The 144,179-nt window shown below is 47.6% G+C and overlaps 4 protein-coding genes across 5 annotated transcripts in view; all 4 read left to right on the forward strand.

The window, feature by feature from the left end:
* LOC119462284 (germ cell nuclear acidic protein) overlaps positions 1-16,274 on the forward strand; it is a 24,366-nt gene extending 8,092 nt beyond the window's left edge. The window contains exons 4-8 of one of the 2 annotated variants that reach the window (XM_049673241.1): positions 5,962-6,384; positions 8,377-8,766; positions 12,268-12,579; positions 15,025-15,230; positions 15,759-16,274. In XM_049673241.1, the coding sequence (XP_049529198.1) occupies positions 5,962-6,384; positions 8,377-8,766; positions 12,268-12,579; positions 15,025-15,230; positions 15,759-15,921 (1,494 nt within the window). In that variant the 3' untranslated portion in view covers positions 15,922-16,274. The remainder of the gene's footprint in view (positions 1-5,961; positions 6,385-8,376; positions 8,767-12,267; positions 12,580-15,024; positions 15,231-15,758) is intronic. The other variant, XM_049673243.1, reaches the window with a different exon arrangement.
* Positions 16,275-36,460: 20,186 nt separating this feature from the next.
* On the forward strand, positions 36,461-55,278 carry LOC119462285 (galactosylgalactosylxylosylprotein 3-beta-glucuronosyltransferase S). Its single transcript, XM_037723628.2, has 5 exons — positions 36,461-36,835; positions 40,458-40,634; positions 43,866-44,069; positions 47,174-47,464; positions 54,970-55,278. The coding sequence occupies exons 1-5, from the start codon at positions 36,596-36,598 to the stop codon at positions 55,276-55,278; spliced, it is 1,221 nt and encodes a 406-aa protein (XP_037579556.2). The 5' UTR covers positions 36,461-36,595.
* Positions 55,279-66,878: 11,600 nt separating this feature from the next.
* LOC119462286 (galactosylgalactosylxylosylprotein 3-beta-glucuronosyltransferase 3) lies at positions 66,879-82,355 on the forward strand. The gene is made up of 4 exons (XM_049672920.1): positions 66,879-67,112; positions 68,091-68,294; positions 80,566-80,865; positions 82,173-82,355. Exons 1-4 carry the CDS (start codon positions 66,879-66,881, stop codon positions 82,353-82,355), a joined length of 921 nt encoding a protein of 306 aa, XP_049528877.1.
* Positions 82,356-127,677: 45,322 nt separating this feature from the next.
* LOC119462287 (uncharacterized) overlaps positions 127,678-144,179 on the forward strand; it is an 18,642-nt gene continuing 2,140 nt past the window's right edge. The window contains exons 1-7 of the mRNA XM_049673244.1: positions 127,678-127,787; positions 129,521-129,667; positions 130,163-130,404; positions 134,084-134,199; positions 136,247-136,376; positions 140,545-140,718; positions 141,662-141,787. Coding sequence (XP_049529201.1) covers positions 127,685-127,787; positions 129,521-129,667; positions 130,163-130,404; positions 134,084-134,199; positions 136,247-136,376; positions 140,545-140,718; positions 141,662-141,787 — 1,038 coding nt within the window. The 5' untranslated portion in view covers positions 127,678-127,684. The remainder of the gene's footprint in view (positions 127,788-129,520; positions 129,668-130,162; positions 130,405-134,083; positions 134,200-136,246; positions 136,377-140,544; positions 140,719-141,661; positions 141,788-144,179) is intronic.

Genomic DNA, 144,179 nt, shown 5'->3' on the forward strand with positions numbered 1-144,179 from the left:
TTCAATCTAGCATGATTGGAGCACAGTGTGTTAGCGAAAACTCAGTTGCATTTCCGACAGCTGATCGCACAGAAGCAAGGTAGAAGCGGTAATGGTTTCGTATTCGTGCGCGGTCGCTGAGGAGACGTATGGCGCGCCGCTGTGAGCGCCATCTCGTTTCTCTAAAACAAACTGCTCCGCGAAAAGGGTCAATATGGCAACGCCTTCTGCTCGTGAGTCCATGTGCTCTTCAGAAACAATTCCAGTATGCCCATCGACATGAAACAATGCACCTTGATTTATTTATTATTATTATTATTATTATTATTATTATTATTATTATTATTATTATTATTATTATTATTATTATTATTATTATTATTGGTGGAGCGATTGAAGGGTGCTTCTCCTCCGCCGAGGGTCAGCCCGATATTGCACTACTTAGGGGATCGGCCCACGCTCCCCTTTTTTATTGTTGACCCACAGACACGAAAATTACACAGAAATTTTTATTTATTTATTTATTACATATTTATATTATTAGGAGTGCTTGAAGCCTGCTCTACATCCGCCGCAGGTCGGCCCGGTGTTGTACTAAGTCCGGGAGGGGTATTGAGGGATGCATTGAAGGGTAGAGCTATACAGCTTTGCTGTAAAACGAGTAATCTATCAGGCTTATAAGAGTATGCGTGTGCCGACCTGGAACGCTGGCAAACAGGGTGCTTGGAAAATACAGGATATTTGCATACCACAACTGTTCATAGAGACGACCGGTGTTGTAAGAAAAAAAAGCCACAGTTTCACCCGAAAGGCGAAGCGTCGATTACGATTGCAAATTAGTAGACAGCTATACGAAGTAAGGTTAGTAGTTCCATCGGGTGTATAAACTTGGAAATGTTTGTTTACTAACGAAATTATTAAGCATCGTGTCAGCGCGCACAGGCAAACATTAACACATCACTCTGGATTACCGCGGACAATGGCTGCCAAAACGCTGGGGTAATGAAACAGGGCGACGACAACACCACACGCACAAAGGTATGAGCCACCTGCAGACGGCTTTCAAGACAAGGCGCGCGCGACCGTGAACGGCCGCGCAAAGTACGCAGTTGGTGTCGGAGTAGAACGCCGCCACCCCCCCCCCCCCCCTCCTTCCCGCGCTGCCCCTCTCCCTGCGCCCGTGAGATTGAGCCGCGATTGGCGGTTCCCCATGCGCGTGGTCGCGAAATGCGCAGTTGCTGTCGGAGAACAACGCCGCCCCCTTCCCTTCCCCCCCCCCCCCCCCGGTCTTTCACAAGTCGGAAGACGACGCATTTCCTGCCAGCTTCGCTCTCTTGCGCGCGCCAGATTGAGCCGCGATCGTCAGCTCCCCTCGCGCGCTTTCACTCGCATGCACATACGACGCGCAGCGACGGTGTTATCGCTCTTGGACTTTATACGGAACATCACGGCGACGCCGACGCCGATGAAAGAAATGCGCCTGGGGGTCCATATAATTTCTATCGCAATATATATATATATATATATATATATATATATATATATATATATATATATATATATATATATATCAATTGGCTTATAATACCTTAAATGGGCGAAACAAAAGGGAACGTTTTATTATCTCATTGTACAGCAAACGTTTGCAAATGGAAAGGAACATTCACACGAGCACGCAGACCAGAAATGATTGCACGTCACTTTATTTTACAGATAATGAAAAACAACAACGAAAGATTACTGGGTTATAGGGAAGTGCACTCGAAGCCATTCACATCGAACGCAGTTACCGTGATGTGTGAACAGCGCGGCGTCGGAGCGGTGGGTTGACTCTGTGCGACGGACTGAGCAAAAATGGCCGAAGTATGTACCATGTAGTTGTTGATAAAAGCCGATAGCTCATGGTACGCATTTACAGCCCGTAATTGCAGCGTATATATAATGTACGCGAGAACCAAGTGGAAAACCCGCCATGGTTGCTCAACGGTTATGGTGTTGGGCTGCTGAGCACGAGGTGCGGGATCGAATCCGGGCCATGGCGGCCGCATTTCAATGGGGGCGAAATGCCGAAAACACCCGTGTACTTAAATTTAGGTGCACGTCAAAGAACCCCAGGTGGTCCAAATTAATCCGGCGTCCCCCACTATGGCGTGTTTCATAATGAGATCGTGGTTTGGGCACGAAAACCACATAATTTTAACCAAGTGGGTTGGAGCACATATGATGCAGCAGTTCCTCCCATGGCTTCATCCTGCATTGGACATATGTTTAACTGATTATGACGAAGACGATAGTGATACCAGCGTAGATATTATGCGCGGCTTGAAACAAGGTAATTGACGCTTCGCTCGAAGGTCAGTAGATGGAGTGTTCCTTGGAAGTTGAATAAGAGCAACAGACAAGATTTGCCTCGAGCGTGGCAGATTAAGATATTATCATCACCATCATCATCAGCCTCTATTTATGTCCACTGCAGGACGAAGGCAGTGACATAAATATCCAATTACCCCTGTTCGGTAATTCAGCGTTCAGCTCTCACGTTTTCCTGAAAGCCAACATCAAATTAACTCGAATTTTTTTTCAGAACGTCCCTAAATTTACAGAACGTTCCTAAAACTCAAATTTGTTCCAAAGTATCCTCAGAGAAATGAATAACAATGAATGCGACTTACCAAACGTGCCTAAGAAATGCACTACTGTCAAACAGAACACGACTTGTCACGAACTTGCGCAGAAGTGTCGCTCATCAACTGGCGCAACTTGCGCGTGACCTTCCAAACTATATGATACGACGCTCGTTAAACGGCGTGTCGCTATCTCGAAACTATATGCCGCACCGTGAGATCACGCCGTTTTTGACGCCCGTATCCGGTTCTAACTCCGCGCCGCTTGGCTGACATATTTTACAGAAAGCATATTCTAACGTGGAAAAGATTGAGGAAGCAGTAAAATATGGACGCAGCATGAAATCAGTGAGAAGAAAACTTGGCATAGGACAAGGCAAGATGTATGCACTGAACGGTAAGCAGGGTAATATCGTCAGAAATTTCGATGACATAGTAAAAGCAGCGGAAGAATTCTATACTGACCTGTAGAGTGCCCAGAGCAGCCATGATACTTTCATTCGAAGTAGTGATGAACAGGATACGGAGGCTCCTTCTATAACTAGCGATGAAGTTAGTAGGACCTTGAAAGACATTACCAGAGGGGAAAAGCTGCCGAAGAAGATGCAATAACAGTCGATTTAATCAAATATGGAGGAGATATCATGCTTGAAAAGCTTGCGGCCCTTTTACGCAATGCCTCACGACTTCAAGTGTACCAGAAAGCTGGAAGAACGTCAACATTATACTCATCCACAAGAAGGGAATCGTTAAACAATTGAAGAATTATAGACCCATTAGCTTGCTCTCAGTATTGTTTAAAATATTCACCAAGGTAATTTCAAATAAAATCAGGGCAACACTTGATTTCAGCCAACCAAGAGAACAAGCTCGCTTCAGGAAGGGATATTCTACGATGGATAATATCCATGTCATCAACCAGGTAATAAAAAATCTGTGGAGTACAGTCAACCTCTCTATATGACTTTCATAGATTAGGAAAAAGAATTTGATTCAGTAGAGATACCAGCAGTCATAGAGGCATAACGTAACCAGGGAGTACAGGACGCATACGCGAATATATTGGTAAACATCTACGTACAAGGATTCCACAGCTACCTTGGTTCTCCACAAGAAAAGTAGAAAGTTACCTATCAAGAAAGGGGTCAGGCAAGGAGACACAATCTCTCCGATGCTATTCACTGCATGCTTAGAAGAAGTATTCAAGCTCTTAGACTGGGGAGGCATAGGAGTGCGAATCAACGGCGAATATCTCAGCAACCTTCGGTTCGCAGATGACATTGCCCTATTCAGCAACAATGGGTACGAATTACAGCAAATGATTGAGGACCTTAACCGAGAAAGTGTAAGAGTGGGGTGTAAGATTAATATGCAGAAGACAAAGATAATGTTCAATAGCCTGGCAAGGGACCAAGAATTCAGGATCGCCAGTCAGCCTCTAGAGTCTCTAAAGGAGTACGTTTATCTAGGTCAATTACAGGGGACCCTGATCATGAGAATGAAATTCATAGAAGAATAGAATTGGGCTGGAGTGGATACGGCAGGCATTACCAAATCCTGACTGGGAGATTACCACTGTCGTTGAAAAGAAAAGTGTACAATCATTGCATTCTACCAGTGCTAACATATGGGGCAGAAACTTGGGTGTTAACAAAGAAGCTCGAGAACAAGTTAAGGACCGCACGAAGAGCGATGGAACGAAAAATTTTAGGTCTAACTTTAAGAGACAGTAAGAGAGCGGTGTGGATCAGAGAAAAAACGGGGATAGGCGATATTATAGTTGACATTAAGCGGAAAAAGTGGAGCTGGGCAGGCCATGTAATGCGTAGGATGGATAACCGGTGGAGCATTAGAGTTACAGAATGGATACCAAGAGAAGGGAAGCGCAGTCGAGGACGGCACCAAACTAGGTGGAGTGATGAAGTTAGGAAATTCGCAGGCTCAAGTTGGAATCAGCTAGTGCAAGACAGGGGTAATTGGAGATCACAGGGAGAGGCCTTCGTACTGCAGTGGACATAAATAAAGGCTGATGATGATGACCCTTTGACGTGCGGCCCAGTGGTGTGCTGCAAAGGATTTAATTTCGCTAACCATTTCTTGTTGCCTTTTTTTGCTCATCGTTTGGCTCATGTCGCCTTGAGCGGCAGAAAACTTAATTCCCTTAACGTCTAAAGCACGCAGTGAAAATTGAAAGTTGCGCTTAGCACTTGTGCGATGACCAGCCGAGACGACTTAGTGCCAATGACATTCCGCGGCTGATAACGAGGTGTGGGTGTTTGACTGCCGGCGCAAATTCTGAAGGAGGAGATGACTTACCGACCTTTTGAATGCACGGTAAATAACTTCAGCTGGTCAAGGCTTATCCCACCGTGGCATCCCTGGCAGCGTTTGTGTAGCTTTAGGAGGGTAAAATCATCGATAATCATCGACATTACTTGTGCTTGGCAAGCGAGCAAAATTGCAATAATCTGTTTCGCGTTCTTAATAGGGAAATTAAGGGAAAGATGGAAAACGCGGTTGTTAATTGAAGCAGCTTGATGGGGCTCTCTCTCTCTCTCCCTGTTACACGAGCATGAAAAGGAAAATCACGTGAACGCTTACAAATCGTTCTGTTCACATGAATATTTGAAACAGTCTTGATATATTATTTGGAAACTCCATAGCAGCTCCTGACGGGTTCGGCCGGATGAATTCGTGGGATCGGCGCATTTGTGACAATTACAGGTCCCGAATGTAGTTTCTACACTATATAGTGTGAGTCTGTGGTCCGAAACCACCTTTATTACAATTTTTTTCAGTGACATCCGAATGTCGAAAAGTTCTAAAAACACTGTGTCACAACAAATTCCGGTAGAAACCATCAGTAATGGTTGTCACAGACAGTGTTAGTTTGCTTGAGATCGGCTATAGGAATACCGTTGAGAGTTTGTGGCATTAAGAGGAAACCAAGGACATTTGCGTGACACATCCGGGAAGAGTGCCGCGCAGTGACTCGATCATGCGCTGACGCAAGGGGAACAGAGCTGGCGCCGCAGATCCCCGTCGAGCATGCGCATCACTGCATTTCTCCACGGGCTCCTGAACAAGTCACTCACATTCCCCCTAACACCCCTTCGCATCCCCCTCACCCCATGCTCCCTTCCCCTCATATTTATAGGATTATTGCAATCGGGAAGCATTAATACAGACTGCACTGCCAGATTTGGACACAAGGTAAGAAAGGGAACATAAAAAAAAAAAACATTGCACAGTATAAAGCTAGAGGGTCACGTCAGCGTGACCACGATAATGCGTTGGCAGATTGAAGGATCGAATCGTCACAAAGATGCGGACGCTCAGAAATGCATTCTTTGCACAGGACAGTTTCGAGTCGGACGACAACCCGTCGGTGAGCGAGGACATCTCCGAGCTGTCGTCGGAAGGCAAGGACGACAACCAGGAGGCGTCCGTGCAGGAAGCGAGCGGCGCGGCGGACGCCGAAGACGACAGGCGCTCGCCAGATGCCGCCAGCACTGTTTCGGCGTCAAGTGATTCTCCGGAGCACCGGCCAGCGCTGAAGCCAGCAAGCTCTTGGGACAGCAGCTTGGAAGAGGCAGCCAGCAGCACTGCGCAGGAAGGACCGGTGAACTTTGACCTCGGCGCAAAGGACGACAACGAATCGGTTGATGAGGAACCCGCGGTCGCGGCTAGCGGCGCTCCGAAGAGCGTCGCAGAGCCGGAGGTGACTTCACAGTCTACGGTGAGAAGCGGTGATGCCTCCAGTACAGTCGGCGACGGAAAGGTGAGCTCGCAATGCTTTTCGACTCGGTAATGGGCAAAAGATAGGACAGAAACCATTGAAACATTGTTGTCAAAGTAAAAAAGAAATTGCTTTTCAGTAGACCTGTTGAGATGTGCTGCTGGAGATCGGACAAGTGCTGTAGTGTGTTATCAGTACATGTCCTGTGTCCTCTTTTCTCGTCGCTGTTGTAAGAGGTGCTATTGCGCTATGGTTGACTCAGTTGGATAATCCTCTTAGGCGTGTGGGTGCATTATACTTCCAGGATTGGCCCGCGTTACAGAAGAGCGAGAGATAACCACATTAAAATCCTTGCGAGGTCAAGAAATCCCTTTGGAAAGGATACTCATTGTGCACTGATAGTTATACCAGGATAGGGCCACTAAGTAACCACGTTAGATTGCACAGTCTCCGGTGTGGGTCCAGTTAACGTGACTAGACAACCGTCCACGCCGTGTTAGGGGGAGGGGGGGGGGAGGAAGAGCAATAGATTCATTCCTAAAAGATTCATTCCTAAAATTACATTCACTCTAAAACTGGAAGGGGAATTATAAGGAGCGCCTTTGTGTCGCACGGTGCATTTTCAGCATTTGCCTGTAATCTCCGAATCCCTTGCTTAGACCGGGCTTTGGCTGTTAATCTATAGGATGTGCGCAACCTTTCAGCGTTGGCCTGTGACCTCAAAGTGTCGTGCTTAGACCGGATATTGGCTGTGCTTTCTAAGAAAAAAGGTCGCGTCAGTTACTAACCAAATGATATAGTATACTGCTTGTCACAAAGTTAACCAAGATTAATGTAAGGACAGATAATAACGGCGACGGTTGTTGCACTGTTGAAGACTCAACCTTCCAGATTCTATTGTCAATGAGAGAAATCCTTCCAAATTCAAAGTTAGTCGCACAGACTTTTTTTTATTATCTAACCTTCTTACTGTGTTTCTTGCCTTTCCCTTAACGATATGTTTTCTGTGTATGGTTCATGAGAAATTATATAGTCTGTTAACTTCGTCTTTTCGGTTCCCCCTTGTCATTTGTGTCATATCACGCACTGCATTTTTTCATGCTGCCCCCCCCCCCCCCCTTTTTTATGTAATGCCCCATCGGGTACTTTAAGGTAAAACAAATGATCAGTATACCCAAATAAATTTACTATGCCCAAAGCCGGTGTGCACACGACTAACACAGGTAGTCAATTTACGAACCATAGCTTGTAATGGCACCGGTATAGGAGCCTTTTTTGTTTACAGGCGGCGCTTCCATTGCCCAGAAATAATCAGGTCTCTTCGCTTCTGCAAGTCTATTATAAACGCGCATGCGAAAAAAAGAACGAAAAATGAAGACCGCATTGCGATATTTATATAACCATCAAATAATGACACGTAAGAGTCATCATAGGAACATTAGGTTGCGTGTAAGAAATTGCACTGTGCAGAAGCGAAGAAATGACATAGTGGACTAACGCATCGCACGATACAAAGCTCGAGATGTTACATGGGACGTATTTGTAAGAACTACCTTATGAGTACATATGTAGTCATAACCCTTAGGAGCACATGCTGTACCAGTGCGCACTCATGTATCTGGATAAATAAAGTTATGAATCTATATTTGTATAACATAGAATCTGCATGTATGTGCGCAACGCAGCACATAAATAATAATTCAGCATGATGATAGAAACTATAGTTTATATAAACATCAAGACCGCCACTTACCAGCCTAATGGACTACAGGTGACGGTGGTGTTACCTGTAAGTAACAGGTCTGTGAAACCGACTGACTGTTTTGTAAAGGCAACACTTAGTATAAGTCTGAATTATCGAAGACAGCAAACAGCTGATATAAAGAGGCAGTAATGGGTGGTCAATTTAGCAACTATATCCGTTACTACGGTTTAATAACCTTTCTTTTCAAGAGTGTAAGGCGCGCAACCTACTCCACCTTTCGCCCTTTTCGACTGACGAGACTGTCCTCTATCTTATACCCGGTCGAACAGCAGGCTGGTGCCGTTGGACCTCTACGGAAGGAGGTGCCTGCCGCGCAACCTAGTGTCGCCGCGGACAGGCCTTCCACCAGCCCAGCCACGCTGACCTCGATCTACGGGGCCTCGCCGCGACCGAGACCGGTGGTGACCACTGGTCGTAACGGCGGAGGAGCCGCTCGCGGTGCTCCGACCACGATCAGTGGGAGTCGTGGCCGCCCGGGCTCTGTTCCGAACGAAGCTGACCAGCGTGCAAGGAGCTCTTGGAACAGGGCCACGCGGCAGACACCGCTGCAGCTTTCAGCACGGAGTGCTCGGAGCGTGCCGTCGGCCTTGCCGATGGCAAAGTCTGCCGAGCACGGGCCGCGTCAGCAACTTTCGACTCGCGGCAGCACCTCGAAGCTGGTAAGTGCTTGCAGGCGGCCACAAAAGTTTAAAAGACGCGAGATTTGCGAAAAATCTGAAATCCCGTGAAGGCTCGCCCGTAACCCGAAATTAAAAAAATATAATAATAATTTGCGGTAGTTCTCGCGAACTGCACGGTGATCTATTACATTGGAAACGCCATGCTTAGCAGAGTATAAACTATTTTTACGTGGCACCCAGGTGCCACAAAAATTTGGGGCATAGTGTACCTAACGGAACGCGCATGCTCAAACACGTAATTATTTGCTGCACGTAAACCCTTGTCAGTTGGTTCTTCCATATGAAAAGAGTGCTTGGGAAAAGCGGAAGACAATTAAAAGGGACAGTCCTCTGTGTTTGCCCGGCGTGTTAAAAAAATCTACTGGTTCGCTCTGTAACTGGAACTTGGCTGCAGGCTCTGAAGCAGGGGTTCCTCATATACCTCTAGCGCGTGAGAGCATTGGTGGATAAGCTCAAGACTTCCCAATTGTCAACCGATTTCAAGAGCTGCCAGCACTTGTTCAATAGTACGTGCACTACTGAGCACCGGCGGTGCCTTGGAAGCTTTCGAAATAGAGCTGCGCCTAATTTAAAAGTTATATCAGGGCAATATTTGCTCTGGTTGGGCGCACAGACTGCACAGAAAATAAACGAAGTACAGTAGAGCAGGGCAATCATTTCAATTGCTCGCAGCCTCTACAGCCGACAATGGGTGTCTGTAGAGGTGAGCTCCTATACCGTTTCACAGGTTTCGTAACATTTGGCGTATAGATGAGTAATGATCCCACTGTAGGCGTAAGCCTGATAGTTGACCCAATGGCTCTTGCAGTCATCCTTAAATGCTGCCAACAGCACAACACTACAGGGCCATCGCATTTTAGAGCGCCGCTCTTAGGCGCCAGTCCTGCGGCGGACTGTCGGCGTCCCTGGGCGTAACCGAGCGAACGAGCACCGCGAAGGATGAAAAAGCGAACGCGGAGCGCAGCAGGGCGATGAAAGACCGCGATAGCGAAGAGAGCTGCCAGGAGGAAAACGGAGGAGGAGGGTATGACGAAAGTGTGAGAAGAAAAGCGTAGTGCTGTGCACTACGTATTTCTTCTCACGCTTTCGATGGCTACGAGGTGGCGCCAGAGTAGCGTGCGTCCTCTGTTAATTCACCGATGACGCGCCAACGATAAGGCATGCGGCGAGCGCTTCCGCTGGTATCATATAAAGCGCTGCATGAGCGGAGGTCTGACTGCGGCGGCTGCTGTGAATTGCGCCCACGCGTTACTCACGCGCTGCCTCTCGCAGCCTCGCTAATCCCGATTAGCTAAAGTCCCTATATAAGAAAAGTACCACCATCCTTTTACAAATGCCGCTTCGCTCTCTCCTGTGTTATCCTGTATCTCCGATTGGACGATGATAGCACGCGCTTTTCACTTCTTTATATTTTCTTTTTTTCCGCCTCAGAGCCATGTTGAAAGTCCTCTGCGCAGCCGCAGTCGCCAGCGGCGGCGACGGCGCGCGCCCGGCCTGAAAGCTTCACTGTGGACTTTCTAGGTGCGCCACCGTCGACTTGGCTTTCGCAAGCAAAAAGTAAAGAAAAAGCAAGCGCTTTAGGAGAGGAGGCGGCGGAGGAAAGAGTAGATGACGGTACTTTTCTTATATAGGGACTTTACGATTAGCGAGGCAGTCGCGCCACACTTCGCTCGTTTGCAACGTGCCGCACGAGACAGAGTGTGCGCGCCAGCCAATATATCGCTAAATGAAAACACGTATAGAGGTGCGCTCAAATTTCGCATTAGCGAATACCGTAATCGTCGGTGATTTTTTTTTGCCACCTGTACAATCAGGACCTAAAATAACGAGCATAATGTGGTATAATTACTTAAACGTCCTGTCATACGTGACTTTGTGGTTCAGTCTTTCTAGGTCTTTCTACGTGCGTGGCACAGGTCATTCTTATGTGACAAAGAACACGTATGCACTATTCATCCGACACTTATTAGCCAACATTATATTTTCGACATCACTTGGGGATGGCGACACCATCGACAAGTAGTACGTTCGCATGGTGGTATGTCACCCTTTAGGAAGCTTGCATAGACGGTCTCGCCAGGTTTCCCTCAAGGAAACATTAATGCAAGAGCATTATACGCACCTTAACTTGTTCTCGAGCTTCTTTGTTAACCTCCAAGTTTCTGCCCCATATATTAGCACCGGTAGGATGCAATGATTGTACACTTTTCTTTTCAACGACAATTGTAAGCTCCCAGTCAGGATTTGGAAATGCCTGCCGTACGAACCCCAACTAAATTTTATTCTTCTGTAAATTTCCTTGTCATGATCAGAATCTCTCGTGAGTAATTGACCTAGATAAACGTAATCCTTTACAGACCCCGTTCCATCGCACAAAGAGCGATGGAACGAAAAATGTTAGGCCTAACTTTAAGAGACAGGAAGAGAGTGGTCTGAATCAGATAGCAAGCGAGGATAGCCGATATTCTAATTCCCATTAAGAGAAAAACATGGGGCTTGGCAGGCCATGTAATGCGTAGGATGGATAAGCGGTGGACCATTAAATCTACAGAATGGATGCCAAGAGAAGGGAAGCACAGTCAAGGGCGGCAGCAAACTATAGGTGTGGTGGTGATGTTAGGAAATTAGCAGACGCAAGTTGGAATCAGCTAGCGCAAGACAGGGGTAATTGGAGATCGCAGGGAGAGGTCTTCGTCCTGCAGTGGACATAAATATAAGCTGATGATGATGATGATTATATGCCCCATGAAGCGGAAAATCCAGCGTAGTTTGTTGTCATCTGATCGTACCAAAACCCACGTGACCAAGTGATGACGTCACGTTCCCGGCGCTGCACCTGCTGTGGCTCGCACGGGGAACAGCCACGGCGTCTGACAGATACCGTGGTCCACACCCAAAACACCGACCTGGCCCACTAGCAAAATTGGATTAAGGTGGATTAAAGTATAATAAGGTTGGTACAAATTAGATTTAATTTAACGTGATAACCTAGACAAGTCGTAATGCTTTCGCATTTAAATCACATAAGGATACGTAAGTGACTGTCAATTTGTGTAGGAAACGCTATGCCTATCTCCTTTCCTATTGCACACTTCCCCAATTATGTTTCGAACCACCATTTAAATAAACTACATCTGGGGTGGTATTTCAGGGTGATCACTTTCGGAGACAGTTCCATTTTGACGAGATTTCGCGATACTCGTCACCGGACGCGTCCGCGAATACGCCCCACAGCGTTTCTTGCGCTGTTCCACGCTATCTTCGCACAATGCCAAGAGCTCTGGCAGCCGTATGCATCCACGCGCCCAGTGCCGAGTCTCGCCAAATCTCACGAAAGTGATCGCCAGAGATTACCGTCATATGCGCGTCCGTGCAGTGGCATAGCCCTTCAGCTCCGGGAGATTGAGCTATGTCCGAAAGCGTGCTTAACGCTTCTCTCAAATTTAAGTTAAAATGCGGTATTTTGCCAATAATGCGCAGGTTCAGCGGCCGCCACTGTTGGCGAGACACGACCGAGTGTTGTCTGCAGACGAGGCGAAGATGGCGAACAACATGGCGTCCACCACCGTCGTGCGCGGCTCGAGATCGACGTACTCACTGCCTCGGGAGCTCAAAGAGGAGCTGATGCGCAAGAAGCGACGCGAGAGAGAGCTGCGACTGCAGCGCCAAGCACGCGAGGAGAGCGAGCGACGGGAGCGCGCCCTGGAGGCGGAGCGGGCTTTTCGGGCATGGCTGACTAAGAAACGTCGAGAGGAAAGCTTGACGCGCCCAGGCAGCTTGGCCAGCAGAGATGTGAGTAGTCTGCAACACGCCACGACAGTTGGCTATTTACTATAATCGCGCAATTGCTTCGAGAGAGAAAGAGCATTGATGCGCTTCTATTTCGGTTTCGGCCATCGTTCATTTCTAATTAACACTGCGGTCGATTTCAGTTTTTTGTCAATTTACTATACGACCGTTTCCCCAGATGGTAGCTCTAGCCGCTGTAACTCCACGGCTCATGCCGCGAAATCACTAACCCCCGTATTCAGAAGAAGAAGAACGTAAACTTTATTATCAAATCGATAAGATTTGAGTCCGGCGTATTTTTAGTGGGTCTGGGCACCCGCCGCGGACGCGGTTCCAAGACCTTGTCTCGAAGCGGCTTCCTCGGCTCGCTGGACGGCCCAGAGTTGTACTGCCAGGTTCGAGCTGAGCTGTGCGGTCTTCCAACCCGAGCGGAGGCTGGCGATGGAAGAGACGGAGGTGTCGGCACTGCCCGAATTGTTTGTTATGTCCTGACATTCCCATAACATGTGATTAAGTGTGGCAACCTCGCCACAGGATGTGCATCTGTTTGTAGGGTACATGTCTGGATACATGGCGTGCATGAGTCTTGGGTTTATGTGAAAATTAGTTTGTAATTTCCTGTAGTGTACTGCTTGCGCCCTGTCTAACCTAGCGTGAGGGAATGGGTATACGCGTCTCTGTAACTGGTAGGGTGTCGTGATGTCGTGAAACCTGGTCAAACGATCCTCCCACGCCCAGACGTTTGCAGTACCCCGCGGGGGCTCCACCTCCGATGATGCTCGGTGAGTGAGGCCTCGAGCAACGCAGTGAGCCGCTTCGTTGGGGGTGCTCAGTCCAGTGTGTGCCGGGATCCATAGCAAGTGCCTTCGGTTATCGACGTCGGCCTCTCCCTGGTGTATGGGATGTCGCTTGAGTGTGTGATACGCCTCTTGCAATATGCGTCCATTTGCAAAATTGCGAATTGCCGTTTGCGAATCGCAGATCACGTATGTAGCCTTGGTTTGTGCGAGGGCCGCTTCCTCTGCCGCTTCGGCATATGCCGTGTTCACGGTGACGCTCGTGAGGTGGTTACCTCGGTGGCTAGTAACAGCCGCCAGGAAACTCTTCCTGTCTCGATAACGGGCTGCGTCGGCGAAGACTGCCTATTCGTATTCAGAAATGCATCTTATTTTGTAGGACATGCTTGACTTTATTTAAAAGACGCCTGATGTAAACGTGCCGAAGGCGCTCATTGCGATTCCGTCGACGCGTTCGACAGGCGTCATTTAGATTGAGTCAATCATACGCTTCAAGTTGATGCATTTATGAATACGGGGTAAGTCATCTGTCAAGAAGCGAGATCCTGTGGGTTTTGTACATGGAGTACCCATGAACGGTGTTTGCTATGGGTCGCTCGTAATGTGCACAAATTTGTTTATTTTGTTATCACGCACTGGCGAATTCATCTATGCAATTAGTGATTATTTATGAATACGGTGCAGCCCTGTACAGTGCCTTGAAGTCGACATTACTTAGGTGCTGCCAGGCGCAATTATTAATAACCAGGTTCCGTGAATAAACTGAATGTCTGTGTGGCTTGGCGGTGGAAGTATAGCTAAGGCGTGCTGCCTATTGAACACCATACCTTCGGCATTCCCAATGTATAAATTTGAATATAACTGCAGTGTAAACCAACAACTTCTCAATACAAATCTGCTTATTTCAATTCGATGTATGTTTAATGCTGTATATCGAGCAACGCCGATAGCAAAGCAATGACTTATCATCTCAACATAGCTCAAATATGTTTAAGTGATACTTATAGCACCAATTTCGATAGTGCCGAATAAAATATCTAATAATGCTTCAAAGGATTATCATCATGACTTCGATTTTCTTCACTGATATTGACCAATGTCACACGAACAATTTATCGAGATTTCTAACATGTGCGGCCATTAATGCATTCATCGCGAGTGCCGGTTCTGAGTCGGACTCAGAACTACCCGGTGGGAATTTATGTATATATAAATGTATGCCAGCAACAGAGATCGTTAACCGGATACACCTGTGTGAACCAGTGACCACAAAGAGCGTCTTCCGTGAGTGTCTTCGACGACTCGGCTCCAAAGATCAGCCCACGCAGTTTGATTGCACCGTTGTTTTCGCCCGAAGTGTCCTACCATGTGCGGCAAGGCTCATGCAAGTACTCACGCCGACCGGCGCATTGTCTGGAACTTGTTCAGGGATTGGTGTCCCCTTGTCTTCTATCCAGTGGCGTAGCCATGGGGTGACGCGTCGGGAACAACGCTCGATATCCCCAAAATTCCTCTGTTCGCATGGGGCCCTGCCCTGCCCAGTCCCCCCCCCCCCCCCCTCCCCCCTTCGCCCTCCCCGGTCAAGTGCGTGCCCCTCTCCCTAAAAAAATATTTCTGGCTACACCACTGCTTCTCTCCCTCCGCACTGCAGGACGATTCGTCGCCGAGCGAATCGTCACGTGTCACGGACGCAGATGGGCGGCGTGCCGCGTCCTCGGGCGCTTTCGAGGCGTGGCTACGGCGCAAGCAGCGGCAGCAGCGCGAGGACGAGCTGCGGCGCACACTACGGGAGCTCGACCTGGCGGCGACGGAGAAACCCCGCCGGTCGCGACACGAGGCGCAGCAGGTGTACCTGGAGTAAGTGACCGGTTCGCTTCCACTGGCATTGAATCGGTTTTAAAGTGGCGGCGTCTATTTTCACGTTCGTCCCCGGTGCCGATCGCCGAATGAGTGCGCCAAGGAGAACGAAGAGCGTAGGGAGAGTTACCGTTTTTACGAGCGTAACATGTGACGCGTTAATGTTTACACTGTGCTGATGTGGTACTGGTTGCATTAGTGACGCACAGGAGCATTGCTTCAACTCGCGTGCATGGGTGTGTGTACGCCTCTGTCTCTCTGTTGCAGTAGTGTGAATGAGTTTTTGTTTCTTCTTGCTTTAGCCAGTAAGTCATTTTGTCAGTCTGTTCACCGATGAGCAATACCAGCGAGTCAGTCGGTCGGTCGGTCAATCAATCTGGTGACCGATGAGTGGTCAGTTACTCATTCAGTCAGTCTGGTGACCGATGACTAAAGTCTGTTTATTTGTTCGTCCGGCCATGGGCTACGTGTTTAATAACAGCGTGAGCGAAATGGCATGACAGAATAAGGTGTGCCTGTTGATTGCAGATGGCTGGAGCGCAAGTACGAAGAAGAGCGCCAGCGCCGCCTAGCGGCTTTGACCGAACGTCGAGGAGGCCGTGAGGCAGCGCTGTCGGCGCGTTCCCTGCGGATCCTCGAGCGCTACCTTCGCAGCGACGAGTTCGCCCGATACCCGGAGCTGGTGGTCTAGAGAGGCTCTATAGTGGTCGACAGCGCTTCACCTGTTCAGCATGGAACCCGAAAAAAGCACCGTGTGAACTTAGTGTGGCTTTGCGATGCTGTGAACCCAACAATTCTAGGAGGCCATGTAGTTTTACATGATGTCACAAAGATATGCATTTTGGATAGTGTGTTTTGAGCACGAGTCTCTGACTGTGTGTGTGTGTGTGTGTGTGTGTGTGTGTGTGTGTATTACTAATGCTACTTTCTGTCGCAGTTTTCGTTCGGCTAACTTATAATAAAAAAATGGTAGTCCACCAAATGGTTAAACAAAGAGTGTTACTTGAATTATACTCAAGGATGTCTCTGGTAATCGATGGGTAATTACAGTGCAATAAACATTGTTTAAACAAAGTTATTACATCTCTTACTTCCGTCATGCAGAAAATGAGACCGCAGCAGGCAGAGTATTTATGGACAAGTGTGAACTTTTTCAGACAAACTAGGCGACGTGCATCTTTTTTTATAGCATTCTGTATTGCGTTACTGGATTGGGCCTAAAGCGAAACAATCAGCGCGACAACAAAGTGTCAAGAAAAGGCAAAAAAAAAAAAATCAGCCGCGACAGTCAGGTGAGTCATTCTGCAGTTGTTTTTAGACCTTGTGACGCAATCGTTCTTGCGATGCGCATGGTGCAATCGCTGCGTGTTTGAGTCTCCAAAATCGAGCTTCGAGCTCTGAAAATATTCAGAGAAATAAAGTGTTTTGTGCTTTTGTCTATGAGCCCCCAAGGTAATTAAAGCTTCAACATATCTAACAAGTGCTGGAGACGTTACGTAACTTTTTAAATTGTAGAATAATGAACTGAAGCGAAAGGCTACGTCAACCATCCACACTATATTTTTCTACGCACACATTTAATCGCGAAATAGCTATAGGGACTGGGAAATATTTGTGTCGAAGTTCAGGTATTGATAGAAAGGCTGTCGTCTGAAGGAAAAAAAGAAGATAGTTAGGCATTTTTGAAGACCCAGAACAATGATAGGGGCTTCGTTTAGTAACCAAATGAACTATGGTGCAGAGTTATTTGTTGGAAACCGGACGCCATGCGGCGTTATCCCTACAATTATAGACTGCTACATATAACTTTGGTCACGCAAAAATTAAAGAAATCCTTAAAGTGCTTCTCTGATTTATGTGCGAGCGAATGTAAAGTGAAAGTATTAGAATGTTTTTTCTATCAGAATTCCAGAATTGGATATTTTGTTGCTTAACGCGGCTCTCACCGCGGTGAATCGATTATGACGCGGTTGTTCCGTTCATGTTCGATTTATTAGCGTTATGCTAGCGGTTAAGTACATCTTATATTCATTAGTATTATAGTTAGTTCCAAAGCTAATCCAGATTGTATTCTCGCCTGGAGACATCTTCTTGCAAAGCACGCGCAATAAACGAAGCTGGTGCATACATTCCCGCGCCGACGTCACGGTTGTTGCGTTGCTCTCAAAACAGAAATTTGGGCGAGTTAGTGAGATTCGCGTTGCTCTCGACAGGACAGGCGAAAACTCGCGAAAATACTGCCGTGCTCTTCAGTAGGTGATTGCACATGTCGGCGCCCTGCAAGCTGCCGCACCGCATGTAACACCACTGTACAAAGAGTCGCTCGTAATCTTCATTTGCAGAGACGTTCCCATTAAGGGCACTAAGGTCTAGTGCACTAGCGAGTACGTCGAGAGTGAATAAATGGTTCGCTGAATTGTAGCGCTGGGTATTCGAGTTCGAGGTCAGCTTGCTGTCTCCATGTGGCATAGAACTGTCCAATTCTCGATGACTGGCATCGAAAGAGACGAGTGCAGAAACCAGTTCGCCGCCAAGGCCACCATACTGTAAACCTGACGGTGAACCTGGCGCGAACACCGGTGGAAGGATGAACCATGGTTGTAAGGACACCGTCTTGCCGTGGAACCTCGAACTTGCTAGGGCTGGCATACTGAAGTTGATTTGAACACTCAGAGTAGTGTCTTCTCTCGTATTGCCCCGTCTAGCTTTGTTGGCAATAATCCAATTAGAAAGGAAAGTTTCCGACAAATCTTGAGCGTTCGCGAGCGCACCGTCTGAGCTATGGAATACGAGAAACCCCGTAGCATTGTCACCAAACAGCTCTTCAGTATGGTTCAAAACAACTGCGACCTCTGCCCCTCGGAACCGCATTGCTCCATTCGTGTTTAAGTGCTCGTCTGTTACCAAGGCCAGAATCTGTGCCATCGACACTATTGTTTGAGCAACGGCTGTAGGAAGGGACTTTCGTAGGTGAGGCATGGCAAACGACACCCCGACTAACTTCTCTGTCAAACGGGCGCAATGAATGGAGTGCCGACGTCTCGCCAGCTCTTCGCTACCGTAGTAATTGATCGCTAGTTCCAGGTTCGCGTACTTGGCGATGTCTTGCACAGCGTACCAACTGACGTAGCGGTGCATCACGCGCTCTCCGAAACTGCGCGTCAGATTCAAGAAGGCGTCGACGAACGATTTTCCGAAAATCCTGACCGTGACGCGCTTGTTACTGCTTGCGTTGGTTAAGTGTCTCTCTAATACAATGCGCCAAGTCCGTGTCGTAATGCCTCTAGTCACGGATTCAAGCTCTTCCAGTGGGACGGACACGGTCTCTGTGTCATTCGAACACCTCCGCAGCGCAGGCGTAATCGTTTTCTCCCAGTGGGCGACATTTTCGACTCTCGCCAGTGACACGTTCTGACTCGCGAAGTCACTGCGAAGTTTCGCGAAATATCTCTCAAACTGGCCGAGCTTCACAAGCTGGGCTTGCTTCTCGGCCAAGGTGTCGAAAGTGTCGGCCCGTTGCAGGTGAAGCCGCGTTTGACCCGCGCCTTCGTCGGCGAGCGCCACGTGCAGGACGGCTGAAAGGAACAATTTGGTGCTCGTGTACAACATGGCTGTCAGCAGGTCTGGGTCGTTGCCGTCCTGGGGCCACGTTATGCCGCCTTTGTTCAAGGCCGCCCTCACTTCACCCAACTGGTCTCGATCCAGAACGTCGTCGCACGACTGGAAGAACTGCGCGGCCTTGTGCGCTGGCGTCTGGCCCACGCGAGGTACCTCCGTGGCGCGCGCGGCTCGAACCACGGAGCGGTAGAAGCGGTCCCGGGCGTAGTCCATGAAGCTTCCCACCCGGTTGGCATCCCAACTGCGAGTCGACAGCAGTAATAAATTTAGCCTCTACGTTAAAAAAACAACAACAACAACAACAACAAAGAAACAAAGAAGCACAGTGCAGAGCAGACAAATTAGGCCTTCTTTTCATCAACGTACTGAGAACACGTTCGTGTTAATTGTCCCTCGCGGTCAGGTTTATGGGCAAGTATGGATGGCTGAATATACATGTACATATGAAAAAGACTTGCGCACTCTCTACCCCTCCTGTGCGATTGATGATTGAACCAGGTACTGGATTATGTTGCCGGTGATAATGCCTGCACTATTTTGGCACTTGCGTCTTGTGTGTCTATAGTGCGCGTTGAGTTTTTCTTCTATGACTTGTTTTCATCCTCATTCTTGCCTAAGTATTTTATTTGGAAATGCGGGATAGAAGACCCTAAAGAGGCATACTTTCCGGTTTTTCCGCATTAAAATATAACCCTGTCAATGGACCATGTTATCATGGTACGGAGGGCAGCGGTTCTGATGCACAAGACCTTAGCTTGTGCATTTGTACTTCAGCGTTTTGACATGGTCATTGATCTGCGTAAGCAATCATGTACGCTTGCGCGCACGCTTATAAGTTGGGTGTTCTCGGCTCATCGTTAAAACACGTCTTGTTTGCACCTATGTGAAAAATGAAACCGTTTTTACTGCACTCTAGACAGCTACCCTTTCATTCAGAGGTTGGGTCTTTACGTAAGTGCACTAATTTACCCGCACCAACTGCTTGATGACTGCTGTGACAGCAGCTGGTGAATGTGGGGGCGTGATTTCCTGGCAACTTTTCGCTTCATATTTAGTACGATTGCAGATCATTACCCTACCCAAGCTATATCTAAGCTTAATTAGGACAACACACCAACGCATCACTCACGCGCATCTCATTGAAGCTATAGCCCTGGCTCCACTAACACTGTAAACCTTGGAAAACTCCTACAAAGAAGCTAAGAGCGGCCACAATTGTCGCTCACATATCAAAACACGTTGAGCACGAAGGGCTACGGCCAATAATTTGACTGTAGACAATACAGTATACCAGCTTTGGGAGGAGTTAAAGCATGCTCGTGGAGAACGCCACTTGGGCGAAATTTTGACTTGGCCAAAAAACGTAGTGACCTGGACGAGGATTCAAAGTTGGTACCTTGAGCTTAGAAACCTGATACCCAGAACACCACGTCACCACTTCGATGCTATTTGTGACGCGTGCTGGCTCCTCAACTTTAGAATGCCGAAAGGTCGTCGAGTGTAAAAAAAATAGTGCTCACTTTCCGCAGACGTGCTTGTAGAAGTCGTCGCACGGGTGGACGTCGTCGCGGACGCCTTCGAGCAGGAAGCGGCCGTATGCGATGCACGAGGCCGACGAGCAGTTGAACGCCTCCGGCGCCCTCGCATCCACGGCCGCTCTGAAGAGCTTGGCTACCACCGCGATTAGGAAGCCGGCCACCGCTATGCCCACGATCAGGAGGAAGACCAGGAACGACACCGGCATGCCCTTCATGCCCGGAAGCTCGACGTCCTCTTCAAGCTCGTGCCGCTTGCCCTTCCTACCTGTAGTTGATTGAAAAAAAAAAGGATAGTGACGCATGCACTGATTACGGCCATTTGCGAAAATTTTGAGCTTCACTCGCACAGAAAAATTGTGACTTTCAAACCAAATTACTAAATTGCTGCCACCTTAAAATTGTGACTCCGCTCTATGAAAACCTTTTAAAGTATTCACTAATATTTACCGTGCACTTCCAAATAAGTTTCTGAAAGTTAGCAGCAGAATAAAAAAAAAAAAGCGTGTGGCATGTAAGACAAACCTGCTCACTGGTCTGGCTTACTCGCAGATGGGGACATTTACTTGAACAAGAAATCCAAACGCGTAATTCACAAGAATAACACAATTTGGCTAATCAACTTCTCAACTAACAACTTTGGGACGCATTAAAATTTACGAAATGAAACTAGTGAGTTCTAGAGGCACATCCATCTAGAGAGAGTGAGAGAGAGAGAGAGAAACGAAGAGGGAAAGGTAGGGAGGTTAGCCAAGAACGTGCCCGGTTGGCTACCTTACACTTGGGGAAGAGCAATGGCGAAGAATAGGTAAGAAGGAAAGAGAAGAAAGATAATAAACAGTCAGTCATTGTGAACACAATCGCAGAGGAACGTTCTCTGTCACAAGCGTTCGTATAGTACAGTCGACTTCAAGAATTGCAGAAGGAATGTTGTGGGTCAGTGTCCGCAAGAATGCACAGGCCATTGGTCAGATGATCTTTTCCTCCGAGAGCGCTTTATTATCCAATCGGCCGAGTCTAGCTTGTAGAACACTTCGTCGAGCGTCGAAGAATGGGCAGTGGCGCAGAAGGTGCTCGATTGTCTACAGTCGCACCCGCACAAATTGCACGCTGCACTGTTCGCAATTCTAGGAATGAATAGGCATTTGTAAATGCGACGTCCAACCACATGCGACGGAATAAAGTTGTTTCGCGACCGGACAGTCCGGGCGGCAGGCGAAGTCGCTAGTCGGGGTCAAGAGAATACAAGCGTCAGTTGGTGAAACCCGGTGAATTCCATCGTAGAAGTGCATTCACTTAGAAAGACTTTGGAAACTAGCACCAGTTTTGAGATAAGCGTCATAAAACTTGGGTAAAGATGCCATTTTGTACCACTATACAGCACACAAATAACTGGAACGCTAATGTAAAACATATCTTAAGACTTGTGAACTTTCTTATACAGCTTCGCTATCCACGTCGTACATTTTGGGAAAGTATATATCGAAACTGGTGTCATCTTGAGAATTTGTTCCAAGTGGGTATGCCTTGCGAGCTCACTGCATAACATTCGTAAATAGCAACATGCGCCGTTAAGCAATCAGTTGAAAGATAATTGGCAAACTTTTGGTCAATAATCAATTTCGCTTTTCGATTTCTTGTGCCAATGATGTTTGCTTCTTAATGTGACCCCACTCGAGCAGTAGAATTCTGCAAAATGCCACAAGTGATTAAAAAAAAAAAACGTCCTGGTAACTCGGAAAGAAAAACAAAAGAGCACACCCGATATATAGCTCGGCTGTCTTCTCTATTACTAGCAACATATCATTGAATCTACGTAGCACCAACAGGTGCGCTTCCGACTTTCGCAAACAATGTTTTTTTTAAAATATTAACCTTAAAAAGCACATCTAATGTCAGAACTACGGGCCTATTTTGCAATTATGAGAATTAAATTAGAATATGCCTGCGTGATCTGGACCGCTCACATTCAATCCAAAGTCTATTGTCTTGAACAAAATCAAGCAAAAGCTATCCGGTTTGTGCACAATAGTTTCTCTGCACTTGAGTCACCATCAGAACTAATGAACTTTAATAACACTTCCTTAATTGAAACGCGGAGAAAGATATTGCACTTTGAATTTCTTCCCAAATATTTAACATAAAAGCTAGCCGTCAACCCTTCACTATACGTAACCTATAACTCCGTAGAGCGGCAAGTTGGGCTATAGTTGGGGAATGTTCAGTCTTGTAAAAGGGGGCAGACTGTGGTACGAACACACGGACAACACAAGAGTAATTGTACAGGACGCATATATACCTGCCTTGTATTCTTTTATTTTACCACTACTAAAGATTGATTGATTGATCATTAATGATTGCGGTTGTCTAGACTGCGCATTACAGCATGTCGCCTTGGTTGTGTTTGTAACGTGGTACTAATTACTTCTTGTTACTGTGTTCTGAGTGGATTAGCTACGCCGCGTGAAGAGCTTTCGCAGTTGAGATTATAGCTACCATGTACAAAACGGCAAACGGCCAGGACGGTGTAGGCAATGCGTGGTAAATGGTATGTTAAAACTCTATACGAAAGGAAAACGAATGTGTGCGTATGCGCGCACGTGTGTATGTATGTATGTATGTATGTATGTATGTATGTATGTATGTATGTATGTATGTATGTATGTATGTATGTATGTATGTATGTATGTATGTATGTATGTATGTATTGATGTATGTATGTATTGTATGTATGTAGTGTGGTGTGTGTGTGTGTGTGTTGTGTGTGTGTGTGTGTGTGTGTGTGTGTGTGTGTGTGTGTTGTGTTGTGTGTATGTATGTAGTTGTATGTATGTATGTATGTATGTATGTATGTATGTATGTATGATGTATGTATGTATGTATGTATGTATGTATGTATGTATGTATGTATGTATGTATGTATTGTATGTATGTATGTATGTATGTATGTATGTATGTATGTATGTATGTATGTATGTATGTATGTATGTATGTATGTATGTATGTATGTATGTATGTATGTATGTATGTATGTATGTATGTATCGATCAGTTTTTTACACTTCATCTCACAAATGCTTGCAGCACTGCCGAAGGTACGAGGTGACCCGTGGCAATATCATTGCGAAGCCGAATACAATTTCAGGAGTAACTGTCTGATTATTGGCGGGATTATAGAGCGTTATCTTCATTTGGTACGTGATACGTTACAGTGATACGTTGCATGTTAGGGCCTTTGCGCATGCACGTCGTATAACGCGGATCACTGTGGCAGGGAGCAGAAGACGCGTCGCGGATGAATACATCTCGAGGAGCATTCGGCCTTCCTATTGCTAATGAGTCTGGCAGCTTCTACAGTGCTGCAAATGACTTATGAGTTGGAGCATAGTGCTACTCAGAATCTACTAAAATGAGCTGACGTGTCCAATTATGAGTAATTATGAGAACATTTTAATTGTTCGTTTTGAGGTAAATGTACTTTTAAACGTTGTAAGACTATATCTAGAAAGAGGTTAACGTTAACCATAAAGCCGACCTGACTGTATGCACTTTACAGAGTTATGATATGCATTTCTTTGGGGATTTATGGAGTTGTAAGACACCTCAATTTTATGAAATTTTATGATTTTGACATTCTCTGCGAAAGTCATGACTGATGATGTCATATCGTGTAACTCTCCTGAAAACTGCGCCTAGAATTGGACTACTTCCAAGTTCAGAAATATTCCTTCAAGTCAGCTCTTTTGTTGATTAAGAAACACACTTGGGCGTTTCACATGTATTTGGAGAAGATCGTGCAATAGGTAAATTAGTCGCGTACGAACGGCCGCTATAAAAGCCTTGGAAACTGCGCTACGCGTCACGCAGAAGTGCAGAGAGGTTCTCATCGATACACCAGATGGCGTCACCCATGGAGCGTAACAACATATTGTCAGAACGCTTCCCCAAGTTTTGCCGCCATCCTCACCTCCTATTCGTCCCAGGCCGACGAATCCCCTTCGTAGGAACGCAGTCGCCTTGCTTTTTGCATTGCCAGCTAGCTTCCCTTTTTTCGCCGACACTGGCGATAGTCGTGCAGGCGCCGCTCCATCGTCGAAATGAGCTCCCAGGTCGTGAGCCGTCTGGAGCAAAAACAGACAATCACATAGATGCTAGAGAAGACTATCGGCGTTACTCCGCGCAACAGCTATACTCGTTTTAGTTGCACTCTGTGTTGGCTGTTTTATAGCGATAGCATTTATATGTACAACCCAGGCTAATTTCTGTCGTCCGCGTAGCCATCGCCGTGATGTACCGTATAAAGTGCGATAAGATCCTACCGCGCCCCGCGCGCCTTATGCTGTGAGTGTGGCGTTTGACGGCGACGTCAACTGCGTACTTTGCACGGCCTCGCGTGGACGCGCGTGCCTTATTTTGAAAGCAGTCTGCAGGCGGCTCATACCTTTGTGCGTGCGACGTTCTCGTCGCTCAGTTTGCTTTGAAGCGATACACAGCACGAATGTCACTCTGCTCGGTGCTGCTGCCGCGCTTCCTGACGCAAGCGTTTCGACAGCGAGTGTCCGCGGTCACCGAGTGTGATGTGCTCAATGTTAGCCTGTGCGCGCTGACACCAAGCTTGTTAATTTAATTAGCAAGCGAATATTTCCAAGTCTAAAACACCGATAAAGCTACTATCCTTAGTTCGTATAGCTGTCTATTAATTTGCTAGCGCAGTCGATCATAAAAGTTGTTCATAGAATTAAACTGCCGGTCGCATGTAGCACAATTCTACTTCTTCAGCTGGAACACTCAAAAGGGAAGGTATTATTTGCAGGAGTAAACAAAATTGCACAATCGACTAATTATCTAGAGTTCGTGAATCACCCCTTAATGTAATTACATTACGGCACGTATTGCGACTTAGTATATGTAGCCAACGAGTTCGCAAGTGATATCGACTACGAAGTATTTCTGAGGATGACAAGTTTCGAGCGACAGAAAATTAAAGTCTACGGTCTGTAGCATGTGCAATTTCCCTTAAGTGATCAAAGTCTTAAAAAAAAAGCAAACGAAAATCGCGAAAAAAGGAAGCACACACAAGTACTACATAGGACTGTAGTTCAACCATAAAAAAATTATATGTGTAAACTGCGCCTGTAAGATACGTGAAGTGGACAAAACTGATGCATCACACACCGCTGTGTAAGTATACCACTGTGTAAGTGTAGCACCGGTTCGTAAGTAGGACCTTTGCGAAACCCTCGCAAACATTGTGAACAGTTTAACGCAGAGTGTAAACTGTTAACACATTTTTAAGCTGGTATCATAATTGTCAGCTTTGGACGTTCTAACAGATGCAATTGACAGAGCTGCGATATCTGTTTTCGGTACGGAGTTATGAATTTGTAAACTTGTTGCTGAGTTTCTCTTAAAGGTTGCCAAATTTCGATAGCTTTTTTATAGAAACCTTGCGGCCCTAAATCAAATTTCCTCTTTCGTGGAACAACAATTTTCTCCTAAAAGCAGGAAACTTCATTCAAGTTAGTTCAGTAGCTGCTTAATGAGAGTATTTATGTGGGTCACGTGTACTTGAATTATGAAATCGGAGCTGACTCCAATCATCCTCTATAATGTAACTCTGGTTTGCACTGCCGTCATCCTAGGCACCATGTTGGAGAACCAGCAAGGCGAGCAGCTGCGTCCGTCGGCGTCTCGCGTGGCCCGAACTCTGCCCAACGCAGCTGCTAGGGAAGGGGCCTCTCCTAAGCTTTACTTCCTTCATGGAAGCAGGCTACCCGCGGCAGCGAATAACCTTCACTGACGTCATCCTAGGCGCGATAGCGGAGAACCATCACGATGAGAAGATGCGTCCGCGACGTGACGTGGAAGCTAGCTATACGTACAGATGACGTTGGAAGAGAATGCCCTGGTACGGTGGTTGTCCTGGTCCGGTAGAGCTTCTTCGCAGTCTGCGCAAGCGGGGGTTCATTTTCTCTGCCAGAATCATTGGAGTCATTGCTGGACTCGTTCGACCTCCGATCGTGCCTTTGGTGCTGCCTGTGACGTGGTGGTCGGGGCGGTGCTCGGGTCGCCTTCGGCAAAGGCATTCTCACTTCTCGTTCCTTCCGATGACGATGATGATTTAGATGATCCTATACAATGGCCCACACCCCAAAACGTTTCCGTTGGTGAAAAGGCGGGAGGTACTACAAAAATTAGGAAAAAGAAAGAAAGAAAGATGATGATGATGATGATGATGATTATAACCTTACATTAGGGCTCATACCCACACTGGAGGATTGGTCAAGAATTGTCTGCTTGAACTTTTACTTAACGTTTTAAAGTTTTACAAATTCGATATAAAAATGGGAAAAAGTAAAAGAAAAGAAAAATCAAGAACTCATTCATTTATTTCATTGTATGAAAGCACAAACGGCATCAAGGACATCTCCATGGAAGGAAGGAGTACTAGTAATGCAATCTTCTATGTCTAGATCGCGTACAGAAAGTAGACGTGTGTTGCTCTAACACCAGTCACGCACCAACAATCGGAGCCCGGAATATAATAGAAAAAAAAGTCAAAAATAAATATTAACAGTGAAAACGATAAACCTCGATTATTGAGAAGAATTAAAATAGACAAATAGAGCCTATAATAATAAATTGAGCATATAATGGCGGCACACAAACAGCACCGCTTGAGACAAAAACACCGAAAAGAAGGACCCAACCCACTGTGCATGTTGTGTGCCTGCGTACAGTGTATGTGTTGGTCATTGAATCCATCACAAGTACAATCAGGAGCAGCATTCTTTGCGCATGGCCAAGCAGACACCTTCAGCATTCATTAAAGAATATTTCTCTCTTTCTCTCTCTTTTAAGGAATGCTGCTAGCAATTGATCATTACCATCTATCCGAATTTGGCATCCTACTAATATGATCGAAGGAAGACACATGCGTGGTTGTAGGCATATATTTAAAGGAAATAGAAAATTTCAGACGATAGGAGTGCGGGAAAGCATTAAGCGCGCATTGTCTGGATTAACAATATTGTGACGACGGATCGCGTTTATTTACAAGATGAAGAATGCAAATGTATCGCTCAGCGAAAACAGTTCATGGCGCCGCACGCGAGCCAGCACAGCTTCGTTCTCCTCTTCAGTCAAACTCCACTTGCACGTTTCAATATAAAAAAAACAGAACAAAATGGACGCTTTAGCGTATCTAACTTGGCACTTCTTTTCCGTTTCGGACAAAGTTATCTATAGCAGTAGTCTGACGCATCCATTGAACGACCGTAAAACAACAACAACAACAACAACAACAACAACAACAACAACAACAACAACAACAACAACAACAACAACAACAACAACAACAACAACAACAACAACAACAACAACAACAACAACAACAACAACAACAACAACAACAACAACAACAACAACAACAACAACAACAACAACAACAACAACAACAACAACAACAACAAGGTCATGTACCGTATGACAATCCAATCATTTCCGTGACTAAAGCCCAACGATTATGATCCAAAGGGAAAGGCTAACCGGACAACATAGTCCAATGATAATCTGTAGTAACCAAACTCCTAATTTTTTTTCTCGCACTGAGCAGCAAAAAAGCGATATGAATAAATGCTGATTGCTCGGCGTTTATTGCAGAAATGGCATAAGGTGGGCAGTTCTAGACAATATCCAGATAAATGTAACTGAACAATGAAACACGACAGTGCAGTTTCGTAACATATCATATTAACTTGATCAAGAGTACTCAAAGAAAGGACGACTCAGGCTGAAGTAATCGTTTCGACATGCAGACTTGTCTTTGTCTTGTCTTCACCCTGACCGAAGACCATATGTTAAGGTATTTGAAACAGTTTAATGATAGTCTCATTGTAACTAATATGCTACAATTACAATCAACTAATAGCTTAATTATGCTCGTCTAATATGCTGTGAAGAATGCGCAACTAAAGTACGGCAAAACATTTTTGAACACACTGGAAGACCACGCCCAGATCTTGATGTCATGCATGAGCTTCATAGGGAAAAGAGGCAGCAATTTCATGATATCATAATAATTCACGAATTGAACATGTGCTGGAAAAGCAACACTAGAAGTTAAGAGGGATTGTAGAGCTATGACTACACATTCCGCACTTCTCAAGAGAAAAAGATCGGAGGACGCATAAGCTTCACCTTTAAGAGTGGAACGCGATAGCGGTTATCGGGCCCCGTTCGGATCGCATTTTTCTTTATGAGTAGGCTTCACTGCAACACAGAACGTATGAAAGCCAGCTTACAACGACCAAGCGTACACCGATCCCCTTAAAGTCGGCTTCACTTTTAAACATAAGTGCATTGCTGGGAGCACGTTTTTGCAGAGGCTATATAAGTCGCCTTATATTAAAATGTGAACGCACTAGTACATTTTTAATTTTATTAATTGTTTGCTATTGCCCCGACGCGCGCGCCTGTCGAAAACGCATTAAGCAGGCGAAGTCCCAATTTAACCTGCTGAGGAGGCGAGCGCCATCTGGATATGATGTTCGCAAGTACCCTACCCGAGCGCGCCGATGTTGGTATGGTAGAAATGCTGGAAAAGGTGTTAGTGTTCGAGTTTCCTCGTAAAAGAATTATGTTTTCTCGTACATTCAAATTACAATCCGACGCTACCATGTCTGTAGGTTGTGGTTAAGTCGTACTTTACCATTTTTCTGACGGATTTCAGCTGTGAGAAATTCAATTTTTGTTCACAACACCTTGCGCCACGTGGAGGGTCTGCGCGGTCGGGGTGGTTGGGGAAGGATTTTCTCCGCCACGGACGCCGACACCTACGCCAACACCGACGCCAAGTTTTCTGCGACACGGGGCCCTTAACGCCTATCGCGTTAAAACCGCGACGTTGTGCTTAACAGGGGCTATCAAGAAGTCCTGACCCCACCACGTTGCAGCCAGTCAACCGCTTCAGCTCCGCATCTTCTCCGAACAATTAATGTCCAGGCACCAGTCGCAAAATAAGTATTTATGACAGTAATTAGGAACAAAATAAGCTACCGCTGTACCGAAAGGAAACAATAGCCTGCGGTCATGTTGTATTTCCATACACCCACACTACTTCTAAGACTGGAGGTGGCATAAGAGCACGACAACTTCGCATGCCTTGTGCTCCCAATATGCTGATGTGTTCGTTGTGAGAAGAACTTTCGTAAGTAGCGTTGCATGTTTTTTTGTCATCAATTATTTTGCATGAGAGAAAATGACCTTGGAAGGACGCATGCGGGCCTTCGCATTGATTAATTCGTTCATTTTCTCTACTCTTTCTGTGCAGGCCAAAACTTTTGGCCATATGGTTAGCTTTTCACACGGCTGCATCGCTCGCTTTAGCGTCCTTGCTCGGCATTTTTTTCTTTGACCCTTTATTTCCGTTATGCCATGTCACCTTATTCATTTTCTTTCAATTTCAAGTACCTTGAGTGTATACGCCCCCATGTCAAAAATAAAATCAATTGCATGTCACCGCCGTGTTCGTCCTTTCTTCGTCTTGTGTTCCGTTAATTTTGCGCTTTTTCCTACTTTCGCACCATGAAAACACTAGCCAGTGGAAGCGCAGTGGCTTTGGCGCTTCACTCCCGAGTACGAGACTGCGGTTTCAACCCCAGCTGCGGAGGTCGCGCTCCGATAGAGTTGGGATTCAAAAACGCTCGTGTACCGTGAATTGGGTGCACCTTAAAGAATACCAGGTGATCAAAATTAATCACAAGTCCCCCCCATCGGCGTGTCTCATACTCAGATCGTGGTTCTGGCTCGCGAAATTTAAATTTCAGCATTCACTCCCCTTCCCCATGATTACATAGTGCGCCGACCAGTATAAACACTTATCAACCCTTATCGGTTGCTATAATGTTACCTGACTAGATCCGACCCCTATCAGCCCTTATCGGGTGTTATCAACCTTATCAGACTCGATCCGACAATTAGCAACCCTTATTCGTCGTTTTCAACCTTACCGCAATCGATTCAATCCCTATCTGTCCTTATCAACCCTATCGGACATGTCCGACCCTTATCAACTATGATCGACCCTTATCAACTTTATCGGACTCGATCCGACCCTTATTAGCCCTTATCGGTCCTTATGAACCTTGTCAGAATTGCTGCGATCATTGCAAGCCCTTATCGTTCTTTAGCACCTCATCCATCCGCGTCGAACCATTATCAACCGTGATGATACCCATATAACTCCTCATCACTACTTATCACCCTTATCGACTCATTGACTGCTTATCTGTCAGTGTTGCGGGACGAGAAGCGCATGAGCCCTAGGAGGTCGGTATCCGTGGTATTTCGGTCGGTGAAGGAAATCGCATCCCACGACCACCGATACGCATCGGGGATGTGGCGTGCAGGAGATTAAATTTTCTCAAAGTCGGAATTTTTCTGATGTCTAAAATGTCCAAGCATATAAAACTTAACACCTATACTGCAGTTGTAAAAGCGCGCCCTAAGAATAATAATATTTTCTTCTGTTCATCACCCTAGTAGCATTCTGTTTATTGACCTTCGTATCCTTTCTTTTACGGCTTTAAGAAATTATAAAATAACTTGTTCAGTTCATAAAATACTAAACACCAAGTTTCCCTTACCCCACACCATATTAAACTTCCCACGTGCAAACACCAGAAAAGCAACTAACTTTAACTTAAACATTCCTCATTGCAGCAATGTCTACGGTGAACGATTATTGGAATTTTTTTGGCGCTATAACGTGGAACACTGTGCCTGTGGAAGCAAAAGTAACCAGCGACTTTCATCTTGCATGTAAACGCTTCTTCTTGTCTAGACAAGCGCAATAACACCTCCTTTACAAATTAATACTTTCTCATGTATGCAATGTTATTATTCACTGAGAAAATATGTACGTGGTTGACCTATATGCCATTTCTGTATTGGACCAGGTACTAACCACATAGGCTATTGGTCCAACTATTTTTGTACACATTCTTTGCACTGTATAAATAAAGCTCATTTTCATTGATTGATTGATTGATTGATTGATTGATATTACACCGGACTAGTACTCAATTTTGGTGAGGTGCTTATGCTTACCACCTTTCTAAAGTGGAGTTGGCTCTTCGACTCAAAGTATGAACAGTGCCTGTTCTGTGTGTGACAGTCAATGTGCCCGCCATTCTATGACTATGCACAATTGGTGAATGTTTTATTTGACTGCATGTTACTGTAGTAAATACCATGAAAAAAGAAGAGTGGTTTCATGGCGCACCGGAAAAGCACCAGTCCGCGAGTTTGCAAAGACTACGGTTAAGTGTATCCTGGCATGAAGAACTCCTGACAGCAGAATAAATGACACAATCATCAGCAAACAATTTCACCTTGACATTAGGATCCACATTTTTAGCAATATCATTTACATAGATAAGAAACAGCAGGGGTCCCAGCACTGACCCCTGTGGTACACCGGATAAGACAGGCAGGCTATTAGATTTCACACCATCAATTTCCACAAACTGAACACTATTTTCTAAGTAAACCTGAATCCAATGAACTATATTTTCTGGTAGTCCAAGTGTTTGAATCAACGCCATCGCCACTGCACTTGTTACTTGGTGTTAAGGTTACGCTGCTGCATTACCCAGCGGCCTTTCGCGCTTGGACTACGTTCATTCGCAACGTCATGGAGATGGAGAGCGTTCGGTATGACGGCCGCTTCGAGAGACGAGTAACACACACACACACACACACACACACACACACACACACACACACACACACACACACACACACACACACACACACACACACACACACACACACACACACACACACACACACACACACACACACACACACACACACACACGCACACGCACGCACGCACGCACGCACGCACGCACGCACGCACACGCACGCACGCACGCACGCACGCACGCACGCAGTGTAGCACGTCCTCAGGATGTACGAAGGTCGTGATGCCGACATCCCAGAGGCAGAGGCTTACTGAGGATGCCTTTGCGTTATCTGGGTAGCCGTAATGCCCAAAGGCCCAGCTGCCTTTAAATTAGGAATTAACAATTTTACTGTTACTCTTCTTCGTTTTGCGCTAACATTTATTCTAGCCTTCCCACATCAATTTTATTAGTCTTAAGAAGTTATTTCCGCTAATGCCTTGCAATAATAAGTTATTCTTGGCCAAACCCCTATAGTGGAAACGAGCCATACATTTATTACGTAAGAAGACGCTGAAGAAGTAGAAGAAGTCATTGAGGAAAAAGAAACCGACCAACAATCATTGTCGTTCCCTGACATTGTCAGTGTTTCTTTATGCGCTAACGGGATTTACTTGAGGATGCGGATGCGTTGCGGTGAGTAAATGTGGCAGCAACTGGCAAATGAGTTGCGTCCACTGCTTTTCTTGTGTTTCCAATGGAAACTGGCGCGCAGCTGCAGCATAGACATGCTAACGGTCACATCTGCATGACATCAGGTTATTACCATAGTCTCGCTTCGACAAACGTAAAACATACGAAGAATATAAAAGTGCAGGTAACGTTTCACGTTCAGCGCACGCAGCTTTCTCGACGTTGTGTTATTCGCTGTCTTAGATGTTCGTGAGACTGCTCTATAGCACCCTAATGAAAACAAACCTATCTCCACCTCGCCAACCTGAACAAACCACTCTGCACTTCGCAGGTCATGTGTGCTTGCGCCTGCAGCGTAGAATATGGCGAAGGCCCACCTTGTGCGCAGCAACTGGCCTCTTGTTGCTACTGCTGCTTTACGGTAAGCAGGGGCGCTATAACGTAAAATGATTCCAATCTGTTTTCATTCCAATATCTGCAATCAGCCTCCACGATTGGTCAAAACGTTTTCGGGCCACTCCCAACTTCGCCTGTCTGTCACGCGACGTCACGAAAACCGCGATAGCTCCCAATCTGATATAACGTGTACACACTAATTATGCATGATTAAAGCGCACAAAAGAAAAATACTTATTCCTGATTCGACGCCTTTTCACCATTGCTATTGCTATTTCACCTCTGCGATTGGTCCAATGTATTCTGGCTACGCCCACTTGCACTGTCTGTCACGCGACCTCACAAAACCGCGAAAACTCACCACGTCAAAGTAACGTGTACGCGAAAAAAAATGCATTCATATGCCGAACAAAAACTTGGAAGACGCTTAAACTTCGCTTTTAAGAGTGGAACGCGATAGCATTCAGAGGTCCCTGACTGCTTCTCACGCTTCCCGACAACTGCAGCTTATGCAACCGTAATGGTTACCGGGAAACGCTGGCGGCGAACGCTGTGCACGAAGGCGAGCTTTCTGGTAGAAACGCGGCCTCTTGTGTGGGCCGATCCCGGACATAGTTATCTTCGTTATCAAAATTCGTTATTCGTTATTCGTTATCAAAATTCCGAAGAATAGCTTTGTCAAGAATGTAAGACAAGGTATGAGCAACATTAGTGATAGAATTGTGTGGCAATATAACCCGCATATGCCGCACGTCATATAGCAAGAAATGGCATATACATATACCTGAATATATGCTGAAGGCCTGCGTGGTTGGGGGTGATTTTCTCGGCTGTGGTCGCTGGCGCCGACGCCGAGACCGACGCCGACGCCAGATTTTCTGCGACACAGGGCCCTTAACGCTATCGCGTTAAAACTGAAAAATTTTTCTGAATAGCCACAGACTGCCCCGTTCCTAAAGGAATAGAAGATGGCTGCCCGCCGATCGTTCAGGCCCTCGCTACTCGCACCTGCGGCTGAGCATGTACTTATTTGCACATGATAAACCTTTTTGCATGGCATTGAAACGTTATCGAGCTCTTTCGGCATGCAGACGACATCGCTCTGCCAACTCTTCCATGCTCAGGATCCGTTTTAGCGGCATTCTTATCCTTCGATTTTCGACCAGCCACCGCAAGCTAAGTAAGGCGAAGCAGACCAATCGGAGAAGCCGGCACCACCCTCTTCATGCGGTTATCTATTTTCACTGTGCTTGCTCGGCCTTATCCAAACCCTCTCCACTATAGCGTGCTTCTCGCCTCTTGTCAGCCAATTAGATAAGAAAAACCGCTGAGTTTAGACAATGTTATTGGTTTTGAAAGCGAACAAGTGGATACCGGGTCAATGAGGAATTTCGGGAAATCACAGTGCGGATGACGCTGCCCGATCGGCCCACGATGGTGCCCCTATTATATCAATACCATGCACTGTCGAGAACAGACGCAGCCACAAAACTTCGTTCCCTCGCACGCGAGCTTACGCAGACTCTGTGGAACATCAGTTATTTCAACAACGCACGCCTCCACAGATTGAATCCACGTCTGCAACTCCGTCTTCCACCAGGGTTACCATCGAGCGGAAGCAACACTTCCTGTGCCACCTGTGGCTCGACGTGGCATTCACGAACGCCAATTCCTTCCGCACTGGAATGGCTGACAGCCCTGCTTGCGACAACTGTGGCTGCGAGGAGACAATCAAGCACCTCCTCCGTGACGGTCCCCGCTACAATGTGGCAAGAAAAACTGCGCTTGAAAACTGGACAATCGCCCTCTCACAGAGGAAAAAGTTTTAGGACACTGGTCTAGACGGGCTTCGGCACTGAAGGCCTTAAGGGCTCTGCTTAAGTTCTTAAGGGCTTGTGATTTGGGCGACCGGCTTTGAACGTTGTAGCGCTTAGGGTCGCGTTATTGCGCGAATTTTCTTACTTCACCTTTTTTTATTCGTTTCTTCTATCACCTTTTATTCCCTTTAATTACCCCGTTCCCCAGTACAGGGTAGCCAGCCGGTATTTACACTGGCTAACCTCCTTGTCTTTCTTTCCATTTCTTTCTCTCTCTCTTGATTGGGTTGTTCAGACAACGCTGCGGGTCACCGCCCGATGCTTGCGTCGGTGGTTACGTAAATTTGACGTCAGGGGTTTGGAATGAAAACAGTTTGGAATCATTTTTCGTTATAGCGCCCCAGAACCCTTTTATTTCGTGTAATTCGGTCTGACAAATGATGCCCATCGCTCTCCCCGCATCATTGACCTTACATTATTTCTTAAAAGACCCTGACAAGGGTAATAAGCTGAAATACACATAGTTGACATAGTACCTAACCTGCGTTCACTGAATAATCGCGTAACAAGATAGAACTTCCTGCCGCACCTCCGGCCATAAAAACGCCTCATAAAAACGTATCCGACCATCTCGTCTATATATGGCGGTTCTAACAACTGAAGTTCATTTCTTCCTTGCAGTTGAATCGGATTGGGGCATAAGGATAGTTGTTTCTCTCGATTTTCGTCATGGGGATGTAATCACCAGTCATCAACAATCAACACCTGCCGCAGAAGGTGGCGATACTACGTGCATGGGTAGAAATTCAAACAAGGCAGCAGTTTTCAGAAAGATGGAGGTTTGAAGCGATTAGGGAATTAGGGACATTAATTTTTTTTAGCCTGACGTACCGATGTCTTCTCCGTGTGTAAACGCTGGCTGCAGCATGCACAATTGTTCGACTGTACCGTTGATTGCTTCAAGCATCCACCTTCACATGAACTTCTGTCTTGCTTGGAATACTACGTGTAGCTATTGTGCTCATAAATTTAAGTGTCCATGGCGCGCCACGCATCGTGAGCGCTCTGTGTAACAGGACATCACGTTGGCCAAGAGCCTGTCTGTTCAAAGAGAAATCGAAGTGCCGGATACTAGCACTATTTGCCAGGCATGCTCGGTTGCACGGCAAATGACCCAACGGAAGTTTACGGTAAGCACCAGGGGCCGTGTTCCCTTAACTTTTCATTCGTAAGTAGTGTCTGCCGCTAGCCTGCCGCTTTCACTAATATCTCCGACGCCATGTTGGCTCGTATTACGAATAGCTCTAGCTGTTATCTGACTTATCTGAAAACGGACACAACTCGCGCGATTGCGTGCGTCTTCTACGTGCGTGAGTGGATTGTAGCAATATTGTTTTTGTTTCTATTATTTTCGTTGAAGCGCATGTCAAAATCATGCGTTTGCATGTCGCTGTGGGCCTTCACTGCTGGCGATGCTTCGCTAATAGCCGGGTCATCAAATCAATGCTCTGTGCTTAAACTGACCACAGAAAACTGATAAAAATAGGTACATATTCAGGCGATAATAAAATCACGCCGAACTGCATTGCATGACGTCTTATTCTTTCCATCGTGACTCCAATGGGACTTTCGTGTGCAGTGCCTTTGGTAGCCTTGCCATCGTCGTCGTCCGAGACGGGAGTCTTCGAAGCCGTCGGCGCGCGCTCCTGCGCCAGGGGTCCCACGGTGTACGTGGTGACACCGACATATCGGCGGGCCACCCAGGCCCCCGACATGGTCAGGCTTTCACAGGCGCTCATGCTGGCAGAGGTTCGCATCTTCTGGGTCGTCGTCGAGGACGCCGAACGGACATCCACGTTGGTGAGCATCCTTTCAAGAGTTGCATTCGGATGCCTCAAAGTTTGCCATGTGCGGTTGTTCCTCTCTCACGTTACTGTAGTAGCAGTCTGTTGGCAAAATGGAAAGGATATATTTGGTAAACGTGATGGAGAGAAAACAAACTATGCAAAGATTCTGTACAGGAAAGAATAACATCATACAATGAATTAATTTAAAGAACCATGCCTTGCAGTGCGAGGCGCAATGTAGGTGTTGGAAAGGCGTAGTTATAGTGAGAAAATTCACTGATGAGGCCAATTCGTGAGTATAGTGCGTGGAAATAGCACAGAGACCTTTGAAGGTAATTTGTAAGCATGTCACGGTATCCGTCTAGAGGTAAACGAAGTCGTAGTTATCCTGTCTGAAATGTTCGGCTTTAATTACATAAGAGGAAGGTGATTGAATCTCGGGGCGACGGAGACTTCAGTGAAATACCATGGCGGACTGATGAAGTGAACGCATAGGGGAGACTGAGAATAAAAATAACAGTGAAAATTTGGGAATGTAAACATTTCTTTTCGACGGTTCATTTGTACGAATTACGCAGCAGAAATGTGAAACGAACGGGTTTTGTGGTATGAGCCACATCTTACAAGTCGATGGTAGAAAATTAAACGATACGTCAATCCATTCGGCCACACCCGGACAACTTTCTGATGCATGTCACACACTGTAGGTTTTGAGAAGGTCTGAGGTAATTATTCATAGTAATATGGAGTTGAATGGGCAGACGATGGCCAATAGCTGAGCTATCATGTGCTTCAAATTCGACTGGTGTTTCTGGATGCCAAAGCCCATACACATGCAAGATGAAAGGCTCCACCAAATAAGGTATAGCGACCTCGTATGTCGAGTCGAATAAAGACGTATTGGCCGATGACAAGTATTTGGCGATTCGGCCTGTTCAGCCAAACGGTCAGGTGGTTTTCATTGCTCTATCCAGACGCAACGATTGTGCCTGCCATTACGGTACGATTTTGTCGTTTTCGGACTGACTTTCGGACTGGGTCGACTATGCGCATCCTGAAACATTCAAGAACCGAGAAGGGTGTGAACGATATAGGGCATTGGCAGGGAAGGGCCAGTGCGGTATGATTTCTAGGCCAATTTTCCAATTACGTCTGCATCGCAGAGAGGAACATCTTGTTAGAACAGCCTCTTGACAACCTCACGGGTGTATTCGTACGTACTAATTTTCTGTCGTAGGGTGACGTTGCCCGCGTTCATTGATGAGAAGGGTCATGCCTGGGCGATGCGGTGAATAAATCAAGTAGAAGCTTGGTTACTGCAAATCCTAATCCGGTGATGAGGCTGCTGGAACAGCCGCACAGGATGAGCGTTGTCGACGGGTTGGCTTTAGCATTCGTACAGAATGAAACGCCCGCATAGCAGCACTGTTGCACATTAGGCTACGCAGTAGTGGTGGTTGTGGGTCTCAAGGGAAGAGATAAATGCACTGTACATGTTTCACAAACTGCGGACGCGTCAACCTCCTCGTTGTGGTGCTGTGGAAGAGGAGAAGCGGCGAAAAGAAGAAATATAGAATGAAAGTTGGTAATGTGCTACGATGCCAGACGCATGGGCCGGCCATGTATGGCACTGAGACTGGACGTGAGAAAAGAGCCCTACGCTTGAGAAAAATTCCAGAAGAGCGCGTAGCCTAAATTTGCGCAGTGCTCGTGGACCGTGCGGGAAAAGAAGGGCTCGCGAAGTGGTGGATGGGAGGCCAAGGCCAAGATAGGCCTCCAGTAGTTTGAGTCCGTCGGTGGTACGTGGATGACATTAGAAAAGGGGCACGGGAGTCTTTTCTTCGTGGCACTCCTGACTGGCTGGGGCAGAAGCGTAGATCGACCCAGGCGGCACTGTCGATTGGCGGTGCCCATAAAGCTGATGCGTGATTTCAACCGGGCAATATATTTCTGTGCTACAGAGTCTCTCGGATGGCAGGGACCTGCTGCGATTATCGGGTCAAAGTGATGGCTTATGATGTGATGACGGGTGATTCATTTCGCTTCGTCGAAAGGTGTGGCTTCTTAGGATGTGAGTGTGGACTTGGGGGCTGTGAGCCTCTTTGGGTAAGGTATCCGCTTTCTTCCTGGTGGAAATATGACGTGACATTGTGTCCACTGGAGGCGGATAGTCCATATTCTGCCCCAAAGAATCTGCAGCTTCACCTTTGCTTCATTAGGGCCTGGATGATGGGTAGCGGGTGATGCTTCAAGCGCTGGGAAGGGCACTCTAGACTTTGAGAGGAAAGCTGCGGAGGGGTTGTAAAAGTTGCCTAGGAGGAAGTCGACTTCTGGATGAATGGAAACCAGCCGTGCCATCGTGGAGGCAGCAACAATTGTTTCACCACGGCAGCCGTGAGGAAATGGTGGAGCCCCCGCTTCCTATGCAGAAAGTACTAGGTTCGAATTCGAGTGCCACCAGAAACCCGCCTGTTTTTTCCTAATGAGTAGATTTGTACCACGACCTAGCGCTCGGTTGTTTATATGGGCTTTCTTCTCGAAAGCAGGCTCTATGGAGATTTGTCAACGTCTATGGGCATGTCTTCTACCACCACAACTTTGGTGAAATAGTCGAGCATCCACCACTGCTGTGGGAGACAGACTAGTGCTGCTGCCGGGTAACTACCTGTAAAATAGCTACAAGCACATTCTCGGCCTTGTACTCGCCACCTACTGGAGTTCTAGATGCTTGGAAGGACACCCCCGTCAGACACTTTTTTTTCGTCTTTCAACGTTTGGCTGGTGCTAATCTTTTCTGTCAGACCTGCCCGTGTGTCCTCCCCTTCATGATCCCGGATCTCCTGTCTGAAATTGTAGGTCTCCGGAAAGCTTAGACCTGTTTTGCTTAGCCATGCTCAGAAATAATACAAGCTGCAGTGCTTTTCCTAAGTCCGCCATTATGGACCCATGTATTTATATGAGAGCCCTGCCAGCCACGTCCTCTTCTAAGTAACAAGGATTCTCCTGCTGCAGAGTGCGGCCTGATGCGTTGCGCATGGTGGCTCACGCGGGAAAAGAAAAATGCATGCTAGGTGGGTTCTTCTTGGAGGCCATAAACAGGTTGAGGAAGAGCACGGTGTACAGGACCTGGGATGAGGTAGTAGCCTTGAGGATACGGAATGCCAAGGAGGGTGTGCAGAGCTGGCCTCGGATCAGTAAGCGGCTGGGGGCTTTGAATATCTTCTGCAAGGTCTGCCTGTCACTTAGAAGTGTTAGTTTCAATGATAGAGTGGAGTGTTTAACTAAACCCAGATATCTCACTTTGCCACGCTCATGGAATCACCGTGCCGCGATGATTAAGAGGACGAAGTCAAGTCTGTGGTGAACAAGGAGCGCCTCCATCTTGGCCGCAGTGACTGCCAGTCTACTCGGCGGGGCCGTTCGGGGCCCACTGAAGCCTGGCAACTGCTTGTATCTACAGATGATAGAGGACGCCCGGCTACAGTGCAACGTCATCTGCACAAACCCTTGCGTAAAGTACTGTGGAAGGCGTCCAGGGACGACGTTGAACAGAAATGAACTCCACACTGAGCCCTGAGGGACGCCCCGGGGACAGGTCGAGTCGAGATTGACGCCCTGTGGACGCTGACGACCAGAGCGCGGTTGACCAGGGAAGTGCGGAAGTAGTGCTGGAGAAAGCTGCTGATGCCCCGGCCGTCGAAGACGGCCTCGACGGTCTCGTATACCCGGCGGCTGAACGCATTGTGCACGTCCACCAGGAGGAGGCGATCTGCATCTCGACCACGAAGACGCTCATCCATGGTGTAGACGACGTGCATGGCTTAAGATTGCTAAAGAACTTGTTGGGCAAGTTGGTGCTGAGATTTCCCAGGTATACTTGACTATAGCGCGAAATATATTTCGTTAAAAGAGGACATAAGAATGGAGACAGTCAAGCTTCAACTGTTGGCGCTTCACTGTCTCGTTTCTTCTTTCTCCTTTTCACGAAATGTATTTCGCGCCACAGTCAAGTATATTTAAGATTCTTGGTCACCCGGTGCCAATCCTGTCGCCGCTTTGGGTATTGTTACAACTCGCCGCCAAGACGACGCACTCGTACATTGAGGAGAGAGACTATTGATAGTATTGCAGCCATCTGTGTTCCCAAACTCAGAACTGTTTGAGTGTGAAAAGTAATACGTTTACCGAAGTGACTGAAGAAGAAGGATTGGTGGTGGCGTTCTGGTCGCTAATAAAGAATCTTTTGATTGTTTTTCTGTTACCAATAATGCGTTGGTGCTGCCTAATAGCTTAAAAATTATACATACTAGGTGTGTGCGAATGATGCCCATTAAGGGACTCATCCTTTTGCGATAACTATAATTATTGTTTAAACCAGATTACCAAGCGTTGCCCAGGTGCTGAAATTATACTGTAAGGCTATTTTAATTTTTAGAACATTGTTTGGTCACATGCGAACCTTTTTTCTAATCAATCGTCGGTCGTGGCCAATCGGTTCATTTTTGTTTGCTCTAACTGCGGCTTATCGTAGATTGTTAGACTTCCAGCATGTTTAGCACCAAGCACATCATCACTCCTGGACCTCATTCTAACGTCATCGGCCGATAACATGTCCGCTGTGACGCACATGCCTGACTGAGCAATCGTGATATCTTGCATTTAACGTTTACAATAAGCGTCAAAGGGACGGTACGTTGGGCATGTTGGTATTCCATACTGAAGACAAGAACTACACAAAAAGGATACACGGACAAACGCTTACTATCAACAGACGTGTGACAAGAACCGAGAAATTGACAATGTGAAGGCACAATTGGCACGAAATGACCCTAACAATCCATCATATCGTATCAACCCCTAAAGAATTTTGGCCAGGTAATCTATCTGCGTCTTGTGGAGCAAAACAGACGGACGCGCAACACACGTGCCGCCCGCCTTACCAATGAAGTAGGCTTCCACTATCTCCCGGACAGATTTCTCCCTATGCGTCACAGTACTTTGGTTTTTGAAACCACTGGAGCGCAGCCGCAATTCTTGCAGTGCAAGGCAAGATTCGAAGACGGATGTCCCCTCAAGGAAGCCTCATGATCCCTAAGGCGCACATTGACGCATCTTTCCGTCTGGTCAACGTACCGCGCTCCCCATGGTAATCTCGTACGCTACCCTTTCTTTGCAGTAGAGCAGGCTTTTCAAGAAGCATAATGCCGCACACGTGTCGTCCCTGATCCGCCTTCTCTGTCCTATTGTGCACGTCAGCACGAATCCTGCCCAACTTACTTTTCTCTAAAAGAACGACATTAATACCGTACCAATGCTCCAATCTTCTTCAAACAGTGCGAAAGGCCATGCATATAAGAAACTCTTGCCACAGGACCATCATCAACACCCCTCGCCAGCGTTCTCCCAATAATTTCGTGCTTCAGTTTCTCCAGAATCCTTTCACTCACAATCCTTTCACGTCAAGAACACGGGCGCTCTTGCAAGTCGACCACATCGAAATGCGGCCGCTGCAGCTGAGATTTGATCCCATGACCTCGTGCTTAGCAGCGCAATACGATAGCTGACAAGCCACCGGGGTGGGAATTCGAACTAAAACGAACAGCATTTATTCACTATAGCATAGCAAAAATTACCCACGACGCAATATATGTGGCCTATCGGATAGGTACCCCCACTGTCGTCCAATGCCCTAACTACGTAGATTGTAACGGGGCGGCTGTAAACTCAGTGCAGCGGCACCGCTACGATCCGTAGCGACGTACCATCTTAAAGCCTTACAATAAATTTTAGTCTAAGCAATGCAGAAAGAAACCTGGTGATCGTTGCATGGAGCGGAAACAAACGCTCCCTGCGCAATAGGCGCGTAAAGAATTTCGCATTTTTGAAGCCATAACTATTCCGCATAGGATGGGCATCACTATGGCTAATAGTAGACACCAAAGCAGCATGAACTTTTCAGGCGTAGTCTGTCTTGGAGCAATTGAATACCTGGAACAAGAAATCGCTTTTGGAAATCTCCTTTTCTTTACTTCCTATGCCTGTAATTGCACACGCCATTTATTTTTGTCAAGATCACTTCTATAGGAGCTCAGAAACCTCACATAAGAATTCTCGAAAAGTTTACGATCAATTTAGGCTGCTATTATTTCATTCAAACAGCCCTAATTAGCTCAGAATTCCGTGTATCACGTTGTACGCTGTGAGTAATACGTTACGAAGTCAAACACGAAGGCAAAAAGCACGATAAAAAATTTGAAGGACGCTTAAGCTTGGCCTTTAGGAGTGGAATGCGATGGCATTCAAAGACCCCTGACATATTAGTCACGCTGCCCGACAACTGCACCTCACGTACCAGCCGCGGTGGCTCAGTGAGCAAAGGCGTTGCGCTGCTGAGCACGAGATCGCGGGATCGAATCCCTGCCGCGGCGGCCGCATTTCGATGGAGGCGAAATGCAAAAACGCCTGTGTGCTTGCGTTGTAGTGCATGGTAAAGAACCCCAGGTGGTCAAAATTGATCCGGAGCCCTCCACTGCAGCGTGCCTCATAATCATAACTGGTTTTGGTATGTAAAACCCCAGAAAGAAGGAGAACTGCACCTTATGCAACCGTATTGTTTACCTGGAAACGCTGGCGGTGAGCGCTGTACACGAAGGGGCGCTTGCTAGTAGAAACGCGGCCTGTTGCGTGACCCGATCTTCTGTTATTGTTTTGCACTTTTAATATTAAAGTCTAAGAAGATTTAGCATAAAGGGCATGCGCTGTTGTTGTTTTGTTTCACGGCATTATTTTGTGGTCTGTGATTATCAAAATTCTGAAGAATAATGTTTTAAAGACTGTAATACAAAGTATGAGCAACTTTAGTGGCGAAAGAAGTATTTATTGTCTACGGAGGGCCTTCGTGGTTGTAGATCGGATCACCGTGGTTCGGTTAGATGTGTCGCCAAACGCCGGTCGGCGCCGACACCGATCAAATGATCCCAATCTTTCGATGCATAAACTGTTAATTAGGATGATGATAATGAATAAATATTTGCGTACTGCAGGTGGAAAATATAATGCGCCGGTCAGGGCTACCAGGCGTTCAGCTGGCCAGTCGGACTCCCGCGGAATTTCGCGAAAGGCGATACGGCAGGGGCGTCGCCCCTCGTTTGAAGGCGATAGCGTGGCTGCGAGCCAACGCCGTATTGCCCTCTGTTTTGTACTTTGCCGACGACGACAACACGTACGACCACCGCCTCTTCACCCAGGTAAAAATGCCGCTCGCTGTGGTGGCGCTTTCGACGCTCTACTGTAGCATGTACTGCTGTTAGTACACTCCACTGTAGACGGTTTCATGCTCGCGATAACAGCATGCGAGCCTGCCGCCCCCAAGAAACTTCCGGTCACGTGCCTTATCAGACTACTATGTCTTAACGCATGGTTGCTTCTTTGCCAGTTACGTTTAGCAGCTACGTCAGTGGGCAAAACCGGAAGCAGTGCAGGGCCTATGTTTGTAATCAGTGGAAAGGTCTATACAGCTAAGCGCAATTGCAGGGGCGCTGCCATTTATCGCGATAGCAACTGCATAGACACTGCATGCAGGATACTTTTTTCCCTCGCCGTGATGTATACAAGTGCGATAAGAATGAACGTTAAGCATCGTGTGCCACGGGTGTGAGGGCAAGCGTGCGTGAGTGAGCCAAGAATGATGGCTGCTTGATGCCCGCAGTCCTTACGCGCACTCAATTTAGTGGTACGTGATCAAGTGCGCTCTAGGTAGAGTGTACTAGAAGAATATTCTAGTACACTCTACTCTAGGGGAGCCATGGCATGGCCGGCCTAGAGTAATGGCTGGCCATTATTTTTCAAAGGTAGCGACAGCTACACGCGCGCCCTCTCGAGGGATCCGAGAAGCATCGCTAGCAGACGATGCGCCGCTCGCTCTCGTGCATTCCGCGGACGCCTGAAACCGCACTCAGTGCGCGCTTGAAGTGGTTATTATTAACATTTGTGGCCTAATCGGCCCAGGAAACTTCAAGTGACAGGGACAATAACTTGAATGAGCCCAGAGCACGTTAAACGTTCAAATACAACGCGTGCGTTTCCGAAGTAGCTGATTCTTCTGAACTGCTTTCCACAGCGGCGGTCATACAGGGCATTTTTATTTCATTCATTGTTTTCAGGTTTTGAAATTCAGTGTAGTTTGAAGTAGAGATTATATTCGGGTTAGCTGATAGTGCTTACTTCCTAGTTCGCAAAAAGAGGCAGGTTGTGAGCTTACTGCAACTTTAAGAAATGTCATTGCGCACCGAGCGCTCTAATAGTGCGCAGTGCATATTATGCGTTATTATCGGTTTTATAGTATTTGTCAGTGTTCGGCAGTATTCACAAGGTTACACGGTCTTTTTCAACGTAAGGTTGTTTTGTGTCTAAAGTGTCTCATAATCAGATCATGGTTTTGGCACGTAAAACCCCATAATTTTCTTGTCTAAAGTACCCTAATAGCTTTACTTAGGAGGAAGTTGCACTGCATCTGTGGATTATCAGCAACCAGATTAACTTATAAAAACTAGGAAATATAGCATGCCTACTAGTGTCTATGAGGCGCCGATAATAATTTCTGTCTGTTATTAATGAAATGCGTTTATTCCAAGCCTTCCCCAATTCCCTACGCCGACCACTTCCATACCCATGTACCTTTTCAAGCCCCGCAGATATAAAGTTATGTTTGCACTGTTAGCCAATGCACTTGCAAATAAATTTGGGGTGTTTCTACACCTATAGGCTCTAAAACCAGTCTATAGCCAGAAAAGCTGAGTTATGTGGTTTTTTGTAGAGATGCATGAGAATGAAGGAACACATATTCAAAAATGGGCTTTTATTGCGCCAATGCAAAACAAAGTTTCTCTTTGAAAGGCAAGCACTGATTTGAAGCATGCCCTATAGTAGGATACAATTAAAGAACAGCAGTTGGCAAATAGCACCATTGTCCACAGCGTCCGGCAGCACTCCACTGACCAACACAAGAATAAAAACAGCTCGTTGATGTTCAACTATATCAAAAAAAGGGCAAGGCATAAAAATTCTTTAGTTTATAATTTCTTATGGCCGCTGGAGCAACGAAGCATGGCGTGGAACTTAAGTGCACGCAAGAGTAAAAACCACCGAAAATTCCTTCTTTCTTCTGCTGATATTAATGTTACCGCGAGGAATGGAAAATAACTTCTTTCCGTCCTCCGCGCGGTTGCGGCAACCGAAGGCACAGCAGCCCGGCATACTAGTACGTCACGCTGCAAACGTTGATTTCAAACACATAATTCCTGCGTCCGCTCAAGTGTCAGGGTACATAGGCACTTCTAGTTTACTACAACAATGCAACAGAGGCGTGTGAAATGCTTTCTGCTTGCCAAAATCATCCAAAATGACGCTCGAAAACAAAGAACACCCGTACATTCCGCCGGCAGAGCGACCACTGCTGGACCCTTTGGGCGGGGCGCGAAGGCGAAAAGGTCACGTGTCGCCAACCGGCCTATCGCAGGGCGCGGCGGCTGGATCAAAACATTTCGCTACCTTTGAAAAATAGATGAGCCTTAGCCTAGAGGGGAGGCACGAGAGCTTCGTTCTCGCGTTTGCCCGATACTTCGCGCATGTGTGAGTTGCGAGAGAAAATGATGGGTTCTATTGTGTGGGACTTTTGGCCTCTCAACTTCTCCCTTTTCCTATATGTGCCAGTGGGTAGGTGTATGCTCTTCAATGAGCCTCTTTCACACTAAATTGGGCAACTGCTGCTTGCCTCCGGGAGCAGCTGTAGCAGCTCAAAGAATGCAATCTTGCTGAACAGGGCTACGTCTAGGTGTGGTGTTCACTTGGCGCTATACCTACAGCCCTTATCGGCGGTGCAGACAGTTTGGACCGCGAGAAGTGCGATGTACCTGAGTGGATAGAACACGCTTTGTGCATGTGCCCGTGATATGCGCGGCAACGACAATAATAGGCAGACTATTTGTCTAAGTTACACTATCAACATTTGTCTGAAAAGACTTCCGTGGAATTTAGACAGCACCCTGGTCGTCGTCGTGATATTCTAAAGGCTCTCGTAAAATTCCTGCAAGAGAGTGGCTTGGATTTGGGACAGTGAAAAGTCTTCGCTGTTAAAAGTTCACTCACCACCGCATTCGTTCCCACCATCGAATTTTTTTGTCTCTCTTTTTTTTAATCCAATTTTCCTTTCCAAAAGCTGAATAGCAGGTGGGAAGTTAGATTATAGTGGACCTGTCAGCTTTTCTACCATCATGAATGCATCTCGGTCTCTCGTAGTGCTTGGCTGTAATGTGGCTTTGTTGATTTTGCCCGAGTCGCTTTTCGTACGCAGATTGCCCAGGTTCAGCGGGTTGGCGTGCTACCTGTGGGACTCGTAGACAATCAAAACTTCAGTTCCCCCGTGGTGTCGCCCGATGGGCGCGTAGTGAGCTTTCACGACCCGTACACGAAAAACCGTACCTTCTCCGTGGACATGGCCGGGTTCGCCGTCAACATGCGGCTCGTTCTGTCCAGCGCTAACCCCAGCATGCCCTACGCTATGGGCCATCTGGAGACTGAGTTCCTTGAGAGCCTTGGCGTCACTATCAACGACATGGAGCCGCTGGCAAGCAACTGCACCGAGGTATTTTAGCTAAACGCGCGCACAATCATCCTAAGAATCAGTTTGTGCTCATGTCAGCACTTTTTCATACATATGGCCGTGCTCAGTGGGGTAGCCATGCATGTTTTTTTTTTTTTTTTGGGGGGGGGGGGGGTGACGAGAAGCGTGGGTGGGGCAGGGGCCCTACTGGTGCACAGAAATTCAGAGGGGTGGGGGAACTGCATGTGACCGGGGTGACTCACCCCTCCTCTCAGGGTGTGTCCATTAATAAAGCGCTTTAAGTAGCCTCTTACATGTCTGCGCACATGGTGTCAGAAGTAAGATCATAGTGACATTGTTAAAATTGTTTTTGGTGTAGTGATTTTTCTCCCCCGTTTTTCACTCTTTGAAAAGAAGGAAGATGTAACCATGCTGCGCACTGTCATGTTAGGAAACCGCTAGTACACGTGCTATCACGTCTGAATATACGCGGCGATGTCCGATGATGAAGGGTTCCTCGTTCCTTGTCACATGTATGTTTACTGCGGATATACGTGAAACTGGGAGTGACTTTCGGCGCCCACATCATCTCGGCAAACACATAATCTACACTAGTTCTGCGGGAAACTGCTTTTGGGCGGAATCATTGTGAGGGATTTTTAGGGCGGAGTAAAGTACTTAAATATTATTCAAATACGCGTAAACCACAGAAACGCCTTTCTGAGGCAACCACTAGGCCGATTCCAACAAGATTAATTGCAACAGAAATATCGAATGTATAGAATGCAGAATTTTAAATTAGCCCGTCAAAGGTCGAAAATCGGTACGTTGAAAAACGAAGAATATCAAGGGGGGGGGGGGGGGGAGGAGGAGGGCTTGAATAGTCCAAATTCCGCACACGCATCGAATACTACTGTTTATACCATTCGTATATTCTATTTTATAATTTACTATTCCAACTTCTTGAATATTGTTTTCCTTTGGTATATAAGGGATGACCACAACATCATAACGGACGCGGCCAGCGCAGGTTCTGTAGGATGTCGAGCTACAGCGGAAAACCTTTGCGGCGCTGCAGTAGAGTTTTTCCAGAGTGAATATTCGAGAAAAGGTATATACAGTCGACGCTCGTTACAAAAGACCGTGACAATCCAGCGGTCCGTTATATCAAACTTCGCAGTAGTCGCACTAGGTTGTGAAATTGTGAAACGTTTCATATACCGCTGTCTAACCTGTAAGCGTTCACAAAAACGACAAGAGCATCGAAGGTTAAATAAATAACTATAAATAAAGGAGTTTAGGCGGTAATTGTGCAAGAGCTTCTTGCCATACATTTTCCGGAGAGGCTGGTTGCTGACAAATGGCAGCTTGCCCCGCGCTATTTATAGACCCACACAACGTCAAGATTATAACAACTGGCAGAACGGCGGGGAGCCGGCTGGCCAGCGCTGCCGTGTGTAGACCACGCGGCCCCGGCACATCGCCGCCGCCCATGACGTAAACATCGGCTGAAGTTCGTTGTTCACCCACTGCAGTGGCCGGTGGTGTAAACCGATGTCTCAATTTTATCTTTCCGACGACCAATGCACAATCTGTAGCACGAATGAGAACCACTGTACGAGGCGAGTTCAACTGAATGCCCGTGGGTGGCCGCCATGCCTATCTTCTTTTTTCGGACGAGTTGATGCGACGAGAAATTGAGCGTTCTCAAAACTGGGCATTTGGTGATCGCTGGCGGTCGTTTTTGAAGTGTCGTACGCTATATGGCTTTGCTTCGACTCTGGTTAGGCCTCGCAGCACCATTTGCTCGGCACTGAGCCGACAGCGGTGGGCGGTGGTGGTGCGCTTGCGTGGCCGACACGAGAACTCTACAAGGGGGGCGTTGCGCGGCATGTTGTTGCACGACCTGAAGCTTGCCGTCAGTGTATTCGTTCTTTCAAAAATCTAATTTCTTTCAAGTTCAGCAATTAAGCGACCGGAAATAGTTGCGTGCAGTGCACTGTCGCACGCACCTATTGCCACAGCAAAGTACCCTTTATTTGCACGATCTAGAGAAATTTTGCCCCTCATTTGTCTGTTGTAGCATATAGTCGCTTATGGCTGGGTCCGTTAAATGAGGAATTGGTTGCATTGACAGTATATATAGGCAGACCAAACTAAGTGAGAACAGTAGTCTGGTATACTACATGAAACAAAATGCCGATCTGTTGTAACGGACGTAGACTGTACGTTCAGCCTACCTTTCAGGTTGCCAGAATTCGGAAGTAATGTCAAAAAGGTTCTCCTTGTATCACTCCTCCACCTGGGTGCCCGGGACGCACCGCCAGAGACGGTCTACGCAAATGAGGAGTACTGCCGCTCCGAAAAGCGGCGACGGGTTCGCTGGATGCTTCCAATGGATTGAATCAGACGCAGATGAAGCTTGAAGACACTTTGTATTTAGAAGAACTATTTACAAGATATATACATAGAAATGCAAGTTGGAGCTGGCACACATAGGGCGGCCCTATATCGGCAGAGCCGATGGTGCATAGCACCTCAAGTTGTGTCCAGAACGGTTGGTACGGGGCGACGGGGCCACGTTTTCTACCCTTAGGTGCCCCGGCTCAAGCATTTACAACCCAATCACCACCGAGTGGCTATGAGAGTGGTCCGCCGGCGCACCAATCATTAATCCTGTACTACGATCGTCGTGTGAGTGGTCCGCCGGCATTTATTTCTATAGCATTGCGATTCGTCCAAGCGCCATCTCCTTTACCACCTTTTACCGTGTTTTTCTCCCTCTCCCTCAAAACAACATACAAAAAATAACGCACAAAGGCGGGAGGGTGACAAATGCATACAAACTGTACTCCCGCGCAAAGCCACAGAGCCCAACACTATGGGCAGAATAAAATGCCTAATAAACAGGCAGCACCTGCAAACCAAAGTGGCAGGGTGATTGACCTATGCGTTGTCATCCCCGTCTCCCGTTTGTAACCGCGTATGCTCTTTGGAAAACCCGAAAGCGCAGTAGCTTAATAATTGCGGGGCATTCATTCAAGAAAAGCTGTCAGTGCGACACTTCATGTCGGCGTACACTTGTCAAGTAAACACTCGTTCTGAAAGGGGTCCCTACAATGGCCAATTGACTGCGGTCTTAGAAACAGTTTCCCAACAACGGTCACAATGGGCAAGGTGCGCGCAGTGCTTGATGACTACGGCGTTTACGCGTTGGGTGCCGTCACCACGATAGTCACCCGCTGCTGACCATCCCATTCTGCTTTGCTCGTCAAGCAAGGGCCATCGGCCACACGCCGCTAGCTGTTTCTTTGCCCCCTCTTTGCAGCCGTTTCGTTCGGCGAGACCCGGATGAAGGAAAACGCCGATATAGGGCCGCGCTATACGAGCCAGTTCCACCTTGCATCTCAATGTGTATTTCCTGTAAATAGTTCTTGTAAATAGAAAGTTTCTTCAAGCTTCATCTGCGTCTTCTTCAAATCCATCGGAAGCCTCCAGCGAAAACCTACCGCCGCTATCCTTGGCGCCAGTACGCCTTCACTTGCGTAGACCGTCTCTGGCGGTGCGCCTCGGACGTCCAAGTGGAGGAGTTATACAAGAAGAACCCTTGAAACATTGCTTCGGGGGTAACCGCCCAGCGACATGCCAATAAAAGCCGGCCACATTGGCCACAACTGATTATTTTGTGTGCTCGATGGCGCCTCCTGAAACCTCCTGTTTTCGGTCCCTTTTATGCAGGTGCTGGCGTGGCACACGAAGATTGGGCAAACAGACTTTCCCTCCGTAGACTTATTTCGTGGCCTCAACATTACGTCACCGAACAATTTGCCGCTACTGTACCAGAACATCTTAGAAGAAGTTTAATATATCCATATTGATATATCTGTATAATTATATGCGGCCTTGTACTTGAGTGTGCCGCTGTGTCACTGACGAAAAGCGTGGGCAAGAAATGTCCACCGATGCTGTCAAGTGCCCATTCGCACCTTACGGTATTTTTATTTCTTGCAGCCTTTGCTGCGCCTGTGTTGTCCAACTCGGTTCCACCACAAGTTCTATAAAATAAATTGCACACACCGCGTCTAGATTCGCGGAGCGCGAAGTTGTATTTCAATATGACGGGGAAAAAGTTGAAAGCACGCATTTCAGCAACTTTGTTTCAATTGTCCGATTTCGGTGAGTAAACGTGTTTGCACAAGATGGCACCTTACTTCAAGTAAAGTGAGCTGTCAATTCACATTGAATAAACATTATTTTCCGAGTGACACTCATTACTGTCTTGTCGTTTCATCGCATCGTTTCACGTCTCTTGCACCGCAGCAAGCATGAACCTGGTAGCCTAGCAACAAGACGTGACGCCATCGAGGCTGCTTAGCAACTCCATCTGGTCAGGAAGCACGAACTGGAATGGCGCTGCCGCTGTCGAAGAAGAACCACATGTGCCCGGCGTAGGGAACTTTCGCGAATTCTACAAAACTGGGGTGCTTGAGATCTCCGTCGAGAAAATGCGTTGCCGCATACCATCCCTGAACTCTTACCAAGACAGGGCACAGCGCTAGAAAACTTGTACACAGAGGTGAAGAAAAGGTAGGCAGAAAACATTTTATTGCTGTTTGCTGCTGCATCATGCAGTTGAGCAAATTCGACAAAGCTGAACCCTGCAGTCTTCTAATCATTTTGATGTGCTTCGCCGGTCGTTTGTAAAGTCCTTTGTAGAGTCATCTGCCAGTCGTTTGTAGCGAAAAAAAAATTTTAAATTCTCAATTCTCCGTAGAGGACTGTATCATTTTTTATTCAGACAATGACAGAAAGACAAAAACAAGTACATTTGTCTTGACTAGGAGGCTGATAAGAAGGCACAAAGGCCTGACAGAGTATATGACCCCTTTATGATGCACACATCATTCAGTCAATAGAGACAGTTTAATGTCTCTATTGTCTCTTAACAAACTGTCTCTTAACAACAACTGTCTCTATTGACTGAATGATGTGTGCATCATAAAGGGGTCATATACTCTGTCAGGCCTTTGTGCCTTCTTATCAGCCTCCTAGTCAAGACAAATGTACTTGTTTTTGTCTTGTAACACGAGCTTGAAACCAGGATTATACCAAACAAACGATAGGTCTGGGCACCCGCCGCGGACGCGGTTCGGAGACCTTGTCTCGAAGCGGCTTCCTCGGCTCGCTGGAAGGCCCAGAGGTGTACTGTCAGGTTCGAGCTGAGCAGTGCTGTCTTCCAACGCGAGCGGAGGCTGGCGGCGGAAGAGACGGAGGTGTCGGCACTGCCCGAATTGTTTGTTATGTCCTGACATTCCCATAACATGTGATTAAGTGTGGCAACCTCGCCACAGGATGTGCATCTGTTTGTAGTGTACATGTCTGGATACATGGCGTGCATGAGTCTTGGGTTTATGTAAGAATCAGTTTGTAATTGCCTGTAGTGTACTGCTTGCGCCCTGTCTAACCTAGCGTGAGGGAATGGATATACGCGTCTCTGTAACTGGTAGTGTGTCGTGATGTCGTGGAACCTGGTCAAACGATCCTCCCACGCCCAGACGTTTGCAGTATCCCGCGGAGGCTCTTCCTCCGATGATGCTCGGTGAGTGAGGCCTCGAGCAACGCGGTGAGCCGCTTCGTTGGGGGTGCTCAGTCCAGTGTGTGCCGGGATCCAAAGCAAGTGCCTTCGGTTATCGACGTCGGCCTCTCCCTGGTGTATGGGATGTCGCTTGAGTATGTGATACGCCGCTGATTCAGCATCAGCAACTTCGCCGACATTTCAGCTAAACATGCGGCCCCATGACTATACTGTGACTTGCTTCTTGCGCGATCGTCACTCTAATTGGCTTACGCCGGGCTCGGCATCTTATCCATTAATCAGCGCCGCAATGTAAGAGAACATAACAGAAATCAGTAGCAAGAAGCGAAAGGCAGGATAGAAACAAGGAGTAAAAAAAAAAAAAAAAACCTAGAATTAAAAATCACATAAAAGTAAAAGGACGCGTCTCTGCTTGATGTTGATGCTGATATGTCCATTCCCTTCGAATCGGGTGGTTACAAAGCCTGTAGCCAAGCGAAGTTAAAACAAGCAATACAGATAATAAGAAAGAAGAGGAACCTAAATAGCTGTAGCGAACGAATGTAAGGGCGCCATCACTCTAGCCATTGCCTTATACTGGCGGTTAAGAGCAGCCGATGCAGAACCTGTGCAATAGGGAACCTTTCCGTCTGGTTTCACGGGGTCTTTAGAGTCCGTTGGATGATATCCCAAAATCAGGTGGCGTCTTTGCATTTAATAAAACAATGTTCACTTGTCTATGGCAGATCACAATGATGAAACTTAACTGAAGACACAAATATACCCTTTTTCTGTAGACATGTTTTTACCGGTAAGGTTTCATTATGAAGTTTACAAAATAATTTTTTTTTGTAGCGAGGGGATATACGAGTATACATTTTATGAACTCGGTTTAGCACACCGGGGCCTGGAGACGGAAATAGCAAGGAAAGTAAATCTTTGTATAACGTTTTATGCGACACGGAATACAAGTATTGAGTGGATAGCCGCACTGTCAGGAAACAAACCACCACGTAAACCTCTGGCATGAACCACCACAAGAATAACGCGAAGAAAAATGCGAAGAAACAACAAAGGCTTTGAAGTCAACGCTCATACAGTGCGATACCTGCTGCTGACTTCTGGTGATAATGTGCCTTGCGACATGTCTTTTCTCGTGGCAAGGCGCAGTTTGTGGACAGCGCGAATGATGGAGCGTAACGCCGAACCAATTGTACCTATACAAGGGTGAATTTCATCCAAATGACTGGGCACCTAAAACATGTTTATGATGGAGTCGATATTCAGCAGGACTGGTATCCCATTTTGATGAGGTGCTTATGCTTACCAGACTTCTAAAGCGGAGTTGGCATTTCGACCGAAAGTTGGAGCATTGCCTGTTCTTTGTGGGACAGCCATTGTGCCCGCCAATCTGTGACTATACACGATTGGTGAATGTTTTATGGGGTTATATATGATTACTGTTATAAATACCTTTCAAAAAATGGAGTGGTTTCATGGCGCCGCGGAAGAGAGTCGGGCTTATGACGGTGGGGCTCTGGGTTCAAGTCACCTTGTAGGAAATTTCTTTTTAGTGTTGCTGCAATATTTTTATTCTTGTTTGACTTTTGGAGCTTTCCTTCCTCAGAATCAGTGTGGACTCGATTCTCCTTTCTTGAGGAGCCTCGGGTCCGCGATTATGCCACAGTGGGTCCACGGGGTGAGGAATAAGCAGTCTGCGTCCTTGTGCAAATTTCTATATTTGTAGACTATAGAGAATTTGTACTCCTCTAGTCATAATGCTCAACGGCTGAGTTGTTTTGAAAGTAGGAAATGCCGATTTTTACTGTTACTCTTTTTCTTCTCGCGCTAACACGTCATCTAGCCTGGCCATATCGTTCTTTATCAGTCCTAAAAAGGTATTTCCGATTATGCCTTGATGGATGGATGTAAAACTTTAATGAAAGTCCTGAGGATTATGCTTAAATCTCAGTCGACGCCCAAGCAACAGCAGCAGGGTGCACCCATAATAGCGGCACCCAAAGATAAGGGGTCCCAGCAAAACCAACCGAAGACCAAGGAAGCCTCACCCAAGAGGACCAACACCAAAGAACAAGAGGTAAGCTGGGCAGCAGCAGCCTCCCCCTCGTACAAAAAACCACAGACGCCACCGCCCACGAAATTTGAACAGGAACTCGCGAGCATGCGCGCACAGATACAAACAGTCACACAAGAAAACAGACAACTCAAACAACAAGTGATACAGCTCACACAACAACCACAAGAGATGGCACCCCACTAGGCCATCATTGACCTACAAACCAATGTCGATGCCATCCAAACCCAGATGCAAGCCTTCATGGATGCTACATCGCGCCCAGTTGGGACAAATAACACAGACTGCCCTACAACGCACAGAGGCAGCAATCAAGCACATGGAAGCTGCTGTAGACTGCAAGCTTAAGGGCCAGCTTCACTCCATAAAACTGCGAAAAACACTACGACAGAACCTCTGCAAAGTCACACCTGCGGCAGGACATAACCGACCACAAAACCCATCACCCTTCATAACATCACTGACCACAACACCGTACAATGCCTAGACCACACACGCACATCAAAGAAAACTTAGAAATTTGGCAATGGAACTGCCGTGGGTACCGAAGGAAAAAAGGGCTACTGACACAATTGATCGCTCCATCCTCAAAGCCGCCAGGGGTCATAGCCCTACAAGAGCCCGGTACCCGACCAACACTACATGGCTACGAGGAATACCACACAAGTCAAGACGACAAATGGAAGGTAGCCACACTCGTAGACAAAAACATAACTACTATACAACACAAATCCATACACGACGTAGACGTACAACATGTACTCCTAGAATTCGTCTACAAAGGCTATCAGAGAAAGAGTGCCTTCGTTCGAAACGTCTACTGCCCCCCCCCCCCCCCCCCTCCGTAGCCAAAGGCGGGCAAACATTGGCAAACTCTTCAGGGACACTCTCCGCCTCGCCAAAGACCGCCCTCTGGTAATCATGGGCGATTTCAACGCTCATAACATGCTATGGGGGTATCAGAGGCAGGACTGGAAGGGTCTCCAGCTAGAAACACTAATGAAACAGAGTCACCTCACACTGATCACAGACCCGAACACTCCGATGAGGGAAGGGAACAGCGTAACACGCGACACCACTCCCGACCTCACCTTCATCACACAAACCATGCGAGCCGAATGGCTCAACACATTCGAAAAATTAGGCAGCGATCACTACATACTGAACATAACGCTACAAACCGGACGCCTACGCAGGCAGATCGGCACAGCCAAAATCACTGACTGGCGAAAAATCAGGGAAGCCCAAGAACAGGACACAGACACAATCACGAACCTGGAAGACTGGTGCGATAACCTCTGTCGACAGAAACAACACCACACAAAGGAAATTGCCAGAACGGAGGAGACCTTCAGAGGTGGATTCCCCACCTACTACACCTGTTGGACGCCAAACGAGGCCTCACAAGCCGTTGGAAAACACCGAAGTACAACAGGAAACTGAAGACACGCATAGCACAAATAACGGCGGAAGCAGAAGAATATGCCATGCAACTCGCCTCGGCGAACTGGTATAGATTCTGCGACTCCTTCGGTGGCACCCTGGGTACCGCCAAGACGTGGCAGATACTCGGAGCCATCCTGGACCCCACCAAAACCAAAGGAGAGGGGCACAAAGCCTTGGAGTGGTTACTACACACCTACCCAGGCAGTCAACAAGACCTCATCGACGCCATCAAGAACAAGTGCTATGGAGATTCAGCTCCCACGCAACCATGTACAACACCATACATGGGACAACCCAACCCACCTATCACAGAAAACGAGGTGAGAGCGGCCATCGCAGACACCACCCGTAACTACAGCGGCGGGCATGGACCGCATCACGAACACCATGATCAGAAACCTTAGCGACAAGGCCATCTCCGCGCTCACGGCCTTTCTCAACCAACACTGGGAACAAGGTACGGTGCCGGCGATGTGGAAACACGCACGCATAATCATGATCCCCAAACCGGGGAAGAAATTGGCAATTGAAAATCTCAGACCCATCTCGCTCACATCCTGCCTCGGCAAGGTGTACGAGAAAATCATACACAATAGACTACACAGACCCTTAGAAGACAACAAGCACCTGCCAGACACCATGTTTGGTTTCCGCGCAGGCTTGTCCACACAAGACGTTTTACTCCAAATCAAGGAAGAAGTCCTCAGCAACGTTCCCCGCAGCGGCGAACATGCCCTCCTAGCAATCGACATCAAAGGAGCTTTCGACAACGTCAGCCACCAAGGAATTCTAGAAGGGCTCGCAAACACCTACTGCGGTGAGCGAACGTACAAGTACGTTCAGAGCTTCCTAAGCCACCGCACGGCAGAGCTGTAGATTGGGGAGATCCAGACTGCAGTATACCACCCTCCCAACAAGGGCACACCACAAGGAGCAGTCATCTCACCCACGCCCTTCAATGTCGCCATGATCGGCCTTGCAAGAAAACTGCAGGACGTAGACGGCCTCCGCCACGCCTTCTACGCAGACGACATAACACTCTGGACCACAACAGGGTGCCTTATTGAAAAAGAAGAACGGCTGCAAACTGCAGCTGACCTCATCCAAGAATACGGCAGCCAACGGGGACTACAATGCTCGCCCGAGAAATCTGAACTCATACGAGTCTGGCGAGGCCGGGGTAACCACACAGTCCCCACAGACCCAACACGAAAACTCGAGGTACACCTGAACGGGAGCCTCATACCAGAAACGTCATTGCTCAGGGTGCTGGGCATGTGGCTGCAGTATAACCAGCGTGCTACACACACCCTTACGCTCCTCAAAACCAGTGTCAAGGCGATATCACGCATTATATCTCGTGTAGCACCCAAGAATAGAGGCATGAAGGAAGGGGACACCCTCCGACTGGTCAAAAGCCTGGTGGTGAGCAGAATCACATACAGCCTGTCCTGCTACCATCTCACACAATCCGAGACAAAACAGGCCGACACGCTCTTGAGGATGGCTTTCAAGACCGCTCTCCGTCTGCCGATGAGTACATCGACTGAGAAATTATTGGCGCTGGGGTTACACAACACCCTCAGCGAACTCACAGAAGCCCTTCACGTCTCACAACAACAGAGACTTGCGAGGACTCACACGGGCCGGCAGGTCCTACAAACCTTGGGCTTCAAAGCCACAACAATACGAACCCAAGCAACCTGCACGCGACCTCGTCACGTCCAGGGCAGGTATCACATTGCTCCAATACCACGCAACATGGAACCTAACCTACACTCCGGAAGGTGGAAATCGAGGGCCCAGTACATAGAGAAAACATTCAGGTTCCACACCACGGCCCGTTTTACGGACGCCGCTATGCACGGAACGAAGAAAAAGGGCGCAGTGGCAGTGGTCTGCGACCACCGAGGCCACGTCACCTCCAGTGCATCGACCCGCCCCTGCACGATCACAGAAGCCGAAGAGCTGGCCATCAGCGTTAGCCGTCCGCGAACTGCCAACACGCAAGCAAACCACTGACGATCCTCACGGACTCCCAGCAGGCCTGCCGCAACTTCCTACAGGGAAGAATCGCAAGACCTGCGGCACAAGTCCTAGCCCAAATACCCAAGGGCTGACGACAACACCATCCAAACCATCATTTGGATACCGGGTCACGCTGCCATCACGGGTAACCTGTGTGCCGACAGAGCAGCTCGAGAATTTGCACATAACCGAGCACTCATCACGCCGACTGCAGATGACCCTGACCCAGTTGACCCCGAGTATTCAGCAATCCTGAACTACTACCGAGGGAGTCGCTTGCGATATCCCCCACGCCATCGAATACTAAAGACGGAGGATGCCGCTGCCTGGCGTAGGCTCCAGACAGGCACTTACATGAACCTACGCATATTACATCGCATGCACCTCACAGCCTACAGGGATGAATGCCCGTGGTGTGGGGCCACACCAACCCTGTACCACATTACGTGGGAGTGCACGCTACACAAGATAGAACACCATGACGCGAACACCACGAGGGAGCAATGGGAGGCACTGCTGTCCAGCTCGGCCCTCGACGACCAGCTCAAGCTGATACAGAGAGCAGAGAAGATGACAAGAGCCAGCGGAGCCCTGGACTAGGGGCCCCGACCATTAGCGATGCCCCATTGGGGTAAGACAAAACTATCTTTGCATTAAAATTTATCTATATATACCGTAATATAATGCGTTATCTTTTGCAAAACACGTATAGTGGGAATGACCTATACATATATTGGGTTAGAAGAAGCTGAAGAAGAAGTACAAGAATTCGTGGAGGAAAACCACCCAACCGACAGTAATTCTGGTTCGCTGGCATTGTCAGTGTTTCTTTATACGCTAACGCAGTTTAATTGACGATGCGGATGCATTGCGGTGAGTAAAAGCGGCAACAACTGGCATTGAGTGGCGTCCAATGCTTTTCTTGGGTTTCCAATGAACATTGGCGAATGAAAGCGCAGCTGCAACGTAGGTACGGTAACAGGTCACATCAGCATGACATCAGGTTAATGCCATAAAGAGAAAAAGTACGCAAAAATAATGTTTTGAAAATGGTTCGCGGTCCACCGCTCTCTCGAGGCCTGTGAAAAGTCTGTAGTGCGCTCATGGCAAACTAAACCTCTCTCCACGTCACCACTCCGCTCAACCCACTCTAAACTTTGCAGGTCACGTGTGCTCTCGCCTGTGGCATAGAACATCGTGCAAGGCCGGCGTGGGCACAGCAACTGGCCTTTTGCTACTGCTGTTCTACGGTGAGCAGACCCATTTTCTTCCATGTAATTTTGTCTGAAAAATGCCATTCATATAAGTGGTCGAGAATGTTAGGCAGACAGGTCACTGAATCGATATTCGTTTAATAGAAAAAGTCGCAGTTGTGCCAGAAAGGCGAAGAATTCAGAGCGATAGCAAATTATTAGGAAAATACAGGAAGCAATGTTCGTAGTACTATCGGCTGTATATATTGCAGTAAACATTAGCTTGATAATTCAGTTGGCAAGCATGGTGTCACGTCCCCACAAGCAAGCATGGTTAGATCTCATTCGAGGACCACGGCTGCTCATTGTCACAACGCTGGCGAGATGAAGAGAGGCAGCAGCGTCGAGCGAATTCCCAATCACACTGCCTCTCGTTTAACGTGAACAAGGCTCGCGAAAGCAGAGCGCACGCGAATCCTTCAGCCATCACAGCTATCCATACTTTGTACCCACCGCACATTGCCTCCAAGATAGCGCGCGGGCGGCCGCTTTCAATCACGCAATGCGCAGCCGCGGCCGGATTTGAAGAAGAGACGTGCGCTAACCTTTCCTCACCCACATCTCTCCCCCCCAACCTTCGCGAGCGCGACACGACGCCGCGCATCAAGCCACCATCCTACTCAGTTCATCATCGCACGCTTTCTCTCGCACCTATAGGATACGGCGTGCGGCCACGATTTCCCCGCACTTGGACATTTTACGGAACCCCACGGCGACGCCGACGCCGATGGTGGAATTTCGCCTGAAGTGTCCATGTAACTTCTATCGCAATAAAATGCTAATTCTCCATAAAATATACCCAATTCTTACTTTGTAAGCTATTGTCGCCAATGTGGTTGCGCGGTGTCCCTTCACAACACGTCCGTAATCGTGAGTCATCGCCACCAGTGCATGTGTAAAATAGTTGACGCTTTTGACACCATCAAAGACCGGAATATGGACATCGGCCATGCGTTGATATTGCTAAAGGTTACTGAATGAATGAATGAATAAACTTTTATTTCCCTTTTTAAGAAAGGGGAGCTGCCGGGGGGAGAGTGAGGGAGATCTATGTGCTTCAGTCCCACCACCTTATGTGGCCGTACGTCCGCCTACCAGTCGTGGTAGGCCTCCGCTACCTCCTCAACCCACCTAAGGACTCGGTCCTGTAGGGTGGGATCGGAGCTGCGCAGGGCAGTCCCCCACAGCTCCTCGCTACTAATTGATGGCTTGAGGGTGCGGGGGGGGGGGGGATTTGGTCGGACATTGCCAGATGATATGGGAGCGATCTGCTGTCTGGACAGAGCAGAAGCGCAACTTGGGTGTCGGGTATGTGACGGGAAAGACCAAGCGCAAAGTGCGTGGGGTAAGAAAAGTGCAAGTTTGTAGTTGGTGCCACAATATTTCTCTCTAGCGCGTGCTAGGCACAGAGAGAAGTGCATACGTTAGGCGTTGGTGTTTGTAATGCGTGCAAATTTAATGGAATGTGATGAGTGTGTCTTTATTGTGTGTCGTTGGGAGTCATTGGGATCTAGAGTAAGGCTCACATTTGCGGCCACTCGGTCCGTGAATCCTCGAGCAGCGGCATGAGCCATTTCGTTGCCTAGTAATCGTTGATGTGCTGGAGTCGAGTTGATAGCGGTGTAGCTTTCTGGCGGGTGAGCGAGAAGTTGAGAGGGTGCGAGGTTGGTAATGTAGTCGCTACTGAAGTTCCGGATAGCAGTCTTCGAGTCACTGATGATGACATCGCAATCAGGTAGCCCCGATGCGAGTGCAATGGCGGCCTCTTCTGCGTCGCCCGCTGAGGTGGTCTTGATTAATGCTGAACGAACAGTGCTGCCCTGATTGTCTACGAGCGCTGGAGCATAACGATGTTTAGTGGTGCCGGCTGCGGCGTCCACATAGTAGACTCCTTCTGCCTGTCCATAGCTGCGTTGTAGCGCCTCGGCTCGAAGTTTCCGGCGTTTGACGTGAAATTCGGGGTGCATGTTTCTGGGTAGGGGTTGGATGTGGTATTGGCCGTGTATATTCCGAAGAAGTTGCATGTCGCTTGTTCTCGTTGAATGGTGGAGCGTAGTTAACTTGTCTCAGTATCTCACGCTTAGCTTCAGTGGTGGTGAGTCGGTGGTATTGCGATGATAGATGTGCTTTAATTATTGAAGGGTATTAATTGTGGCTATAGCCATCGTCCTTTGTGTGGATGCTCTAATCGGAACACCAAGAGCGGCTTTCTGTATCTTTCGGATCAACCAATTTACAGTAACCGCTTCCTTCCTAGAGAGATATATAAATATATGTATGGTAGTGCGAAGGCGATTTTACTTAGGACAAAAGCCTGCATGAGCTGCATTACCTCCTTCTCCCGAAGGCCTCCGTGTTTACTTGAGATCCTTCCTATGAGGCGTAGCGTATTATCTACTGCTGTTTGTAGTGCTTGTAAGCTACGCTGATTTGCTCGGCTGCGTTGAAGGTGTAGTCCTAGCACCCTTATCCTATCTACCTGGGGTATATAGAGTTCCCGTTCAACCGCAAGTTGGATATTCGGGGGCGATGTCCTGAAGCGTCTCGTGGCGGGAAGAAGGAGAAGCTCCGATTTGCCGGGGAGCACCTAAGATTCAAGGCGTGGCCTACTTGTGCGATCTGGTCAATGGCTGCTTAGAGGGTGTCTTGGATGTGCCCGTCGGAACCTCCGGTCATCTACAGCGTAATGTCGTCCACGTACAGTGTGAATCGGAGGTCAGGAATCTTCTTGAGAGTGAAAGCTAAAGTTCACATAGCCAAATTGAAGAGGAGGGGGGAGAGTACTGCCCCTTGGGGCGTGCCAGTGCTTCCTAAAGTTATTTCTCCAGATCGTTCGCTGCCTAATTGGAACGTTGCAGCGTGCTTCGTGAGGAAGCTACATATATGTATAGCGGCAGATTCGCTCTCCGCAGCTTATACTGCTAAGTTCGCGGAGAATGGCCAAGTGGGACACATTATTGAAGGCTCCCTTGAGGTCAAGGACGAGCAACGCTTTCGTGTCCCGTGCGTCGCTCGGTTCGATAATTTCTTGTCTGAGCCTTAACATGGCTTTGGTGTTGGGCTGCTAAGCACGAGGTCGCGGGATCGAATCCCGGCCACGGCGGCCGCAGTTCGATGGGGGCAAAATGCAGAAAACATCCGTGTACTTAATTTAGGTGCACGTTAAAGAACACCAGGTGGTCCAAATTATTCCGGAGTCCTCCGCTGCGGCATGCCTCATAATCAGATCGTGGTTCTGGCACGTAAAATCCCATAATTTAATTAATCTGAGCGTTAACATGACATGCTGATAAAAAAGAAACTTGCGAAAGCCAGTAATTTCCGTGGGGAACAAGGGGTTATGTTCGATGTATTTGGAGAGGCGCAGGTGGATTACGTGCTTTAAGATTTTCCCTATGCATGAGGTGAGAGAGATGGGACCGAAGTTATCAATGTGAATTGGCTTATTCGGCTTGGGACTAAAGATCACCTTGGCTGCTTTCCGTTGTTGGGGTGTCTCGCCCTCTTCGAGACAGTGGTTGTAATACTCGGCAAGTTTGCTTATGAATTGTTCATCGAGGTTGCGAAGCATCCTATTGGTCACAGAATCTGGACCTGGTGCCGTGGTGGTTCGCACTTGGTTGAAGGCATGCCGAACCTCCGCTTCTGTGATGGAGCTGCAAAGTTCCTCATTGCGTTCACCAGTATAGCCGGGCATGGGGATTTGCGTAGGAGGGCGAATATGTTTGGAAGCCAGGTTACTGAAGATTGTCGGCAGGTCCGCTGCATGTTCATGTTCCGATTCATGTTTATTGATCTGGTAGTTATTATGCGTCCTAGACGTGGTGGGGTTGAGCAGGTGGCGGAACAATTGCCAGGTCTTTTTAGTGCTAAGATCACCATGCGCTCCTTCGCAAGCCTGAGTCCATTGCTGTGCTGCCAATTTGATAGCGTATTGTCCAATCTGAGAGTCCAATTTGGCGATTCTGATTTGGGCTTTGTGATTGTAATGGGCTGTTAGCCATTTCCTGAGTAAGGCTTGCTTCGCTTCCCACATCTGTAGGATCTTCGAATCAATTGTTGCCAAGGGTGTATTGAATGGGATAGTGGTGGTATCGGCATCTACGTCTGCTTGTAAGGCGTTCGCCCATTGCTCTATGTCGGTAGTGTCTTCTTCGTTGGTATTGGAGCGATATTTTTGAATTCCGTCGAATTGGCCAGCCTTAGTGGTTTCGTTGAGAGTGGTCTGTGCTTGAAATCTGCGCAGAGTTCGAGGATGTAATGGTCGCTTCCTAAGTTGTTTTAGAGGTTTCGCCACGTCGCCCGAGGGATGCAGTGAGTTAGGGTGAGGTCGGGGGGTGTATCCCTAGTGACGCTATTTCCTACCCGGGTAGAAAGAGAAAAGTCATTGTGGATAGTGAAACCTTGATTCTGTATGGGCTGCCACAGAGTTCTTCCCTTAGGGGTATAGATGCAGAGTGGCCCCACATTTGAAGGGGGGCATTGAAGTCGCCCATTACGACTAGCGGCTGTTTATTGGCTTTAGCTGTGGCTTGAGCAAGCACGTGCTCAAAGCGGCTTTATCGAGTATTGGGAGGGCTGTAAACATTCAACACGTATAGGGTTGGTTGTTTGAGGCTTTGATGTAGAATTTTGAAGAAATAGTGGGGGGTGTCAGTACTGCTGAATGTGTCCCATTTAACAGAAAGGTGTCGTCGTACAAGTATGGCAGCGTTGGGCTTGACTATGTGAGGGTCTTGAAACGTGCTGTATCCAGGTAGAGTGAGTTTCCCGTGTGTTTCCTGCAAGGTTATGATGTCATGGAGCTCATTAAGATTCTGCAGAAATAGTGTTAGACTGGCATGCTTGTTGCGGAACCTCCTGCACTTGCACTGCCAGATGAACAGACTACACTCTGGCTTTATTATTATTGTCGCTGTTGTGAAGGATAGGAGCTTGTGACGTCGCGGAGCGTCTTCCCCAGCTGTCGATTAGCTCTTGGAGTCTGCAGAACTGCGCAGATGCCTCTAAAATGAAGGCATCAAGCTTGCTTTGTAGCCGATTTGAAGGGCGACAAGTTTGTTTTCCAGGGTGGTCATGTGGTCACTGAGGACAAATATGGAGTTTTCAACGGTGTTGTCAGTGTCTGTTATTTCCGCATTTTTCCTATTTGCCGGTGGTGGCTGCATGTGTGGTGAGGGTGGCCTTGGGGCCGCTGCTTCAGTCGTAGTAGTGGGTACAACAGTGTCCGTTTGTTCCGTCGGAGGGCGTGTCTGTGTGGGTGCAACAATGTCCATTTGTTCTGTCGGGCGGTCTGCGGGTGTGGGCGCAAGCTTTTGTGACAGTGGGTTGGAAGTGGCGGCAGGAATTTGATTGATATAGATTGGGGTTGAAGGGGGGGGGGTGGAGCATTGCCTTGAGCGGTTTGATTTCGGTTTTGCGCATTTAGTATTGATTAAGCAAGTAATTGATGAGAGAGCTATCAGCATCTTTGAGGAGTTGCTATTGTGGGGGACTATCTCTGCCCAGCTCACCTTCGTATGGCTGATGGGTGGTCTCTCCTCGCTGTATGGAGTCAGCGGAGGCCAAGCTTGCTTCGATGATGGGAGCTGGGCCGCTGTTGCAGAGTTCTTTCGGCCAGAGCTGCTCTGCAGCTTCTCTTGTCCTGGAGATTCGCTGGATATGCCTGTATATTGTTCCTGGCCGTAAGTATCAATTTAGTTTCTGGTGGAGCCGGGGGTGGTGTCCGTGGTTTATAACGAAGTATGCACTCTGGGAAACTAGTCTCATGTGCTCCGTTGCAGATGATGCAAGTGGGGGTGCAGCTGTGGCCCTCAGGGGTATCTGGCGTGCCGCATTTTGGGCAGAGACATATGGCTACGTTAGGACAGACGTCTTGGCGATGGCCAAGCTGCCGGCATTTAGTACAGGCCTTCACTTTTTGCCTATATGATCGGCAGTGGAGGTCTGTGCGAAGGTAATCAATGTAGAAGGGGATCTTTGAACCTTCGAAAGTGACCAGGATAGAGTCTGTGGAGCCCATTCTTTGAGCAGCTAGCAGGTTGATTGTTAGATTGGAGTCGCAAAGGATAGCCAACACGTTCCCTTCTACCAGGGAGACCGGCAGCTTGATGATGCCCCTACAGGAATTTTCGGGGTCTGCCACGTGCATGGAGACCACCTAGCTCTTGCCCATGATGGTGATGGTGTCGATCTTCAAGTATAGATCAGCCCTGTTCATGCAGGGTGTGCTTATCATGATTGTGTTGTTAATCTAGTTGGCCCGGAGTCGATTTAGTGATGTTGCAGCCGCGGAGAGGCCTGTGGACTTCATTATGATTTCGCGAAGAGAGACTGGGTGTATGTTAGCGCATTTGATGACACCATGTACACGAAAAATGATTTTGTATTTAGCGGCAGGGAGTGGAGGAGGACGAGGCAGAATGTGGCTTACTTGCGATCGAGTTTTCAGGGTGCTTGGCGAGGTGGGCGAAGGCCTCTTGGTGTCGGAGGAAACAAATTTCTCACGCCAATCGAGGATCTCTTCCGCAGTCATGTCGACAGCGTCGACGTCGTCGTCTTGGCTCATGTCAGCAGCAGCTGCTACCACCGACGCGCACTGCCGGCGTAGCACGGCAGGCTCGCGGGGGTGCGGATGCTGCGAAGAATCGGCGAAACACTTAAGACGGCAGGCCCGATTTCGGCTGAAGAGGTTTCGTTAGGCAGCGGGTCAATTATAGCACCAGAGGTCCAAAAATTACAAGAGTCGACGCAAAAATTTGGACACAACACACGAAAAAAGACGGAGCCCATGCATCACCAGGAGCCAAAGGAAGCTTCGTCGTTGTCGTCCTCCGCTGTAAAGATGAGAAATCTTTCTATGACGGCTAATGATTTTGTTCAAGTGACCATTAGGAATTTTCTTGATTTGCATCACGGCTCTCGTATCGTACCCTGATTTTCGTATCTTACCACAACAGAGCGTTCCTACCGCGTTCTTTCCGTAGTCATCCTATGTGTGCGCACTGGTCACTATGCGGCAGTGTATTACTTTCCTTTTTCCGTCACCCCAACGGTATAATGTCGCGTGCAGTGCCTTCGGTACCCTTGCCATGGTTGGGGTGCGAGACGGGAGCCCTGGAAGCCATCGGTGCGCGCTTTTTCGCCACAGGACCGACGGTGTACGTGGTGACACCGACGTACCGGCGCGCCAACCAGGCCCCCGTGTTGGTACGGCTGTCACAGACGCTCATGCTGGCAGAGGCTCGCATCTTCTGGCTCATCGTCGAGGACGCCAAACGGCCATCCGCGTTGGTGAGCATCCTTGCTGGAGTTGCAGCCAGATGAGCGAAAGTTTGCCACGTGCTGTTGGTTCCTCTCCGCCGCGTTTGCGAAATGCTGAAGCAGCTGAAGCTGCTTTTGCAAAACCGCGTTAGTAAAAGCAGCTGAAACAGCGACAGGTTGACATTACACAGAGTAAACTGTAAATCTTAGGGCGATATCCTTGTAATGAAGTGGGCTTAAAACCTTCCTTGTGGAAACGAAGCTTCCCATCGGGTTGTTAAACATTGCATTCGCAACTCTTCCTCCAGTAACATTGTGCAGCGTATAAACCGAAGCCTGCCCTTTTACTTTTGGTCAAATTTGGCAATATTGGGCACATTGGCGAGTCTCGAAAAAACAATTTAACAGGAAGTGGCGTTGATGGTGGCCGCCAGGGCTTTAGGTACTTGCTGGACAGAACAAAGCAAACTTTGCGCGATATGTGATTGGCTGCACAGTTAACATTTTGCATGCTTAAATGTATCGACTTGTCGCGTTGCTAACATCCTGGCCAAAAATGGGCATGACCGAATCGTTGATGGGGACAAATGAATGTTTCTTTTTTTGTGTGTGACTCTTCGTGGGAAGTAAACATGACACCGAATCAGACGACACGAGAACATCACGACACAGTAAACCGACTACACCTACACGAAACAAACTATAATACCATTTGATGCAAAACTCTGATGTCAGATATTTCGGTGCCCACCAGGGTGTCCGAATTAGTACACAATTTTCATCTCTGGTTTCTCTCATCGCACTTGAGAAGTTAAGGCCTTCCCGCATAGAAACAAGGCTTACATACGTGTATTTGCCACATTTTGTTTGCTGCCCGTACGTTCAGTAAAAGCGCAAATTCATACAACTCGAACCTAAACGATAAAGCAAGATGGCACGCAAAAAATTTCCGGCAGTAAATAAAGCCTAATGGGCTGATGATTATGATTAAACATTTGCGAACTGCAGGTGGAAAAAATATTGCGCCGGACGGGGCTGGCCGGCGTTCACCTGGCCAGTCGGACTCCCTCGAAATTGCGGCAAATCAAGCGTGGCAAGTTCGTCGCCCGCCACATGAAGGCGATAGCGTGGCTGCGAAAGAACGCCGTGCTGCCCTCTGTGCTGTACTTCACCAAAGAGGACAATTCCTACGACCACCGCTTGTTCGCTCAGGTATACAGACGGCACTCCTTGTGGTGCGTGGTTTGATGGGGCTATATATGCAGGGGTAGTAACTGGCTTCCTCGTCCACCATTTTATTTATCGCTACTCGTTTCAAAATGTTCTTAGCAAGCACGCAAACAAGCACGCAAGAACGGACGAGCATGTTCGTGTGCGTGCTCACTGTTGTCTTTAAATGACAACGCTTTGTATCGCTCTGGTTTTCCAAGACAATGGGAAAACTTGCAACGCAGTTAGTAATCTGCGCTTCGGGCACTCTGGAATACTTTTGCAATTAATTTCGTACAAAGGCCGTAGTTAACCTATGCTAGAAGTTTGATCGTGCAGCACCCACATGATACTTCTCATTTTATTGAAATATAAACAAGGTAGTACCGTGGTTGCATCTCCAAGAAGATGAGGTGAACACACTCTGCGCCTGCTATAACGCTTAAAAATCGGAAAAAATAAGCCTCTGACAATTACTTCAAAACTTTCACACTTCACGCATTACACCAACCTCATCGCTTCTAAGTGTAAAATTGCTGTCACTATTGGTTTTAGGCAGCGGGAAAACGTGAAACGTTGTAAGCGTTTGGTGTTACGCCTCTAAACAGGCAGCTAACGAGCGGTTAGAAATTTTCACTTAGTCTCTATCAAACCCCCACGCACGAGCCCTATAACGTGCTCTCAGTTTCTTCCAAATGTAAATTCGGTGAATGGTGCCGTTCTCCCAGAACATTGTGAAAAGTCGCGCATACGCAGTATTTCAAGTGCGATCTATTCACTGTAAAAATACCTCCTCAGAGAAGGAATCGACTAATAAGCGCGTCCGGATCAAATCAATTTTACCAGCACATACTGCATACTCTGCAGAATTTCGAATTAGGCATTTCTTTCACATGCGCCACATCCACGGCTGATTAAACAACAAATTTAAAATAACCACATGTGAAATACTAGTTTACTACAGTTCAATTAGATTTCTTTGCTTTCAACGTTTGTATTTTTTTTCTGGAAGGGTGGCTCGTAACACGGGACCCCTTAAAAGCGTCGTTTAACCTGGCGATCCCATTTACATGTTTAGTGCCGCGAGCAGAGCGGAGCGAATTCCTTCATATTTCGTTTTCCTGCCTCACTGTTAAAGCACGGGTGTGCTCCTCACTTTGTCCGCACCTTGTAAAAGGTACAATATTAGACACCCTCAGCGCATAATATTCCCTGCACCCATCCTCACCCTCAGTTATCAATAACGTGTTGTCGGCCCTCACGCTCAATTTCCTGGGTTTAAATGATCATTTTAATACACCCACGAGTGAATACTCGCCACATACATTGACCACATCTTAGTCCGGGCTGCTGAAGAGGAAAGACAGCCAATTCGTAGCTTGACCATGTTGTTTTGTTTAAACGAGTTGCTTATTTTTGCACATTTGCCACAAAGCTCTGTTGCGTTTTGCCGGTATCTGCATGAACGGGGCAAGGAAACGTCAAACATCTAACAATCAGAGGGTTCATACTATACATGTATAGCCAGATATTTTACGTTTTGTGCGCATCAAAACTAGTGAAAATGTGCATCTGTGTACGGCTTGACAACCGCAATAAGGGTGGCCCCCATAGGTAGAGAAGCTAGCCGTCAGTTTGACGCTGAACGAACGTCTACAATGTTGAAGGAACAGAGATAAATCTACTGTTTCCCATACAGTTTGAGACGTCATGTCGCTTCGAAAAATTCTCTCTTGGCCTCGTAATCGCGAGCACGAAGTGCGGATATTTCTCGACGTCAGATTTTAATGTGATGTAGATGCATCGAAGATAACAAGCACGGATTATCACGTTTCATTCACGTCGCATTGCACGCTGGTATTGTTTATTTACGTTGTAACAGTACATCACTCTCGTTTCATTATCGCTTCGTGGTACACCCGAAAACAAACTATCCTACGCATACAGTGCGCACATTTGCCTTGTTGGGCATGCGTGCACTCGTGAGAAGACGTAGAAGACTTCGTAATAAGTTGTCCTCGGTACCAGTCACGTAGACGTGTTTAGAGAACATCGCTGCACCGATTTAATGAGTCCCCCCCCCCCCCCCCTTTCCTTCTCTTCTTTTAAGATACAAAATCTTGGGAAATGAAGTAGCCTATAACGCATCGGAGCAACGAACTGCTCTGAAGGCTTTAGTAGTGACACTGTCGAATTATTAAGGCGAAAGCATTATGGTATCATTTCGAGGTGACCTTGAAAACGTGGAGCCGCAAATCGGACAAAAAATTTCTAAAAATATGTACGAAAAATCGATAACTGAATAAGTTCATTACATACCCCATAACATTATATATCAATTGATAGGTAATTAAATCAAGAATATAAATATTGATAAATCGTCATCATAATCATCATTAGCCTATATTTATGTCCACTGCAGGACGGAGGCCTTTCCCTGTGATCTCCAATTACCCCTGTCTTTCGCTAGCTGATTCCAACTTGCGCCTGCAAATTTCCTAATTTCATCGCTCCACCTAGTTTTCTGCCGTCCTCGACTGCGTTTCCCTTCTATTGGTATCCATTCTGTATCTCTAATGGTCCACCGGTTATCCATCCTATGCATGACATGGCCTGCCCAGCTCTATTTTTCCAGCTTAATGGCAACTAGAATATCGGCTATCCCCGTTTGCTCTCTGATCGACATCGCTCTCTTCCTGTTCCTTAACGTTAGGCCTAGCATTTTTCGTTCTATCGCTCTTTGTGTGGTCCTGAACTTGTTCCCGGGCTTCTTTGTTAGCGTCCAAGTTCCTGCCCCATATGTTAGCACCGGTAATATGCAATGATTGTACACTTTTCTGTTCAACGACAGTGGTAAGCTCCCAGTCAGGATTTGGTAATGCCTGCCATATGTACCATACCGTCATCATATTATCAATATATCATTTTTACATATATTATCATAAATCATCATAATAGTCATTTAATTATTTATGATAATCAGCATGACAGAGTGGTAGAATGGGTCGAAAAAACCCGAAAAGTGGCCAAGAACCGAGAAAATTATTATAGGAACGGGTGTAAGTATGGTTATGATGGTAATGATAATGATAAAAAATGGGTATACAGAGAGGTGAATTAGGTCAATTAAGTGTAAATTCATGGTGAATTAAAGGGGTTTAGTTGGGTGATAGGAGTCAAACGAAAGGTAAGGATGATATAGAGTGATCTAAGATAATGAAGAGTAAATGAGAGTGAATTAAGAGTGAATGAAGGTGAATCAAGTGGTGATAGAGTGAATTAAGAGTGAATCAACTGTGAATTACGAGTGAAACGAAATTAGGCGTGGCTATGCTACCGAAAACACCAGAGACCACCGGAGCTGGGGAAAGCCTACTAAAGTAGTGGCAAACAACACACTTAGTTTGCTGGCGCTCAGGATTTCTTCACGATGTTCTGCGTAGTATCGCGATGAATTCAACCGGACACGTTCACAAGCCTCCAGATCTTCATTTCTTCACCTACGCGAACTCTAGGCTTCCCTAAATCTAAACTCGGAATGCTCTCTGCTGCGACACTTGATTTCAGCTTCCCTAGCTCTCGCTTCAGTCTTTCGGAAGCAACTAGTGTCCAGTTGTCTGGTCTAAACCGGCCGAGCCGCCGCCAGAGGCATCGGCTGCAGTCACGGACACCAGGCGCGTTCGGCGCGAACGCGGCGAAACGAGATCGGCGTCGGCAGCAGCTCTGCGCTTCCCACTAAGGGCCCTATTCACACTTGCGACTAGGCGAGGTCGCGCGACCAAGTAGGTCGCAAAGCGACCAGTCGCAAGTAGTCGCAAATGGTCGCTTTTCTCGAAATGCGACCGTTTCGGGCCAGTCGCACACTGCTCGATTTTTCAGTCGCGCGACCGCAGTCGCAGAACAGCTTAACCAATCAGATGCGAAGTAACAGGACGTCCGTATACGCTGACGCATATTTTACGCGGCGATGACATTTCAAGCAGAGGTGAACAGCATATCGTGATACATTTCGGTTTAGCGACTCGTCGGTCGCATTTGTAAGTGTGAACATCGTTCGTCTTGAGTAGTTTTCTGGTCGCCACTCGCAATTGGTCGCGCGACCTCGCCTAGTCGCAAGTGTGAATGGGCCCTAAGTCCACATGCCTTCACTCCTCCTCTCTACCTCGCATCCGCTATGCTGCGCGATGCTATTTTATGCTCTGCTTTCACTCTCTCTCACCTCTCTCTCTCTCTCCCCCAGCTCGGCGAAGCTATCCAACACCACCTAGGTGATGTTGGGATAGCGCGCGAAGCCAACACCCCCTAGACTGGCGACGCGCGCACTCTCTCTCGCTCTCATTTTCTCTTTCTCTCTCCCGAGCATATCGCGCGATGCTCCGCGAGGTGGTTGCTAGGCAACGCAGGGGCAGGCGGCACACATTACGGCCGGCTTAAACAGCTCCGATGTTAAAATTGTGGGGTTTTACGTGCCAAAACAGGCAGGCCGTAGTGGGGGACTCCGGAATGATTTGGACCCCTTGGGGTTTTTTAACGTGCACCTAAGTCTAAGTACACGGATGTTTTCGCATTTCGACGCCACGGAAATGCGGCCGCCGAGGCCGGGATTCGATCCCGTGACCTCGTGCGTAGCAGCCCAACACCATAGCCACTAAGGGACCACGGCAGGTTTACAAGTGAATCAAAAGGTTGTGGAGTGGGGGAGTGACTTGCAAAAAATATATGTGAGATTTGAGGGTCCAAGTGAGAGTGACTCGGCAAATAAATGTGCTGAGTCATGGTGCGAGTTTCGTGAATCATAAGAAGGGTGACTGGCAAAAAAAAAACTTTATGACTTGCAAAAATGACGAAATTGTGGTTTCAGAGAGATGATGCCTCCCTCAGCAAAAAGGTGCTGTGTCATGGTCTGAGTTTAGTAAATAAAGGATGACTTGCAAAAATCACTGTATAATAAGGCTGTAGTTTGATGATGAATCAGCAAAATTAAGTATTGAGGTATGGTTAGAGCTTGGTGAAATAAGGATGACTTGCAGTATTGACTGCAAAATATCAGTTCGGAGTGAAGATGCACGGCCGCTGGATAAAAAAAAATGTCCTTTTTTTATCCAGCGGCCGTGGAAGATGACTCAGCAAAAAAGTGGCTCCGTGCAATGGCGTAGCCAGAAATTTATTTCGGAGGAGGATTCTACGCCGACAACTACCGCTCGGCCTCCTCCTTCACCTCTCTCTCCCTCTCTCTCGCTACATATATAAATATACAGGGTGTTTCAGCGAACACTTTCAAATTTATTTAAGGTTGCCTGTGGCAGATAGCCCAATTCTAGTTAATGGTCTGGTCTACTTGAAGAGGCGGACATTACATGCGCAAGAAATTGAAATGCATAATTGAATTAACAAAAGTTTACTAATTAAGTTTTTAACTATTTACTTGATGGCCCATATCGCAATATACAAATTGTAGCCATGGAGTTCGCAAGACGGATCCACTTAGAATTAATTCTCAGGATGACACCAGTTTCGAGATATTAATTCCCGAACTTTGCGGAGAAATGCATTGGCATTCCAGTTAATTTTGTGCTTCAATGCAAAAAGCGACGTTTTTTTAAGAACCTAACTGGAACGCCAATGCATTTCTCCGCAAAATTCGGGAATTAATATCTCGGATCAGGTGTCATCCCGAGAATTCGTTCCAAGTGGATCCGCCTTACGAACTCCACGGCTACAATTCTTAAATTGCAATATGGCCATCAGTTAATTAGTAAAAAACTTAATTAGTCAATTTTTGTTAATTCAATTATGCATTTCAATTTCTTGCGCATGTAATGTCCGCCTCTTCAAGTAGACCAGCTCATGAACTAGAATTGTGCTATTTGCCACAGGCAGCCTTTAAGAATTTTTGAAAGTGTTCGCTGAAACACCCTGTATATATACACATTGTTACACGCGTGTTGTATTTGATTGTTTGAACGAGGCGCGCGGGCGCCATCACTCCAGAAAAGAAGAGAATGAACGGACTGCGCTCACGCTGTGAATCCAACCGGTCAGCGCTGCAACCGCTTTGTAACTATAATCTGTAAATAGTTGCTCGTCTAATTTACTCGTCCTTAGTCGTCCTTAGTTGTCCTTAGTCGACCTTAGTGGCCTTATTCGTAGCATAAGGGACCCCTTTTAATTTTTTGTGTATATATGTCGGGAACCGAGGGGTCGCAGCGGAGCGCCAAAACAAGAGGACCAGCTTTCTCGTCAGTTGCAGCCGCGGCCCTGAGGCGCCGCCCGAGAGCGCCCACCTTAGCGTCCCCGCTAAGGGGACGCTAAGGGCCCACCGCCTAGATGGAACTAGGCCCACCGCCCAGACGGAACGGCGAAATGTACTCGTCGACGAGGCAGAGATGAGGCTGTCTTAGTGTAAAGCAGATCGACGGGTGCGCCGGCGACATCCGCGGGGAGCTCCTTAATCGGGAGGCGTCTCGACGTATATAGGCTGGTTTGAGGCGGTCCAGCGAAACGACTTCTTCGCGACCATTCAATAGGATGGTGGCGGACTTCTGCGTCTTGTGGAGGACACGGTACGGTCCATCGTAGGATGGTGTTAGAAGCGCCTTTATAGCGCCTCGTCTGAGGAACACGTGGGACGAAGACACAATGTCCGGGTGCACAAAGATGCTGTGGTCCGATGATCGAGGTGGTACGGGGCGCAGTTGCTGAATGCACTCCTGTAGACATTGGAGGTACTGTAGCGGCTGGGGCGAGGGGGGCGAAGGAACGAACAAGTCTTAAGGAAGCCGCAGGGGTGCGCCGTAGACGAGTTCGGCCACTGAACAGCAAAGGTCGCGACGAAGGACGGCACGTAGGCCGAGAAACACCATAGGAAGGTGGTCGACCCAGTGCTCTCGATCCAGGCGCGCAGTGATCGAGGGCAGCTATGAGTTGGTGATGGAGCCGCTCAACCATGCCGTTGGCACAGGGATGATATGCAGCGGTACGGCAGTGTTTAGTGCCAAGCAGACGGTTGAGCGAAGTGAAAAGTGTACAGTCAAATTGCCGGCCGCGATCCGTTGTCACAATGCTCGGGCAGCCGAAGCGGGAAACACATGCTGAAACGAAGGGTTTGGCGACCGTTTCCGCAGTGATGTCCGGAATGGTCACGGCTTCGGGCCAACGGGTGAAGCGATCGATCTTTGTGAGAATGTAGCGACAGTCGTGAGAGTGAGGAAGTGGTCCAACCAAATCAAGATGGACGTGGTCAAAACGACAGCCAGGTGGCAAGAACGACTGCGTGGGAGTCTTCGTGTGGCGGGTCACTTTGGCGGTCTGGCATGCGAGGCACGAGCTGGCCCATTGGCGAACATCGGTGTTGATGCTTGGCCAGACATACCGCTGTGTAACGAGGCGCTGCGTGGCTCGGATGCTGGGACGGCAGATGTAATGAAGTGATTGGAACACCGCACGACAGAAGGCAGCCGGAATGAAGGGGCGAGGTGCAGCCGCTGACATGTCGCACCAGAGGAAGCCAGGCACAAACGGGTGAGGAACGACGGAGGGAACGGGGATGGTCACGCAGCGCTTGCAGCTGGTGGTCTTCCATCTGCGCACGAGCTAGACCTTCCCAATCCACAGTCGATGTAGAAGTGCCGAGGGAGGTGATGCGTGAAAGTGCGTCAGCTGCCTCGTTGTCGGTGCCTTTGATGTGCCGGATATCCGTTGTGAACTCCGATATATAGGCCATTTGACGAACTTCACGTGCGACGTACTTGGAAGAGTTTGTACGGAAGACATACACCAGAGGCTTATGATCCGTTAGAATATGAAATGGCTCGCCCTCCAAGAAGTGCCGAAAGTGCTGGATGGTGGAGTAGATGGCGAGCAGCTCACGGCCAAAAACGCTGTAGCGAGTCTCGGCAGGTTGTAGCTTCCGAGCGAAGAAACCCAGTGGGCGCCACTCGGAGTTGATTTCCTGCTGGAGAAGAGCGCCGATGGCCACACTGGAAGCATCCACCATGATGCGGGTTGGCACGTTAGTTCTCGGGTGGATGAGAAGTACTGCATCGGCGACGGCTTGTTTAGCTGCCCTGAAAGCAGATTCAGCTTCGGGATACCAGGAAATTGCGGATGAGGAGCCCTTGGTCGTGCGAAGAAGGTCAGTCAGTGGGTGTAGAAGCTGAGCGCAGGGGGGAATAAAACGTCGGGAGAAATTCACTAGGCTGAGGAACTCACGCAGCTGGCGTAGGGTAGTGGGTGCTGGGAAGTCTTTCACGGCCTGGATATGAGAGGGCAATAGACGAATTCCTAGCGCCGAGATGTGGTGGCCCAGGAACTCGAGCTCGGAAGACCCAAATACGCATTTCTGGGGGTTGACAACCAGGCCAAATTGTTGAAGGCGTTGAAAGAGCTCCCGGAGGTGACGCTCGTGATCTTGTTGATTGAGACTCGCGACGAGGATGTCGTCGATGTAGGCAAATACAGCCGGGATGCCGCGCGTTACCTCGGCGATGAATCACTGGAACGCTTGAGCTGCGTTGCGTAACCCAAAGGGCATGTGCACATACTCAAACAGGCCGAAGGGTGTAGTAATGGCTGTCTTCGGGATATCGGCCGGCTCAACGGGGATTTGGTGATAGGCCTTGACAAGGTCCGCTTTGCTAAAGATTTTGCATCCTTCCAAATGGCCTGTGAAGTCTTGGATGTGTGGAAGGGGATAGCTATCGTGGACCGTGTGAGCGTTGAGCACCCGGTAGTCACCGCACGGACGCCAGTCACCCGGATCTTTCTTGGGCACCACATGGAGTGGGGAGGCCCGACTGCTGGAGGAAGGGCGAATAATACCTAGCTGGAGCATGTGCTCGAATTCCCGCTTAGCAATGGCCAGACGCTCATCGATGAGGCGGCGCGGACGAGCTGCGACAGGTGGACCACGCGTGACAACGTGGTGGGTGACGCTGTGCTTGCGTGGTTGATTTAATTTGCGGGCCTCGTCACTTCAGGGAAATCTTCGAGCATTCGAGCGTACAGACATGATGGGATCAGCGTGCGGATGTCAGTGGGAGTGACAGCCAACAGAACGCCAGGGATGGAGAGGCGCGTCTTGCTGTCAATCAGGCGATGGCTGCGCATGCTGACGTCGAGGCCGAAATGGGTGAGAAAGTCGGAGCCGAGGATAGGCTGATGGACGTCGGCCACGATGAAGACCCACCGGAACGTGCGCCGCAAGGCAAGGTCGAGTGTGAGTGTCACGGAGCGGCATATTTTCGAATGGTTTGGACGCTGATTAACGACACGCTGAATTACGAACGTCAAACACGTGGGCTCCTGACTGTGCAGCGTATAATGCATTCGACATCGACACGCCGAATTACGAGCGTCAAACACGTGGGCTCCTGACTGTGCAGCGTATAATGCATTCGACATCGACACGCCGAATTACGAGCGTCAAACACGTGGGCTCCTGACTGTGCAGCGTACAATGCATTCGACGTCGACACGCCGAATTACGGGCGGAAAAAGCGTCGTGGCCGCTCGGGCTGCCATCTCGATTCCAGACACGTCACGCCCATTACGGACCCCGAAGTGTGCGCGTACGGCCACGTGGTAGTACCGGGCTCAACCTTGGCCCTTGACATTGGGGGAGAGGCTAATCTGCGGTTCTTCGTCCATAGTGAGAGTGCAGCCAAGATTGTTGGGAGCTAAGAGAGCTGAATTCGGAGAATGCTACGTAGCGGCAGTTTCCCTACCTAGGGAACTAGGGAAAGGAGAGGCTATTTAAGCGCATGTTTTGGGCCCTGCTGATTAGTCTAGAAGCTGAACCTATGCGCTGCTGAGAAGCCGTTGGGGGGCTAGTGCCGTCCAGTATCGCCTGGGCCGCCTGGCCACGTCGGAACTCCGAGGAAACTTGTTGACGTACGAGACGTCAAAACCAGCGTCTGCAACGAAGCTCACGGTAGTTCGCCTCAAGTTAGCTCAACCTGCTTGAGGGGAAGACTCCAATCTAGACTCCCGGTAAATCCAGCTCAGCAATTCGCATCCACCTCGACAAGATCGGACCGCCAGCATTCTTCGGGAAAGCTTTGTGCACGACTTCCACGTTTATGGACTTGCTGCTGCTGCCCGGCCATGCGTATGACACCATTTGTTTTCTTTTGAACTGTGATTTTCTTTTGACGTTGGTTTAGTGAAATGCTGTAGGTGTTAGTCTTGTATATTTGATCCGCGCCATGTTTCATTTGTATATCTACTGTTAAACGCCGTTGATGGACGGCGGCTGGGACATGAGGTGGAGCCGCGTCCGAAGGGCGTTGATGGAAACGGGAAGCTGTATGGTCGATCCGGGACTCTAAGCGGGCCATGATTGAGGATGGTGGCGTTGAAGAGAGGGCGGCGACCGAAGGAGAAGTCGCGTCGTGGACTCGATTAGCGAGCTGGGCGAGGCGGTCGAGGGTCAAGTCCTCTGTAGCGGCCAAGACAAGGCGGGTGGACTGTGGTAAGCACTGCAAGAAAAGTTCCCTCAACACCGCGCCGTTCGGGTCGACCTTGCTTGTGCCCAGGAGCTGTCGCATGCTGTTGAGCAGCTGGGAAGGGCGGCGATCTCCAAGGTCCTCGGATCTGAGCAGGTGCTGGAGGCGCACGCTCTCGGACGCCGTGGTGCGTTATAAAATACTCTGCTTCAGTTGCTGGTACGGGGCATCACTGAAAGGTGCAGCGATAACGTCTGCCAGTTCTTGAGCCACCTCAGGAGACAGGTTGCAAAGTAAGTGGCGAAACCGCGAAATCTCCGAGGTGATGTGGTGCAGATCGAAGATGGTTTCGACCCGTGCGAACCAAACCTGCGGGTTCTTGCGCCAGAACGTGGGCAGGTGGAGCTGTAGAGCTGCGACGTCCCGTGGGCGCGGGAGGTTGCTGGGGTCGGTCATCCCTGAGGCCGGAGTCACCACTGTCGAGGACCGAGGCGTCGCAGCGGAGCGCCAGAACAAGAGGACCAGCTGAGCATGCTCTCAGAACGGACTAGAGCGTGCCGTGCTTGCGCCGCTGGCACGCGCCGCCCAACTTTATTTTTCCCGTCAGTTGCAGCCGGCCCCGAGGCGCCGGCCGAGAGCGCCGACCTTAGCGTTCCCGCTTAGCAGCGTCGGTGAGCGCTACATATACACCGACAACCTTGAGCTACGTTATATTTGGTGTCAATCAATACTAGCAATCAAACCATATATCAATCAATCAATACATTAAATTATTACTGTCAATAATCGATTTACCAATATTTTTCATCACTAGCACATACACGTCATGGCGTTCGTACTGAGAAGCACTGTGCACACAATATTCTGGGCGATACCCTCTTAACTAATCCGATCAGTGGACGCTGACAAACGCCGTTGGATTCCCGTCGGTGTCACCTCGCGGACAACTGAAGTGCTGTCTGTCACGCCCCCAGGGTTGTGAAACACGTGTTGCATCGCTGCCGAAGCATATTCCCCCCATCGTGTATTATTAGAGCGCCGTCCGTGTAACTCGAGCGCATTGCAAACCCTTTCTATCGCTTATAGCGATGCATCAGGACTAGAGGGAAAAGAGAAAACAACGACAGGCACGGAACCGAGCGTCACTGTTTCGCCCTTCGAACGAAAATGTCAATTCTTTTAGTCTGCAGTGTGCCCGTTTTTTCTTTGCATTCACACTTCTCGTCTATAAAGCGGCTTGTAGGAGAGACCCATAAGTTACTCTGCTTCAGGCGCAATGAGTTCCGGCAGGCTCGTCCCGTGCGCGGCAGGGCTTTTCCTCAGCGCTGCGTGCATGGCATTTTTAGAAGGCGTGAAACATACTGAGCGCAATGCATTTCAGAAAGAGCGCTTCAAATCGTTCAAGGTATTGTAACCTTGGTGACCGTTCAAAAGTGGTGCCTTCTATAAATGACCACTATACTTCTAACTACAACTTGCTGGTTAAAATATGTTCGCCAAATTTTGCCAAGAAGAAATGAGTTGGTGAAATACAAATGCATCGCACGCAAAAAGAAACAATTCGGTGCAGATGCTTCGAGGGAACCGCGCCTTTTCGAACGCCTCGATATATAACCGCGCTTCATTTTCTATATTCCGCGCTTTATCCGACGCATATTCCTATGCCCTACGCTGGCTCCACTTGCGCGGGCTCCACGTTGTGCAATGTCATTACAATGCACTTGCGCCTCTTCGATATCGAGCATGCACAACGTCATACGTTGCCACTGCCACTGCACAGAATCCGTCGTGCACTCCCGCACACTGCTTGGATGTAACGTGTCTCTTTTCGTACGCAGATTGCTCAGGTTCAGCGGGTCGGCGTGCTCCCGGTGGCACTGTCGGGTGCTTACAACGTCAGTTCTCCCCTGGTGTCGCCCGATGGCCGGGTCGTGGGCTTCCACGAACCGCCGGAGCCGGAACGTCCTTTTCCCATGGACCTCGCCGGGTTCGCCGTCAACATGCGGCTCGTACTGTCCAGCGCCAGCCCCAACATAAGCTTCGACTCGGCCCAAGTCGCGACTGTGTTTCTCGAGAGCCTCGGCGTCACCATGGACGACTTGGAGCCGCTGGCAAGCAACTGCACTGAGGCACGTATATATGTATGCGTGAAACCCGGAGGGCTTTCCGCGCCCACCACAGCTCCACAAACGCAGAACACACGCCGCGACTGTAGGAAAGCGGTTTCTGGCACAGAACGTACACTGGTTCTTTGGGAGGTTGCTTCTGGTGGGAAACTTAGGGCATGGCGAGCGCTAACCAAAATAAGAAAGAAAGACACCGCCCATGCACCCCCTACAGGTGGTAAACCAGCAAGTTTCCGATAGGTTTTCGATAGGTTTATTTTCGCCGGAGGCTTGCTGTGGTCGGACCACGAGTGTTTCAGTCTATAGACATATACAGCTTCGCTGTTAAATAACTGAGAATTGAACAGAAGTTCAGTGTGGCTGTGTGCACTTCAGGCAGACACGCTAACCACAGCGTGATCGCGCAACTTTCTTGCTCGGGCAATTTCTGCGAGGTTTCGCGCTCCACATAGACTCTATAAGGCTGGTGGCGTTTGTGTAAACATTTGGAAGGCAACAGCAGGGATTAATATAGCTGACAAGGGTGACGCTGCGTGCACGACAAAGGAGTTTAGAGGCTGCCGCTGTCAGCAGTGATAGCCCGCTGCTGACCCAGTGTATAATTTCCGCCTCAGAAGAATATGTGAAGACTTTTTTTTTACATGCAGGCTTCTACGGAAAGTGCTTTCTAGTATATGTGCACATATACGAAGCTGTAAATGTGATTTGGTGAAAGTGATGGAAATAGGCAGGTCTGGGTGTTCCAGCGTGACCTGAAATAGGATTTCCGAGGCAGAAATTGTATGCTAATGTTCGGTAGTACATGGGGCACTAGTGTTGACAAATACTCACAAGGGCTGTACGAAGCAAGAATATGGGAAATCAGAGTAGTAGCTTTAAGAGACAGCTATAAAGAATCCATAAATTGCGTAACGAATTCGATCAGATAATGCTGTATGGTTGAGGCTGAGAGGGAAGCAGATAATATGGGAAGTTAAAGTACAGCCTAGTATCTAAAATCGGTGGTAGCTTAGATTACTTGCGCATAGGAAGAAGTCTCAGTTTCGCCCGAAAGGCGAAGCATAATAGCGATAGCAAGGTATTGCGCAATAACATAAAGTAAGACTCGTAGTTTTATCGGATGTATAAAGTAAAGTAGACATTCGCTTACAAACAAAACAAGCGTGGTTTCACGCTCGCGCAAACATGACCAGATCTCACTCGATTACCAGTACCACTCGCTCTCCGAACGCTGGCGTAATGAAGAGCGCCGGCAGCGGAGAGCGAGCGCTTTGTGCTGCCACTTCCTTCACCGTGGTTCCGCAACATAGACTACGTGGCCTCTTACACTAGCTGCGCGGGAAGACAGTGCGCACGAAGGCGTCAGCCATTCTGGCTCGCCCTCAGGCTTGACACTGGCCCCCGCCACAGCTGACCTCCAGCAGAGGGCGCGTAGGCCGGTTATGCGCCCAGCCTGGAAGAAGCATGAGCATCAGAAGGGGCATGAGGCGTGAGCTTTCTTCTCGTATTTGCCCGAGCCAGAAAGCTCTCAGGTAGAGATCTGGGGACATTTGCTGGTGCACTTTTGCTTCTGATGCTCGTTTGCCTAGGTACTACGGACGACGACGCACTTCGCTCTGTTTGGCGGATTTTGAGAAGCGGATGTCTCCAGATGTCTCTCTCGCTACTAATGCAGGCGAATGACGCCCTGGCCAGAAAAAGAAAGTTTCGCTGGCTTAAGTTATTTTCCTTCCCCCACGAGAGGACGAGACGCGCTCTATCCCCTCCAAGCGCGCACTCGATCACGGGACATTCAACATTGCCGGGTGCGCGAAAAGACAGCGGGCATCCAGCCACGACCATCTTTGTCAGCTCACCATCGAAGCTTGCTCTCGCACCCTCAGCACATAGAGCGCGGGCCACTCGCTCTTATCGCACGTGGGCTTATCGCGGGACGTCACGGCGACAGCGAGAATCCGCCTTGAGTGCCCGTATAACTGCTATCGCAACGAAAAATTGTGGGCTAGGGACTGCATAAAAATTAGGTGAAGCAATGAAATGCGAACATTTGCGGCGATACAGGAAGTTTCGTTGACGCAGGACAGGGATAGATATCTCTTGCAGTAGCGGTGATTATTCGGCAGATGAGTTAAGCGGTCCGGCGATTATCATTATTATTGCGGCGAAACTGATACTTTCTCACTGCTTTACGGCCACCCTTGCAGTCAGCAAGCACTGAAGTAGTTATGTCAATATGTGGGGGAGCAGAGACGAACGGGGCAATGATGCATTCAGGAAAAAAAAAAAAAACATTTAACCCTACGCAGACTGAGAACACGATCAAAGCTAAGTCGCAATGAAATATTTTTATGTGCTCGATTACGTCTTTTGGAACCTGCTCGTCTTTTTCACTTTATGCAGGTGTTGGTGTGGCGCACAAGGATGGTACAAGCAAAATTTCCCAATATAACGTTATTACGTCCCTATAAGAATACGCCGCCGAACAACCTGCCGCTATTATACAAGCACATCTTGGCGGAAGAAATATATGATGTGAAGAAATAATAATAAACGGCTCGTTCCTGTGGCCTAAGTGTGTGTCGCGGACTTTTGTTAACGAAAAACGTGGGCAAGAAATGTCGACCGATGTCGCCAAGAGCCGCCAAAGAAAAAAAAAAAAAAGAAGACACCCATATTTGGCTCTCTGGTCTGTCCATGTCTAATCATCAAACCAGCGAAGGTTTGATGATTAGTGATGCCTATTTGATGCTGTACACTGACTGGTTTAGTTTGGTTTGTTTTGACGAGTTGTATGTAGGAATCCGTAGTGGGACTTACACATTCTGAAGGATTGGCCGAGAATGGGCACACACCCAAAGCAATATACTGAGTGGTTACATCGAATAAACTAAGATAAATAAATGAATCCGGTAAATATAACTCACCATTCTATTAACTGATCGGTGTTCTTTAGAGATGTCTGGGAGCCGGCATTTGTTCAGGTTTTGTGTGGGAAGTTATTTTTTGGGTTGCGCAGAACAAAGATGAACATACTTGGACAGCCCATTAGGGCTATACAAGCCACTTCGCTGGTACTTTCATGCAACCTTTGTATTTATATCCGAAACAAAAAATATCCGCGACGAGATGAGGACCGATCAAGATGGCGACGTAGCGAGGGGGCGAGAGCAGCCGCGAGGAGGAAAGCGAAGGCGAAAGAGAAACCCCTCACTCTCCTACGACCTCAAAGTGGTTTAGGGGCACTTTAATAGTGAGAGCATTCGCTATGTGCGTGTTGTGGTCAAAATAAAGAAAGTTGCGAAGTCCGTTACGCCACAAGTTGTAAAATGAATGTTACGCAGAGGAATATCGATTCGCAGAGCGCCAAGAGGCATTCGTATATAGCTGAATCGTCAAATAATACTATGCAGAATACGATGCAGGAGTCTAGCAGCACTGCTATACCAAGAAAACAAAATAGGGTGAGTAATAAATCAGCCCCGTGTTCGATATTTGAGTAAATTGTTCTAAGATAAGCATAATGCTTAATAAAACAGGCTGTGCCCAAATTACAGTGTTATTAAGAGCCCTGTGATAAAGACGAATCTTCACTTCACCTCCAAGTAAGATTACCATATTTGAGCGAGTCCTCTTGAGAGATTTCCTCTTGAGAATGTTCAGCGCAAGGCGGTCAGATTCATATTTAACCGCTGCAAGCGAACCGATTGTCCTACTGAGCTTCTGCATCGCGCAGGGCTAGGTACATTGTGCAACAGAGCACAGATACATCGCCTGAAGTTTTTTATCGATTGCTGAATGTTCACTACAAAAAAAAAAAAGAAAACGCCGTTGTTTTCGTTAACATAAAAAGGGAAGGTGCACCAAAAGCACGCGTGAATGTACAAAGAATATTTTTGCAATAACAACACGCTTCGCTTTTCTTTTTTTTTCCCTGAAGTAATAAGGGAATGAACGCGCTTGACCAATTTCATGAAGAGCAACCAACCTTACAAAAATCTGTAGTGGAAATTGAGAAATGCATACTGCCTGTGCTCCCGCCAAAGTGACAAAGAGTTTGTGGGCCGTTAATTTTAGAGCGTTTTTTCTTTATATGTTTTCTTTATATATCAAGAGCAATGCTTGCACCTGTATATTGTACCTATTGTACACCCACTCCTGTAATAATCCCTCCTATGGGATCGACAGTATAGCCAAATAAAAATAAAATAAGAAAACATACGTGTAACGCATAAACGCCAGCATTAGACAATGCTCAACGAATAAGAAAAACATTTATGCAATTAAGACAGAAGGCCTACTTGTATACCTACTGCATGAAAATAATATTTTGATCCATGGCCTCAAACGTCTTAGAAAAAGTGTCCAAACACAGTGCCTTAAAAAAAAGAAACTGAAGAAAAAAGTTTGCAGATCCACAACTGAGTATTCCTAAAGCAGATAGGACAGTTTTGTAGTTGTCTCTATTACAGCATCTCAAGCGAACAAAGTTTATATAGTAGTTTACAGCTTTTGTGAGATTGTTATAACGTTTGCGAGGGTTTAGCATACGTCTTGATCGCAAATAGGTGGTATGCTATGCATTTGTGTACAAAAACATCAAGCTTGTTCCCTTAAACTGCCTTAGGAAGTGCCTTTTAGAAAATTGTGATATCGCTTTTTATTAATGCGTTAGAGTTGTAAACTTGGTACTTAAGGTCGATACTTCAACTTTCCGCACTCGCCACGCCACACAATGGCGGGGTTGATGCGGAAAGGTACAGACGGAAAAGGACCCATCGTACAAAAAAAAAATATTCAAGCAGGACTTTGACCTAGGGCGAGTTGGTCGATAGCTAACTAGTGAGAGCCCAGCGCAAAAATCACAGCGCACAAAAAAACTTACAGTACACGGGACGATCGCTGAAATACAAGTGAATTTCACTGCAGTAGACCACGCCCTTACACGCGCAGTGTTCAGTGATCAAAACGAGATGCTCGGAACGCATGGCGGCTGATGCTTCTTGCGCCACCAGAGTGCGCTGGGTGATCATTAAGAGTTTTAGAGTGTCCGGTATTCCGTTACACGCAATGGTGTTTGCGTAATACTGGGTTACCGCAAGCTGGCAGCGCCATTGTTTGACACTTCGTCTAGCCACAGTGCCTTACAGACACGTTTTTGTGCTCACTGTGTGTTCTTGTATGTAAAGAAAGAAACAAGAAAAAAAAAACATTTCATAAGACGAAGTCTCCACGATGGCGCCAATGCCGGAAATTTACACCAGCAGCGAAGCACAATAAACATGGTATAGTGAGCCATCTAGCTGACTACACAGCAATAATTACTCTGTGTTTGTCTGGTTGAGCTTTACGCTCACCCGGTGCCGGCCATCGACCGGCTGCTCAAGTATGCGCCTCTCGTCACCCGAGAATCCGCAAACGCCACAGCGTATGCCGGACAAGCTGAAACTTTCCACTGAGGTGCCAAATGCAGTCACAGTGTGTCACAAAGCCTCTCGTTTTCATCGCATACAACAATGCGCTGTCCCCAGCGTCCACCGGTGGCGCAGAAAGCGGCGGCCGCAATGTGCTCCGAGCATCGTATTTCAATGGCAGAGCACTGTACGCATGCTGCAGGAAGCCATGGAACATTTACACACACAATCCGCATCTCCATAACCTCCGAAAATCATATCTATACTCTATCAGACAACCGTTTCGCGCAGTTTCTAACACCTTTTTTAAGCGGAAGGGTCGATTGAAGTATACAAATGCTATCTTGCATTTAAGATGTTGCTTTGGCATGCAAATTTTTTGTTAATGTAGGAGCATCCGCGGACAAACATAGGTTGGTTTGATTCGCGCATGATTGGACAGCTTGAGTGGCATGAACAAGTTACGACATATTCTGACGTCCTTCCAATTAGTCCCTATATTTACAGATATGCTGCACGCGTATATTATCTATGTTCGAGTTGGCGCTGTGTGACAGCTGACCTTGACAACCTATCTAAATGCAAAGTCGGTCTGACACTTTATGGAGGAACCATATTCTTTCATAAACAAATTCACAGTGAAAATGCAGTAGATCACGTGATAAAGAAAAAAATTCAAAAAAAAAAATGTGACGCTGAACGTGTTAGGCCATAGAGTTTCCAAGAACGATTAGTAAAGAGCACTCTCGAGCTAGTGTCTACAGGAACTTAAGTATGACAGTTCAGCCAGCATAACAGTGATAGACGTTACACGGATTTGCGTAAACTTCATCGTTCCGGCTTCAAATGGCTTGCCGACTTTGAAAATTCATGTTCTACAACATATCGCTTTATAAATGCCGCAATGCGCAATGAATAAACACATGCGCTAAGACTTGTGTGTAGAAATTCGTTTATTAAAATTTAAGTCTGTGTTCTGGTACTTGCCGTAGACGCCAAAATTAACGGCTAAGCGGACAGGGGCCGCCTTAAGTGTCGTTCTAATACCGCTAAAGACAACAAAGAAGACAGATTCACGAAAACAGCATCGAAATCATAAAATCGATGCAGGCTACGCTGCTGTCGAAACAAGATGGCGGCAGAGCAGGACACTTTGAAACTCGACGGGAAGATTGTCAGCGCAAAAAAAAAAAAAAGAAAACGAAAGAAACGCACACACAATTGCTCTTTCCTATGCGCCTACTGTACGCTACGCTGTGTTTTAATAGTTTCGTATGCGCAGAGAGTTAAAATACGGCGATAATGTGCGCGCCTTTAGTTTTTTTCTGCTTTTTTTTGTCGACGCGAGGTGGCGTCACATTGCAGTGACGTCGTGTTTTCTCAAAAGTATAGACAGAACATTAGGCAAAATAATAAACGCTTGGTGGCGCAATCGACCACCCCGTTTCAAAGTGCGACGCTCATAGCATCCATCCATTCATCCGTCGAAGAGGTAAGGCGGAAAAAGATAAAATTCACCTTGACGTCGATAATATACAGGTTTGCAATGCAGGCGATTAAATGAAAACTATAAGCATGGGAAGGAACACAATGACATATTGGGAGACCTTCAGAATGACGTCAGAATCGGTAGGCGTCTGGATGATAACTTATTTGTTCTTACTCAGTGTATTGAAATATCCAGAGAAGGAATGAGACCGTTATGTGGGGCTTTTTTTATACATTACCGGAGCGTACGACGACGTAGACAGCCCAATTTGTGCGATATTTTGGAAGGGTAGGCTTAGGCCATGACTGTATACAGCTTTTGAGGCAGATTTGCCTAGAAAATACCGTTTGTGCTGCTGAATGGGAGACGATGAGGAGTGAGTGGGAACGAGGGACTGAGACAGGGGTGCCCTCTGTCCTCGCTGCTATTTATGATGCACATTGTAAGGATGGAAAGAACTCTAGAAGCAACAAATATCGTGTTTAACCTCTCATACAAACAGTCAGGCGCAAGAGTAGAACAGCAGTTCCAGGTTCGTTTTATGCGAACAATATTGTGTTGCTTGCTAACAAGCAATCTGATGTGCAACGTCCGGCTATATTTGTGGACAGGAAGGTGAGAATTTAGGATTGCAATTTAGCGTTAGAAATGGGGTTTTATGGCATTCGATGAAAACAGTGAACAGAGAGTGTCAATACAGCGCCTGGAAATTCCTCGGATAAAAGAATACAAATGCCTTGGTGCACGAATAAACCGAGGCAATACATACATGGAAACACTAGGAAAAAACAGCATATCCACGGGGTGAATGATGATGGGTGGGCGAAGCTCCGGAGGGAATCATCGGTAAACCGTGAATCTTCCGTGTAATTCGCCCAGTCTCGCCGCACTAAATCGAACGATTGACTTCCACCAATGACACGCGCCATATGTGACGTCATTCCTATTTTACAACAGCGCCCTTCATTATAATTGCACCATCTCCCGCTTAAGGGGACGCTATCACAAACGCGTTAGAAACGTGCAGTACTCTCTACTAAGGGGGAGAGGCCACAGCGTCTTACGCAGCCGTTTACACATGCCGGAACGTGCACCGCGTTTGCCGACGCCATCACATGACTGCTGAGAGAGTATAACCCCCGCATTCATAAACGCTCCTCGACTTGAACTTGACTTGCCACCGCCTTCAACGCGTTTCGAATGCGCTGCCCAAGGCGGTGGCAAGTCAAGTTCAAGTCGAGGAGCGTTTATGAATACGGGGGTAAGGCGGAGAGGCCACAGCGTCTTACACCAGCTTCTTACACGGGCCGTAACGCGCTAGCACAAACGCGTTAGAAACGCGCAGTCGTTCGTTAATGTTGGGTATTTATTGTCATCGTGGTGCGTGTGTCCATGTGCGCTTCGTGGTGTAGTCGAAAATATTGGAAAATGTTCGAAAATATTGATCTCCCTTTGATACCGCAGGTTTGATGGGGGCCCACAAGTTCTTTTATCACAGTTACATACTGCAAGGGCCATACTGGAATGTTGTGACGAAAAGGAGGGCCGAGTAGCCATGATACAAATTGATCTTGAAAAGGCTTTTGATAGAGTCGTCCATGATATCATTTTCTTGCTTTTAGAACATGTTAAAGCTGGTTCAGTGATAACAGATGGAGTGAAAATGGTGTACAAAGATTGCACTGCAAAATTAATAATTAATAGAAAATTAAGCGCCAGTATAAAAGTACAGTCTTCAGTAAAACAGGGATGCTGCTTGTCGCCTAGCTCTTCTGTTTGCCTTGTATTTAGAGCCGCTTTGTTTGAAAATAATTATAAACCAATCTATTCGTGGATTTATCTATTAAGGAATTGAGACTAGAGTTCTGGCTTATGCGGATGATGTGGCAATGTTTTGCAGAGATACAGAGAGTGCGGAGAAAACTATGAAAGAGGTTGTTTCTTTTTGTGCCGCAACTGGAAGTGCTGTCAGCTGGACTAAGTGCCTAGGCTTATGGCACGGCAGCTGGCCACAGACACCCGGCTATTTTTGCAACATAAATTGGAGCGTTATCCCTGCAAAATACCTTGGGGTGCCATTGCAACATGATCGTGACAGTGCAGAGTATTGGAGCGAAGAAATAAAAAGAGTTAAAGACCAGACATAAAAATGGGGTGGGCATAATTTCTCGATGTTTTCAAGAGATAGTGTGTGCAATTTGTTTTTAGTTACAAAAGTGTATTATGTACTACAAGTATTATGCATGGCAAGAGTTTCGGTGCAGAAATTTCATAGAGTGTTTGCAGTATTTATATGGGGATCTACTTGGGAAAGAACTAGCCGGTGTAACTTGTTTCATTCGTTGAAGAATGGGGGACTCGGGCTAACACATTTGTTTTTGAAACAGATCGTAAGTAGGTTCTTTTTCTTACGGGATCAAAGTGATATATTTCTGCGTACTGTTATTCAAGTGAGATTAAGTTCTTCCTTGTCTGATTGGGTTGTTTTGTCAAGAAATGAACGAACACTAACGCCAATCGGATTTCTGAAGGAAGTTGTTATGTCATTTTCATTACTGAAAGCTCATTTTTCGAATGAATTTTTGTCTTCTGTGACGCGAAAGAACCTCTATCGGGATCTTGTGGATGTTTTCTTACCGCTTCCTGTATATCGCACGATATACAACTTAGGACCTGAACGGAATGTTTTGAAACGTGTGAAAAATATGCCTGTTAGACCTTCAGCTAAAACATTCTTTTTTCAATTGCATTCTGGCACTCTCCCTGTGAAGCCATGGCTACAAAGTAAAGGCATATTTGTTCCGTGGTCTGTTAACTGCATCATATGCAACAAATCGGAAACTATCGAGCACATCTTCCTGGATTGCCATGACTCCGTTTTCTTGTGGTACGTTCTCAAACGAACTCTGGAAAAAGAACTGCCGATAAGCCCTTTCGGTATTCGTTTCTTGCCATGCGCAGACGCAGAGGGAGTGCCGGGTGACATGATAATGCTTTTGTGTATGAACAGTTTGTGGAAAACGCGCATGGATGTCAGGAATGCCCGCGTAGATGCAAGGTCGGCAAGGCAACACCTAATTGAAAGTCTTACGTACACCCGGGATGCCCTAGGGCACATGATTGAACCACCAGAGTGGATCCAGGAGCTTGACGTTTTGGTGTCTGTGGTGGCCTCTTTGAAGGCCTTTCAAGGTAGCACAGTCTAGCCAAACTATGCGTTAATATTCTGTAGCGCCAAGTGACCTGCTTTGTATTTGTACGGGTGTATGTGTTGTTGCAAAGAAGCTAATAAAGAAAAAAAATTGCAGTGGCTTAGCTCGGCTATGCCAGGATATACGTAGCGTTAGCAAAGGTTCAGCTGATTATTCTTAGCTTTCCTGGTTGTCTCCTACGCTCAACCGCTAATTGCCAGGCAACTACTTCGGGATCCGATGAGTCAAGCTTCTCCGCTCTTCTGCGCTGTTGAGCAGCATTTGCGCTCTCCTTCTCCATGGCTATACCACACTGGCAAACGCCACCGCCAGTCAGAAGCGCAGCGGCTCCAGCGCAGTGACAGACGGCGACTGCACAGCGAGCGAGCGCCGGCGCGTCTACCACGGCTACGACGTCACTCCTCTGGAATGCGCAGACCGGCGGCGGCGGAGTGCGCGAGAGGTGCCGGCTCCGGTGCGCAAGCCGTGTGACATCACTGATCCTTGCGCATGCGCAGCACGGCTCTTGATGTACCGTGCGAAACGGGCTTGGCTAGGCCAGTGTTGCTAACGCTACAAAAAGCTTCGTGGCGTAGTGGTTAGCGCCGCGCGTTCGGAAGCGAGGGGTCCCTGGTTCGATTCCGCGCTACGGACACAACTTTAGGATTTTTCTTTTTCATAAAAGTAGACGTGGCTACCTACTACGACGACGACTACTACTACTACTACATACTACAGAGGAGGGACAGACCCACACCCTAGGGAGCTTCGCCCCTAAAAACAATAATCTCAAAGGGACGAGAAATGCGGCCATAATCCAACACGGAGCGCTTTGGGATACAATGGGTACGAGGTTCTCCGAAGTATGTGGAAAGTTCCAGGACTTACATTTATAAATGCGGTTGTTTGCTTGAAGTGAGGGGTACAATCAGGACTCGATGGCAACGAAATGTCAGTGGGACGCCTGGCATTGGGCGAGGCGTCAACACGAAAAAACTTTATTGCCCTTTGAGATGAATACTGACGCATCTAACTATGGTACTGAGGCAGTTTTATACCAAAGAGACACACGATCTTCCCCGAGTCAGCAGCTACGAGTGATAGGTTACTATACCCAAACCTTCAGCCCCTGTCGAGTTAATTATACTACGACCGAATGCTTACGTTACCGGACTCCAGCCTGCCCTTTGAGATGAATACTGACGCATCTAACTATGGTACTGAGGCAGTTTTATACCAAAGAGACACACGATCTTCCCCGAGTCAGCAGCTACGAGTGATAGGTTACTATACCCAAACCTTCAGCCCCTGTCGAGTTAATTATACTACGACCGAATGCTTACGTTACCGGACTCCAGCCTGCCCTTTGAGATGAATACTGACGCATCTAACTATGGTACTGAGGCAGTTTTATACCAAAGAGACACACGATCTTCCCCGAGTCAGCAGCTACGAGTGATAGGTTACTATACCCAAACCTTCAGCCCCTGTCGAGTTAATTATACTACGACCGAATGCTTACGTTACCGGACTCCAGCCTGCCCTTTGAGATGAATACTGACGCATCTAACTATGGTACTGAGGCAGTTTTATACCAAAGAGATGCACGATCTTCCCCGAGTCAGCAGCTACGAGTGATAGGTTACTATACCCAAACCTTCAGCCCCTGTCGAGTTAATTATACTACGACCGAATGCTTACGTTACCGGACTCCAGCCTGCCCTTTGAGATGAATACTGACGCATCTAACTATGGTACTGAGGCAGTTTTATACCAAAGAGATGCACGATCTTCCCCGAGTCAGCAGCTACGAGTGATAGGTTACTATACCCAAACCTTCAGCCCCTGTCGAGTTAATTATACTACGACCGAATGCTTACGTTACCGGACTCCAGCCTGCCCTTTGAGATGAATACTGACGCATCTAACTATGGTACTGAGGCAGTTTTATACCAAAGAGATGCACGATCTTCCCCGAGTCAGCAGCTACGAGTGATAGGTTACTATACCCAAACCTTCAGCCCCTGTCGAGTTAATTATACTACGACCGAATGCTTACGTTACCGGACTCCAGCCTGCCCTTTGAGATGAATACTGACGCATCTAACTATGGTACTGAGGCAGTTTTATACCAAAGAGATGCACGATCTTCCCCGAGTCAGCAGCTACGAGTGATAGGTTACTATACCCAAACCTTCAGCCCCTGTCGAGTTAATTATACTACGACCGAATGCTTACGTTACCGGACTCCAGCCTGCCCTTTGAGATGAATACTGACGCATCTAACTATGGTACTGAGGCAGTTTTATACCAAAGAGACACACGATCTTCCCCGAGTCAGCAGCTACGAGTGATAGGTTACTATACCCAAACCTTCAGCCCCTGTCGAGTTAATTATACTACGACCGAATGCTTACGTTACCGGACTCCAGCCTGCCCTTTGAGATGAATACTGACGCATCTAACTATGGTACTGAGGCAGTTTTATACCAAAGAGACACACGATCTTCCCCGAGTCAGCAGCTACGAGTGATAGGTTACTATACCCATACCTTCAGCCCCTGTCGAGTTAATTATACTATGACCGAGTGCTTACGTTACCGGACTCCAGCCTGCCCTTTGAGATGAATACTGACGCATCTAACTATGGTACTGAGGCAGTTTTATACCAAAGAGACACACGATCTTCCCCGAGTCAGCAGCTACGAGTGATAGGTTACTATACCCAAACCTTCAGCCCCTGTCGAGTTAATTATACTACGACCGAATGCTTACGTTACCGGACTCCAGCCTGCCCTTTGAGATGAATACTGACGCATCTAACTATGGTACTGAGGCAGTTTTATACCAAAGAGACACACGATCTTCCCCGAGTCAGCAGCTACGAGTGATAGGTTACTATACCCATACCTTCAGCCCCTGTCGAGTTAATTATACTACGACCGAATGCTTACGTTACCGGACTCCAGCCTGCCCTTTGAGATGAATACTGACGCATCTAACTATGGTACTGAGGCAGTTTTATACCAAAGAGACACACGATCTTCCCCGAGTCAGCAGCTACGAGTGATAGGTTACTATACCCATACCTTCAGCCCCTGTCGAGTTAATTATACTATGACCGAGTGCTTACGTTACCGGACTCCAGCCTGCCCTTTGAGATGAATACTGACGCATCTAACTATGGTACTGTCTCCGATGCTAGCCAAAATTAGAACGCTCCCTAAGATTCAAGAATCAAGATTTTTTTTATTATCGAAGTGTATGTAATACATTGCATATGACATATAAATACAGAAGGGGGTCTCAAAGTCACAAGACTTAGAGGGAGACCTCCTCTAAGACCATACATGAGACAGCAACATTTCCGTAAACAGTGGTAAACGCAGAAAATTTAGTTATCGAAAATGTTTAGTTAAGCAAAAAATAACACATATATACATAAATATAAGGGTACTTATTACGAATATTAGGAAGTGCGTATGAGCTTAGCAGGTATGAGCGAAAATACTTTTTTAATTATTTCAAAGGATCCCTTCTTTATACCTACAGGCAAGGAAGAAACATAAAGCGTAAAAAATAACGCCACACGTACCACAATTGGGCAAATACGTCTGCTACCCATCGCTTTTATAGTGGTCGAACTATCGCTGTGCCACAGCTTCCTCTAGTAAAAGCTTTTAGAAAACTCTTTTGTTTTGTTACCGCCTTGGTCTATTTTTGACAACCTGTGGCAGTGAAAGCCAAAATCTCGTAGGAAAGTAGTTGCGTAAGCTTTTGAAGACGATGCAAGAGGAAACGTCGAGAACACGGACATTCTAGTTCTGCTTCACGGAACGCGCAGTTCCTTCTTGCATAAAGGCAGTGACAATCAAGGCCTGTTGCCGTTATGAAATATTCCCACTAAACATTTTCTGAATTGAAATATTGCCCTGCACGGTCGGGCACCTTCAGCCAACCGTACCCTGAATGTTCACTTCCTCCAATGTCGCGTGAATGGTATAAACCATTCGCGCGACATTCGAATGTCGCGTAAGTGGGTATAAACCATTGCGAAAACGAGGACTACATTTTTTTCATGTAGAATGAAGAGTTATTGCTCGCAAAGAGGTGCTGCCGAGCATGACATCTGGCAGCTTGTTGTTTGGTAGAAGTATAAGCATCTAGTTGGTTTTCCAGTACTGAGCAGGATTTCGAACGTTTTCTACGAGCACGCTGAAAAATTCATTTTTGTTTATTCGTAAGGGTAGCATGAAGGCCTTGCACATAACTCTTGTCTACAGGAACAAATCGCGCTAAAATATAGTACAGCAATAAACCAAACAGGTAAGTATATTGTACACGCTCCATGCGGATTTGAAAATAAAAGTGATGAAGGCAAATATAAATTCACTTTAATCGACCCGCTGTTCACCGCAATCTTTACAGGCAGCTAGCACAATTCTGTTATCTACGCAGAGACAATATGAGAAAATGAGACCTGGTTCACTTTGAAATTGGGACTGGTTAACTGTTACATGCGCGTAACAGAATGGGCGTGAATGAGTGATCACTTCCACTCAGGATCCAAACGAGAGAGACGTTCGCAGAAAGATGGATGGTTGTCCAGAGCACGTGACCTCGTCAAACTGTTGGCTCGAGCGACATCCCTTGCTTGACCACTGTTTGTCACTAGGGCTCAGACTGCAGATTATGCGGAACACTAAGTAGCATCTTCGAACCCAGCCTGTCCTTTAGAATATTGGACGCCCTGGAAACCGAACGAAAGTTGTTCGAGGGAAAATTCAGTGGATTACCATGATCAACAGGTTCTGACAGCGTAGCCGTGTGGTCAAACTGCTCGAAGCTCTCGGCGTGTCATCTGGGGCTCGCCATTGCCAATTTGGTAGACTCATCTAATAATTCACAAGTGTGCACTCGAGCTGAACGAACACGCAAAACGTCTGCGGCTTGATAAGTTGACTGACACGTGTTTGCGAACATACCGTGATTACAATAGAATCGCTTCGACAAGAGGCGGCACTCGTGATGTCATCAGGGTGCTTACGTAAAGGTCATTATTGCTCCTTTCGCACTCATGCGCAAAGCCAATCTTGCATCATGTGCATTATGACTATGAAGAAGGAATGAAAAGAAAGAAAGCCCACACTGCGCTCGTTTCTTATTCACATATCCCTTTTTTTTCGCATAAGTGTCCCCTAGTCAAGACAAGCTTTGACAGTGCAAATATTCCTGCAATGTTAACTATAGTCCGTTGATGCTTCTTCTCAGAATAATTCATCTATTCCACAGTTTTCTTTTCTGTCAGTCAGGCGTTTACTAAGCAGTCAAAACAACAAAAGCACTGCAGAGCTTTTCAGCGACGTTGCTCATTCTTTCATAACGTGTCCATAAGCAGCCAAGCGTGGTGGAATTGTGGGTAATCTCTTTCGAGGAAATTGGGCAACCTAGACAGTAGCTCAACGGTTCGGCGCGTATCGCGGAAGAGGCGGGCACAGACGAAAACGCGCGACAAAAGAATAGCCTTGGCCATGACGGCCGGCGGAGTATAAATAAGGGCCAAAGAAAAGCATGTCCTGCAGGCAAAACCGTTCCGGCAACCAAATCTGCGCAACGGACATCGGCTTCTCGGCGTACGGGCAGGACGCCTCAAATTTTCGAATCCAACCAGAAGGGTAACAAGGGCCCAACTGAAGAGTTTCGTTAGTGACAGCGCAACTACTCGCTCTACATCAAGGCTGTTCCACTTGTGTGTGTGCAGGACTTCCACCACAGGATTTCACCGCAAGACATCCCTGCTTCAAGTCACATCAACCGGGCACCTCGCGTATGTGGTAAGGGGAAAAGCAAGTTGTTGCGAATAGTGCCTCAACTTCCGTTGAACCCGTTCGTTAGCTTAGCGAAGCTCTGTCTGGCTTCGAACCACAAAGCCAGGCGAAAAGCCGCAGTTACGGCGACTTCAACGTTGTGGGTCGAGTCCAGCTAGCCGGACTGTGAACGCCTTGAAGTAAAATCACTGGCTGCACTTGAGAGCTTACCATCGAAAATGGGCTCGAAAACCACGCTTTTCGTCTGCCTGACCACGCTGCTACTTGCTGCGGGGCCCCTAAGTGCGGCTCCGACTCCGGAGATTGACGAGATTGCGGCGAAGATACCCGTGTCTGCTCTCAGGTCACCGACTGACGTCAATATCCGCATCCCGGAGACGTTCAACATGAAGCTCCTCGCAGGCCGTGGTGGCACAGACCTGAACATCGACATCCCGGCCATCTTGAACCTTCGGCTGGACCGTTCGCGGGGTGGAAATGGAGGAATGCTGCTCGATCTGTTCGGTTCTTCAAAGAGAGCTCGGAGTGCCTAGTTCTTGTGGGTGTTCGACGTGGAGATAAGACGCGATGAATCTAAACTCGTTCATTTGAAATGTAGGACGCTGTGCAGGCGGCTCACTGCACATGATGTGCTCATCAGATGCAATAATAAGCGATGCGTACTGTGGTTCAATGATGAGAGGTAGGAGTGGAATTTTTATGTATTATTTGACAATATTCATTGTGTCATACCGTCTTTGAGGATGTTCATGCCCCTGAATAAAGAGGCCAACTAACAACGGACGTCTGCATGCACTGAGAATGAACTTTCGTATGCTTTCCAGCTTTCATGCCACATGTATTCAACTTCTGAAAATAAGCTCGGATAACCATTATTGTGTGTGTGGAGTGAGGGGGTGAGCGGGCGGCGTGGAGGAAGGGGAAGGTGGAAGGGAATGGGATGGTGGGCACAATCTTGAAAGCAGAAAACAACACACGCAATAATTAACTTGGTTTCGCATTTTTTTCTTCAACGTGCCGCATTGGCTTGACTGTTTTGTCACGCCCTACGCGCACTACACGCACAACTAAATCCGATTATTATTCTCTAACGAGGTTGAAGTAAAAAAATGGCATCAGGTTTTGTTGGTATGGGTACTGCTGATTATGGACGTAACGCTGAGAATGGACGTGTTATGATGCCATATGAGTACAAATTGCTTCTTTTGCTTCACCCTTTTTGCTTCACAGTATGCTTTTTATAGCATGCCATACAACCTGTAATTAATACATTAGGGGACTGATTGATTTCACGATTTCTTTGTAGAAAAGGTGGAACATGTATGCAGAAATACAGCTTATTGTCCTTCAATATGATCGCGTCCCATGGTTATGAATGTCTGAGAATGGGTGTAGAGGCCTCGCACACTTTGAGCGAAGGCAGCCTGTGTGATGCTGCTGAGTTAAGCGTTCATATTGCGTTGAATGCCAGTAAAGTCCGAAAACCATTGTCCTTTCAGGCGTTTTTTCAAACGAGGGAAAATGAAGTATTCGGCAGGGACGAGAACAGGGGTTGGTTTGATGGACCACAGCAACCCCATTACCAGGAACTGCCGCATAGCACTGTTGGTTTAGGGGGGGGGGGGGGGGGCTTGATCGTGCAGGAGACACCCGAATCAATTTATGGTATACTGAGGGCACACACACCTGATTATGTTCAGGAGGCGATAAAAATGTTGACGTAAATGGCCGCATTCGATGACGCGCCTTCTGGCAGGTACTCTTTATGAATGAACCATTCAGAATCAAAACCGAAATCAGCATTGCATTGTAATCAGCATTGTCTTGATGCATGGCTTCTCGCACCTCACATTTTTTTTTGGATTTGCAGTGATCCGAGGCCACGCCACTTCATGCTTCACCTCTTCGATTTGGATCACACGTGACACGTACACCACGAGTCATTATCCGTTACGATCCGTTCAGAAAAGGTGGGGCCACTACCCACCTTGTCGATAAAGTTACCGCGCGCTTCCATCCTGTGTGGTTTCTGATCAGGAGACTTGTCGTGAGGCACTAACCACGCACACAGTGTACAATACGCTTGCCCCATTTTTAGATTACAATTGCATAAGCATACGACGCTCGTGTGACCTCCGCCAACATTAGAACCGTCAGTCGATGATATTCGGTCAAGAAGTGACGACGTGCCTCAATTTTTTCCGTCCGTGCATGGTGTCAATAGCCAAACTGGGCATTGCATGTCTTTAATGCTGTTCGGACCGTCACGGTAACGCTAGTACCACTCGCACACACACTTCTTTCCATAAAGCACTGTTTCCATACACCTGGGTCAGCATGCTCTGACACCCCCTTGACTAATTTTGTATTTTTTTGCTAAATCCCACAGTTTAGACATTGTCTACGTGTGGACTACATGTAGTCGCTCTTGTGCATGCATAGTTCCAAAGGTTGCTTGACGTAGCAGCTTCCTTGAAGTCGTAGCACATTATTTGCTTCTCGTTTCGACTCTACGTTAAACGTGCGGAGGAAAAACAGCATAGAATAAAAAAAACACATGGAAAAGAGTTTTTAGATGACTTATTTCAATAAACTTAGCTTCAGTCATCTAATTCAGCTGATATCCTTGGTGGATTATATTGAAAAAAAAAAAGAATATAATATTTGCGAGAACAGTCCGGACAGAGTTCCAATGTGTCCATTAGTAGCCGGAACACATGGCGTTCTGCAGTCTGCACTGTTTACTGCTTTTTTTAAGACTACTGCACAAATGTCATCCAACCTTCTGATATCATGTGTGCAGATGCTAAAAGTGCAGAGTATTATATGCTATGAAGAAAATCGCTGTCGTCGCTATGCCTTTGCTTGTGCCATTGTCAAACTATTTCTCGAAGCACGTGAAAACTAGACAGAAATTATCTGGAGACACGCGCCCTTTAGACTAATAGCTTCCTATACACAACCGAAGGCTGCGTAGTGGGCTGGTTTCAAAGGCTGAACCCTCGTAGATGTTTACGCACGCACACACGATCAGCTCTACAACAGCGATTCGAACCCGGGACCCCACTCTGGTAAAAGCAGCGTTGTTTACTAAGTCCTTTATTATTAACCGCCCCAGCGTTTTCCTAACAGGTACACATATGACTATGCTTCTCCGGCACGAGTGAAATGAAACGTCTTTTTACTTCCATGCTGGTCGTTTGTTTTCGTACTTACACTACATTAGCCGATAAATAAAGCAATTGGTTAGCTCTCGGCTAACCGCGCGTCTGTGTTATGTTGCACCAATTCCTTGTGTATTCTCTTCGGGTATGCCCACGTTTATCGGCTCTTATTTTTATGATGTATGCACACCTCAGCGTGCACTAAAGCTCAGCATGAGCTAAACTGCTCCTTTGCGAGCATGAGAGGTGATGAAGAACTAAACGCAATCGGTGTGGTCTCTGGAGTTCGCGAACATTACCCTGACGTGATACCCACGCTTCGTTACTAATGTGCAAAACCCTCCATACAAAGTAATACTGCGCACACGATTACTAAATTCCCACTAAATTACTCTCTGCTTTTTATCAATGTGGATATTACTTATTCTAGTAGACGTACTGGCTTGCTGGCACCAGTCAGATTTCTGAGGAAGAAAACGACAAAGAATACAGGCACGGGAAATGTATTTATCTTTCTCTCTCTCCCCTCACACACAAACACACACATACACACACACACACACACACACACGCACGTACGCACTCTTCAGAAAACGCTCATGCTCAGTGAAAACGAGCACTTCTTCAAGTAAGAGGAGCACGAGCGTACCACCGATTCGATCACAACTGTAGTAGAAATATTACTTTTAATTTCATTATTCATGTGCCTTACTGTTGATGTTCTTTTCGCATTAACATGTAATGTCGCCTTGCCACATCGCTAACTCTTTATCAGCCTTGAAGATCTTTTCGAGTTATCACTTGGAACAGTTTATCCTATTCTTGCACAATGCTTCATAGAGGGTATGTATTGGAATAAAACAAGAGCAACAACAATGAAGACGATGACGACGATGATGGGGACGATGACAGTTTTCTTGTATAGCACAAGCCCGCTGTCGGGAGTATGCCACAAATGGTTGGTATTGTGACAATCAAACAAAAATGAAAATGCTACTGAAAGTGGTTATATGTCAAAAAAGTTGTCGCAGTTTCACCTGAAAGGCGAAGCATCAATTGGGATAGCAAATTTGTAGAGAGCTATACGGAGTAATGATAGTAGCTTTATCAGCTGTATAAACTTGGACATGCAGCAGCACCGGCAACACGCAGAACTGTTGTCGACGCCGTCGGCGTTTTGCCCGCGTTCGCACAAAATGCGTGCGGCGTTGATGACTGTTGCCGGAGCCTCTGATATAAATAGGCACTTGGTGCCGCAGCTAAACGTCGCCTCCCTTCCTTCCCGCTCCCCCCCATGGTCTTTCGCGTGTCGGAAGAAGGCGCGTTTGTTCTACATATATGTTGATTGTAAAGGAGGAAAGAGACGCCTACTTCTGCAGCCCTTAAGGGAGCACGGCGCAGAACGCGCGTTAGTTCTCCGCCGTGCGTTCACTCCCCGTGAGGAGAGACGCTCATGGCGGTGTGGCGTTCGGACGTGTCCGCATCGACTCCGCCAACCGACGTTGATCTACTTGGTCCAATGTGTTTTTCCCTCCAAATTTCTACTGGAACCTTTCCGGGAAGTTGCAAGGAACAGTTGGATACCGCAGTTATCACGGTAGGTCCACTAAAACCTTTTTTGTGGGTCCTTTCTCCGACACCGAGGGTTAAGTCTATCTGGGCTTAGTGCGACATCGGCTCGGCCGCAGCGCGGGAAGGCGCGGCGGCTCGCTCGGCCGACCCCAAGAACGTTCTAGAAAATTCCGCCATGCCTCACGAGGAAGTGGTAGTGGGAGAGCAAATCTCCAAAGAGGAAGCCGAATCCAACGGCTGGATTACCGCTCACAGAAAGCGGAACGCGGACAAAACCCGCGTCGAGAATGAGACGCACAATGCAAGGCAAAACGACGCCCGCGTTGGCGCCAAACAAGCCGGCCAGCTAAGAAAGGTTGCCGCAGCCTCCGGGCTACCGCGCCTGCCCAAATCCCACTTTCGAGTTGTCATCCGCCCAGGGGGAGGGCTGGACGTGCGAAAATGCAGTCAAATCAAAGTCACTCACGCCATTTTAATGGCGGCCAGGCTGCCCCCGGCGGCCGTCGAGGAGGATATCGTGTGTGCGAATGCCATGCAGAATATCTTCGTTATAAGCACACCCTCCGAAGAGAACGCCAATGCATACTCGAAGGTCCGGGCGATAATCCTGGCGGATAAACGGCACCCTATCGCGGCTTACATTACGCCTCCGGGTAATACCTGTAGAGGCGTGGTCAGAGGCATTGATGCCGATCTTTCTGAAGCTGCGCTGCAAAGTCTTTTTGTCACACCCAGAAACCCGATGGTGCTCGGAGTAAGGCGCATAAAGGAGTCGACTACCGTGATCATACTGTTCAATGGCATGAAAGTGCCTAACTACGTCCGCTGCGGCCCCAACATGGTACGCTGCACGCTGTACAAGAGGCAAATAGACATTTGCCGCAACTGCGGCCGAGTCGGTCACAGGCACGACGTCTGCCCCAGACCAACCGAAAAAGTGTGTGAAAAGTGTGGAACTTTGCAAACCACCAACGGACACGAATGCGTGCAACCGAAGTGCGCGCTCTGCGGAGACGCTCACCTCACCGGCGACCGAACCTGCAAAAACAGGTATCAAGTTCCTTATGTCGTCAGGAGACGACGTACAAGAAGGAGGAAAGGCGGCAACAAGAAGAAGAACGCAACGAGCAACGCTGGGGGTCGGGGAATCCCCGCTCCAGCCGGAACGCCACCTGCGGAGGCACCCAGGAACGCCACCACCCAGGCTCCCAGGAACGCCACCGCGGAACGCTCTAGATCGAGATCCAGGAGCGGATCCCAGGTCCGGAACAACTCACAACCCACCTGGGCGGACAAGGCAACCAAAACAGGTGAGACCCATGCCCCTGCGCAACAAGGGCAACTCCAAGAGAAAACGCTAGCCCAAATTCAATCACTAGAGCGCGAAAACGCGTCTCTTAGAAAGGAATTATCTGAGATTAGATCACTATTGCAAGAAATGCAGCAGAGAGAACGCGCGATCGGCGGCCAAGCTGCAGCAGCCGCCACCTCTCTCAACAGAGGCGCTAAACGCAGGGCGGGCCCCGAGCCCATGGACGAGGAGACGCTTAACGTCTCGGCCGTCAAACAACTGCTTGACCAGCTAAGATCGGACATAGTTACCGAAATTAGCCCTATCAAGCTCCAACTGACCGAGCACACCGCGAGGCTCCAAATTTTAGAATCCGACAGGCAGCGCGCGCTGCCCGGTACGCCCACACCGCGTAAGTAAAATGGCTAACGCAAGCAATCTAGTCATCTGGCAATGGAATTGCGCCAGCTTCCGCAAAAGGAAGGCAGTCTTGCAACAACTACTTAGCTCTGCTAACGAAAGGCCGTCAGTTATCCTCCTCCAGGAAACGCTCACCGACGTGATCGCTCTTCGCGACTATCGTGCAGAAGCACACTTTTCGGAGGGCAAAAGGGGAGTAGCGGCATTCGTCTCAAAGAATCTCGCCTATTTACGTCACGACGTTAGGCCAGACTTGAAAGTTGAACACATCATGATCGAGCTTATCCCAAACGATAGACTCAAACAATCCGTTTTCATTCTGAACGTGTACAGCTCACCAGCCGACAGAAAGGAGACGTTTAACGCTCTCTTCCAGAAAGCATGTAAAATTGCAGGCAATCATCCACTCATCATAGCAGGGGACTTTAACGCACAACACCAGGATTGGGGATACTTGAAGGACACTGCCAAGGGAAAGGCCCTCGTGGCACAGATCGCAGCTTGCGGTCTCACCTTGGTCACCGATCCAAGATACCCCACCAGAATTGGCAACTCGGTCAGCCGAGATACCACGCCTGACCTGACTATGGTTAGGAATGCGGAGGAACCCGTGTGGACTAATTTACAAGAGAACCTCAGCAGTGATCACTACATCAGCAGCCTCGCGATAAGGGTCTCATCACCGCCGCTCAGAAAATTCAGAGTAACGGACTGGGACCTTTTTAGAAATATCAGAAAGCAGGACGAGACTGATTACAGCTCGTTAGAAGAATTATTCGCTCGCCTCAAAGAAGACGTTGCTGCTTCCACAAAGGAAGTACAGACGGACAAAGAGGTAGAGCGCATGGACAGTAGATTAGCACACCTGCTAGAAGCCAAAAACACGCTACAGGCAAAATGGAAAACACAAAAGTTAAATAGACGCCTACGCAAAAGGATTGCAGAGCTTAATAGGAAAATAGATGAGCATAGCCAAACGCTCGCTCGGCAGAAATGGGACGAAGTATGCAATGCCGTCGACGGGCAAATGAGGAGCGGAGCGAAGTGGAACATCCTCAAGCATCTGCTTGGGGACAAACAATCCAAAGCCAATCAGCGGCTCACTATCGATAGACTCATTCACAACTTAAAGAACTCTGGCATGACCGAGAACCAAATTACAGATGATCTGGCTTCGAGATACCTCTGTATTGAACCCGGTTCAAACAGTGCCTACCCGCCTGCGACGCACGAGAACGGAACGGACCCTCTGGGCTCCCCCTTCACGTGCGCGGAGGTGAGAGAGGTACTATACGAACTCAATTGCAGATCAGCACCGGGTCCCGATGGGATCACAAATAAACTTTTAAAGAATTTGGATGACGGGGCCATCGAGCTCCTCACGAATAGCATCAACGAGGTTTGGGAGACGGGCGAAGTACCGCTGGAGTGGCGCGTCGCGACTGTAATCCTCATCCCGAAACCGGGGAAACCTTTAGAGATTGGCTCGCTCCGGCCGATTTCACTCACTTCGTGTGTGGGGAAGGTTGCCGAGCACGTCATTCTCAATAGGGCGATTAAATTCACTGAGGAAAGGAATCTCCTTCCGTTTAATCAAATTGGATTCAGACCATCCATGTCCACACAGGACGTAATGATACTTATAAAGCACAAAGATCATTGACAAGGCCTCCAGAGACACCAGAGCCGTTCTGGCACTGGACCTGGAAAAGGCCTTCGACAAGGTAACACATGCTCACATACTCGATTCCATTAAAGAAGCGGGTCTGGGCGAAAAGTTCTACAAGTACGTCAGCTCCTTTCTTAAAGACAGAAAAGCCACCATTCGCCTAGGAACTCTGGGCTCGAAAACATTTGATCTCGGATCCAGAGGCACCCCGCAAGGGGCAGTCCTCTCCCCGTTCTTATTCAACTTATCGATGAGAGCTCTCTCCCGCAACCTGGCCGAAATTGAAGGTCTCGGTCATGCCTTCTACGCCGACGACATTACAGTCTGGTGCGATAGAGGTAGTGACGGGCAGATCGAAGAGAAATTACAAACAGCGATCAGAGTCGTTCAGGATTTTCTCAACAAGGCAGGACTCTCCCTGTCGGCTAAGAAATCGAAACTGCTACTATACCGACCTACAATCGGTGCAAAGAAAGGGAAACCTCCCGATATCTCTATCACCACCGAGAACGGATCCGTTATCCCGGTCGTACAAAGAGTCAGAATCCTCGGCATGTTCCTGGAGGAGGACGGCAGTAATGATTACACCTTAGATCGTATTGCAACCAAAGCTGATTCCATGACAAAGTTAATCACGAGGGTGGCCAACAAACGAGGGGGGTTATCGGAGGAGAATCTTCGGCGACTCTTCCATGCCTTCCTCATAAGCCACATTAACTACATAGCCCTGGCCCACAAGTGGAGTAGAAGGGACAAGGCTAGACTAGAATCAATCATTCGCAAGAGCATAAAAAAGGCACTGGGTCTCCCACAGAACACCAGTACCGAAAGACTATTGGAGCTAGGCGTCCACAACACCTTTGATGAGATAGTTGAGGCACAACAGGTATCACAAGTTGCAAGACTGGCTTCCACGGAAGCCGGCAGACAGCTACTAGCGTATATCGGTAAAGGTTCCAGCATCACCAGACAGAGGGAGTGCGCGCTCCCCGTTAAAGTCAGGGAAATGTATTCGGTATCCCAGATACCTAGAAACATGCACCCTGAACACAATTACGGCAGACGTAAAGCGAGAGCCAGGGCCCTTCTTAACCTAGCGGCTAAGATTGAGGACAACGTCGCCTTCGTTGACGCTGCGCAATACGCATCTTCCAATCACTTTGTTTCGGTGGCTACCTCGCTGCGGGGGGAGCTGCTGACGTCGCTGACGCTTAAATATACGAACGCGGACAAAGCCGAACAGGTGGCCGTAGCCATCGCCATGGCCACCACGAATCGTTCCACTATTTTCACAGATTCGCGAGCTGCCACCAGAGCATTCATGAAAGGCTCGGTATGCAAGGAAGCCGCTCGCGTTCTCTCTGCTGCATCTTGGACAGGCAAAAAGCACTTAATCTGGTTCCCCGGTCACATGGGCAGCGATGCTCATGAAGCCGTTCCCAACGCCAACGAACTTGCACACTTCCCGGCGCGAGGTCTCACTCGCCGCGCCGGAAGTGGGCAATCGGAGGCCGGGGGAGGGCAGTGGCAAAGGGACACTCTTCTCACTTTTAATGAGGTCTGCAAGCACTATCAACTGGGGCGTCGGAAGTTTCCGCTTCCCAACCCACACCTAAACAGACCACAGGCAATCACCCTGCGAATGCTGCAGACGGGGACTTATCCGTCTCCATTTATATATTCAAAATTTATAGAAGGCATCAATCCGGGCTGTCCGCGCTGCGGACATCCCAGCTGCACTCTTAAACACATGCTCTGGCAGTGCCTAGATTTGCGCGGGGGCTCAGGGTCTCCCTCTTCGGAGGAAGACTGGCTCCGGCTCGTCACCAGCTCCGCCAAGGAAGAGCAGCTCAGGGCTGTCCAGAGAGCCCGCGAGATCGCCGAGAGACTCAACCTCCCGGCTCCATCGTGGGTGCGGCCCGCAGACGATGTCCCCTAAGAGGGACACTCATCGTCTTCTCAGGACCAAAATAAAAGTTCTTTGTCTGTCTGTCTGACTCCCCGTGAAAGCGCGCGTCCCTCGCGCCCTTTCCCTCGCACATACAGCGTTCGGCGCGCGGCGACGATTTCATCTCCATTGACGTCATACGGAACCTCACGGCGACGGCGACGGCAGAAATCTGCTTTGGAGTGTCCATATAATTGCTATCGCAATAATAAAGTAAAGCGTAAATTAGTAGTCAGCATGGCAAACTGAAAGAGGAAATAAAAATGAGTAAAAAATAATTAGAGGAATCGCAGAAAAAAATTTTCAGTCTGCAAATTAGGTATCTCTTTAAATGGTCAAAATATTCTTTCAGTCGTGGCTTCTATATTGGGCTTTAGCCACAGGAACATCGGCATGACCCTTTGTGATTACCGCTGTGGCACAAGGCGGCTAAAATTTCAATTCTGCGAACCAATAATTGGATATCTCCTGCGATAGCTGTACGTGTGTGCTGGAAATTATTCTAATAGCACCAACGTTGCATAACATATCGAATTATATATATCAAATGATAGAAATAGAATTATATTCAGCATATATTAGGTATTATACTAACGAATGATAAAAAAAAAGTTGCAGTGGCTTAGCTCGGCTATGCCAGGATATACGTAGCGTTAGCAAAGGTTCAGCTGATTATTCTTAGCTTTCCTGGTTGTCTAGATTGTCAAGGATTAGCTTGATTGTCATGCTTACTGCTGCTCCAATGACACACACGCGGTATACGTATTATGTGGCACATGTATATTTATTTTTGCTCAACGTCACGTTGCTCTCCGTTCTTCTGCGCTGTTGAGCAGCATTTGCGCTCTCCTTCTCCATGGCTATACCTCACTGGCAAACGCCAGTCAGAAGCGCAGCGGCTCCAGCGCAGTGTCAGACGGCGACTGCACAGCGAGTGCGCGCCGGCGCCAGTGCGTCTACCACGACTACGACGTCACTCCTCTGGAATGCGCAGACCGGCGGCGGTGAGTCGCGCGCGGCGGCGGCGGAGTGCGCGAGAGGTGCCGGCTCCGGTGGCTCCGGTGCGCAAGCCGTGTGACATCACTGATCCTTGCGCATGCGCAGCACGGCTCTTCATGTGCCGCGCGAAACGGGCTTGGCTAGGCCAGTGTAGCTAACGCTACAAAAAAGTTGTCGCAGTTTCACCTGAAAGGCGAAGCATCAATTGCGATAGCAAATTTGTAGAGAGCTATGCGGAGTAATGATAGTAGCTTTATCAGCTGTATAAACTTGGACATGCAGCAGCACCGGCAACACGCAGAACTGCTGTCGACGCCGTCGGCGTTTTGCCCACGTTCGCACAAAATGCGTGCGGCGTTGGTGACTGTTGCCGGAGCCTCTGATATAAATAGGTACTTGGTGCCGCAGCTAAACGTCCCCTCCCTTCCCTCCCCTCCCCCCCCCCCCCCACTGCCTTTCGTGCGTCAGAAGAAGGCGCGTTTGCTCTACATATATGGTGATTGTAAAGGAGGAAAGAGACGCCTACTTCTGCCGCCCTTAAGGGAGCACGGCACAGAACGCGCGTTTGTTCTCCGCCGTGCGTTCACTCCCCGTGAAAGCGCGCGTCCCTCGCGCCCTTTCACTCGCACATACAGCGTTCGGCGGCTGGCGCTGAGCCGTGCTCCCTCAAGGGCTGCAGAAGATAGCGTCAACCTTTCCCTTTCCCTCAAGAACCACTTATCATCGCGCGGCGACGATTTCATCTTTATTGACGTCATACGGAACCTCACGGCGACGGCAACGGCGACGGCGACGGCGACGCCGACGGCAGAAATCTGCTTTGGAGTGTCCATATAATTGCTATCGCAATAAAACGAACATCACCAGCCCTTCGCCTGTCGAGAAAATGGGAGCGAAGCTTATCGTGCTGTACCTGACCTACTACTTTTCCTTCCCTTTCCAACTACATTTTCTTCCCTTTCTTACTACTTGTCCTTCCCTTTCCTTCTACTTTTCCTTCCCTTTCGTGCAACTTTTACTTCCGTTGCGTTGTACGATTCTCTGCTCGTCGCTGTTGTGGCTTGCGTTCAATGTCTCGAGTTTGTTCGGCGGTGTGGTTAGCAGCATTCGAGCGCCATTGCCACTTGCGATTCTTCGAAATTTAATTGCTTCAAAATTAAATCTGTCCGTCACGCAAGACAATGAATGGCTTGTACCCCCTTAAAGGGGTTGAGACACCAAATTTGTGGCTTGCGCGTTGTTTGTTTTAAACGTTTCTTATTGCCCCAGAAAGCATGATACACGCTGGAAGGTTCATATATTCTCGGGAAATATTTTAATATCGCATAATTTATGTGCACCATTTTCGGTTTCGGTTTCTCGGCGCCGAGTTAGACAGTGACGTCACTGGCTAGGAAGCTTGGTCACGTGGGCCCACAAGGCTGTGACGCACGCACTGCTGCATCGTCAGCTCTCGCAAACACGTTTTGTACCAGCGCAGGCAAACAAACACACGCCGACATTTCCTATCGCTAGCTGCGGCAGCTCCGATTCTGACTCTGCGTCTGCGTCCGATGCAGCTTACACTGCACTCTAGACTCGAGGCTCTCGAGGCTTGCCCCGTGCTGTGGGTCACCGCTCATTGTACGTCACTCTAATGTGGTATGACGCCACTAAAACGCGTTACGCTTCCAACACAGTGACTTCGATGTTAATCGCGCTAGCGATGGGTCTCGATCGCGAGAACGAGCATTTAGGCACTCTTTGGAAGCGAATTAAAATATATTTTAAACGTTTGCTGTGTACAACACCTCATGTTAAGTGTTCTTTCTTACAGAGGAAGCCTACAGCAGGCCTTTTATACCCTCAAAATTTGGTGTCTCAACCCCTTTAAGCAATGGCTCATACCCCCATAAACGCGGTCTCCATCCCCATTACGACGACAGAAGAGAAGTGAAATTCTACGCTGGACTGATGAGTGAGTGAGTACGAACTTTATTTAGGTCCTGAGGAGAAAGAATTAAAGAGGGGCCGGAGGCCCCGCCAATCAATCCGGCGGCTCCACCCAGGTCGGGGCCGGTAGACAGAGTCCTTCGGCGACGGCCCGGGCCCTCTGGACAGCCTTGAGCTGAGCGATGAGCTCTGTACTTCTGAGCGCCGAGTCCCAGGAGCTAGTACTGGTCGGGAGTGATGACGACGATGGTGACGATGACAGTTTTCTTGAATAGCACGAACCCGCTGTCGGGAATATGCCTCAAATGGTTGGTATTATGACAACAAAACAAAAATGAAAATGCAACTGACACTGGTGATATGCCAAATAAAGCAATGTGTAAATGAGTATGGCAAACGCAGACAGCTGTGGAAGAAGACGACGACGACGAAAGCGGGAGCAGTGGCACGAGCGCGTGCCGGGCACGAGCATGAGCACGAGCCCGAGGGGCGCCAACGAGCCAGCTGCGGAAGAAGATGACGACGCTCGAGCTAATGCTGATGATGATACCGCGTGCGCGCACACTGACCTCGACGCAGGTGAACCTATAAAGGTTCGTTTAAAAATTTCTGCCTTGCACTGCGCTAACTCTTTTTTTAAGCTTTTCAGTCTTCGCTTTCCCGTTAACCGCCGGTTTCTTGGCCAATTCCCCGTAGTGGGTAAACGCCATGAGATAAGCAACAAGCAAGCACGCAAAGGACAGAAGACGAAGAGGAAGTGAGAGCCGTTGCCAACGGTGTGATTCCTGTTTTGAGGCAACAACAACATTCCTGAAGAGAAACAGCATGTTCAGACGCAACCCAGCCTACGAAGGTACGTCAACCGCGCATCGATCACTGCTCCTATTGCAGAATGTTATGATAAAACCGCCCAACACAATTCAGCGGTATCATTGTGTCGTGTTTCGTCGCGGACCATCGCAGGATCGCGATTCTGGGCGCTCAATCTTCAGCGGGCTATTGCAGCGGTTGTACAGGGCAGTGATGTAGACGAGAGCTTCTTTCTCGCATTCACCCGACCCAAAAGGTCCCCAGAAAGAAATACGGGGGCTTTTCCTTCTGAAAATTTGCGTTTGCCTAGGTACTACGGAGGGCGACGCCGCTTTGCTCCCCTTAAACCGCCGCTTAAACTTCCGTCCAAACGGCATCATAGCCGCCGATACAGAGTTCGCAGTGACGAGGCGGCAGCTTTTTGTCGTCCGTGGTTGCGCCGTGTAAGGTCGCCGTGCGCCGATGTTTACAGTACGTGCCACATGGACACGCTCTGCGTATGCTCCCGCCCAAGCATGCACGTGAACTTGAGTACAACCTGCAAATGGATATTTTGCAATACAACGACAATGCAGCAACAACGTATCATTATTCATTGGTCCTGCAGCCGCTGAAGCCGCATCTACCTCTCTCTTTCTACTCTTTGTTCTCCAGATGCGCTCACTTGGTCAGATTGAGACGTGTCGACGGTTCTAGGCTTTCACTTCCTTAATTAAGTTAACTAGTTAACCACTGCACCAACTTCCTGCACGGTGATGCTCTTCCCAGCAGTCAACATGCCTTGCAGCGCGTAGCGACGTACTTGTACTAGTACGCGTTGGGCGTGGATGCATATTTGTGCCTAGTTTTACTCTGTGAAAATGAAGGAACAACTTCTCTGTGCCGGTGCACCTTTGCTTACATTTCTTATGCATCATTTATGCGAGACATTCTTGCAAGAAAGAAATGCCCATTTCACTGGTGCTGACTGGTTGATAGATCAGAAGATGCTGTAGAAAATGACTGGTGAAAGTAAAATTACCCCAACTACAAAAACACTTGAAGCTTTAAATTGTGATAGAGAAGTTCAGTGTTCTTAGATTCCTTTTAGTGACAAAGCAATATAAATGCATTATTGGATGCCTTAAGGTTCGGTGGTGTGAAGAGATTGGTAAGTTTGCAGGAATAAAATTAGCCCATGTGAGACAACGGTAACTTGTGATCCTTGGGAAAGGCCTTCGTCCTGCAGTGGTCATAATGGTGATGGTGGTCATATTCCCTTGGCAACGGGTTCCCGTACTCAAAGCTGCCAAAGATTTCGAAATAGTACAAACATTAAGCGCGAAAAGGGTGAAACACCATCAGCCATTAAATGATGATGGTGATTGTTTCCGCAGTGATGACCTTTCAATAAAAATCATCCGTAATGATGCCGTCGGAATGTTATTTTGCACAAATGTATATTGTTGCGAGGAGTATTTACGCTACAGTAAATGACTATCACTAGTCAAGACTACACAGAGCGCACAGGGTTCTGCAGGTTTTCAGTCCGACAGGAGAGTCTCTGACCCAGGCCCACTACAACATCTTTGTCTTCGCCATTGCTCCTGACAATATACTCAATCTTTCGTGTAGCCGCACATACAAAACACTCCTCGCACATCCAGACACTTTCGACGCCACCCTAACGAATCGTAGGACGTGCCGCTTGATCCTGTCAAATACTGCAAAATGATTCCTGTCATTTAGAAGAAGGCTTACTTCTCATCCTAAAACGAAGGAAGGACTAGACCTAAGAAGTTTTCAGAGCTATTGCTGAGGGGAAGGGAGCCTGCAGTGGTTGCTAAATAGGCTGCTCATAATTAGTACAATTTCCCCCATCAGTCACGGTGCTCATATTCGTGTACGCAATCTCTTGCTGAATTTGCACTACTGTCCATTGGTGGCAAGGAAAAAAAATGCGCCGGACATTTAGCTGGGGTTAAATCAAACCCTCTTCATACCCCAACTGAGTTTATTGCGCAGAGTATTGCTGGCGCACAATCCCTTTATTATATAAGCATTGCCATGTCTGACCGGTTGATCGACGTAGAGCTCTGTCAGTAAGGGCGAAGAAATACTTTTTTTCCTTTCCCGCACAGGGCTTTCGACCAATTAACTTGTGCATGTGTTCTGAGTCGGCAATTCAATTTTTCCAATAAACAAAGTGCGACATGATTGACTGCTCGCGATTGATTGACTGCTCGCAATTTCAAGATTTTAATAATTAAGCATTGCGAATACTTTGCAGAGAAACGTACAAAAAATAATTCTGCCTGGCGTTGAAATCGAGTCTGCTGGGACTTGACATCGTATCATAATTAGCACACAGTGTTCTGGTAAGCGACCTATTAGTCGTGCACCAGTGTGTAGCACCCGTAGTCTATGAATGACATAAAAAAGTAGTAATTCATTTGCCAGATGTGTTCTTCGTCTCTTGCATTTGGAGACAGTGCTGCATTTCGCTCTAGTAATGAACCATTTGTGTTACCGTAGCTCTGCTGCTGCAGGCAGGAAGGTCTCAATACTTATGTGCTACTTCTTTTGTAGGCATGGAGGACGTGAGTTCGTCTTACACCTTGACGCAGGACACAGAGACGACGTCGCTGACAGAAACCACCAATGTAACAGGCACGATACAATTTTCACAAGTATTCTCTTTTTTTTTGCGACTCAACTCATGCGCCTGCACATTTGCATTTCTGTCTGTACAGCTGTAACAGTGCTGTTGAAGGCGATCAAAAGACGTTGAACCAGAGATGGTATTTACGACGGCCAGAATTGTTGGTGAACTGCAGAATTACCACTTTCACTAGAATTTGGAATTCAAGAAAAGCTAGAAAACCTAAAGAATGAGTTCTATTAGCATTTTTCTTGCGCCAGGAGTGACGTGAGCCTTTAATGTGACTGTTTTTCGCTTTCTTATCTTTTGCAGTATCGACGTAAGTATACGCACTGACTGTGCACACGTGTCGTAATAGTAGGGATCTCAGCTGCTTTAATTTATAATATTATAAAAGGAATGGTTCGCTCCTTATGAATACCAGCTGAACAAGGGTATAAGATACTTTTCGATGAAACTGGTGCATGAAACTGTGGAGGCTAATTTTGGAAGCGGTCGCTGCTGAATGTTCTCTACATTGCGTTCCTTGCTGTATAAATAATTCCTGCTATGAGCAAGAGCTGCTAGTTATTAGTTAGCTGCGTCTCTCATTCGGGTATTTGTGGCTTGACCTCTACCACTTGCAGTATGCTACGAATCAGGCACGCAGCCGACTAAATAAGAAGAAACTCGCATTAACCGAGGATTATCTTTGCTGCATCACTGTCCATAAACTGTCCAAACATTATTCGTGGGATGTGCGAGGGTCATAAAATTGTTGACGCGGCTTGTTACCGTCTGGTTCTGGCAACTAACTTTAGATGACGGTGAAAGCGATTTACATTTTTGGTAAAGGTAGAACCAGATTCCTTCAATACATTAAGAGTAAAAAGGTATTGAAGGAGTGTGGTAGTAATCCTTACGCCCTTTACAAAAAAAAAAAAAAAAACGCGCTACAGCAGCCGTAATCGCCGGTAGCAACGCTGCTAGCGAAATTTTCCAATTCAATGTTAATTTTAAAGCTAGCTTTCATGCGAGGCAGTGTACATAGTGGTGCCGTGTTTATTTTGCAAACCGTCTGTCCAAGAAGTTTGCGTATATTGTAGCATAAAAAATGCAGAGGTGACTCTCGTGACGAAACCATGCGCGCGAGACAAGCCCCAGCATGCACTGCTAGCGCTGCTTGGGCTTCGTCTTCACTAGAGTGATGACTGATGCCACCCTTAGTTGGAAAGTTATGCAGTTCAGAGGAAGCGCACTGGTGAATTAGGAAAATATTCTACTATAACTTGTTTGAAATGTCTTTGTGTTACGCAAGTGTTCTCATCAAATAAAACTAAAGGGACTGAATGTTAACGATGATGTCGCTGCCGACACTTTACAACAGCAAATACGCAAATTATGGTATGCGGCTGCACTAATAGCTTTGTATCCTCTTAAACATTGCGCCATGAGAAGGTGCCACCGACGAGGCTTCTCACGAAAGCCCCTTTGGTAACCAGTTTTACGCAAGTAGTAATACGGTTACGAATTCTCGCTAATGGTGAGAGTTGTTTGAGGTCAGCTTGTCTTTCGTCTTTTTCTGAAGTACAGCCACGGAAGGCGTTCTTTCGTAAAGGTTAACTCGATGTTCTTGCAAAGGGGCACAGAGTGCGTACACGATCAAGGAGAGCATAATGGCATCTTTCGATATGCAGTTCGAACGTCAAGTGCTACGCGTTTTGCACCGTCCTCCTGGTAACGGTGCTGTCCAGCCTGCTGCTTTACCTGGCCTTCGGCGCTGACAAAGGCGAGCCAGCCGCACTTACGGCGGCAACTGTTCTCGATTTGTCACTTGTCTTCAAGAGGCGGGCTTCGGTGTCAACATTATGCAGCGAACTCAGCAACACTATGCAGCTTAAAAAGGGCTTAAGAGAGGCTCAATACATGCTTAGTTAAAGAGAGACGCAGAAAATTAAGCATGGGTGCCATCATAACCAGTTGCCTTACACTGAGGTTATACCATCTCTGGCGCTCTTTCGCCAGAGTTGGCCCTTGCGCCATTAAACACAACACATAATCATCATCATCATCATCATCATCATTATACTGCCTCCTTCCTGTAAATTTATGCAGAAATTTGTGCTTTGCGCTGGAGCCTTTGGCCTAGAATGCTATAGGACGGATCAAATGGAAAAAGGAGAGGTTGAAGACGCAGCTTGTGATGGCGCTCAACAAAGGTCCTCCACAGGTTCGGCCACCCGTTGAGATGGGAAGGCGCTGGATGGCTAGTCTTAAATAGACCCGAAAGAGAAAAATGTGTTTAGCAGTAATAGTATATTACACTTCTGCAATAATAAAAAAAAGCATTCTTATCGTGAGAAGAGGTTATATGAGTCAGGAAAGACGCAATAACTATAGAGACGGGTGGCCGACGCTGTGTTGTAGTTCCATAAAGCATTAGCTCACCGCGACGTCATAGAATTTGGAAACTTCGGCTCACGCCTGGTTAAGTGTTCATCTGTAAGGATGCACCACACTATAGACTTTATGAAGACCACAGCAAATATGCACCCTGATTTTTTAAAAGATCTTAAATAGATGAATACCCGACAACAATAAACCAAAGGACGTTCACTGTTAAGGACGCAAACCTATGCGCAGGCAGTTGGCGTTACAATATGAGAGAGTTCTATAGGAAAGTGGCAATGAGGTGATAATTTGAACTTTTCTGTGAACTAAGGGTCAGTACCTTCAGACATTTTACGTTTTGTGTTATTATAGACTTCTTTGCATATTTGCTTGAACCAGCCTACTGTTTATACGTATTGTTTTCCTGAGCGAGAAGGGGCAGGCGACATTGCCCATTATACCGAACTCTCCTGCGAACACCCATATTTAATATTAATAAAAATAAGGTCGGAATACGCACTGCAGTGTCGCAGACATCACGCGGAGAGCACGGTGCAAACCCTGCTTGACGTCGATAAGTAGTTTCTTGTGAACCATGCAGTTTTCACGTGACCTTGGCTGTTGAGGTTGCAAACAATGCAGCGTGTGAATTCATGAGAACAGTGCCCGGAATCATCTCTGTCGAATGCATGGCGTCCAGGGAGACCCGATCATCTTTACCAGGTGGCGTATATAGTAAACGCTCGTGCAGGCTGGCACGACAAAATGCCGGGTATTATTACGCGCAGGTTCACGCGCGCGTGTTTTGTTTTCTACCAGTTCGAGCACGCGCACAGCGTATTTGCGGGGTTATTTCCTTCTTTCTGGGGTTCTACGTGCCAAAACCAGCTCTGATTATGAGGCACGCCGTAGTGGAGGGCTCCGGTATAATTTCGCCCATCCTGGGGTTACTTTAACGTGCACTACAACGCAAGCACACGGGCGTTTTTGCATTTCACCTCCATCGAAATGCGGCCGCCGCGGCCGGGATTTGTTCCATATATAAGAGATCAGCACGTGCTTGGCTCAAGGCGCCTGAACCAGACGCTCTTTGAATGAACGATAAAGACTCCATCAGTCCTAGGAACACGCATATAACAGACCTAATTATCGATTCAGTGAGCGGTCCTTGCGTAGTGTCACTAGTCTGCCCTGAGTCGCACCACCACCCGTAGTAGTATGTCTGCGTTTACATGAACGCGACAGAGGTGAATCGGATTCATTTAAACAGTGGTATGAGCTAGGAATCCAAATCGCGTTGATGCGCCATGTCGATTCACGTAGTGCATGTGTAAACGCTGGCGTGGCGTATCACATTGCGGGAGACCAGAAAGCAAGACGGCTTCCGGCGTGTGCTCTCAATTCAGTTTAGTTTTATTTCACACAAAGCGTACAATGTAATTACATTAACTGTTCGGACCCCCAGCTAAAGGCTAGTAATCGGTAAAGATGGCTTACGGTGCTTTTCAATGCGAGGAGCCGCTCAAACTGGTTGAAAAAATACTCTCGAAAGAGCTCGTGCCAGTCTCGGCGGCAGCACAGTGCCGGCTCAAGCCTTGAAGAGAGCGCTTGCGGTGCACTTGAATTGTAGTCGTGCTTTTGCTGTGAGAAGCCGATCAGACAAGGTGCTCGCGGCATACACGGCATCTAGTTGTGTTTCGCTTAAGTCATCTCCGTGATTATATGATTTATTGCGAGACGTATGAAATATGAGTTCTTTAAGCTCATATTGGAAAGATTTTAACTGCCCTATAAACAGGGACAAAGGAGGACGAAAAAGACAACACGTGCGCAGACTCACAACTAACTTTTAATGTGTGAAAGATGACATATATACAGTGATTATAACAAAACAACATGATCTGATTGGCAAGACATGGTCACATGTACACTTCAATCATAGTCTCGCTCCTAGATATTACACTTCCCAATCTGCAAGCGCCACCGACGGATCACTGATGCATCCACACGTTTTCTTAATTGCACAAGCCTCGAAGATCGCCCGTGTACATGTGATTGAAGTGTACATGTGACCATATCGTGCCAATCAGATCATGTTGTTTGGGTATCCTGACTGTATATATGTCATCTTTCACACATTAAAAGTTAGTTGTGAGTCTGCGCACGTGTTGTCTTTTTCATCCTCCTTTGTCCCTGTTTATAGCGCAGTTAAAAATCTTTCCAATATGAACTTCAACCAACTAGCCCAACTTGGTGCACTACTTCTTTAAGATCCCTGAACCAGGTGCGCGGATGCTTAATATTTGGATCAATAATTTTGGTACTCAAATGACTAAGCCTTTGCTGACCTGCAATTTACGCAGTGCCATTTTTTTTCATGATAAATCGAAAAGACAATGTTTCGAACCAGTGCTTTGATACGCCTTAACCAGGGCGGTGAGTGATGACGATATGGAATTATATCTAATTTATAGAACATTCGGCTCATCGATTCATTCGTTCTAGGAGCCCGTAGAATTATGAAGCCAGCACAAAATTTTCTAGGCGCCAGTTATTTCTAGTGATTCTTCTGGCACCCACATGTAAGGTCAATTCTTAACACCGCTTATATAAGACAAGCAAATCAATTAATTCAAGATGTCATCGATTCCCTTGGTGTACCTACACGATATGTACATGGTGTGCATAAAGTTACGCCGATTTTAGCAGACAAGCACATCAAAATCAGTACGCAACGCAATTGAAATTGCAGCAAATTAACTCTAGAATGCCACTTTGACACCATCACAAATTAAGAAGACATTTACTGCTCCAACAACACAGTCAGATAGCCGGTTACATTCTCTTAATTGCTGCTCGCGGGGAAAAAAAAGAAAAAAAAAGTTTAAAGTAGCCATGAAACACTTTACTAACTAATCACAGAATGGCCTGACTATTGAAATACGTCGTCCCATGAATCTCATGCCGCTAATATTTTTCATATCCTTCAACTATAAGTGTAGTTATCACACCGATACCCCGCTTTCTCTTTCTTTCCGTCTCGGCTACGGTGCTGAAAGATACACAGCAGTGAAGCCAAGATGGCAAAGCCCGGACCAGAAAGTCTCGCCGAGGCGAAAAGGCGAAAGGCCTCGTCGCGGCACCTCGTGGCGGCCGCGGTAAACTACGCTACGCAGCACGTTGCTGGTATCCCGGAGGCCACGCATATAGTTGACAGAGCTACGCGCGATGCTAAGATGAAATGATTTTTTCGGTCTTTTCGATACCACGGACGTATATATTTTTCTTAGCGAAGCTGTGTATGCCTGGGCAGAAGCACTCGTGGTCCGACCACAGAAACCCTCCGGCAGAAATAAACCTATCGAAAACCAAGCGAAAACTCGCGTCTCGTCACTTGCTATATGCCAAAATTGGCATGGAAGAGCACGAATGTATCACTAACATGACTGATAGTTCATGACATCAATAACATCACATGCTCGTCAGAGACGTCACGATTAACGATAATAATATCACGTGTGGCGCATACACGCATTGGACATGCAGGTATGAGCCAGGGACAACAGAGAAAGACAGAAAGAAAGTGAGAACGAACGAACGAACGAACGAAAGAAGAAAGAAAGAAAGAAAGAAAGGAAGAAAAAGAAAGAAAGAAAGATCACGTGTGGCGCACACCGGGGTCGCACATTTCAGCTTCGCTGGTTTACCGTCTGTACGGGGCGCATGGGCGGTGAAGTTTTTTCATTTAACTCAAAATAGCAACTACGTATCACTGAGAATGTTCTCGTGAATACAAATCAGCCAATAGCGTTGGCGGGCCAAGTGATTTCAGTGATGACATTGCGGCTGTGAGAGCAACCGTTTGTACCCTGTTTTTGACACGATATTGTCAATTCCCTGTCGCATGCAGTGTAATAACATTTGCCTCACATGCAGACATGAGGCTCGTTACCAGACGGGCAACGTTTTTTTTACTATGTTCATTAAGTGTTTCAGGGCCTCTTTAAGCATTTTTTATGAAACCATGATCAGTTACATGTCTGATGTGTTTATTCCGTGTTATCCTTAATGGGATTTCCTTGATGCAAGGATTCTTCCCAGGTAGCACAAACCCATCTAGAAGACGTCTACATTTGGGCTTGTTCAAGCCAAGAGGTTGTCTACAATCCGGCTTGTACAAGCTGAGTAATAGCCTTAGAACTCCACAAGCACTCCTGAAGCCAAGCTAATGCTCCCTCCGTATTCGTCTTGGGGAAGTCTTGGCAAGCTGTTCGTTAGACTATCTGTAGAACTTGCGTAAGAAGGCTTTTTTTTGCTTGCCGGAGAAATATGCAATCCACCTTGCAAAAAAAAGGTTAACTAATGCATATGTTAACCGTGCGCTTATGCAGATCGCTGGTACTGGTATGCTTTTCTTCTAACCAGTCTTATGATTCAGGATTTCTAGGAAATGTACATATATTGAATGCAACTGGCTCGAACTTTAAAACTAATACACACCAAAGCTACTAAGCTGAAAAAGTTCAGTATAATGGTCTAAATGCATGCTTTTGCAAAGGCATAAATATTGTCACAGTGCGTAAGGTGGAAAGAAGAAGACATGGTTGGTGCCCTGGGAGACGACAAAGAAGATTCTGGGTTTTCGCTTCTCTGCGTAGCCATTAAAACCCGTCTGTAAAACCAGTACGTTTCTTCCTTCCCGTAACATTATTGGTGGAGGTGCGGGGTACTCACTTGCGCAAGACGGAGCTCCGCAGCGGACGTAACCTGGCTGCCATGTCATCCGAAGGGGAGTCTTCAACCGCGGCCCCGTCGACGCCACCGACGGTCATCCTAACCCAGCCCCGCGACCCTGGCATGTTTTCTGGGATTGACAACGTTGACGTCGATGACTGGTTGGCAAATTACGAACGGGTCTGCGCCAGCAACAGGTGGGATAACACGCTTATGCTGGCCAACGTAATATACTACCTCAAAAAAACGGCACGAGTCTGGTTCGAGACACATGAAGAAGAGATTACCAGTTGGGAGCAATGCAAACAGAAGCTTCGTGATTTGTTCGGAAAGCCCATCGGCCGCCAACGTGCTGCTCAGTGCAGAATTTCCCTGTACCGACCTCTGCCAAAGATGTTCGCAGCTTTATCGGTCTTTGTTCTTACTTCCGTCGGTTTGTGCAAAATTTCGCGCATGTTGCTCGTCCCCTGACTGACCTCCTCAAGAAAGATGTTCCTTTCTGCTGGGGCTCTGAACAAGCGACTTCTTTCTCGCGCCTCATCACGCTACTCACCACACCACCTGTTCTCGCCCATTTTGACGCTTCTGCTCCGACAGAAATTCGCACTGACGCCAGTGGATACGGCATCGGCGCAATTTTAGCCCAACGCCAACGTGGGCACAACCGCGTTATCGCCTACGCCAGCCGCCTCCTCTCCCCGTCTGAGCGCAATTATTCGATTACTGAGCGGGAATGTCTCGCCCTCGTTTGGGCTGTGGGCACGTTCCGACCTTACATATATGGTCGACCATTTACGGTTGTAACCGATCACCACGCCCTTTGTTGGCTTTCTTCCCTCAAGGATCCCACCGGACGCCTCGGTCGCTGGGCCCTACGCCTTCAGGAATACACATACACTGTAGTCTACAAGTCGGGTCGTTTACATCAGGACGCCGACTGCCTGTCTCGTCACCCCGTCGATGCACCGAACGATTTAGTGGATGCCGCACCGATCTGCGTCCTCTCGCTTTCCGCCTTGAAAGACATAGGGGCTGAACAGCGACGCGATGAATCGTTACGGCAGCTTATCGAACGCCTGCTCTCTGACCCGTCTGACCCATCCCTTCACATGTTCGTACTACAAAATGACACCCTGTATCGCCGCAACATGCACCCAGACGGGCCCGAGCTGCTAATCGTCATTCCGTCTCATCTTCAGCAGACTGTACTCCAGCAACTGCACGACGTTCCCACTGCTGGACACCTTGGCGTCTCTCGGACCTATGACCGAATTCGGCGACGATTTTTCTGGCCCCGTCTCAACCGCTCCGTCCGTCGCTATGTCGCCGCGTGTGAGTCGTGTCAACGCCGAAAACGACCTGCTGTACATCCCGCTGGTCTGCTGCAGCCTCTGGATATACCGACCGACCCTTTTTTTCGCGTTGGCGTTGATCTTCTCGGACCATTCCCTATATCAAACGACGGAAATAAGTGGATTGCCGTCGCTACGGACTATACCACCCGCTATGCCATTACAAGAGCCCTTCCCACCAGTTGCGCTACAGACGTCGCTGACTTCTTGCTTCACGACGTTATCTTACACCACGGCGCACCTCGTCAACTTCTCACCGATCGCGGGCGATACTTTCTTGCCAAAGTCCTCGACGACTTACTTCGATCCTGTGCTACTAAACACAAGCTTACTACAGCCTACCATCCTCAAACTAACGGTCTTACTGAACGCCTGAACCGGACAATAACTGACATGCTCGCGATGTATGTTTCCTCCGATCATCGCGACTGGGACACTGCTTTACCATTTGTCACGTTTGCGTACAATTCCTCGCGCCACGACACAGCTGGTTATTCGCCCTTTTACCTTCTATATGGCCGTGAACCGACCTTGCCTTTCGAGACTCTTCTTTCGACCACACTCGACTCGCCGACGGAGTACGCTCGTGATGTTATAACCGCAGCGACCCAGGCACGCCAGATTGCCCGTCTTCGTCTCTCTGCTTCCCAAACACGTCAGAAGTGCCGTTACGATCAGTGCCACCGCGATGTCGAATACGAACCAGGTGATCTTGTGCTAGTTTGGTCTCCATCTCGACGTGTCGGCCTTTCGGAGAAACTCCTTTCGCGATACTACGGCCCTTATCGCATCCTCCGCCAGGTGACGCCTGTCACATATGAAGTGTCTCCTCTGGTTGCTACCGTGCCTTCACCTCTATCTGACGTCGTCCACGTCAGCCGCCTCAAACCGTTCCTTTCTGGAACCAGTGAGTCGCACCAGTAAGGTGCTTCTTCTGACGGGGGTAATGTCACAGTGCGTAAGGTGGAAAGAAGAAGACATGGTTGGTGCCCTGGGAGACGACAAAGAAGATTCTGGGTTTTCGCTTCTCTGCGTAGCCATTAAAACCCGTCTGTAAAACCAGTACGTTTCTTCCTTCCCGTAACATTATTAAAACAGCCACATAGATTCCACAGTTTGTAATAAAATCTGTGAAGGTATAATGTTGAGAGGCCGTGTTCAACATGCAATTTCTAAAATGCTGTTCACTTGCAAAGTGTATAGGCCGCGAGTCTATTCATTTCTGAACAATATTATTTCAGTGCATAAATGACATTGTTGCCATATGTATACATGTCACAGATGGGCTCTCACTGTTATACCTTGACAGATTTCATTACCAAACTATGGAATCTATGCAGCTTTTAATATTTATGCCTTTGGAAAAGCATGCATTTAGCACATAATACTGAACTTTTTTCAGCTTAGTAGCTTTGCGTGTTTTTATTTTGAATTTAAAGCCAGTCGCATTCAATATATGTACATTTCGTAGAAATCCTGAATCACACCACTGGTTCCAAGAAAACAATACCAGTACCAGTGATCTGCATTAGCGCACGATTAATTTGGGTATACTGCTAACACAAGCAAAATTCATGCAGCACACAAGGGTGTTGAATGAGGCACATTAAAAAGACATCTTGTAAAGTGCCTCTTCTTAGCCAGCATTTCATAACAATGTTTAAGAGGCAACAAAATCAGTAAAATACAAAATTTTATTCTTGCAAATTATGTACATGTGCTTGCCCTGCTTTGATTCTGACTAAATATATACATAGGAAATGAATGGCATGTAATGCCTTGCACTGATTGACTAGACTGCATATATTATGGTTGCATGTCTAGAAAAACTGGCCCCACATCTTAACAGGACTAAGGTACAGGACTAAGGAGGAAGAAAGGCATGTCAGCTGGCAGCAGGTCCAGTATCCTTTGAAGAATCTGCGCCAGTCAAAAAAGGAAAAAAGACCAGACTCACTTATAGTAAGGCCAGCAAAAGCCAAATGCTTAGCATAAACATGACTAAGAAATAATCTCTACATATTAGAAAAATTAGCGAAGACACTTTGTTTTCTCTTGGTGACTACTGTTAAGGGCATGTAAGGCACACACCACTTTCAAACATTATAGGAGTGATGCACTCATGATGCATAGTTACTTGTTTTAAGCCTGGCCTTTCAGTGGCTGTCCTCACAAGACTGAACAATGGCATAAAAGAAACTAATACAACACATAAAAAACTGCTTAAAATCTGCAGGCATAAGCATAGTGCCAGAAGACAGGTATAATTCATTCTATAATTTAAAATGCCTTTTCACGTTCAGCTAAAGCACCTCCCATGTCCTTTTGCTGCCTGGAAGTAAATATTTATTATAGCTTTCTTTTACACTGCATCTTGTAAGCAAGTGGCCCTGAATGCCAACTCTACTTGGGGTTCCCAGAATTTATTGTCTAAAGTAAAATTCTGCAGAATGTATATAAATTTCCCTATGGCCACAGTAAAGCATGATGTCACAACAGCATGCAGTTAGTTATCTGGCCATTGTGAACAGACTGATGTGAGTTTAGAACCCCAAGACAAAATGTTAATCCCATACCATGCACTTCTGATATAGAACCAACAGTCGATTTTAATAAGACGTAAACATGCTACATGATGCTGACTCATTTAAAAACATAAGTATATTTTAAATTTCTATATAAAAACTATCTGAACACTAAGCTTAATGTAACATGCTGGCTTTTTACCCGCTCGCAAACTGCAATTCTTCAACCAGGCAGTTGCTGCTTGGCGAATGGCATGGGTCATCACATTGTGGTAATGCTATGAATGGCTTCTGGAATACCAAACCATCTATTCAAACAGTGCAAGTAGCACGTGTACAGGGTATCAGCAGTTGTGGCTGATATCCGAACCATTGCTACATACGAACAGATCTGCGACTCATAAATAAAATTTGTCACGTCTATGGAATAACGTCTATGGAACTGCAAGGGGGAGAAAGGCTTAAAAGAAAAAGATATCCACCCGACTTAGCTACACTGGATGGATAATTTTTTTCAAATGTGTTCATCTGTTTTTATTTATTTTTTCATTCAAAATAGCATAGATTTTGTGAGTAAGAGTCACTGCACTTATGCCCAGTCAAACAGCAGCCCTCTAAACTTACCTTCAATGACACTGTAGACATGCACGTCCCTGAAGCTCTTTTTCCGCCGCTGGCCTAGAGGCTAGCTTAAGTTTCCACCCAAGCTGTCTGAAAATAGTGGGTAGGATGCCCGCAGTAAAGCTTCTTAAGTACCAGCCCCCCATAACAGAGAGCCGTTGTGTCTGAAAAAAAAACATTTTGGAAGAGAACAAAAGGGATCCAAACCCAAAAACACCAAATGTACACAATGTGGATATTACAGTGGCTGTATGAAGACTACCGAGTATGAAATCCCCAGAAAAGGTAAGGCAGAACAGCAAACGACACTAGATGATTATGCATTCCAGAGAAATTATTACTGCAGCAATATGTACACACAAAAACTGCCAAGATGTAAACAGCCATAGTATAAAAAAGTACCAACTGAAACTACTGCGGATACAACTCAATAACATGAAGCCACACAATTTAAATAAAACAATGAAGTCAGTTTAACATGCATATCAAAGGCATTAGTTACACCTGGCACGAGTTATTTATAAAAATGTGCTCATTTAGTCAATTCATAAAGCTTTTACTTACAAGATGCCATCAGAAAGCAGGATTGGAGCTCTTCTCGGATTCTAATGTGGTCACAGTTTCTTTGTTCTCCAAGGGCAGCTTGTAATCAGCCACTGCCATTCTGCCAGTTTCGTTGGGAACACTGAGAGCTGCTAGGAGCCTTTCATCTTGTCGTCTTTAGTCTTCCCATGTCTGTCATTAGTATGTGAATGTCTGAAAGCACCTAAAGAAGATAGACAAGAATCATGCACACTTTGACAGCTTGGACGGTAGCTAATAACAAGTTGCACGACGCAACTTCTACATGCATAACCATGCTCCTATACAGCTGCACATGTTCGATCCTGCTCTGCTCGTTGTAAGTACTTAAAGTGCCATCCAAACTTTTGGGAACTAGTGCCATCATTCCCCATCTGAGGTGCAACCTGGCTCAAGATTATGTCACTGTGGTTGGTATTCTTCGGTGAAATCATGGCCTCACTGCAATACGGGTAGCATTCATCCGTAGAAGTGCTTGCATTGGGCAGGCTCTCATACTTTTGCTGTTCAAGGCCTTTGGTACTACAAAAAAAGAATCAAAGCATATCTTATACATATTAGCGCCACAAGGGAGTTCGCACAAACTCTCATTTTGTTTTTGTGCGCCGCTTTGCTTTTGGATAACGTAGGTACACCGCACCAATTTTTGGAAGGAAACAATGAGACAGGAAAGAACGCTGGTACGGTGTACTACATAACGCAGATACAGCGTTCTTTCCTGTCTCCGTTTCCTTACAAAAGTTGTTGCGCTGTACCTACGTTATTCAGTATGAACCAACTCGCCCAAATTAAGCTGTTGTTGCTTTGCATTTGTTCTTCACAAAATGAATGCAGCAGACGTATATAAAACGCACGTGCTAACGTCTCGATGCAATTAGTCGGGGACGCAGATATATTATTCGCATAGTGATGCAGTTCTAAGACCATCAACGAAGTAATATAAGTCAATAAGTGGCATAGCTTGCGTTTATATAATTACAGCACCAGCTTATTAAAAAATTCGCAACTTTCGATCACGAGGAAACTAGGCGGCGACTCCGTGAGAAGTGGTTCCCGATGTAACAATTTTAGCACGGACAGTCGATGCTAATGGCAGTGAATTATCCCACACCAACCAAAATGTAATCCCAACCTGACGAGCTTATATATCGTGTCCGTGACATCGGACGTGCCGCGAGAAAATGTGAAACAATAGCCGTTGCATGTCAAACAATCAACCAAGAGGGTGGTGCTACAATCGTGCGACAGAGCTTTAAAAAGAGAGAAAAACTTTAACCACTTACCAAAGTGAAGCTGAGCCATCAACGCAGAAACACACAGAAAGCGATGTTCGCACGAAACCGACCCGTTGAATCCTTTGCAAAGCGCGAGCGCGCGGCCATGCACGGAAACAATGGCGCGGGAGAGTAGCGTTGGAAGCGGCCAAGCCATAGTAGCGCACCAACTGTTGCGCCACGCCATGGTATACTAGCCTGTGAAAATTCGTTCAAAATGTTTTAAAGCTTTTACGAATTGCGGAACAACAACACACATATTTATTGAAAGGTTTTGTTGTATTGCCATCACGGGCACACGAAACTATGGCCCGGCTTTCAGTTTGAGCTGACGCGGTAGGTTTGAATTGGCCATGGAGGAAGGAAAAATTCCTTCCTCCATGGAATTATCTGATACTTGGTACGCGCGCTGTAACAGTCTAACTAGCGGTCTATGCGAAATCGTCTCGAGCATAAACCTTGCAGTATGCTGATATTACACTGTATTGTGCAGAGCGATGTTATATGACGCTAACATAACGATGTAATCATTCAACTGATGGTGCTGTCGAAGAAATCGTTGCAAGCTGGTAGTGAAAATGTGCGCATGTTTTGCTTGCAAGTCTTGGAGATTAACTTTAAAAACGTGTACCAGAGCCTGTACGTCTCCACCAGGTCTTACAGCAGTAGTCTTCAAGACATATAATATAAGCTGCACAGAAGACGTCTAATTTGGAGCTTAACTTAGCACTAGCCGTGTCAAGCTGGGTCAAGCCGAGTCAGGAACGCTTGTAGCCGACTTTTGCTTCCTGGGTTGTTAGCAAGACCATGTTGCTCATGACACTGTAAAATACCATTGGCATGGGGTAGCGGATTATGGTAATGACATCTGTGACGGACAGCATACCTTACGCAAATGGCTTTGGGAGGATTTCCTTTAATTTGCTTAACTCAAGGATTGGTAACTGCGTGCATCTGGGCCTACCTGACCGTCTTACAATCACAGCCTGGCTGACCAACATGGTGTCCAACGAAAGGGTGCCCAGACCAGGGATGGCGGAGAAGCCGGAAGTGGCGGCAGAACCCAGTGCTACTACGCCTGCAAAGAACAGCCGTACTGAGCGTGAGTATTTTGATGTATATTGAATTTGGTGAATAAATCGGATCGTCAGGCAAGACTCTTTTACCTTACCGCTGACTCACTGATGCCAAACTTTTTGAAGAGATGGCGTTTTGCACAGGGTATCGGTCGAATACTGCGTTTATTTATTTATTCACGATAAATGACAGGCTTCTCGAAGGGCATTGATTAAAAGGAGTAACAGTTTATTAAAAAAGACGCCCACCATATACAAAGGTAAGGAATGTACGTTTTCAGAGGCCAGAAACTAATTTATAATACAGCGAAACATCATTACATCATGCGAGGAGTACAACCTATTGAAGTTATTACGAAATGTTTCGCGATTCAATATGGATGCTATATGGTCTGGAATATTGTTCCAGTGTGCTACAGGCGCGACGCGATGCTGATGCGTTAAATGGTTGTGTTTGACCGTGTATGCGCATGAAAGTGAGGTATTGTGAAGGCGTCGTGATGTGCACTCTGGTGGATGAAGCGGTAGACGATGAGACCTTTATTGATGCAAACGTACCTGTGGAAAAGGCATAAACGGGTAATAGCTTGGCACGTTTCCAATGACTGAAGTCAAATGTGTTGTTTTATTCGGGCAACGGTGGAAAAATTCCCGAGCTTGCGTGAAATGAATCTGGTTGCTATATTCTGAACAGCTTAATTTCAATGTGCGGATAAGGTAATTCCGATAAGGTGAGCTCGTGGATGAAGCGAATTCTAGTTGCCAACGAACGAGGGTTTGCCAGCATTGCTTACATGCTTCATTCGCCGCAAAGACGCAGAGAGTGGCGCTTGCGACGATGGCACTGCCGAAAATGTCGATTTCGTCGCAACAGAACGGTGGCGCCATCTGTCACCACCACTTTGAAATGCACGTTGCGCTAACGGAAGGAAGGGCGTACAGACAGACCGGAGCGTACGAATGCACACAAGGGGGATAACATGCGCACTAGCGATGTGCACGCTATGCTCCTGTGCGTCCCTACAGCGAATACCAGACCACCACAGCGTAAACACTAGCGCGATACATACTACGATAATTCCGAGAGGGAATTCTGACGCTTGCGTCTACGGGAGTTGCGAGCATGGCAGCTTAAAAAAAAAAAAAAAACACGGGAATGACGGGCAGTACATGGATTTGCCTAAACTTCGCACTTCTGGCTAGAGACGGCTTTGTGGCTTTGCAAATTGATCATCTCACACAGCACATTACGTCACAAATGAAACAATTTGGAATGATTACGCATATGTGCAGAACCTTATTGCCTTGCTGCATTTAGAAAAATTCGAGTGCTTGGTAGTTTAGAACGACAAAGCGCAATAAATAACGTGACTATAATGTTTGAAGTCACACATCAGCATGAACATTGGACAACTCCGTGGGCCAGCAATCATTCCCATTGTACCCGAACGAACACAGCGCCTCTAGTAATTGTTTGTAGTTAGCTCCGCGCTTTCAGCTGCCGTGGTAGTCTAGTGGGTATCACGGGTTCGATCCCGGCCGTGGTGGCCGCATTCCGATGGGAGCTGAATACAACAAACGCCCGTTAAAGAACCCCAGGTGGTCAAAATTAATCCCGATCTTCCTATATACTACGCGTGCCTCGTAACCAGGTCGTGGTTTTGGCCCGTGAAACTCCAGCGTTTAGTTAGTAATTTATAGAAGCGGTAGGCATGCTTGCGGTGACTCAGTTGCGTCAATATACTGCGTTCTCTCGCAGGCGGCGACACTATGCCCGTGGCGTGCGTGACGGGCGAGAACACAAAGGAGGCGGCAGTGCCCCCTGACGGCGTGTGTGACTACCTCGTGTTTGCACACGTTGCACTCGACGAGTCAAACAGCCACTTCATCGACACCGGCCGCAACGGTAAAGCTAGACCGAAGGAGAACCTGCCACATCGGCCGAACGCTAACGCTCGTTGGTGTAATAAGCCTTGTGTATGGACACAAAGAGCGCCCATGTTCCTAACTGCTGCTCTCCTAGGCTTCGGGTCGGTTTGGTTAATTACCTGTGTTTGTTTAATTCAAGTTGATTAGTAGTTACTGAAGATTTCAATGTACTTCAAAAACACTTGCAGTTATTTACGTATGACTAATCGTAGGGGTTGGTGAGAGCATATCATGTAGCACCTATCAGAGTTACTTGTAGCGGATGAACGCCGTTAAAAACACTGCAGACCAAAATATAACAGTCATCAAAGGCCATTTAAACCCTCCTCTTCCCTATAGTCCCTCAACACACGCAGAGAGAACAAACTTGAATGAAAACGTAGCGTCATAGAATGAAAGAAAGTACCGGACGTCTTCTCATTATCGGTTCCCTCAGCCGCTGAAATGGCTGCGATCGGTTTCATACGTGCAGACGAGGCGTTCCAGGCTTTCATGAAGGCCGCTTTGCGGAGCTCGGCCACCAGGTTCCTGCTGTCGGTGAACCAGCGAGACAGCGCCGACTTCGCCTCTCAGCTAGGGGACGAGGCTCGGGCAGCCAGGGTGCTGGGCCGCTACCGAGCCACGCGCATCCGCGGGTACGGGTTCGCGCACTACGACCTCCGCGACACGGACGCCGACCGGACGAGGCTCAAGACGCTGCACAAACTGCTCGTGGTACGCGGCAACGAAGAGGCACAGCGGTGCCTTTACCGGCGAAAAGCCAACACCATCCTACACCGAAGAAGATTAGAACGACTTTTCCATCTTTATACCTGGCCATGGGCAGTACACATGTACAAGAAACAATCGAATTTCAATCAAGCAAAACATTCATTGACGAAGGAAATCCCAAGCCGAATCCACGTAGCGTTTATTTCTTAAGTACTCTTTGCCGTTGTCCAGCCTGATTCACTAATTATATGTCTAGCAGCAGCATTCACTGAAATTTTCTCCTGCACTAATTAGTGCGTAAGACGTCTTTGTGAATTCGAGCCCCGAGGCCATATTCACAAATGCTTTTGTTAGCAAGAGCTGTTTGCTACTGACCGACCGCCTACGCTAATGATATTTCCGTCATCATGATAGGCTGGTATCTGTTCTTACGAACAGTTATTGTGTAAGAACTTGTTTGTAAATACGGACCCAAGGGTCACGTTCACAAAAACAATAAAAAAAACTGTTACACTGAAATTATAAGAGAGGATATCGGCCAATTCTATTGCTGGAGATATTAAAAAAAGCGGCCAGCCAATGATACATAGCACTTCCCAAATAAACACTGTGATTTCGCCCCCTGATTCGCCTACTTGGCATGGCGAGGTACCCGCATCACCGACGAGCACGGTGCGGGCCTCGTTCCGGCATTTAAACGAAGTTCCCAAATTTGTTCATTGAACCAGACCACCGCTTCAAAAACGGAGGTGCTGTTCTGGCCATTGTCAATTTTGATTCTTGCTCCTTTCAGCCAGTTACAACGAATATGAGCCCAACCCCCTTCCCTTTGCTCTTGGAACTGATAGGAAAAGGCAAGATTGCGGAATTCTATGATATGTGGAAATTCGACAGGGACCGCAATTTGGCAGCCCGCCTTTTTTTTCTGCCTGATCATTTACTGCGGGGTCGTCATTATGGTGTTTAGGGGATTGAGGGGAGATATGGGGTGGGGGGGGGGGGGAGGGAGGATGGTTGAGCAGTCACTTGCTAGTTACTGAACTGTAACCTGCCTAAAATATTTGCATCCCTCTCCCCTCAGCCACACAGGTTTAGTGCATGTGACGTTTAGTGCACGTGCGAGGTTAGTGCACGTGTGAACCGTAAAAAAAGTACGAAAAGCAGTGCATTCTATTTTAACTTTAAACAACCTAGCATAATACAAACTTACATTAGTGCGTACAGACAGAACATGATATATACTATACTGTAGCGCATAAGTGGTCACATAGACGCTTATCATTGTGTTAATTTCGGCTGGTGTCCCGTATTTCGTGCTACAGTAAATCATGTTTTGTGAACAACCGATGTTTTACCGATGAAGGGGAGCGATGTTCGACTGTAAAGACATTGGCATGAAAGGATAAAAAAATTACATCCACCCGAATGTAGCACTAAGCCACAAAGTAAACCCATACGGGTTTCTAATACAGAAAAATTTGCAGCTGAAAAAAAAAAAAAACATTCGGCAACATGTTGCACTCCTGTAACATGTGAAGGCGAAAGCCTGCTGTACACTTGGTAATGCATTAAGTTACACTATCTGAGGGGTCAGACTTTACGTTGCATCATCTAAGCTGTGGAAAGCAGCGCTCGCGTTCTAACGCCTTGCTGCCGTCGCTTCGCATGTCGCACGATCGTTTGTCGCTTGGCGAGCATCCTCGGCAGTACCGTACTTCCCTGGCGTAACGCGCAATCCGCTAGGCCCCGGGCGAGCGTCCTCCATAGGCGTCTTCGCAGTCGACTGTCGCCACAACCGCCGCCGCGTGACCTCAGCGACGCAACACCTGTTTTTCTTGTGCGCGCGTCACTCGTTCCTCTCTCTACCAGCCTCTCTCTCGAAGAAGAAGGTCACGTGGTTTCAGCGCGCGCCGCTCGAACTCGTCTTCACCCGGCGCTCGCTCGGAAAAGATCACGTAATTTTTTGTAACCACTTGAGTAGACGCCGCGTTTCTTTTTCAAGGCCATCGCGTCACGAGCTATGCTTTCGCCACAAAATAAATTGTCCTGGTCAGGGGATTCAACTCGGGACCAGCGCTTTTGCGGGGTGGTCACTCTACCGTCTGACCTAACCAGGCGGTGAGCAGATTGTAGAGCGAGGGCGAATTATTCGGCACCTCAAAGGGCATCTGCGAATCATTTTTTCTCTGAAGCCCGTATTGAGCTTCCTTTGCAGTTTCGTGCTACTCTGGTGTAAGCGACCGTTTTTTTTTTCCTTTCGTGAAACTTCCTCCATCATTCGAATTTCCGCATTATTCGCTTGCCAAGATATTGGAGGCCGCTTCGTATTAGCACCGAAGGAAGAGTTGTTGGTGAAATACACGTTCCAAAAAGAAAAATAAGTGGCGCAGACATGACATATTGATTTCGTAAAGTGACGTTCCAGTCCGTTTATGACATAGAATATCACGGAAAGAACAAAAACAATTTGAATTGATGAACAGTGGACGAAAAGAAAAAAAAATTACACCATCTTCCCGTAGGGGAACCCTGAGTAGTATGCGAAGCAGCCATGGGGTCGAATCAAGGTAGTTTTACCAGCTGTATAAATTTGGACATGCAGCAGCACTAGCAACGCGCAGAACTGTTGTCGACGCCGTCGGCGTTTTGCCCGCGTTCGCACCGAACGCGCGCGGCGTTGGTGACTGTTGCCGGTGCCTCTGGGGCGCCTACCGTCGCGCCTCTAACCTAAGCTGCTTCGCATTATCGCGCGCGGAGCCGCAGGTGTTGCCATTCGTTGTTGCCATGGCGGGAGGAGAGGAGATGAGACAAGGAGACAAGAGGAGGGGGAGGAGGATGCGCATGCGCAGTAGGGGTGTGGACGCCGCACGGCGGATAGATGGATGGAGGGATGAAGGGAGGGAGTGACATAGCCCCGACCATAAGCTGCTTCGCATCTAAAAGAAAGCCTCACCGAAACGATTTGTTTTAGTGAGAACAATAGATCATTACGAATCATTTGTGAAATAATCCTCGCTTTGATATCACAGGGCGAGCAAACATAGAATAACTTCATAAGAACCCTTGTACAATACGTTGCACCTTGCCTTCAATATTGCTTTTCAATATTCACTCGGAAGCGTTTACTCAAGATATTAATTCTGGTTATGAAGTCCGGTGCACGTGGAACCGTACAGAAGTGGTTTACTCATATTTTTGTCATGCGCTTTCCAGAAATTTGACCTTAAGTTGAGCTAGACCTCTGTTCTGTCACAGACGGCAGAGAGCAACCTTGAAATGTGCTTCGAATTCTTTGAGATTGCGTGGAAACCCAGGATGCATCAGCAACATGGCAATATACCACACACATTTCATCTTCATCTCTTCGTTAAGACAATGAAATGTAGTTTTTACCATAACCAACACGACGAGATACATAGTTACATTTTCCACGTACATGGAGATGTAGCTTTTATCATCTAACCTTGATATTTAGTTTTTTGTGTTTTTCACATTTGTAACGTACCAGTAGACAATAAAAACTATTGTGAAGAGAAATTACGCCCCACAGTGGTATTCTGGTCTCAGGAGGATAATAAAAAGCAAATGCTTTTTCCGCTTCTTTGTTCAGCGTCCACTTCGCGCTGATTGTTTGCAAAAAATAACGCCTTTTCTCGCAAACTGCGCCAATTCCCGTACGCAGGAGTTGCGGCGCCTCGAAGGCGGCGAAGAGCTCGCGGTCTTCATGGGCATCCGTTTCGTGCTCGATCCACCTAAGCGCCAGAACCGTCTCAAGGAGCTGGTCAAACACGTGTCCAAGTATGTAGGGAATCGTACAGATTTTCTTCGCTAAACAAATACACTTCAACTGAAAAAGTAAGGCGTGCAAGAATGTCCCAAGTTTCAAGTTCCATTTCCAACTCCAGCATTCACTACTCGAAGTTGAAGTTGTACAGTACTTATTTATTTTTGCATATAGGGGATAACAGCCAGTACCGGAGCCTACAAGGAAACAGACGCAAGTGGTATTTTCTCCGAATAATTTTGCTTCACAGCAGCCGCGTGGTTGCTGCGCAGAGGTGTACGTGTTGCTGAGCATGAAGTAGCTAACGTTTGATGAACAATTGCCACTGATTTAATAATATTGCCTCGCCGCAACGCTGTTTCTATTTTGGCAAACTTATGTTTACCTTGATAGGTAACTTCCTACTTTTATTGTATAGAACCATCTACCTTGTTTCTTCACAAGAAAAGTAGGTAGTTACCTACCAAGAAATGGGTGAGGCAAGGAGACACAATCTCTCCAATGCTATTCACTGCATGCTTAGAAAAAGTATTCAAGCTCTTAGACTGGGAAGGCTTAGGAGTGAGGATCAACGGCAAATATCTTGGCAACGTTTGGTTTCGAGATGGCATTGTCCTATTCAGCAACAATGGGGACGCAACAATGAGGAGCACCAATGTTTAACGCACCGCACACATCGAGGCACACGTGCCTCGATGTGTACGGTGCGTTCAACAAGCGAAACTTCGATAACCAGTTCGTCGCACCGCGCGCGCGTGTGTGTGCATGTGTGCGCGCACACACTCACACACACACGCACAACACAAAGACACACATACATGATGATAAACGTTAATAATAGCTGCAGGCAAGGAACAACTGTCATCAGTGTTTATCAGTCGAACAAATTCATGCGCACAAACTCCCTGGAGCATCTCGCTGTCCCTCACAGGCGGTGCCACGCAGGCTGGATAAAATAGCCGCCGCTTCTTTTAAGCGCGAGCTACAAGCACTAATGTACGCTCTCAATTTTTGTAGCGGGAGCTACGTGGCTTGCGATTTTTTCCTTGTCGTGATAAAGTAATCGTGGTGTGCAGTTAGGCCGGAATACCGACGTCTTGTCATCGCTGGTGTTGGAATCGGCTGCAGAACCACATCCACCAAACCTTACATGAAGCGCTTGGCAGCGGCGGACCGCTTTGGCTAAACGTTGACCATGCCCATCGCCTGGGCATGGTGTCCAACGAAAGGGTGCCCAGACCAGGGATGGCGGAGAAGCCTGAAGTGGTGGCAGAACCCAGTGCTACTACGCCTGCAAAGAACAGCCGTCTCCCAAACATTTGTTGCAATAGTGCTTAGTGATCGTGGCAATCGATGCCAGCTTGGCAACCGTTTTCTTCGAATTTTAAAAGCGAAGCTGTTCTAGCTAACCGCATACAAAGTGGCGCCTGCTGTCGCAAAACCTCGCCGAGCTATGGCGTCACTGCGTTGCCTAGCAACCACTTCGCGGAGCGGCGGGTGCCTCACCTCTTCTCGGCGCTGTGCACATGTTGCCTTGACATGGGACGTTAAGGAGAGGGAAGTAGAACATGCGCGCGGCGCGCACAGTGCTCGGGAAGAGAAATGAGAGCGAGATATAGAGAGAAACAAATTGCAGCAGCACCAACGAGGCAACGCGCAGAGCTGCTACCAATGCCGCCCGTGTTGCCTAGCCGCGCATGTGCCGAAGCAGTAGCGATGACGTCACCTCAGTCGCTTAGTAACCGCCGGCGCAGGTGCGCGCTGGCTTCGCCCGACACAGACACTGCTCCTGCCTGCGTGTGTGGCATGCCGGGAACGCTGTCGCTCGTAGGCGCTAGCCACGCGAAATGTCTCGAAAGGGAAGGTACCTCCGAAAATTATTGCTGGAGAATACCTTCCCTATATGCATAGTTCAGTTGAACCAAGTTAAGACCTAGCCGCAACCAAGTTAATACCTAGCAGTAGCAGCCAGTAAGACTTGAGGATTGGCACTTTCGCTATGCCCAAGTTTTCCATGACCGAGTGTTTTTTTTTATCCTAAATTCATGTGTGCTGTTACAGATCGCTCACATTCCTGGTGCTTATCACGCACGTGACCCCAAGCCACACGGCGGCGACGGAGCCTTGCGTCGTGGACCCCATTGACAGCTGGACCAACGCCTCCTTCAACAACCAGAGCCACCTGTCTATGGTGAGAGCTGCGTACCCTTCATGCTTCGGGGACGTAGTTAGACCGCGTTATCACACATGGGTGTGTTGAGAGATAGCGTGACTTCAGACAAAAAAAAAAAAAAGATCTGCCAGAAAATATCGCATGATGAATGTTGCAGGTAGCATTGAAGCAACGTATCGACGCACCCTATTGCCACCGCCGAAACGTAACATGGATGTTGCATGTAGGTTGCAGGGCTCCTGTCTAGCGCTTTCCTCTGGACATGCTGTGCCCTCTAGCGACGCCTCAGCCAAGTCCCCGCAAAGCGCGTGCGCAAATACATATTCAGACAAGATTGTCGGGCCATATATATTGCCAATATATGGCAATATATGGCAAATAAAGTTTTTATGAATAAAGTTTTTATGATGATGATGTCATTGAAGAGCGGCACACATGCAGTGGCACTTACGGAGTGATATATAAGTTGGCGTAAACAGGTTAACTGATGACCGGTACATAACCAATGTCACATACCCAATAACCCGAGTTTACCCGACGATCTGTCCGTAATCTGATAGGTCACGTAATCTGATTGTCATAATCTGACCCTCGAGTACCAATGGCCGAAACTGGCGGAAGAACTGTTGGAGAAGTAGCCGACCGACCGACCGATCGACCGACTGAAAGTGCGTTAAGTACCCTAAGAATGCTAATAGTATTAAAAATAAAAGCAAGAAAACGAATGAAAGACATCCACCTGCATGATCGCAGTACATGCATACCGCTTACTAGAGAGAGAGAGAGAGAGAGAGAGAGAGAAGTAACGTATAAAAGGCAGAGTGGTTAACACGAGGAACTGTATGATTGGCTAATATGCACTGAGGATAGGGGATAAGGTAGGAAAGATTGGGGGAAAAGAAGAGCAGACATGAAGAGAATCTGCCCTCACGAGCTCAATTAGGACAATTGAAAAGCGACTATAGTATTTTCCTTCAGTCCCGGGGCTTAAAACATTTTTAAAGGCGTTAACCCCGGTTGTTATTCAGGAATGCGTTTAGCATCACGCGGGAGGCTGTTATTTGTGGCACTGTGTTGCACTATGTGGTATGTGTTGCGCTCTCCCCACCACCGTGCCTTACCCGTATGCGGGAGCCAACCGATACTTCGAGCGCCACTTCCTCGAGGACCTATTCGGCACCTCGAGAGGTGGTCGCACACGTTTCGGCGACCAGAGGCGCAGCATCTCAAACGACAGCGTCTGCGTCTTCGACCTGAGGCACAGCGCCTCAACGACAGCGCATTAAAACGCTAGCTCTCACAAGCGAAGTGTGTTTAAACAACCCCCTTGCTACCATTGTACCCTGTGGTACTGCCATGCGGTACCGCATGGCGTTACCATCCCACCATGCGATATTTACCGGTTCGTTATACTGCAATATATTCGGGATATGCCCACGAGAAGGTTAGAGACTAAAAATTTCGGTTAGTTCCGAAAGCAAGCTAAACGCTCTAAATAATAAACACAGACACACTAGTGCTCTTAGAGCAACTCGGGTGTACGGCCGTGGTGCGGAGCGCTTTTCTTTGTGCAACGAACCATGGCACTCGCACAGAAGGCGTGCACTTGTTTCTTTGTACCCCAAAAACTGCGCATTCATGCATCTTCTGGTGACTGCGATGAGGAAGGACTGGTTATTAGTGAATGCTACTCCAGAGTTATAGACGACATATAACAGTCACGTCACATCGTCGGAAACACTGCAGAAGGCGGAGATTTAGGTAATGATTCAGAGACCAATGTCGCTGGTTCGCCAAGTCCGTCGAGCTCCATTGGGCCAATGCAAACTCGCGTCCATCAGATTACGTGACCTCCAACACCAGCTGCGCGGGAATGCATCAGCCTCCTAGCCCTAACTTCCCACATCAGTTCACGTGACCTCCAGAACAGTCGACGACCGGGTCACGCATGCGCCATCGCACCCGGGATACAGTACGCGACTGCTGGAGTGCGCCTCGACTGGCCCTATAATGGTTATAAAAAAGGAAAAAAAGAAAAGGAAAACAACTAGCGTGCACAAGACATTTAGTTTCGGAAGCCTTTCATATGCTGAGATTTTATGCCGTTAAAATGTTTAGATGGTCACAATTTATATTATGCAGACCTCACGGGTGCCGACTACAGTAGTGGCCGGTGGCCGGTGTTATGCATACATGCGCGTGGCCGGTGTTATGTATGAGGAGGGCAGTGGTGCAATGCGATCGCGCGTCTCGTCTTTGAAAAGACAGCATCTGGGCAACAGTCGGCGCCCGACTTGCGCGAGGCACTTGAACAGTTTGTTGTTGAGGTGGAAATATGGGATATAGGTCTCCACAACGAACCTCAGTTGATAGCTCATAAAATAATCTTTTTCTTTTCAGCCACCATTTACCACTGCTCCGCGGGTATTTACATATTTTTATGTTTATTTGAGCGAAATTAACAACAGAATAGTATTGACGCCTATGCGTCCACCACCCATGGGGATAGCTGGCTCAAAACGAACTATATATAGACGTATATGTGGACACTTAGAGGTGAAAATAATGCGTTAGAAGAACAATAAAGAGAACAATGAGTTACACTCTATTGATAATTTACGTCTACACAATGCAAAAAAAAAATCCAATCTTGACAGTGGGAGGAGGATTCGTATGTAAGAAAGGCGAAAAGCCGACAGACGGGTGGCCCGACGCCACCTTGAACTTTTTTCACCAGCATGTCGTGAGGTCACGAATTTCTACGGCACCTTCTCTGGCATAATTAATTTTGCATCGATACAGGCGCCCCTACATCTGTATTCTAATAAGATGTTGTAGTGGGCCAGTTAAAAAAAATTCGGGGTTTTGCGTGCGAAAACCATGACTATGCGGCACCCCGTAGTGCGGGACTCCGCATTAATTTTGACCACCTGGGGTTCTTTAACGTTCACATAATGAGTGCTACGCAGGCGTTTTTGCATTTCACCCCCATCGACATTATTGGTGCTGCGGCCGCGATTTGATCCGCGCGCCCTTGGGCTTAGCAGCGCAGCGACAAAGCCTGTGGGCCAACACGGCGGGTAGTGGGCCAGTTTTCTAAGAGAGACAGGAGAGATTCAAAAAGATTTTTTTTTAGAAATTTGACTACAATAGCAGTGCTTAAAGGAAAAAAAATAATTTGACATTCTTGACGCCCTTCTGAAGCACCGGCGCTTGCATGTAGGTGCGAAATTTAAAATGGAAGTTTGTAATTCATTTTCTTTGGAATCACCTTACCGCAAAATTAACTAAAATGGAGTTTTACCAAATTTCACCACATTGCCAAGATGAAATGAGTTAATGTTTCTCCTTAGTGCCTTTTTTGTTCAGCAGGAACGAACCAAATGGGGAAATAAACAAAACTCAGAGAGATTGCACATTTGGATTCGAGTTGCAGAGCGAGGGGTCACCATCGATAGAGGGAAAGGATGGCGTATACCAGACACTCGGATAATCTAAGCATGCTTCACAGTTGCACACTTTCCCGCACACCTTCCAGCAGCACTTGGCGCTGTCGTTTATCGAAGACTGAAAAAAAGTGCACTGACAGCTGTAGGAAAGTTTAGCGTCACCCGTGAACTCCTCAGGCTGTATTGCAACTACGCGCAAGTGCGACTACGCGCGGATGTGACATACCCAGGTGTGCCAAAATTTCTGGCACCCTTGTAAGCTCTTAACAGGTCATGCATGACCTGCAACTGTATCGCACAGGCGCCACTGGGCTGCCTGCAAGGAGCGGCGCCAGTGAAATTACACAGCTTTCATATTGTTTCGCAGTTTGTAATAGACTGAGAAGATGTAAGATAAAAGTCACGCGCTGTGAAGGAAGTGTCTAATTACTTTTGTTTGCACCATGCAATTCGCAAACATTCTCAGGATTAAATCAGTCTATAAGACAACACCTTGTTTGAGAAGCTTTTGGGGTTGCGTACTATAGCATCTGCCTTTCATAGACGTCATGGATAAACATGTGGCAGACGTATACTTAAATGTACATATACGGAACATCACGGCGACGGTGAAGATTCGCCTGGAGTGTCAATATAATTGCTATTGCAATGAAAGTGCTCAGCTTGAGCAACGAGGATGACTCCATTCGCTGGCCGAGACCTCTTGCTTAAATCGATATGTTCCGCTGTTCGAACAGCGCGAGGCTGCCCAGCTGGTGCGGCTGCAAACGGGTGACGCGCAGCGCCACCAGTCCTTCCTGCTGTCGTCGTCAATGGCGGTCGTGTACTACGACATCGACGAGGACGTCGACAGGAATGCAGAGCTCAAGGACGTCCCGTGCACGGGTGCCGTCGTCTCCTCGTACGCCACGGTGAGCGATTTCGCGCTGCACGTTTAACAGTCAAGCTCGTACTTGTTAACGATAGCTCACAGACTTAGTCAGAATCGGCCTTTCTATAAAGGTATACTTGTCTTCGTCAGGGCAGGCCTCTCTCGTTTGCAGGCGTAGAAGTGGACTTTTACTAAACCTTCGAACAAAAGGGTCTACCATGAGGAAGGGAAAGCCCTTACCGAAGCGTTGGTCCCAGCAACATCCCTTGTTCGACTGCTGTTGACCAACCAGTCAGGGTCTCGGCCAACATTTTACTTGCGAGAGGGTTTCTGCCATCAGAGGCGTACGCAGGATGATTACAGAGAACAAGCGCAGCGCTCTTCCTGTGCAATTCGTTGCTCTTCGTTTGGTTGTCGCGCAGTTTACCATAATCAGTTTTACACGCAAGTGATTAGGCGCATGTTAGGCAATATGTTCGAAAAATTTCTCTTTTTAGAAAATTTGGAGCTCTCCTTGGCCTTGCACTGCTTTGGTGTAAACATGTTTTAGTGCGTGCGAAAAATAAAATAGAAATGCACTGCATATTGAGAGATCATTCATTTCCACGAACGGAAGTCTGCAGTGATCGGCGATCATCTCTAGCAGGCGAGACAGTAAGATGTCCGGTCGCTGAATTCCAGACAATAATGGGATAGCATGTCATCTTAGCTACTGCCCACGCGCGCGTGTTTTGTCATGCACTAGTTTGAACTCGCACACCCTCTTTTTTTTCAAGATTAGTTTGTCCACGTCAGGTCAGCACGTGCCTCACGCTATAGAAACTACCCGCTAGCTTTCTTTGTATCCACGTAAAGGACACCGTTTGACATTTCACGAAATATGAAGCGCGCTTTGGGCGCCGTAAGGTTCTTGTGCACGTGCACGTTGGTGCGTCGCTGCGCGCATGCGCGAGAGCTTTGCAATGTTCTCGTGACGTTGACAGGTGTGCAACATCGAGATGGGCTGGAAGGTGGGCGCAGAGGGCATCGGCGACCACGTCCGCTACGAACAGTTCGCCGAAATGGGCAAGTGGCGCACGTACAAGACGAGGCCGCACCTGGCAGCAGAGGTGAGTACCTTTTTCCCACCTCTCTTTTTATCTCTTTCTCTCTTTCCCACTTAGGTGTCGGGACGATCCTGCGATGTCCAAGTTGTATGCAAGTAATACCACGAATGGGGTATACCAGTGGGCGCGCTTTTTGGAGCGCCGCTCTTAGGCGCCCGCTCCTGCGTTGAGCGTCGGCGTAACCCAGCAAACGAGCACAGTGAAAGATGAGAGCGAAGGCGGAGCACAGCGGGAGAGCAAAAAAGCGGCAAGAGTGAAGAGAGCATCAGGAGGAGGGTGCAGCGAAACCATGCGACGGAAAGCGGAGGAGGGTATGGCGAAAGCGTCAGAAGAAAAACGTGGTGCCGCGCACCGAGGTGCTTTGCGGCGATGGCTACGAGATGGCGCCAGAGACGCGGGCGTCGTCTATATGGAAACAAAGCGCTTCATGAGTGAAGGTTGTCTGTGGTGGATGCTTTGAATCACGCCCACGCGTCATCCACACGCTTCCTCTCGCGATCTCCCGATTTGCGAGGCCATCGTACCATACTTCGATCCGTTTGCGACGTGCTGCACGGGACAGATTGTCCGCGCCAGCCAATATATCGCGAAATGAAAGCAGGTATACAGGTGCGCTCAAGGGAGGATCGTAATCGTCGGTGAAATATTTACATGTGAATTCACTTCCCGTATTTCATGCACTGTTTGAATTAACTGCATTTATGTCGGATTTTGGAATCAGCTTCTGCACTTGTAAATTCCAAGCTCAAAACTGCTGCTGACTGTCGAAGTCTCGGGGCGCTCTCAAAAGATGTCGGCGACATCTTTTCTCCGAATGATCTCCGACTCAATGTTGACTTGACCTTGACTTCACTTTACTTGACTTGACCATGTATGCATATCGGCCCACAGTTTTTACCACCAATGGTCATCAGTTCGTCGAGGGGTACTTTTATGGGCCACGTTGCATGTCGAACGCTTTGAAATCCGAGCGGAAAATCGTACAAGATTTAAGCTGAACTTCCGAATGAACCAGCTGTTAATCAACTCTTAGAACCTTTGGTGACAATAAAGAGAAGGAGGTGTGCGTATGCAGAATCTCCAGGTACTTGCGATGTGGAGCGCGAAGCAGCACTTCATCAGTTGTATCTCCCGGGTGATTCCCGGAGATGCCGCAATTTTAGTCAGTTAGGTTAGCCCGTTAGCTAAACATTCTACATTGGTTCAGTAGAATTTCGTTCTTCACAGCATTTGTTGTCTGCGCTTGCTGCGGGCGTGAAGAAACTTGCCTGGAGAGCTGTCTTCTGATCAATTATTTTTGTGTAATGTAGTGAACGCACGAGCTCGGCAGAGGCGCTCGTCCAGAAACACCGGAAAGCTGCCGCGTAATGCATTTCTTGACTTCTGTGACCACTTCTAAGTTTTAAGAGAGAAATAGCAATTTTTGTACCCCTACTAGCTAAGCCCACAGTTCGGACCTCCTTAGTATGCTTCGGCCTTCGGGCCCAGCACTCTATTGATGGGCTAGAAGTGGCCACCATGCTTTTTCAAACTTTCGTGGGAAGTGCTGAACTCCTTAGGTAATTTTAGGTAAATTTGAGAGCGCTATGTTTTTTAAAGTAGCACTCTCACAACGTGGATTTGATGAAGGGATACGCTACGCAGAGCTTACAATTAGGGGAGACCGGGTCCCAGTTAATATAATGCGTATAGTGTGGCATCAGTAATGCGTGGGTTTGCGTTTTTCGTATACTTGAGGTGTTCTGCCTTGGATGCGTGTGGGATGGTGTGTGGATAATTATTGATGCGTCCATGAGAAACCTTAAAACCGCAGCCTTGCTTTGCACTGTATCTTCCGCTCTTTTCTAGTGTTGTAATTGTCCTATACAGGCAAAAGAATGGGAGGTCCCGGATTCTCTGCGCAGGAGAACTGCTGCGCTTTGGGTACTACCACTTTGGTGGTACTATATATGCAGTTGGTAAATGAGTGCAGGGTGCATTGCCGATTGCAGAGCGTCGCACACTACGAGTGCCTCTCTCTCTCGAGGCAGTGATTTATGGCACTGGAAGCATAGCGCAGATGGCAGCATTCATATGGCACAGCGGAACGTTTGAGGACGTTCTCATGACAGTCTCACGATAGCCACATGACAGCGGTACATTGAACAAAACGGCGAAACACACCACAGACTCACCTCGTACGCAATGTGCACATCCAGTTGCAATAGTTGAGTTATTTACTATTAACTATTAAATAACTGAAAATGTACAATTAGCTGAGAGTTTAAACTTTCCCATGTTTTCGAGAGCGACGGAATTACTTTCCAAGCCATCCACGATCTACTATTAATTATCATAGATGTAATAATTACATGACTCAGCGGGACGTGCTTAGGTGATACCGAAATCGCACCGC

This window comes from Dermacentor silvarum, chromosome 8 (assembly GCF_013339745.2).
Source record: "Dermacentor silvarum isolate Dsil-2018 chromosome 8, BIME_Dsil_1.4, whole genome shotgun sequence".
In the NCBI taxonomy this organism is placed as follows: Eukaryota; Metazoa; Arthropoda; class Arachnida; order Ixodida; family Ixodidae; genus Dermacentor; species Dermacentor silvarum.

What these genes read in the sequence shown, in the direction of transcription:
- LOC119462285 (XM_037723628.2), top strand. Translation starts at nt 36,596, where the DNA reads ATGGGACTTTCGTGTGCAGTGCCTTTGGTAGCCTTGCCATCGTCGTCG. An exon ending in TCATCCATGGTGTAGACGAC is followed by an intron (nt 40,635 to 43,865) that starts GTGCATGGCTTA and finishes TGCGTACTGCAG; the next exon opens with GTGGAAAATATAATGCGCCG. An exon ending in ACCACCGCCTCTTCACCCAG is followed by an intron (nt 44,070 to 47,173) that starts GTAAAAATGCCG and finishes TTTCGTACGCAG; the next exon opens with ATTGCCCAGGTTCAGCGGGT.
- LOC119462286 (XM_049672920.1), top strand. Translation starts at nt 66,879, where the DNA reads ATGTCGCGTGCAGTGCCTTCGGTACCCTTGCCATGGTTGGGGTGCGAG. An exon ending in CCAAACGGCCATCCGCGTTG is followed by an intron (nt 67,113 to 68,090) that starts GTGAGCATCCTT and finishes TGCGAACTGCAG; the next exon opens with GTGGAAAAAATATTGCGCCG. An exon ending in TGGCAAGCAACTGCACTGAG is followed by an intron (nt 80,866 to 82,172) that starts GCACGTATATAT and finishes TCCGCAACATAG; the next exon opens with ACTACGTGGCCTCTTACACT.